At 41.5% G+C, this 144,179-nt stretch overlaps 3 protein-coding genes and 2 long non-coding RNA genes across 10 annotated transcripts; 2 read left to right on the forward strand and 3 right to left on the reverse strand.

Moving 5' to 3' along the window:
• The first annotated feature begins 15,085 nt into the window (after positions 1 to 15,085).
• Positions 15,086 to 24,893, forward strand: LOC125446455 (uncharacterized). Its single transcript, XR_007246406.2, has 3 exons — positions 15,086 to 15,215; positions 21,556 to 21,654; positions 24,601 to 24,893. It is a non-coding gene; the product is annotated as an uncharacterized LOC125446455 (long non-coding RNA).
• Positions 24,116 to 60,111, reverse strand: tmem268 (transmembrane protein 268). 6 transcript variants are annotated; one of them, XM_048520042.2, is made up of 10 exons: positions 60,014 to 60,111; positions 46,654 to 46,935; positions 44,004 to 44,084; positions 42,537 to 42,646; positions 39,446 to 39,553; positions 36,113 to 36,274; positions 33,121 to 33,231; positions 31,904 to 31,993; positions 29,253 to 29,453; positions 24,116 to 27,848 (listed from the first exon to the last, which is right to left on the reverse strand). In XM_048520042.2, the coding sequence occupies exons 2-10, from the start codon at positions 46,751 to 46,753 to the stop codon at positions 27,681 to 27,683; spliced, it is 1,131 nt and encodes a 376-aa protein (XP_048375999.1). In that variant the 5' UTR covers positions 46,754 to 46,935; positions 60,014 to 60,111; the 3' UTR covers positions 24,116 to 27,680. The 6 variants fall into 6 exon arrangements, with proteins under 6 accessions (XP_048375999.1, XP_048376003.1, XP_048376000.1 ...); XM_048520046.2 differs by having other exon boundaries at positions 46,654 to 46,857; positions 60,014 to 60,084; XM_048520043.2 differs by having other exon boundaries at positions 59,915 to 60,030.
• A 178-nt stretch (positions 60,112 to 60,289) lies between these two features.
• Positions 60,290 to 69,945, forward strand: LOC125446456 (uncharacterized). The gene is made up of 3 exons (XR_007246407.2): positions 60,290 to 60,534; positions 68,310 to 68,462; positions 68,884 to 69,945. It is a non-coding gene; the product is annotated as an uncharacterized LOC125446456 (long non-coding RNA).
• On the reverse strand, positions 62,967 to 76,740 carry LOC125446454 (V-type proton ATPase subunit G 2-like). The gene is made up of 3 exons (XM_048520051.2): positions 76,570 to 76,740; positions 68,598 to 68,698; positions 62,967 to 64,995 (listed from the first exon to the last, which is right to left on the reverse strand). Exons 1-3 carry the CDS (start codon positions 76,649 to 76,651, stop codon positions 64,822 to 64,824), a joined length of 357 nt encoding a protein of 118 aa, XP_048376008.1. The 5' UTR covers positions 76,652 to 76,740; the 3' UTR covers positions 62,967 to 64,821.
• Positions 76,741 to 81,675: 4,935 nt separating this feature from the next.
• On the reverse strand, positions 81,676 to 121,078 carry neu1 (neuraminidase 1). The gene is made up of 6 exons (XM_048520041.2): positions 120,799 to 121,078; positions 97,674 to 97,863; positions 89,976 to 90,238; positions 85,994 to 86,176; positions 85,223 to 85,442; positions 81,676 to 83,555 (listed from the first exon to the last, which is right to left on the reverse strand). The coding sequence occupies exons 1-6, from the start codon at positions 120,943 to 120,945 to the stop codon at positions 83,350 to 83,352; spliced, it is 1,209 nt and encodes a 402-aa protein (XP_048375998.1). The 5' UTR covers positions 120,946 to 121,078; the 3' UTR covers positions 81,676 to 83,349.
• Positions 121,079 to 144,179: the final 23,101 nt, after the last annotated feature.

Consider the following 144,179-nt stretch of genomic DNA (forward strand, 5'->3'; position numbering starts at 1 on the left):
TATTGTGTGTTGGTATTAAATGTCAAGCGGAGATGGATAGATAGCTGCTTGTTGGAGATGGTCTATGCATTGCATCCCGGGTGTGTTTGTCACTTCCTACATGTTATTCCAAGCTGGGTTGTTGTTCAGTTCTTACTACTTGATAATATGGATTATTTCAATATATGAGGCTTCTGAGTGGGACTGAACACAGTGCATCTTTAGTGGACATCCCCATTTGGGATCTAATGTTGAAAGAAAGATCGTCAATAAAGATGGTTGGGCCTTAGCCTGTGGGACTCCTGCAGCCTTTTGGCTGAGGTGATTGGCCTTGTAAAGTTATTGCACACAAGGTGTTGGAAGTAGTCTATTGGTGAGCATAGAGCATTGGCTAATATATAGAAAACAAAGAGTTAGGGTAAAGTGGGCACTTTTAGGATGGCAACGCATACCTAGCAGTGTGCCACAAGGATCAGTGTTAGGGTCACAATTATTTACAATCTATATTATTGGCTTGGATGATGGAAGTGAATGTGCTACTGCCATGCTTGTGAAAGACTCAAAAATAGGTGGGTAGGCGAATGGTGAGGATGACAGAGAGGGATGTAGGCAGGTTAAGTGAGTGAGCAAGAATTTGACAGATGGAAAATAATGTGGGAAAATGTTAGGTTATGTACTTCAACAGGAAGAAGAGAGGGGCTGAATACTATTTAAATGGGGAAAGACTGCAGAAAGCTGCACCTTAGAGAGATTTGCGAGTCTTCTTGCATGAATCAATAAAAGCTAGCATCTCAGTTCAGTGACTAACATGGACAGCATGGGGAACTTTGGCCCCTATTTCAAAAGGAGTAGAGTATAAAAATAAAGAAGTCTTACTGAAACTGTACAAAGCATTAGTCAAACCACAAACAGGAACAAAAACAAAGTTGCTGGAAGCACAGCAGGTCTGGCAGCATCTGTGAAGAAAAAAATCAGAGTTAACGTTTCAGGTCTGGGGCACTTCCTCAGAACCCGTTCACTGGACTTGAAACTTTAACTCTGATTTTTTATTCACAGATGCTGCCAGACCTGCTGAGCTTCCAGCAACTTTGTTTTTGTTCCTGTTTGTGGTTTGACTAATGCTTTGTACAGTTTCAGTAAGACTTCTTTATTTTTATACTCTACTCCTTTTGAAATAGGGGCCAAAGTTCCCCATGCTGTCCATGTTAGTCACTGAACTGAGATGCTAGCTTTTATTGATTCATGCAAGAAGACTCGCAAATCTCTCTAAGGTGCAGCTTTCTGCAGTCTTTCCCCATTTAAATAGTATTCAGCCCCTCTCTTCTTCCTGTTGAAGTACATAACCTAACATTTTCCCACATTATTTTCCATCTGTCAAATTCTTGCTCACTCACTTAACCTGCCTACATCCCTCTCTGTCATCCTCACCATTCGCCTACCCACCTATTTTTGAGTCTTTCACAAGCATGGCAGTAGCACATTCACTTCCATCATCCAAGCCAATAATATAGATTGTAAATAATTGTGACCCTAACACTGATCCTTGTTTGTTCCTGATTTACAGCATCCGCAGTTCTTTTGGTTTTTACTAATCAGACTACAGCTGTGTTATCTAGGGAAAGACATACTGATGTTGGAGACAGTCCATAGAAGGATCACTAGTTTGATCATGGTATGGGAAAGTTGGATAGATTGGGTAAGTACTGATTGGAGTTCAGAGGAATGAACGATGACCTTGTAGAAATATATAAATTCATGGGGCTTGACAGGCTAGATGTGGAGAAGTTGTAAGAGAGTCTAGAACTAGAAGCCCAAATCTCAGAGTAGGAGGTTTCCCAGATACAAAAGTGATGAGGAGGATCTTTTTCTATTATTAGGTTGAAAATCTATGGAATTCTTTACCAAAGAAGGCTATGGAGGCTGCATCAGCAAGAATATTCATGGTTGAGCAAGAAAGGTTTTTAACCAGGAAGGGCATCGAGGGTTATGGTGAAAAAGCAGAAAGTTGAGGATTATCAGGTCAGACATGATGTCATTGAATGGCTCAGAAGACGCCACAGGCCGAATGTCCTTATGGCCTCCAAGTAATGCAATTTTGCCTTCATTTCAGCTCCACATCGAGGAAACTTGTTTTATGGCATGAGTTGTTGGTATTATCCAGGGATTCAAACCCTGACATGGCAGTGGAAGTGGATTCAATTTGCACATTCAGAGGGAAATCCGATCAGTGCTAGGAACTGAGGAAAAGCACAACCAAGGGCAGGGAGTGAGATTAACTGAATTCCTGATCCAAGGACCTGGAGCAGGCATAATGGGCTGAATAGACTCCACTGGTGCTGTGTCATTGTATAGTTCTCAAAAATGTCTAAACTGCTCTTACAGCACAAGTGGAGATGCTACCTCTCTGATCCCTGAGCCTGTTCATGTCAGCCTGCTGCCAGAGAGGAGCTTAAAACTATTTTCAATCAACCCGTTCACAGATGTTATTTCTTCAGACCTGGCACTTTACAATCTTCTGGAAAAACTATTGAGTTCAATACCTTCAAATTGCGAACCCATTCCTCCCTTTGCTTTCTGATTTGCTTGTTACATTCTCTGTCACGATATCCTCCGTCCCCTCCCTCTCTACCCCAGTGGAGACTGTCTGTTCTTTCCAGTCTAGCAGTTAGATACACCATTGTTCTGCCATTATCACATTCCGATCACTTAATCGAAACTATCAACACCCTTTCACCGCCAGCACCCCACACTCACTACCTCCTTTTGCACAAATGCTATCCCCTCTGCACTTCATCAGCTCTGATGAAGAGTCATTGAGACTCAAAGCGTGAGCCTGCTGTCTCTCTCTATGGACACTGCCTGACCCGTTGTGATCGGCAGCTCCTTTTTGTTTTTAAATGTTATTACACGCCTCTGAAAGAGTTGGGACTAGAATCCAGACCTCCAGGCTCAAAGGTAAGGATACTATATTTGTACTACTAGGAGATTAACCCCTTCACATGAGTCTTCTCATTCATAGCTAATCTCTGGGTCTCTGTATTCCCGGCCGAAACCCACTAAAAAAGCTGGTGCAGGAATCAGAAAGCAATTTTGGAAATGCAACAGCACAACCTACTGAAGAACACTGGTATTGCAGTAACTCAAGAAAAGGTCGGCAGTCGAAACTAAGCATTTAACTTCGCCGTAAAAGTCTTTTTTCTGAGTTTAACCGAGTTGTTAATCTGCTTAATTTAGCATGTAAACCAGCAAATACAAGAACGTGTAATTATGTCACACATTCAAAATTCCGGAGTCTCCCAAATGCGTCCTAAATGATAAACTCATTTTAGAGGAATGTCACTTTCTGCCAGGAAAGACAAGTAAGCAACATATGCACAGTAAGATCCCACAAACGCCAATTAACCATTTTCACTGGATCTGGTTGAAGAGTAAATGGTGGTCGGCTTTGCTCTGAATAGTGTTCCAGAATCCGATAGCTGAAAAGGATAAAAAACACAAACAAGTTGCTGGAAAAGCTCAGCAGGTCTGGCAGCATCTGCAGAGGAGAAAACAAGAGTTAACGTTTCAGGTCCGGTGACACTTCCTCAGAACACAGTTTAAAGGGATGTTCGGGCCTAATTTAACCTCTCATCCTGACACTTTTGATGGAGCAGTGCTTCCTCAGCATTGTACTAAAATTGTTGACCAGGGCTGTGTGCTCAATTCCTGTGAGAAAAGTGATCAGGACTATAGTTCCCGTGATGATAAATAACCACGTGAACAGCTTGGGCCACATTTCCTGTTTCTGTGTTGTTAAGAAAACAAATGCATGTGTTGACATCCTGCCTTTCCTGATCTTAGGGCAGTACAATAAGCCTTATAACAAAAACAGAGGATGCTGGAGAAACTCAGCACTTTTGGTGTATCTGGGGAGAGAGAACCAGAGCATTTCAAACTCAGTGGCCCTTCATCAGGAGTCGGCAGGCTTTGCGCTTTATTCAGTTATGACGTAGCAAATGTGGTGGCCATTGTGTACGCTGCAAAATTCCACAAACCGCAATATGGTTATAATCAGATGGTCTGAGATAATGGGAACTGCAGATGCTGGAGAATCCAAGTTAACAAAGTGTGTAGCTGGAGGAACACAGCAGGCCAAGCAGCATCTCAGGAGCACAAAAGCTGACGTTTTGGGCCTAGACCCTTAATTGGAGAGGGGGATGGGGAGAGGGTTCCCAAATAAATAGGGAGAGAGGGGGAGATGGACCGAAGATGGATAGAGGAGAAGATAGATGGAGAGGAGATAGGTCTGTCCGGGGAAGACAGACAGGTCAAGGAGGCGGGATGAGGTTGGTAGGTGGGAAATGGAGGTGCGGCTTGAGGTGGGAGGAGGGGATAGGTGAGAGGAAGAACAGGTTAGGGAGGCGGGGATGAGCTGGGCTGGTTAACACCTCCTCCCACCTCAAGCCGCACCTCCATTTCCCATCTACCAACCTCATCCCGCCTCTTTGACCTGTCCGTCCTCCCCAGACTGACCTACCCCTCCCCACCTACACTCTCCTCTCCACCTACCTTCTCCTCTATCCATCTTCGGTCCGCCTCCCCCTCTCTCCCTATTTATTCCAGAACCCTCTCCCCATCCCCGTCTCTGATGAAGGGTCTAGGCCCGAAACGTCAGCTTTTGTGCTCCTGAGATGCTGCTTGGCCTGCTGTGTTCATCCAGCTCCACACTTTGTTATCTTATAATCAGATGGTCTGTTATGTGATGTTACTTTGAGGAGAAATGTGGGGCAAGATGTTTGGGAAAGCTGTCCTGTTCTTTGTTTAAATCATGGGAAATTGTATACCCACCTCAGAAAACCTTGGTTTGATCTTTAAATGGCACTTTGACAATGCAGCACACCCTTAGTGCTGCGCTACATTGTTGGTGATTCATTCTCTGCGCTGGGGTTTCAATCCACAATCTATCTGACTTGAAAATGAGAATCTTACCTATTGAGCCACGGCTGACAGCCAGAATTTCTATGCAGCAGGACACATTTTATTTCATAACAATCACCAACCAGGTCAAAGCTGATCATTGCCCCAGTCCACCAAAACATTCACTCCTTCCACCACTAGCATGTCCTGTGGTTGTAATGTGTACAATTGTGAAACACACTCCAGCAACCATTCCCAGTCCAATGCACTGCCTCACCAAATCCCCATCAACAGCAGTTCAACACCACAAGAATTTTAGGTGTAGGGAATACCAGCCAAGATCCTGAACATGTGCAATCCTGACTTGGAAATGTAATTAACAACAGCAAAATGATGTGGATGCTGGAGATTTGAATCAACCACAAAAAATGCTGGAGAAACTCAGCAGGTCTGGCAGCATCTGCAGAGATAGAGAAAAACAGAGTTAATAATTTTGAGTCTGGGTATGAGTCTGAACTTCAGAAATATATTTGTTCTTTAATCATCACTGGCTCATAATCCTGGAGCTTCCTCCTGCTGTGATAGCACCTTCAGCACACAGATTGGTGAGGGGCTTTTCATCAACTTCCCAACAGCAATTAAGAATGGAAGAAAAACAAAGTTGCTGGAAAAACTCAGCAAGTCTGGCAGCATCTGTGAAGGAAAAAAACAGAGTTAATGTTTCGGGTCCAGTAACCCTTTCTCAGAATTGGGAATGGGACTTTGGCCTTACAATCAAAAGGAATGTGTTAGAAAGGAATTTAAAAGTGATCTTGGGGTGACAGCAAAGTAAAGATTTGCTCAATCTCTCAGAGGGCTGAGGGTCTTTTGAAGTCCATGCCAGAGAGAGCTGTGTGGGTACAGTCTTTGTGTATATTCAAGGCTAAGACAGATAGATTATTGATTAGTAGGGGAATCAAGGGCTACAGGGGGAAAGGGCTAGAAAGTGGAAGTGAGAAATGTTGAATCAGCCATGATCCTTTTGAATGGTGGAGAAAGCCAAGCGGGTGAATGGTGTTCTGTTGTTCCAATTACTCAACATTTTATGGTTCATTCCCATTTTATTTAAGTTTAGTAGGTGAAGAATTACTCATTTAAACTTTGTCCTTTTAAAAACATCTGGAAATAATAAAGATCTGGCATCAGTAAAAGTAATTGGTATGTTGCCAGGTTGCTGTAAAAAATTAGAGACAAAAATACTGCAGATGTTGGGATCGACATAGACAGGCTGGAGGCTGGAAGAACACAGCAAGATTATCTGACTCAATAATTAAGTTTAGGAAAGGAATCATGATCTATAGATGGTTCCAGACTAACACCAACTGGTTAGCTCTTACGTGCAGCAGCTCAGCAATCAAACAACTCCACCACGGCTATCTTTAAAGGAGTAGGTGGGGTTTTGTGCTAATTAACGGAATAAAGAACTAAAGGGAATTTCAGTAATAGGATGGAGGTTCAGAAAGGCAACTTTCTGGTGGTGCAGGGCCAAAGGGAATAGTAATAGGGCAAACAAGATGGGAAGCATGTTGGTTCAGTGGTTAGCATTACTACCTCACAGGGCCAGGAACCTGGATTCAATTCCAACCTTGGATGACTGTCTGTGTGGAGTTTGTACATTCTCCCCATGTCTGTGTGCGTTTCATCCCACTGTCCAAAGATTTGCAGCTTCAGTGGATTGGCTGTGCTAAATTTCCTATGGATGTGCAGGCTAGCTGCATTAGCCATGGGAAATACAGGGATAGGGTAGGAGGGAAGATCATCTGGTAGGATGCTCTTTGGAGGGGCGGTGTGGACTTGATGGGCTGAATGGTCTGTTTCCACACTGTAAGTATTCTGTGATGATGAAAAAACAAAACATTGACAATTTATATAGCACCTTTAGCACAGCCAGGCTTCATTGGATGGGGATAAAAGATAGTATTATACCTTGAAAGATAAGGAGAAATTAGATCAGTTCTGATTGAAGAGGTAGGTTTTAAAGTATCTCTTAAACAAGGAAAGCAAAACAGAGAGGTGGAGGATTTTAAACAGGCAGTTCTGAAGCTGGGGGTCTGGACATCTGAAGGCATGACCAATGTAGAAGAATTATCCTTGGGAAGGCACAGGATGTGGCAAGACACAGACAGCTCTCTAGTTACGGACCAAAAACATTAACTGTGTTTCTCTGAGCACAAATGCTACTGCACCTCTTCAGTGCTTCCAGCATTACCTGCTTATATTTGAGAGTACTCAAAGACAAAAGAATGGTCTGAAATTAATGACTGAAGGCACAAAAATCTGCAAGTTTGCAAGAAATATTTATATAAACATAGCACTTGTTATGATCTATAGTGAAATCTATGTACTTTTAACTCACAGCAAATGCGTGGAATTATTAGACTTAAGTGGGTAGAAAGTTCTTTGTTTCCTTTCAATTGCTATCAATACTGAAGCATTGCATTTGCTCCAAAGTAACCTCAGCATTGCAAAATTGCAATGTTTAATGTGGTTTGTATCTACTTCATCTGTACTAACATCAGAACGTGACCTTGAAAAGTTATTCATAAAAATGTGTCAGTTTTCTCAACTGCTAGCAATTTAGCAGATAAGTGCAGTTGTGGAGAAAAGCTTTAAAGATAATTTCTATTGAAATAATATTCTTCTTTTCCATTCTTCTTACCAAAGGGATTTGTTAAAGATTTTCCCAATTCTACTCCATCTATCATTTTCATGCCCAGTACTTATCCAGTCCATACCTTTCTGTAGCGATAATAGAAACTGCCAATGCTGGAGTTAGAGATAACACAGTGTGGAGCTGGAGGAACACAACAGGCCAGGCAGCATCAGAGGAGCAGGAAAGCAGAGGTTTCGGGTTGGGACCCTTCTTCAGAAAATTGCTCTGATGCTGCCTAGCCTGCTGTGTTCCTTCAGCTCCATACTGCGTTATCCTATGTCTTTCTGTAGCCTATTTACATTATCCTCACGGTTTATTATCCCACATTTTTAAAAAATCCCTGAATAAGATTAGGCCAGCATTTATTGCCCAACTAATTGCCTCGAGAGCAGTTAAGAATCAATCACATGGCTGGTGGTCTGTGTCACATGTACAGACCAGGTAAGGATGGCAGTTTAGTGATAATGGGAACTGCAGATGTTGGAGAATCCAAGATAATAAAATGTGAGGCTGGATGAACACAGTAGGCCCAGCAGCATCTCAGGAGCACAAAAGCTGACGTTTCGGGCCTAGACCCTTCATCAGAGGCTCTGATGAAGGGTCTAGGCCCGAAACGTCAGCTTTTGTGCTCCTAAGGATGGCAGTTTATTTTTCTTTCCTAAAGGACATTAATGAAACATGTATTTTTTTTTACCAACAATCGCTTCACAGTCATTAAACTCTTAATTCCAGATTTTATTGACTTCAAATTCCACCGTCTGCCATAGTAAGATTTGAAACCAAGCCCCCTGGCTCTCTGGATTAATAGTTTTGCAATAATACCACCTCACCTTAACTTTATGTCTTCAGTAATCTTGACTGTTACACTATATCAACTAAGCCATTGATATACATAGTATGGAAATGTATCAATTTCAACAAGCAACAATGCTGCCTTCAATCTGTCTGACAAGCATAGCAAAAAGCAAGTATGGAGAAAAAGATAGATGGTTGTTCCAGTTTTGTTTTCTTTATTCATTCACGGAATGAGGGCGTCGCTGGTAGACAGCATTTATTGTCCATTCCTAAGTTCCCAGAGGGCAGTTAAGAGTCAACCACATTACTGTGGGTCTGGAATCACAGTTAGGCCAGCCCAGGTAAAGATGGCAGTTTCCTTCCCTAAAGGCCATTAGTCACCCAGATGGGATTTTCCTGACAATCGACAATAGATTCACAGTCATCATTAGACTCTTAATTCCAGATATTTATTGAATTCAAATTCCACCATCTGCCATGGTGGGATCTGAACCTGGTTCCTCAGAGTATTATTTGGATTAACAGTCCAGTGATAATAGGGGAGGCCATCGCCTCCCCAAGAGAAGTACAACAGTTGGCATTGTTTACAACACTTATGATTGGCACGTGTACTCCCATTATATTTTTAGAAACCAGAAAGTTCCAGAAGCACCCTTCACTGTGGGTAAATTAGTGAGAAAGGTTTACATATCAGATATAGCCTTTCATAAAATTGAATACTCCAGGATAAGCAAATATATTGTTGTTTGGGAGGAAAGGGGTTGCATGGCTGAACTGCTTTTTTCCCTCTGTCTTTCCAAATATTAATAAGAACATAAGAAATAGGAGCAGGAGTAGGCCATCTAGTCCATCGAGCCTGCTCTGCCATACAATAAGGTAATAGCTGATCTTTTCATGAACTCAGCTCCACCCACCTGCTTGCTCACCATAACTCGTAATTTCTTTACTGTTCAAAAATCTACCTATCTTTGCCTTAGAAGCATTCAATGAGGTAACCTCAATTGCTTCATTGAATGGGGAATTTCACAATTCACAACTGTTTGGGCGAAGAAGTTCCTCCTTCTACGTTCTATGTTCAACTCAGTCCAAAATTTGCTCCCCCTTATTTTGAGGCTATGCCCCCTACTTCTAGTTTCATCTGCCAGTGGAAACAAACTTCCTGCTTCTATCTTATCTATTCCTTCATAGTTTTATCTGTTCAATAAGATTCCCCCTCATTCTTCTAAGCTCCAGTGAATACAGAGATAGTCTACTCAATCTCTCCTCATAAGCTAATCCTCTCAATTCTGGAATCAACCTAATGAACCTCCTCTGCACCCCCTCCAGTGCAGGTACATCATTTCTCAAGTACGGAGACCAAATCTGTACACAGTATTCCAAGTGTGGCCTCACCAGCACCCTGTACAACTGCAGTATAACATCCCTGTTTTCAAACTCCATTCCTCCAGCAATGAAGGGCAATATTCCATTTGTCTCATTAATTAGCTAGCGCACTTGCAAACCAGCTTTTTGTGATTCATGCACAAAAACACCCTGGCCCATCTGCACAGCAGCATGCTGCAATTTTTCACCATTTAAATAATAGTCCATTTTGCTGTTATTCCTATCAAAGTGATGGTCTCACATTTACTAACATTGCACTCCATCTGCCAAGACCTTGCCCACTTACTTAACCTATCTATATCCCTCTGCAGACTTTCAGCGCCCTCTGCACACTCTGCTCTTCCACTCATCTTCGTGTCATCTGTGAACTTTGATACACTACACTTGGTCCCCAACTATAAATCATCTATATAAATTGTAAACAATTGCAGTCCCAACCGATCCCTGAGGCACACCACTAACCACTGATGGCCAATCAGTAAAACACCCATTTATCCCCCACTCTCTCCTTTCTGTTAGTTAACCTAATGTCTTCCCTCTTGTGATGTGGTTCAGAATTCTTCATTTCTGTTTCTACTTTTAGCATCATCCAATTGAAGGCAGAGCTGCTGAAGATGGAAGAATTGAAATTGGAACAGGACAGGAGAGCAGAATCAAATAAACGCAGATCTGGGTTTTAAATTAATCATGCATGAGATGCCTGATTAGAAGGGAACACCAGGATATACTACCCATCACTAGTTATTCTTCAGGAGTTGAAGATTATGACACTAAGATTGGTGGAGTAGCAGATAGTGAAGGGGACTGTCAGAGATTACAGCAGAATATTGATAGACTGGAGAGTTGGGCAGATAAATGACAGATGGAGTTCAATCTGGGCAAATGCGAGGTGGTGCATTTTGGAAGATCAAATTCAAGGGTGAACTATACAGTAAATGGAAAAGTCCTAGGGAAAATTGATGAACAGAGAGATCTGGGTGTTCAGGTCCATTGTTCCCTGAGGGTGACAACGCAGGTCAATAGGATGGTCAAGAAGGCATATGGCATGCTTTCCTTCATCGGACGGGGTATTGAGTACAAGAGTTGGCAGGTCATGTTGCAGTTGTATAGGACTTTGGTTCGGCCACATTTAGAGTGCTGTGTACAGTTCTGGTCGCCACATTACTAAAAGGATGTGGATGCTTTGGAGACGGTGCAGAGGAGGTTCACCAGGATGTTGCCTGGTATGGAGGGTGCTAGCTATGAAGAGAGGTTGAGTAGGTTAGGGTTATTTTCATTAGAAAGACAGAGATTGAGGAGGGACCTGATTGAGGTCTACAAAATCATGAGGGATGTAGACAGGGTGGATAGCAAGAAGCTTTTTCCCAGAGTCGGGGACTCAATTACTAGGGGTCATGAGTTCAAAGTGAGAGGAGGAAAGTTTAAGGGAGATATGCGTGGAAAGTTCTTTACACAGAGGGTGGTGGGTGCCTGGAATGCGTTGCCAGCGGAGGTGGTAGACGCAGACACTTTAGCATTTTTTAAGATATATTTGGACAGGCACATGGATGGGCAGGGAGCAAATGGACACAGCCCCTTAGAAAATAGATGACAGGTTGGGCAGAGGATCTCGATTGGCGCAGGCTTGGAGGGCCGAAGGGCCTGTTCCTGTGCTGTAATTTTCTTTGTTCTTCTCTTTGTTCTTTGAAGATGGACCATCTCAAATGAAGTACTGTATTACACCAACAATGCTATTCATTTCTGATTGTCAGCAATGCAAAGGCCACATCAATATTATGCCAAGGTTTCATGTCACACTTCAGATTGACTCACTTCTTATTTCTAGACATGTTTTAAACCCTTTCTTGCGTCATGGTAGTTTATAGTCCTTGCAATTTTTAGTCTCAGTAATTTATATGTATTAAAAATTTTTACTGACTTTTTGTACTCGTGTAAATAGTTCATGATAATTCTTTCTGTCGAGACAGACAAAGAGATTGCATCAGTGCACTCGTTGTGATTGAAAGACAAAGGTCAAAAATAGGTTTTCATGCCTTTTGTTCAAAGACAATGTTAGCCATGTGTAATTGCATGCAATTAGTGTTCAGGCTCAACAAGATAAGATCTGAGACTGTTTTTCTTTGAGAAGGCCTTGGACAGTATGTGCTGAAGCTGTTTGTTCTTGTTGAGGGTTGAACTTCTGTGAACTTTGCAAAAACGCTTGAAAAAGTCACAGGATGGGAAAGGCAATGGCAAGTATAACTACCTGACAACAACCCCAGAACAGAAGAGATTTAGATGAATATATACGTGCTACTGTTGTCTGATATTCCAAAGTGGATGTGAGCATCTGCCCAAGCGACATACTTCATACAAACATCAACAACCTGAGAGGGTCAATGTGAGTGATCTCAGGGAAGTGCGGTCTGACATTGACTGAAGTCCTGACAAGTTGTTGTTCACACGAGGATGGGCTCTTGCACATGGAAAAATCACTTGCTCGTCTGTGAGCATACTTGTAGTGAACAGCGATACTCAGTAAAGAAGTCTGATTGCGCCACACACTTACTCTGTGCCATTGTGTAGCCAGAGTAAGACCAGAAGCTGGATGGAAAGAGCTACACACTTAAATGTGCAAATCACCTTCTAATTTTTGAGACTTCCCCACTCTTCTACTAGCCTAACTAGAGTTAACAAAATGCAAACCTTGACTTCTTTCAGGATAAGATCATATGCTCAGAAATGTTAACTGGTCAGCTGTCCATATAAATGTAAATAAGATCATAAGAAGAAGGAGCAGAAGTGGGCCATTTACCCATCGGGTTTGCACTGCCATTCAATGAGAATCCAAAACTACATTAACCTACCTTATCCCCAGAACTGATTTAAATTTGTTTCATTATTAAATATGCTCAGAATCACAGAAAGGCTACAGTGCAGGAGGAAGCCATTTGGCCATCACGACTGTACTGGTAGCTAGGGCCAATCTTCTACTTAAGTCCTGTTGATAGCCAAAGTGGAGCAGGCTGGAGACCCGGAATGGTCCGGGAATGGTTGTTGGACTCGGAACTGATGCAGGCAGTCAGTGGCTTCTGAGGCCAATCAGATCACCTATGGAAGTCCTCTGCACTGATCTACTGACATGAAATGTTTATCTGACTATAATATTTATGCATTTAACTTTATTTCTTATTTTCCACCTCATACTATGAATCATTGTAAGATAAAGTTACTTTTTTCTTCATTATTTCTCTATTTTGTGGGAGGTACACTTAGTAAGTTTGCAGATGACACCAAAATTGGAGTGTAGTGGACAGCGAAGAAGGTTTCCTCAGATCAAGATGGGATCTTGATCAGATAGGCAAATAAGCCAAGGAGTGGCAGTTGGAGTTTAATTTGGATAAATGTGAGGTGCTGCGTTTTGGAAAGGCAAATCAGGGCAGGATTTATACAGGTCCTGGGAGGTATTGCAGTGCAGGTTCATAGTTCCTTGAAATTGGAGTTGCAGGTGGATAGGATAGTGAAGAAGGCATTTATTTGGTATGCTTGCCTTTATTGGTCAGTGCATTGAGTATAGGAGTTGGAAAGTCACGTTGTGGCTGTACAGGATATTTATTAGGCCACTTTTGGATTACTGGCGGCACGGTATCTCAGTGGTTAGCAATGCCGCCTCATAGTGCCAATGACCCAGGTTTGATTCCATCCTCGGTGACTGTCTATGTTGAGTTTGCACATTCTCCTCGTGTCTGCATGGTTCCCTCAGGTGCTCCAGTTTCCTCTCACTGTCCAAAGATGTGTAGGCTAGGTGAATTGGCCTTGTTAAATTGTCATAGGTGGGTTATAGAGAGATGGGTCTGTGTGGGATGCGCTGAGGGTTGGTGTAGACTTGTTAGACCAAAGGGCCTGTTTCCACACTGTAGGGATTCTATGATTTCCAAGGTTCTGGACTCCCTGCTATAGGAAGGATGTTGTGAAACTTGAAAGGGTTCAGAAAAGATTTACAAGATGGTTGCCAGGGTGGGAGGGTTTGAGTTATAAGGAAAGGTGGAATAGGGCTATTTCCCCAGGAGCATTGGAAGCTGAGGAGGCCCATAGGGAGGTTTATAAAATCACAAGGGACATGAATGGGGTAAATAGACAAGATCTTTTCACCCAGGGATTGGGAGTCCAACACTAGACAGCATGGTTTATGGTAGGAGGGGAAAGATTTAAAAGGAATCTAAGGGGTAACTTTTCCTTGCAGGGAGTGGTGCGTGTATGGAAGGAGCTGCCAGAGGAAGTGGTGGACGCTGGTACAATTGCAACAGTTAAAAGGCACCTGGATGGGCATACAAATAGGAAGAGTTTAGAGGAATATGGGCCAAATGTTGGCAAATGGGGCTAGATTTATTTACGATATCTGGTTGGTATGAACAAGTTGGACCAAAGGGTCTGTTTCCAAGCTGTACATCTATATGAATCTATTTTGTATCTAAGATACTTAGGTACTTTGCACCTAAGGTGGCGTCAGGAGAAGTGGCATTCTAAAGTTTTTACTATACTTCTGTACTTCAGTGCACGTGACAATAAACCTAATCGTAATTCCATTCACCTATGCCTTTGAACGTTATTATCCAAAAAGATCATCCAAAACCTTCTTGTATGCCTCGTACTGCCTTCCATACTGTAACTCATTGCTGTGTAAAAAGCTTTTCCTCACATCATCCTGTCCTTGTTTTCAGATCACTTAAAATCTCTTGTTCTTATTCATTTTCAATCAGGCACATTTTCACCCTATCTACTCTATCCAGCCAGCTCATGAAATTGAAAACATCTATCAGATCACCTCTCGACCTTCTTCTCTCCAATGAGAAAAAAATCCAAATTCTTCAATCTATCCTCATTATTGAAGTTCTGGAACCATTCTGCACTCCAATGCATTCTCATCCTTCCCCTTTTGCAGTGTCCAGGCTTGCACACAATACACCGGCTGAGGTCCAGTAAGTGTCTGAAGAAGAGTTACTGGACTCAAAATGTTAACTCTGTTTCTCTCTCCACTGATGCTGTCACATCTGTTGAGTTTCTCCAGCAATTTCAGTTTTTGTTTCAGATTTCCAACATTCATTTTTTATCCCTAGTAGCAAGTGCCTGTTAGGTCTGTAAGAGTCTGATTATTGTTTTGTATTATGTTGGTTAGTTGCAAACCTCTCACTGTCTGTAGATACGATATAAAGCTGGTGGTTTGGGCAATTGCACACAGCGACCGGACCCAATTTATTTACGGACGGGCAGTGCGATACGCATGCGCAGAGTCGTTGTAGTTCTTCCGAGCGACGTCCTTTAGTGTTTCAGGTGGGAAGAACTACAAGCCCAGAATGCACAGCGCCCGGAGAGCTCTAGCTGGTGGCGAAGGAAGAGTTGAGAGTGTTTGCAGTTCGTGCTGTTGAAAATTTCTGGTGTTTAAAGCCATTCGCAACACTACGATTAAAAATGGCCTGATTGATCATTAATGGTGAGTAAGCACTTTCTGTTTGTCCGAAAAATAATTAAAAATTAGTAGCTACAAGTACTTAAAAGGAATCTGAATGATTAGGGCGTTGGCTACAGGGAACATTGGCTAAAGGTCGACTTTGTATTTCATAAGATATTTCTATTTCCTGTACCTCAGATTCTTTTAAAAACTAGAAACCACAGGTAACGTTTCAAGTCCAATGAATGTTTTCAAACAGAGCCCAGAGGAGAGAGATAATAAAATGTGAGGCTGGATGAACACAGCAGGCCAAGCAGCATCTCAGGAGCACAAAAGCTGACGTTTCGGGCCTAGACCCTTCATCTCTGATGAAGGGTCTAGGCCCGAAACGTCAGCTTTTGTGCTCCTGAGATGCTGCTTGGCCTGCTGTGTTCATCCAGCCTCACATTTTATTATCTTGGAATCTCCAGCATCTGCAGTTCCCATTATCCCAGAGGAGAGAGAGTTGGGCAGACTTAGGGATGGTTAATAGTAGGTAAAAGAAGAAGAAAACCTGGTAATGGGGCTAATGAGCAGGTGAAAATCGCTTGGCTAAGCTGAAAGCAGCCCATATTTAGACAGTGCCAGGGTGCATAAAAGACATGGACGAAGGCGGTTCATGCTGTAAAATTATTGAAATCAGTTTTGAGTCCTGAAGGATGCAAGGTCCCCAAGTGAAAGATGAGATGCTGTTCTTCCAGCTTACACTGAACTTTGCTGGAGCAGTGCAGCAGGCCCAAGAGAAGAATGGTCAGGCAACATGGTAGTTTGAAGTGGCAGGTAACTTGAAGGTTGGGGTTATTGCTGTGGATTGAATTTAGGTGTTCTGGAAAGCAGACGCCCAGCCTGCATTCCATCTCCCAATATAGCTGAAGCCTTTAAAAGGGCTAGTTCCTGTATTATGGCATTGCCATCACTGATGCTCCCACTAACATCATTTGGCAGGTTACACTGGACCAGTAGCTGAACTGGGCTTAGTCACATTATTGAGACTACATGAGTGGGTCAGAAACTGGAAATTCTGCACTGAATAATTCACCTCCTGTCAACAGTGTACAAGCCAAGATTGTGGTGAGTTACTCTCCACTTGCCTAGATGAATGTGGCTCTGACGATACTCAAAAAGCTCAACACCATCTAAGATAAAGAAGTCCACTTGATTGGCTTCCCCCATTCACCAACTTCAACATTCACTCCCTTCACCACAGACGATATGTGTACCTGCAGGGAACATTTTTCATTTCTATTGAGTTGTTTCAACAATTCTCTCTTTATAAGGTGGTGTTGCTCTGAAAATCTTTTTACTTATCCTTACTCGCTCATGGATGTGAGCATTGACCTTTGTTGTCCTTTCCTAATTCCCATGATCTCATGGCTTGCTTGATCATTTCAGAGGGTAGTTAAGTGTTAGCCATGTTGCTGAGGGTTTGGAGTCAGAGGTAGGCCAGATGAGGCAAGGATGGCATATTTCCTTCCCTTAAGATGTGTTTACACCACAATCAATGCTCACTGTGACTGAGACAAATTCAGATTTTTGTTTGTGGAACTTAAACTCCTCTTGCTGCTGTGATGGGATATGAACCCATTTCCCGAGGGCATTACCCTGGATCTGTGGATTGACAGCAACGTTCACTGTTTATGGTCTCTCAGCTTTACGGTCTCCCCTGATGTCTTGATATTCTTGACATCAAGAACATATCAGAACTGACAACAAGACTCCTAAGACCACTGGGAATCATGGTGGCCCACAGATACTGTGCGGCAAACACTTACAAGGATTAAAGACCCCATTCTCACAACATGCAGAACCAACATAGTTTACAAAATACCATGCAACAACTGTCACAAACATTACATCAGACAGACAGGAAGGAAACTAGCATCAGAATACATGAACATAACTGGCACGATGAACTCTTCTTAATATTGGTACACTCAGACAATGAAGGCTATCAGTTTAACTGGAACAAGGTAACCTTAGTAGCCCAAGCCAAAAGTAGACACACACAGGAATTCCAAGAGGCATGGTTCTCCACCCATAATGCAATCAACAAACTGAGCCTCATATACAAATCCACATGGAACAAAACTGGAAATCTCTCAACCCACTGTAACATACCAAAGAGTGTAAATTCCAAGTGAAGTAGAATAACACCGCCTCATCAGAGGCACCACTGATGGTGGTACCTGGCATGGTGACAAAACGTCTGAACGAGAACATGCCAGCTCGGCAAGCAAGTCAACAACCTCACCAATATCTCCTTCCTGTCCTGTTGTGCAAGCAGTTTACAGTCTTCTATTTTAAGTTAGTTGTCGTTGAGTTTTGATAACTGACTGGTCTATTTACATAGGATGCAGAGATTATTTATTCCAACAGTAATAAAACCCAAATTTTTTTAGGGTGAAAGAGATGTCAGTTGTGAAGGCCCTACGTTGAGTGCTGTTTCTGGAAGATGGACTGGTTACTTAAAAACTAGGCTGGAAACGGTGTCTTAGAAGTGCAAAGAGTGCACTATGATAACTCAACCAACCTGTTCCCTTAAGGAGCGAAATTGACACTCTCAACAATCACATCATGAAGCTATTTTTGTATTAGCAAGTGTATTCATTGTCATTACTTCACAAATCTAAACTTGAATACGTCCGACATTCTGCTGCTTGTATGCCAAGTCCCATTTCTATTGTACTTTCTGATCTACATTGGCACAATAGAAATGGGCGCCAGTATGAGTGCATTGATGTTAAATAGTTCTATGGCTTTGCAACATCCATGCCTTGTCGCCAAAACAAAATCCATTGTAACTTCTCCATTTATTTCAAACTCTCCTGACTGTCCAAAGCCTTCACTTCATACACATGACACAATTCACGAATAATATGCAATAAAATCCAATTTTCCTGGTTAAATGCAGCTTCAACAAGTATATAATATCATCTAACTGAAGGTAAAGCTGCCACTGATAGGTTGTCTATGATTGGAGAAGCCCAGCAAAGCAGAATGGGGAAAAAATCAGGCCCGAGAGTTTCACTCATCATGGGATGTCTGACCAGCAGGCAAACCAAGGTTTTATTGTTTATCCCTCGATCCTGTTGAGGTAGTGATGGTGAGCCACCATGAATGCTGCAGTCCAGGTGCTTTAGTATGTCCACAATACTATAACAGAGGAGTCCAGTTCTATTCAGGATAAAACGGCCTGCTGCATTTTGGTACCACTTCATCCCTTCACCACTGATGTAACGTGACTGCATATTCTGTAAGGAACTGTACTAACTTACTGAGGCTTCTTCAAGTGTAAATCAGTGAAACTGTCTGGAACAGCACCCTAGTAAATCCTTTTCAGTACCCACTCCAAAGTCACCACATCCTTCTAGTGTGGGAACTAGAATTGAGCACAATATTCCAAATGCAGCCTAAGTTTCTATAAAGCTGCAACATTACCTATCAGCTTTTAAACTCACTGCCTCAGCTGATGAAGGCAAGCGTACCATATGCCTTGTTGACTATCTTCTCTATCTGCGTTGCCACTTTCAGTGACCTGTATACCTGTACACCCAGATCCCTCTGTTCTCAAACATCTGCCTCCAATCTACATGCTTCAGTTCCTGCCTAATATTTTCGTAAATTGCCTTCCCCAAATTTAGCACCTTCACCTGACAACTACACCTATCCTTATCCAACAGTACCTTTTTAAAGCTTACTGAAGTGTGATCACTGTTCCCGGGCTGCTCCCCTACTGAGACGTCAACCACCTAGCTAGGCTCATTCCCCAATATTACGTCTAGTATGGCCCCTTTCCTAGTTGGACTATCAACATACTGTTTCAAGATGCCCCTTACAAACTCTACCTCATCCAGGCCCCAAGCACTAAGTGAGTCCCAGACAATATGTGGGAAGTTAAAATCACCCATGACACAAACCCTGTTACTTTTACATTTTTCCAAAATCTGCCTACGTATCTGTTCTTATCTCCCACTGGCTGTTGGAAGGCCTATAGTAAATTCCAAACATTGTGATTGCACCCTTCCTGTTCCTGCGCTCTACCCGCATTGCCTCGCTGTGTGAGCCATCTGAGGAAGTACAGTTGTGATATTCTTAGCAAGTAGTGCAACTCCCCCACCCGTTTTGTAGCCCCCTCTACTCTGCCTGAAATGTCTGTATCCTGGAACACTAAGCTGCCAATCTTGTCTCTCCCTTAACCAAGTCTCTGTAATAGCAACAACATTGTAATTCCAAGCTCTAAGTTCATGTGCCTTACCTGTTACACTTCTCGCATTAAAACAGATGTGCTTCAGTCCACCAGATCCGCTTTATTTTGTAACCACATGCTGCCTGCTCTTCCTCTGAGTCTTGCTGGTCCTATTCTCTCATTCCATTTCAGTCAATTCACCTTTGCTTTGGTTCCCAACCCCCTGCTAGGCTAGTTTAAATCCTCCCAAGTGACACCAGCAAATCTCCCAGCCAGAATATTTGTGCCCCTCCAGTTTAGATAAAGCCTGTCCTTGTGCAGGTCCCACCTGCCCTGGAAGAGATCCCAATGGTCCAGATATCTGAAACCCTCCCTCCTACACCATCTGTTTAGCCACGTGTTGAGCTGTACTATCTTTCTATTTCTAGCCTCAATGGCATGTGACACAGGGAGTAATTGCAAACTTACAACCTTGGTGGTCCTGCTTTTTAACTTTCTACCTAACTCCCTGAACTGCTGCAGCAGGACCTTGTCATATATCCTACCTATGTCATTAGTAACAATGTGTATATGATCTCTGGCTGTTCATCCTCTCCTTCAGAATGCTTTCTGCCCGTTCAGGGATATCCTGGACCCTGGTACCGGGAGGGAACACACCATCCTGGATAATAAAGTGTGAGGCTGGATGAACACAGCAGGCCAAGCAGCATCTCAGGAGCACAAAAGCTTTTGTGCTCCTGAGATGCTACTTGGCCTGCTGTGTTCATCCAGCCTCACACTTTATTGGATTCTCCAGCATCTGCAGTTCCCATTATCACACCATCCTGGAATCGCTTTTATGTCTTCAGAAGGGCCTATCTGTACCTGAACTACAGAGACTCCTGTAACTACAGCTGTAGTACTCTTTGTGCTTCCCTTCTTAAGAACAGAGCCAGTCATGGTGCCACCAGTCTGGCTGCTGCTGCTGTTACCCCCTGATAGGTCATCCCATCAACAGTATCCAGAGGGTAAACTTGTTGGAGAGGGGGATGACCACAGGAAATTCCTGCACTTGCCCCCTGCCTGGCCACCCATCTATCTGCTTGCAACTTGGGTGTCACCACATCTCAAACGACTGTCTATGATGCTTTCTGCCACTCTTGTGCTCCTAAGTGCATCTAGTTGCTGCTGCAATCTATCCATGCGGTCTGTCAGGAGCTGCAGTTGGGGCATTTTCTGCAGATTTAGTCATCTGAGATACTGGAAGTCTCACGGATCTCCAACATATCATAAGTGCAGCACTTAACCCCAGTGACTGACATTTCTATCCCCAACCAAGTGGTTTTAAAAAAGTTTATTAAACACTTATTCTTCCTTTTGCTGCAAATAGCTGAGGTAGATCTTCTCTCACTCATCTTCCTAGGATGCTCCCTGGATCTTTCCCTTTGGTCCTCACAGTAGAATGCCTGGTGTGGAGGACATTGGCTATGAGAGTCAGAGAAACTGGAGTTGTTCTCAGTAAAACAACAGAGGGGCGACCTGATAGAGGTTTACAATGTTATGAAGGGCGTGGACAGTCAGAAGTTTTTACCCAGGGTGGAAGAGTCAGTTACCAGGGGCCATAGGTTTAAGGTGTGAGGGGCAAGGTTTAAAGGTGATGTACGAACCAAGTTTTTTTTACACTGAGATTGATGGGTGCCTGTAACTCGATGCAGGGGGAAGGTAGTGTAAGCAGATACTATACTGACATTTAAAGGGCATCTTGACAAATATATGAATAGGAGGGAATAGAGGGATATGGTCCCTGGAAGGGCAGGTGTTTTTAGTTGTGACAGGCAGCATGTGGGTGTAGGCTTGGAGGGCTGAAGAGCCTGTTCCTGTACATTAATTTTCTTCGTTTGTTTTGTAACAAGGACATCACTAACAACTACAGGTTTCCCTCCAAGTTACACCCATTCTGGTCTGGAATTATAGACAATAGACAATAGGTGCAGGAGTAAGCCATTCGAGCCAGCACCACCATTTATTATTTTGCCTTTTCTTCCTTGCTGGAACTGTGGAGCATTTCAAATTATGTTTTACCAATTTCAATGATTTTTTTTGGAGTGCTTTAGGTTTTACCATATTAATGTAAATTTGAATTAACTACAATATATGTTGAATTTTGTTTTTTTAAAGCCTGCCGTGATGTGCTGAGCAAGATTGGCAGTATCTTAAATGGGAAGGAAAGTCCATCCGCTGCTGGCCAATCCAAGGCACCAGTTAGCCAGGTCAAAGGTGCGGATCTGTCTTCATACATTCCACAAGTTACATAGCTTCTTGTCTTAGCATCATGCAAGGTTAAAGTCTGTTAGCCAATGTCAACTGTTACGATAGAGTCCTACTTAAATATATTAGAGGTCAGTTAGCACAGTTAGCTTGATGGCTGCTTTGTGCTACAGAGCGATACCAACAGTGAGTATGCAATTTCCTGTACCCTCAGAGGTCACTGCAACCCTTGCATTCTCAACTTCACCCTTCACACGCATGTGTGGTGACCCTCCAGTTGAGAAAGCAGCCCATAGTTCTCCAGGACAGTGGCAACTTTGAGTTTGCTCACCTATTGCTTCCTAAGAGTTAATAATTTAGTATTTTCTCTACAGAACTCTTTATGAAACTGTTGCTACGGCAGTGACTTTGTCTCTATAAAAATAGATAAGCAATTCTAAACAGCCAGGGAATAATCTCTATAGATAAAGGTCACCGTGCTTGTGCTTCCAGAATGCAGAAAGGTCACTACACTGACATTAGGAAGTGAACTGAGAGATTTGTATAATATTTAAGTAAACATGTGGAAAACTAAAGAATGGTTCTGGGAGATGAGCAGGGCTGGAAGAAACTATCCTGAAATCTTGGGCCCCTGTCCTGTGTTCATTGGATAGAAGGATTTGAAAAGGTGATTGACACAGAATGAACTACTGGCATTTGGGGCTTGTAAGGTAGCTGCCTCCTTTAGGAGAAGGACCAGGGGAATAGATCCTAACACTTCAGCTAGAGAGTGGGATGCTGCATTCACAAGCTGCTGAGGTCAACTCACTATACTAACCATCTATTCATCCTTTGTCAGTGAGCAGTCAGTTACCACAGATTGTATATCTTTCCTGTCTAAAAGCTAGTTAAATTAAAATTACTCCCAAAGAGGTAACTGTGGTTACTGAATCCTAAACCTTCCTGGTAAATTGACACACCCAGTCATTACATGTAGAACATACTAATGAAAATGGGTTCAGTTGTGATAACTCACGGATTAAAACAACTATCAGTATTCCTTCCATTTTGGGATTTGGGACTACAGTTGCCCAAGACAGACATGTGACTATTTGTAAGTCACTTTCAGGAGGTTTACTAAATTTGTTAAGCAGCAGTTTAGATTTGATTCATTAATTTAACAGACAACTAAAGTACTTGTGACAATCACTGATATTAGAGAACAAATGGACATTGGCATGGAACATGTTGATCTCATTTAAGTTATGAAGATAACATGTTGTTCTGTAGCTGAAGTGTGGGAAGCTCTTCCCTGGGTCTTTCTCATCTTCTACTGGTACATATTCTACCTGACTGCGCATTTGGTGATAAATTTCTACGGGCTGGTCATTTGTGTTATGTCAATCAGCCATTTAAATCCTTCTAATGAATAAAGGACAGAATAGTTAGTCCAAGCTTACATTATGCCAGAAACAACATCATTTCTTTCCAAGTACTTTGCATTGGTAACAGGGTACACCAGACTCCATCTTACTAACTTCCGACGTCAGCATGGAAGCCTGACCCAAATGGCCAGTACGTGTTCAGGAATTATTTTCAGCTTTGACTGTTTATACTATTGCAAAGAGAGACAACGTTTTCATAAATTCGTTACTACATAGTTCATTAAGGAGACCAACAGCTTACGGATTGCATCTGCAGCTTTGAAGATCTTCAGTGTAAAATCCCTAGTGTGGGAGCAGGTCATTCAGCCTAGTGTGTCCAAACTGACACTTCAAAGGGCATCCTACCCAGATCCACCATCCTACTTTATACTTGTAACCCTGCATTTCCCATGGTTAATCCACTAACCTGCACATCCATGGAGACGATGAGCAATTTAGCAGGCAATCCACTTAACCTGCACAGCTTTGGCCATTTTTTCTAAATTGTGATGCCCTGCACTGCTTTCTCTTTATCCATCTGTGGTGGTATTACTAATTGGTCTGAAACCCAGAGCTTGAGCTCCTTCATCTGACAACATATCCATACTTGTCATTGACCAAGAGTTCCCATATGTTACAGGATGCATATTTGAGGATTTCAACACACCCTGCAATTTTTCTACTTTTTAAAAAAAAACTCTTAACTAATAATAGAAATGAGCTTCACTAGACCCTGCTTCGGACAAAACAAAATAATCAGTTGCCAATTAGTTCCTTCCCTTATATTGACATCACCAGGGAGTGTTTCAACCTCCCCTGCTAATATTTACCTGTAGATTTTCCAAAAAAGGCTATGCTCAGGATTTCTTACAAATTGAGCATATATCTGTTATCCTCAATGCACGGTAATGATGGTTCTGCAGCGCCAGTGATGCTCCTTGTATGTTAGATCGTAGTTAGCTTTTGGCTTGAACCATGGTTGACTATTGCAATCTGAAATGTATAGATAGCATTGTGGAAAAGCAGAGTGCAGATTAAAGCACCAGCTCGATTCAGGGTATCTCCAGTGGCACCTGTACTCCAATGAAGGATTTATTTGACCAGACGGAAATATGATAGTACAGATTGTTGCCCATGCGTCACTTTTCACAACTGGGGCAAGAACATAGCTCTTTTTGCATCATTACAACAATCTTCATCAACACGATAGGTGAATACACAACAAAATGGGTGAACATAGAGATGTGGTGAGGAAAACTAGATTGTATATTTTATTGAGGAAGAGGATTTTGAAAATGGCTGGAGGGTGTCTCGTCAGAGGACACTGATGGCCATGAAGTAAGTCTGCATGGGATGTACAGGGCTAATAGCTTACAAAATCTTTTGGTTACAAAAAGTGATTGTAAATGGAAAACAAGTTTTGTATTTGTATAATGCCATAGTGATGGAGGGGTTCTCAAAGTGCTGCACTTGGAATGAGTTACTGTTCTAGCATTTGCTGCCATTATGCAGACAATTTTATAAACTTTTTGTCCATTTTTTCTTTTCCCAGGTGAAAAGTACAGTAAGATAAACTCATCACTGGATGATGACCTATTGCCAGAGGGCCTGCCAAAATCAGGGCCTGTAATTCAACAATGTGGGTCCTGAGGTTAAAGATTGCACCAGACTAGCCTATTGGCAATCCAAACTGGTGAATTTTAGCAGAGTTCTGGTGAAGGAGTCTACCATGGTAGAGAATGAAGACGTGCTCAGCAACTCACTGACTCATGAGATGAGCACCTCTGAAAATTACTTGCTTTGTTTCAAACCCCCCTGATTTAAAAATAAATTGATGATTGAGAACTTGTCTTCAATGTGCAAATACAGAAATAGTAACTTGCAAACCACTTCTTTAACAGAGATGTCCAAAGTGTTTCACACCAGCATTGTTAAATAAAATGACACCCAGCTATACAATGAGATACTTGGATAGGTGAGCAAGGGTTTAGTCAAAGCCCTCTATCTTAATGAGTGGCTTAGTGGAGGAGAGGCATAGGAAAGATGGTCTGAGGAATTGTGCTGTATCTAGCAGCTGGTCCTGGAGGTTGCAACAGATAGCTTTTGACTCATTGTTTAAACTTGATATTGTTAAATAATCTGTTCAGGGATGGTATTACATAACTCAGGAAGCAGGTGGGACTTGACCTGAGTCCCCTGTCTCAGAGGTAGTGACATTACCACTACACAGTGCTAATTTGAAACTGCTTTTTGCTTTCCATTTCTAGAACTGTTATTATATACAACTGTACAGCTGCTCCCTCGCTAAATTACCCATGGTACCTTTCATCTGAAATCAACCTTGACAAATCTCCTGTTATCAATTAATCAATTAAAATGCAATTCCTAGTAAGGGCAACGCAGTGTCAGCAAATGTGAAGGAGAGGTAGGGATGGGAGTGAGTGAGGATTGATATTCTACAGATGTTTTAGTAAACAGCAACGGTAATGGATGAACGTATAAAATCTGGGCAGACACTCCCAAGACAGCAATAAGGGAATGCTGCACAGTCAGTTAGTGATGCCACTTCGGTTGTGTCTCTTACCCTCTCCCAACCATTCCTATCTGTCAGCTGACAAAAAAAATTCCACTGCCTTTTGGAAGAGGAGCAGGGTAGCTGTTTCCAGTACCAACATACCTAAATTGATTGCCTGGTTATTATTGTATTTCTGTTTGTAGAAGCTGGGGTTGTGTACAAACAGGCCACATTTCTTTCATTTAAACAGTCACTACACTGAAAGGAATATAATTCACTGTCTGTACATTGCTTTGATAAATCCTGAGATTGTGAAAACAGTTGTACAAATGACAATTTTTTTAAAACTTAAAGCAGCTTTTCAGTGTCAACCATCCTGTACTCCAAGACACTGATGCTGGAAAGTCTACCCTTACATTCCAGAACAGAACATGAACTGTCTGATAAGAGCAATTTATTCTTTAAATGGGAATTCACAGGCACCTGAAGGATCAGCCAACCATCTAGTGTCAAGTGTTTAATTCCAAGTGCAGGTATGGCATCTCCATCCCAGATGTTCCATGTCAATGACTGACCTTAAACATGTAGATGCTTACTGAGAGGATGAGATCACATGATTTGAAATTGTCATCTCAACCATGATCCGGTGACTGCATGACCAATTTGAGTAATTGTGCACTATTTGTGTGGTGAATATTGTGATCTTAGACACTTTTTCATCTAGCCACGGAGTGGTTGGAATTTATGACATACCATGGATAAATCAGCAAGCACAACTTAAGACAATCATGAAAGGAACATTGCTGGTAAGAAAAGCTTTTTATTTAAGACTAAAAGGCAGGGAGAATTATCCAGGGTCTACTTTACCAGAAGTACACCAACTCTCCTTGAAACTCTCACTATTAAAATACTAATTTGTCTTTTGCACGTTATTAAATACTCTTGACACATTAAACCTAAAACCTAGCACTTCATATATCTTTGAGAATTTAAAAAATGTGCATTTTCATTTTGAAAACTTAAGGTATGGCAAAGCATTTGTTCACACACTTAAATATACTCAGCAAATATCATCTATGGATTTCCAAATCAGTTGAAACCCTGTGCCAGAGACATGGGCCTAAGATACAATGGAGTGGCTAATTGGAAAATTGTTGGTTCAAGAGATCACGCAGCATAAGGGAATCCAATATGCTAATCACACCTCTTTGAAAGTTAAACTGACTCCTTCCTTTCCTTTACCCCCAACTCTGAAAATGTTTTCACCCTTTAATATAGCGACTTAACTCTTTTGGAAAATTTCAAAGTCCACTGCTTCATCTGGCTGTGCATTCCAGATTATAGCCCTCTGTGTAAAAACATTTTTAAAACCCCCAACTCTTTTTGGACCTGGGCAATTGTTCTAAAACTGTTCGCTTTGACCAACAATGCTCCCGTCGAAAAAAGGGGCTGCCTGCATTTTGTAGAAATGCTTCTTAATTTTGACTGCAATTTTTGACCCTTTAATGTCAAGGGATTAAAAAGCTGTGAAAAATATACCCATAAAACTTTGGAAAGTCATCCACTGTTAGGTCCCATGAGAAAAGAAAGGAGGCATGTTGAGACTCAATGATTTCTCCACTGGATGCATCATCAGCTTTGCGATAGCAATTGCACTTCTGCCTGTTTAAGTAAATGCAACCTGTGCTTTGTTTTTAAAATGTGAGGCTGGATGAACACAGCAGGCCAAGCAGCATCTCAGGAGCACAAAAGCTGACGTTTCGGGCCTAGATAAACGTCAGCTTTTGTGCTCCTGAGATGCTGCTTGGCCTGCTGTGTTCATCCAGCCTCACATTTTATTATCTTGGAATTCTCCAGCATCTGCAGTTCCCATTATCTCTGTGCTTTGTTTTTGTTTTGGAGCAAGCTAGCTGTGGGCATTGAAGGGAAAGCTCATTGGCCCTCAGTGCATTAGCAGCTGTTTGACAGATTATTTTCACAAAACTGTTGCAAGGTCATAAAAAACACAACCTGGTCACTGATTTAAATTGATTTGTGTTCAAAGCCCAATATTATTGCCTCTGAAAAGAATGTCAGTTGTTCAAAGGTTGAAAAGTTCAGATTTGAAGATGATTACTTCATTCACAGTTTGACAGGTTCAGTATTGAAGTCGCTATGTACTGACAAAGGCAGGGAACTTGTGCATCTTTGGTATGAATGGAAGACTTGATGAGAGGAAGCTGTTGCGATGCAAGTAGTTTTACATAAACTCCACTGTATGTGACCAGCAATTGATAAGCTACTTCCTAAAATGAAAGAAAACAGAACTTTTTATAAAAAAGTTATGAAATGAAATCAATCAAGACAAAATATCATCAGTAACCTTGATATAGAGTGGCAACACATTCATTATGTTCCCTGTGTGGTTTGCAACCAATCAAGTGGTTTTGGAACTCAATGTATCTATCGTTAGACAGGGAGTAGGATGCAATGAAGGTGAACAAGCTGAAAATGGAAATCCCATTGGAGGGAAGAGCACAACTTCTTCAATGTGGGTATGCCTGGAAGAATGAAATTAAACCTGGCTAACAGTAGCAGATTTGAGATGAGGAGGGATTACTTCTCTTAACAGGTTGTGAATCTGTGCAATTCACTACCCTTCAGCATAGTGGGTGTCAGGAGAGTGAATAAATTTAAGGAAGATGTAGACAAATTTTTAATTAGTCACGGGTTAAAGGTTATGGGGAGCATGAGGGAAAGTGAAGCTGATGAGATCAGCCATGATTGTTCTTAATGGTGGAGAAGGTAAACTTGGCAATGAATTAAATACTCAAGACAAAGCACAATGGATGCTGGAGATCAGAAACGGAAAGTACAAAGTGCCAGAGGAGCTCAGCAGGTCTGGCAGCGACTGTGGAGAAAGAAAGAGTAATGTTATGAGTCTATGACTTTCCTCCTTCATAACTCAAAAATATTTTGATGTTCTCTTTTGTAAGTACCAGCAAATTTATATACAAGCTTTATACAATCAAGACGATATAATTTCTTTCTTAGTGAAGATCGTCAACAACAATTTATATTCCTATAATGCCTTTAATGTAGTCAAATGCCCTAGGGTATTATAAAGCAAACTTATGACACTGAACTACAAAAAGAGAACAAATCATGATGAAGAGCCAACAGATCAAACTTGGTCAAATCAGTTTTAAGAAGCATCCTGGTACAGGTTAATGCACAGACAGCAGAATGTTGGATTAGCTCAAATTTCTGGAGGGTCAGACATAGGGAGACCAGCAAAGATACATGAAAAATACTCTTGAAACCTTCAGGCTTGCATGCTAAGTAAGGATGTAATTGCGATTACTGTAGGTCAGCCAGAGTTTCGTGGAGCAATTTGATAACTGATACTTCACAGCACAGACTTACACCTTTAAAATAGGTAAACATCTTGAGAAACATTATCAAATATCATCTGGTACTGAGCTACAGAATTAGGTATCAGGATGTAGGAATTGCAGCCAATAAAATGTATCTCATTGCCCAAGCTTTCAAAGGAGCGATTAAAGAAAACGAAAGGTGGAGAGGTTTCCAGAGAGAATTTCAGAGCTTAGGGCCTAAGGCACAACTGCCATTAACAGGGTAAAGGAAACTGACAATACACAAGAGATTGAAGCATTGCAGTTGGTAATACATTTGAGTAAATACATTACCTGAGCTGTGCCTTTAGGTACAAGGCATTTCAGGGTGTTAAAAACATGCTGTGTTTGTTGATTACAGTTCTTGCGAGTGTCCTTATCGTTCCCTGATAATAGTGGAGTTTCTTCAGAATCTGCCTTGATGTTGTTCAGAGGACTGGATTGATTTGTTTCTATGATGATGCAGAGATGGCCTAGCTTTTGATTCAAAAGGGACTGTTGATTAAAAAAGACTAACAGTTAAATGGACACAATACACAAGGTATAGGTACTCCTTACTTAGGTAATGTTTGGAAAGCAGCAGCAGATATTTCAGCTGGAGTCTATTCTGCCTTTACACAAGGGCAAAAAAAAAGTCGATCCTCAAAAGATCCAATTATCCCCTCGCAGCCCAGCCTTTCACTACTATAATGAAGAATTGCTTCCTGATATCACTCATGAAATGGTTTGACTCTGATTTTAAGATTATGCTCCATTGTTTTGGACTCGTTTCACCAATGAAATCCTTTAATTGTCTAAAACATTTCAATTTGATCAATCCTTACTCTTCTTCTAGGTAGGAAATCACATGACACTATTTATTTGAACAGTTTATTTGAAATACAAGCTTTTGGGCACAGCCGCTCTGTCAGGTGCACAGAGAAAAGAGCACAAAGACACAGAATTTACAGGCAGAGAGATTAAAAGATCATACACGTGGTATGAGTAGAGTGTTGAATCATAAGTCTCTGCAGGTGACCAAGAGAGTTAGACAATGTGAGTAATGTGTCAACAGCTGAATAATAAGTAAAATGATGACCTATAATCCGATTAAGTGAGGCAGAGAGATAATTACAAAAAACTAAAACTAAGGTGGTGCTGGAGACAAGACAAATGATTGGGATAACATGAAAGATACAACAGTTGCACGCGGTGGGTCCAACCAAAGTAATAAGTAATCCAAAATTGTACAAACATTAATCACAACCACTTATCAAGGTAATGGTGTCAAAAAAGAGGATAGTATGGAAGATTTTGCAGAGACAGAACTGCGGAGACATACAGCACGGCATTTACCCAAGATCACGGTTGAGGCCATCTTCATGGCTGTGGAACGTGGCCATCAGTTTCTGCTTGGTGATTCTGCATTGTTGTGTATCTCAAAGTATGCCTTGGAAGATGCTTACCCGAAGATCAGAGGCTGAGTGCCCTTGACTGCTGAGGTGTTCCCTGACTGGGAGGGAAGATTCCTAGTAGTAAGGGCGTGGAATGCCCTGCCTGCAACAGTAGTAGACTCACCAACTTTAATGGCATTTAAATGGTCATTGGATAGACGTATGGATGATAATGGAATAGTGTAGGTTAGATGGGCTTCAGATTGGTTTCACAGGTCGGCGCAACATTGAGGGCCAAAGGGCCTGTACTGTGCTGTAACGTAACGTTCTGTGTTCAGCAATTGTTATGTGGTATCCATTCACACATTGTCGTAGCATCTGCATGGTCTCACCAATTGCGGAATTGCCAAGCAGAAGCAGCCAAGTTCCATACCCACAAAGATGGCCTCAACCATAATCTTGGGTTCCTGTTACGCTGTGTGTGACCACACCGCACTGTTCTGTATCTGTAAAATCTTCCTTACTGTCCTGTTTTGACATCATCACCTTGAAAAATTGATATGATCTCTCAATCTTTATTAGTTTGTACAGTTTTGGATTACTTATTACCTTGGTTAGACCCTCAGCACCTATCATTTATACCTATCATTTTATTCCAGCCATTTGGTTTGTCTCCAGCACCACTATGTATTTTTTTTGTAATTATGTCTCTGCCTCATTTAATTTACAGGGAGATGATGGCCTAGTGGTATTATCGCTGGACTGTTAATCTAGAGACCAGATAATGTTCTAGGGATCCGGGTTTGAATCCCGCCACAGCAGATGGTGGAATTTGAATTCAAAAAATATCTGGAATTAAGGGTCTATCGATGACCATGAATCCATTGTCAATTGTCGGGAAAACCCATCTGGTTCACTAATGTCCTGTAGGGAAGGCAACAGCCATCCTTACCTGGCCTGGTCTACATATGACTCCAGACTCAACAATGTGGTTGACTCATAACTGCTGTCTGGGCGATAAATGCTGCTTGGTCAGCGATGCCTCTCATCCCATGAATGATTTTTTTTTTTAAAAGTTGCAACTGACAAAAGAGATGCCTTCTGAAAGCTTGTGATTTCAAATAAACCTGTTGGACTATAACTTAGTTTTGTGTGACTTCTGACAATGGCTACAATTCGAAGAACACTTGCCCTTTAGTAACTCTGTCACCACAATTTATTCACGCTTTGTCTTTCTCTCCTTTAACTGTAAAATTATGCTTTAAAAGTGACAATAGTAAAACAAAATTGTTCAAAACAAAGAACTAAATGAAAAGTTAAAAGTGTGCAACAATTGAAAGTTGGCACAGATTCTCTGGCAAGTGTGTTAAATGCTGATTCAGTTGCTGGGTTCAGGAAGCGAAATGAACCACTTTGCTGAACAAGCAGCAACCAGGAAGTGAACACAAAATGCTGGAAAGGGAGATGAAAATTAAGTCAGTTGACAGCTTGATTCAGGCACTAACATTGAGATCATTCCTACAGTAAATGAGAAGTTGTTTTTATTTACAAGAAGAGAATGAAAGCAATCACCTGAAATCCAGATGCTGTCGGATGTCGTTGTTCCAGCAAAGAAGTGAGTCTCCTCTCACACTCTTTAACATCAAAGTACACAAAGCAGAGCTGGCTGTATGTCAAGGAACAGATTATGCTTATGGTTTCACTTGGACAAGTTAGTTGATGGGCTTAATTCATCAACAAAATGTGCGGGGGAGTGATAAAGGGCATTGACAAGTTGTTGCAGTCATAGATGGCAGATGAATTTCAAAAGCAGTGAAGTGTAAGATAATGCACTTCCGTCAGAAGACATTACAAAATAACAACTACAATTCTAAAAGGGGCACAGGAGAGAAGGACTTGGTGTACTTGTGTACAGATCATTGAAGGAGGCAGGACAGGTCGAGACAGCAATAAACAAAGCATTGAGAATCTTCAGCTTCATTAATAGGGGCATGGAGTATAACAGCCAGAAGATGATCTTGAACTTATACTAGACACTGGTTAGTGTCAAGAGGGCACTGAAATGGTGTGCAGGAACATGGTGAAAGGGAGAAGACTGACACTAGGTAATAGAATCAGTGCAGACACGATGGGCTGCATGACCTCCTTCCGTACCATAGCAAGACTGTGAAAATCAATTGAGGAAGGTGGTCCACTCATTTAGTCTACTCTTTCCAGCTTATTAACTCTGCAGCTCTGTAGCATTCACCTGAAAAAAACATGACTGCTGGGATACCAGAGAAATCTAATAACAATTAAATCTATTCAGCTCATTGCGCCTGAATCAGTTCTTTCAAAGATCTATTGAATTAATCCATCTTGATTCCTTTGTCCCCAATAACCCTAAAAACTATTTCCTTTTCTGAAATACTCTTTTGAAAATTTTTATTGCATCTTCTTCTATTGCCCTTTCAGGCATTGCATTCTACATCACAACTTACTGTGTAATAAAAATTCGCCATATCCCACTTTCGGTTCTTTTGCTAATTACCTTAAATCTGTGCCTTACCATTGAAAAGGGCTATTTTATAGTCTATCAAATTCACTGTGACATTAAACACTTCTAGCAAATCTACAAAAGCCTCCGACACAAAGGAGAACTAATTCAGTTTCCTAATTCTTCCACATTACTGAAGACCCTCCCCCCAATATTGTTATACAACTGAGCATCTAAAGCCTTCACCCCTCAAGCCATGACAGGGTTAGAAAACAAAGCCTTTATAAATCATTACAGTTTCTAGAAAGGATACATGAAGCATACTTGTGCAATGTTTTGTTACATCCACTACACCAACCAAAATGTTGTACTTCACAAGGTTCTCATTGACCCAGATGAGTCGCATATCTGTGTTCACATTAATCTGCAAAATGGATTTTAGGTACACTTGGTTAGCATATGAAACGTGAGTCTAACATCAGTTAGTCTGTCTGCTAATTTTGTATTGTGTGTACACAAATGTTGGGTTTTGGGGTTCAACCCAGTCATCACGCAGACGTTCAGAAACTGTTTAATAATTAAAAGGGTAGAAATTATTGTTGGTATGCATGTACAAAATCCTGCTTCTTTAATGTCAAGCGTGGCCCAGTGTGTTACACTCAAAACCAAAAGATTATAAGTTCACATGAGTCTTGCGGTACGTAACCTAGGTGGGTGATGCAGTATCAGAGGTACCAGTCATTTAGATAAGATGTTAAACTGAGACTCCACAAGATCTCTCAAGGTGGATTTAAATCCCATAGCCACTATTTTTGAAGCGAAAGTAGAGGAATTCTCCCATGTGAGCTTGGCCAATATTGATCAATTTCACTGAAACAGATAATCTGCTGTTTGTGGAAATGTGCTGTGCACGAACTGTATTTCACGTATTGTCACAGTGACTATAATTCAAGAGATGCTCTGCTTCGGAATATCCTGAGGTTAATAGGTTCCATTCAATTGTCAGATTGTCTTCCTTTAGTCTCTGCATTTCTGGCTGTGCAGGCAGGTGGTCAAGCTGCTTCAGGTATTGCTGCTCTTACAAACTCCCCTTATTTTTTGATTTGCTTTACATATCCATCTTGGCTGCAGGGATAAACCTTGGCACATAAAACTCTGAGGACACATGACTCTGCTGCTTTAACCATCTGTTAACATCATATGGTCAGGGTGACAAATGCCACTCTTATGCTAAATTTGTTTTATAAAAATAATATCCACACCACACAATGATCAAGTCCAACAGGAGAATCTAACCAGATCCCCTTGAAATTCAATGGTATCATCATTGAGTCCCACACCAACCATATCCAAGTCAGTTGCAATAGTAAGGATCTTAACTGGAACAACCATTTAAATACTTTGGCTACAAGAGCAGGTCAAAAGCTGGGAATTCAGTGAAAAGTCACTTACTTCTACACTGATCCACCACCTATAAGATACAAGTTAGGAGTACAATGGATTGTTCTCCACTTGCCTGGATGAGGGTAGCTCCAACAAGACAGCAGAAGCTTAACACCATCTAGGAAGATGCAGTCCTCTTGATTAGCAGCCAGCCAGTGATGCACAGTGACAGCATTGCATCTACAAGGTGTGCAGCAGCAACTCACTGAGGCTCCTAAAACAGCACCTATGGGACTGTTGGAGGGCTTATCTTTCAGATGAATTTTTAAAACTGTCCTCTGGTTGGATTCAAAAGGTCCCAATTAAAGCAAAGCACTGCAGATGCTGGAAATCGAAAACAAAAACAGATGGTACTGGAGAGACATGGGAGGTCTGGCAGCGTCTCTAGAGAGTAAAACAGAGTTAATGTTTTAAGTCCATAGACTCTTCATCAGATCTGATTCCAGTTCATTTTTATTGCAAAGGTCCCAAAATACTTTCTGAGGAAGAGTAGGTGAATACACTCTGGTGTTCAGGCCAATATTCATCTCTCAATTGGTGTATCAAAAACAGATTAATTGGAAACTTTATCACATTATTGCTTATGGGAGCTTGCTATTGGCTGCTGCATTTCCTACACTACAAAAACAATTACAATTTTAAAAGCATTTCATTGGCTGCCAAGTTCTTTGAGATGGCTGGTGATAGTGAAAAGCAGTACTAGTGTCAGTCTTTCTTTTTCTTTTTCCTTCAAGCAGGTTTTGCAGGCAGGTGGTCAAGCTGCTTCAGGTATTGCAGAAATCCCCTTTACATGTCCATCTTAGCTGCAGGGATAAATCTTGGCACATACAAACTCTGATGTCCCATACACATGACTCTGCTGCTTTAACCATCTGTTAACACCATATGGTCAGGGTGACAAATGCCACTCTCACGTCACCCATATCCTTACTATTCCAAATGACTCGGATCTTAATTGGAATAACCATTTAAATTCTTTGGCTACAACAGCAGGTCAAAAGCTGGGAATTCAGTGAAAAGTCACCTAGTTCTATACTGATCCATCATCTACAAGACATAATTTAGGAGTACCCTGGATTGTTCTCCACTTGCCTGGATTATTATTACTTTTTTTTCTACATCTATATGAATTAAGAGAAGGTGGCCACCCAGCCTCTCAAACCTGCTGCATCATCCAAAAAGACCATAATTTGATGACTCCACATTCTTGTGGGGCGCCACACCACGAGCACATGGCAAAGTGAGGAGGTAAGCCTCCGATATTGAAGATTAAACTAAAAGGATTTTGAAGTGCCCAGGTTGTAATGAATGGAAAGTGAGCCATCCATCTTTTGCTGAGCTCTGGCTCCTATCATCCTTTTGAAATCAAGACAGGATTAGTTTTCAACTGTGCTGCAAGACTCAAAGAGCTTCACAAAGTAGGCACAATTACTGAAAAAAACAACAACAAAATATGCTAGAGTCATATGCTTATGAGGTTGTAGTTGAAGCACACTGATTGGCTGATTTCCCCGGGGCACTGACATGTAACAAACTCATAGGTTATTTGTAAATCCCATGCACCACCACTACAAAAGAAAAGACATTTTGTCATATGGTCAGTCACGCTACAGTCCTGCACTCAGCACTGAGATCCTTCACCTCTAAATGAAAGGCTTAGCACAAGTCCCCACCTGTCCCATTGATACATGACATTTTGTGTGTGTACTGAATGCCACTTGAAAGAGAAAGTAAAAATCAATCACATTTGCAGATGTCAAATTATGAGAACTCGTACAGATATAGGTCAAAAAAAAAATCAGTGCTTCACTGGTTTCACAAGAAACTACAATCTCACAGGTACATGTGGGACTCTTTCCTACCTTTTGATTGTGCCGGTGCAGGAGGAGAAGGAGGATGGTGGTCAAAAGTACAGCGATGATGCTGATTAGAAGGCAATAGGCCCAAAAGAAGCTCTTCACATACGTGTCCAGGTAGAGGTGGAAAGTTGAAAAGAGACAACACCATGCTGCCAGATAAAATACCTAAAAGATCAACAGACACAGTTATACAGGCTGCACGATCAGCCTGTTGGCCTGTCCCAAAACAGGACAAGAACCTCAGAGCTCTCTATGCTCCTTCAACTCTAACCTCTTCCATGTTTCCAATCTCCTTTATCCTGCAAATTGTGTCTCGAGATGTCTAGGTCTTAAGCTGTGTCATTTCCTCCAAAGAACACCTCAACTTTTTTCTCTTCCTATATTTCATGCTCTTACATGAACTTACCTCGATGTCCCAATATTTGAATGAAAACACAATATCTATTAGAAATGACTGTGGCTGTTCTTCTAAATAAAAGGATTTAGGTGATAATCCAGCCATTCATGAAAACCTTAAACTGGTCAATCACAGAATTATTATGGTGCAGGAGGCTGCCATTTGGCCAATCATGCCTATGCCAGCTGTATTATTTTAGTGCCAATCTCCTGCCTTTCCCCATATCTCTACACACCATAACTATTCAAATAAACATCCAATGCCCTCTTGAATGAACTAGACTATAAGCCATGCTACTTAACCTTAATTTATCAATTTTAAAAAATGGGCCCACAAAACAAGTTTGCAATTCTATATTGATCTTGCTGTTCTACAATTTTTTTTATTCTCAACAGGTTGAGATGTAAGCAGTTCCTGGACCAATATATTTAGGGGAGTGCTTTTTGCATCACCTGCCTGTCGGGCATTTTATGGGATTGCGCTTATGTGGATTTATTCTCCACTAAAGAATGAGAAAAGATTTTTAACCAATTAGCAGTGTTGTAACCAATTATGTGAGGCTCCTGCTTAGACAATCAAGTTAAAGCTGAACATACAAATTCAAACAGGATTGGCAAATTGGCCCCTCGAACCTGTTCCACCATTGAATATGATCATGTCTCTCTGGTTATTCTATATTCACACCTTCATCCAATAATGTTTCATTCCTTGCTTATCAATAATCTATCCACTTCTGCCTTGAAAACATTCAAAGCCTCTGCTTCAGCTATTTTATGACAGAGGTTGAACTCATTCTCCAATTTATATCTGATTAAAATAGACACGTTTTCTTAAAACATTCTGTTCAAAAGCATTTGATGGGGACTACGTTTTGATAGTTGAGTTTTACAATAAGACCATAAGGCATAGGAGTGGAAGTAAGGCCATTCGGCCATTTAAATCATGGCTGATGGGCATTTCAACACCACTTCCCTGCACTCTCCCCGTAGCCCTTGATTCCTTCTGAGATCAAGAATTTGTCGATCTCTGCCTTGAAGCATCCAACGTCCTGGCCTCCACTGCACTCCGTGGCAATGAATTCCACAGGCCCACCACTCTCTGGCTGCAGAAATGTTGTCTCATTTCAGTTTCAAATCTACCCCCTCTAATTTTAAGGCTGTGCCCATGGGTCCTGGTCTCCCCCCCCTAACGGAAACAACTTCCTAGCGTCCACCCCTTCTAAACCGTACATTATCTTGTAAGTTGCTATTAGATCTCCCCTCAACCTCTCAAATAAGCTGCATGACATGACACTCCATGCAAACCAGAAGATTCAACTTGAACTGCATCACTGTATTTGGAATTTGTGGCTCGGTGAAGGAAAGACTTTAGTTTCTGACTGTAACTGCTTCAGTTAGTTATCTAAGTAGATATAAAAAAAAAGACAAAACGGGCAGGATTAAGTCTGGCTGCAGCATTTCCCTCATGAGTGCTGATAATGACCATCCAGAATCACCCACGAACAACAGGCAATTTACTGGAAAGCAGTCACTGTCTGAGAAATGGAATCCTCACCATCTATCATAGTTTATTGGGGAGGATGAGAAAAATAGTCAGAGTTACACAGGAAGGAAATAGATCCTTCAGTCCAACTCATCCATCCCGAACAAGTTTCCCAAACTAAAACTAGTCCCACTTGCCTGTGTTTGACTCAGACCTAAAATTTTTCTAGTTCAATGTTTTTTAAATGTTGCAAATGTACCTGCATCTACTCCTTCCGCTGGAAGTTCATTCCACATACGAACCACCCTCTGTGTGAAAATGTTGCTCCTCAGGTGCCTTTTAAATCTTTCTCTACTCACATTAAAAACATACCCCCTAGTTTTGAACTTACCCACCCTAGGGAAAAGCCCTTTGTTATTCACCTTATCTATGTCCCTCATCATTCTATAAACTTCTATAAAAAAGGTCACCCCTCAACCTCCTAGGCTAGAATGAAAAATGTCCCAGTTTATCCACTCCCTGACTAACTAGAATCTAACAACATGGTTTTTCCAACTAACTCATTTAGCAGATTTGCTGTATCTCCATACCAACCATGCTCCAAACAATCAACCCTCTTTTACTGTATAAATGGATACACCCTTTCTAAGTTTGACTCCTTGCAAGTCACTGCTGATATAACTGCAAGACAAAATAAGCTTTGATCTTATGGGTAATGTTTCGCCTATGAGTCTGGAACCTCCCGTTCCTGACCTCAACTGAAGTCATTAATTTTGGTGTCACCAACCTTGGCAATTTGAGTGTTGCTGGCTAGGACAGCATTTATTGCCCAGAGACCAGGTAAGAATCAAGCACAATGCTGTGGGTCTGCAGTCAGGTATAGGCCAGACCAGATAAGGGTGGCAGTTTTCTTCCCTAAAAGATGTGGTGACCCACATGCATTTTTACAGCATCTGTTTCATGATCATTATTAGAGTCTTAATTCCAGATTTTTATTGAATTCAAATTCCAACATCTTCCACGGTTTGAACCTGGGACCCCAGAACAATAACTGGTTCTCTGGATTAAAAGTCACGTGATGGTACAACTAGGCCACCAGCTCCTCTCAACACACTGTCTTCCATGGGTTACATACCCAGCATAAGTTGCCAGTGGAATCAAGGCTATACTCCTGGTTCATAAGTGACAGTCACTCACAAAAACTCAGAGAGCCAGAGACAGTCAATATTATTTGTCAAATGATACAGGTTGCAAAGCATTGTTATCCCAAGACAAGTGGATTGGTAATGGAAATTAGAAATAGAAATAGAAACCCTCCTCACCTTACATTCCCAATTATAATCAAGTCCTACTTAAAAAGGAATGCACAGAAATCTCTACAAAGCATTGCACCGATCACTGAGAGCTATCTCATTTCAAAGAGGTTGAATATCAACTGGAAATGCAGGATCACTCACTGGTGCAAGCAGCATCATGAAGCCGGTGGAACTAAAATACATGTATCGTCTTACTTCTGCGCTCATTAGGGATGCTCGAATGGGTAGCTCATAATCTTCTGGTGGCACCTGTGGAGCAGGAAGCAATGCCAGGGTGACAGAGAAAAACAGAGAGAGAAAATGTAATTTTCCATCTTTAATATTTTACCCAGATGCCTGAATTTCCTAATTCACTCCAAGTCCTATTTGCATATCAATCACGCTCATCAACCTATCTTGGCTCCCAGCACTGAAATCTCATCCATATTTATTTGCTTTATTTAATTCTTTAACGTCAGATCTCTGTGTTTTCAGCCTTCTTACTTCATATCAGATTTGAGATCTCTGTGTACCTCTTACTCCTACTCCTTATGCATGCACATTTTTTAAGTTGTTCCACTAGTAGTGGCTGTGCTTTCAGCTGCCTGAGCCATAAGACTTGGCATTCTTTCCCTGCATCTCCCCAGTTCTTGGCCACCTTTCCCTCTTTTAAGAAGCTTAAAATTTAAAAGCACTTCACCAAGCTCATCTAATATTTCCAGGTTTCTGTCACATTTTATTTGGTGATGCCTCTGTGAAGTGCATCGAGCCGTTTTACATTACATAATTATTCTGTTTATGTTCAAGGAGATAAATAAACGCAAAAAAGGAAGATAAAAATCATCACAGTTCATGTGTTGTAAGCTGAACTCAAATGTTATGCTGTTACAAAACACAGCATGGATGAATGAACCGTGATTTCTCCTGTGGAATAAACAAACCGAAACAAGCCTATATGTGGAATCAACTAGATGTCACATCAATTCAGAAAACAACATTTAATGAGGAACAAGGCCAATGTTAGAAATCTCCTTTTATATTTTGCAATGTTTCATTCTTTATGAAAATAACATAAGGGAAAGACTGGATATGCTGGAATTGTCTTCCTTACAAAGAGGTGGTTTAGGGCCGACTTTTAATTTCAGTACAATGAGGGCCCACCAACTACTTCTTCCCATTCAAGGGCATTTAGCCATCACTTCCTCGGTGGATCTGGCTGATTTCTTTATCCTCTTACTGTAATATAAGACTGGAACTGCTGCAGGCCATTCAGTCCTTTAAATCTGCTTGACTGTCCAAATCAGAGCTAATTTTCCACTTCAGTTACACTTCCCCACCAGATTCCCATATTGCTGCTTCCCTTTGTCTCCAAAAATCTATCCCTGTCTTGAATATACTTAATCTGGCAATGCATGGTTCTCTGGGGTACAACATTCTGATATATTCATTCTTTAGAGTTAAAACATATTTTACACATAAAAATTAGCAAGAGTAGATCATTCTGCCCATTGAGCCTGCATTGCCATTCAACAGGATCATGACTGATTTGATAGTAATCTTAAATTCACATTTCGACTTAATCCTGACAACATTTCATCCCCTTGTTTACCAAAAAGCTATCTACCTCGACCTTAAAGTATTCAAGGAGTCTGCTTCCACCATCTTTTTAGGGAGGCTGTCAGAAGGAATTTCACGTAATTATTGTTTAAAATGGGCCTGACTCTCAAACAGTGACCCTTAGTATTTAACTTTTATTATCAAACTGTGAAATCGGAAATAAAAACCAAAAATATTGAAGAAATTCAGCAGGTCTGGCAGTTTCTGTAGAGAGAAAAACAGTTAACTTTTCAGTCCAATATGACCCAGTTCCAAAGAAGATTCATACTGGACTCAAAACATTAATTCTTTCTGCCTCCAAAGATGTTGCCAGACCTCTGAGTTTCTCCAGCACTTTCGGTTTTAGTTTCAGTGACCTGTACGCCTAGTTCAGTCAAAAATGGCCAAGTCCTTTCCTGTGCATGTAATCATTCGTTCTTGACTCCCAAGTGAGAGAAATCATCACTTTCCATCTCTCTTGTTGCAAGTCTGGAATGGTATCTGATGGTTTCTCTGCTCAGCACTTCACCCCGCTTTAAAAAACATTGTGGTGGACGGTAGGAGTTTGTTTATTTGGGAGCGGTATCCTAAAAGTCAGAGATATTAGAAAAATCATCGAGTTTCACGTTCACGATTAAAAAATTTCAAATGTATCACGAACTGATTGACTGGATAAGTGGGGATTCCATTTAAAAAAAAACAAACACTCGCTCAATCCTAAAGATATCTGGTGATTTTTGTGTAATTCCATCTTGAGACTTCAGAGGAAAATCTGGCTGACACTTCAGATTATTGAATCCATCCTCAACAGCCTCTTTGAATAGACATAAAATCTACTACAGCAATATTTGAAGAGGAGTAGGGAAGTTATCACCTAGCATCCTGACTCAGTTATTCTTCAATGAACACAGCAAAAAAAATTATCCCATTATTACATTGGTCTTTGTGGAAGCTTGCTGTGCTCAAATTGGCTGTCATATATTCTACATTGCTACACTTAATAGCTTAGCGTTGTCCTACAGTTAAGAAACAAAATACAAATATGAGGCTTCCATTCTTTGAGAGTAACCTACTTTAATAAATAAAAAAAAGTGTCTTGGAGTTTGCTTGTTTTATTTCACATCTCATCAGATATGGATTGTTAAACATTTTGCACATTTAAGCACTTGCTGTGTAACTGTTGATTATGTCTTTTGTCAACATTTAACATTGAAACTGCCTATGTAAACATTAAGATAGAAAAACCTGTATGTAAACCCGGAGTAATGACATAGTTGTGAACTGCAGCAAGTGGGCACTGTAGTTTTTGTTAATTTTCTCCATTGTGTTGTTTCAAACAGATATATGTTCTAAAATGCTTATGTTCATCAACAGACTATCATGGACAGTGCCAACAAAACTTGAAATTAATACAAGAGAAGAATACAGATTGTCCATTAGTCTGGTCATTAGCTACTCAGTCACTGACCCTACTACTACTTTGGCATTTGGGGACCAGAATTTCTGTACTGAACATTGTGGAGCATATGGCAAAGCAGTACATCCTGTCCTCCCTCCAAGAGGCATAACAATGTGTGCTAGGCTAAATATAAATTTAAAAAAATAATAATAATTTAGTGTCCTAAGAGGAAATTGTTGAATTAGAAGCTCGTGTTACCTGAACTCCAAATCTGGCAAGATTTTCCTCACATGACTCCAGATCAAATCCCTGAGACCACCAGAAGCCACTGGAAGTGAGGACCAGTAGTATGCGGCCATTGTACAACTCTATAACGAAAATTATTGAAGTTTTAGTCTTTGAGCTATTTGGCAAGCAGTGAGTGTGCTCAAGACATAAGGAATTTTGTAAGCAGTGATAGCTTGCTGGTGAGAATTTTTCAATCAAGCTGCTCACATCAATAGCATGTTACTGCAAGAAACATTTGTTTTCTCTGTGTTGTTTTTTATGGTTTCTGTGACACATCCCCAGAGAGAAGAGCTGAGCTTGCTGCAGTATCTAATCCTTCTACTGTCAACTGTTGGTGAGAAGTGTATAACAACAGCAGGAGCAGAACTCACATTCCAATTAGTGGTCACTTTACTGGGGAAGCGCCTAATGTCTATTCCTCACTAAGGGGTTGATTCAAGGTTGAGCACTTAAAACATGCTCAGATTCTCAAGAATAGCTAGTCATTTGTCAATCTTGGGATCATTACAGTGATGTTCTCCCAAGCAATTTTAATTCTTTTTAAATTAAAAAAATTTAACGTGAATAATTGTAACACCCACAGGACCAATTTTACACATCAACTTTGTTACGGAAAGAAAACAGGAGGGATACAAAACCAACATTACAACTGCTCTATTTCAGTTTCTGACAGGCAGAACACCATTGTAGTATTCTAGTATCTCAATTCTGCTACTAGAATTGCTTCTCTCCAACAATTGCTCCCCTTCCCCTCCTGTCCAATGTCATTGGTTTCTTGATGGTTATCAACACTAATGCATCTTGACAAAGAAGCCATTCCCTAATAAGAAGATATGGGGAAAAATATCTTTGACCCAAGGATCTCTTCCAACAGGTTTGTTTTTATTCGTTATTGGGATATGAGCATCACTGGCTGAACCAGCACTTATTGCCCATCCATAATTGCCCAGAGAGCAGTTAAGAGTGAACCACACTGCTGTGGGTATGGAGTCACATGTCAGCGAGACCAGGTAAGGATGGCAGTATCCATCCCTAGAGGTAATTAATAAAAGCGATGCACTTACCTGACAACTGACAATGGTTTAATGGTCATCATTAGGCCCTTAATTCCAGAATTTAATTTACCATGGCAGGATTTGAATTGAGGTTGCTGGAACATTATTTGGTTTCCTGGATTCATAGCCTGGCGATAATATCACAAGGCCATCACCCCTCCATTCCTGAAAGCTGCATGAGCTCAAATACACTTAGCTCGCCGTCCACTGATACCAGCTGAAAACCTGACTGAACATTGGCTTTTGCTTCAGGATATATTGCTAAGCACAGAATAAGCTTCCCAAGCTCTCAGTTGATTTTTCAATCAGTTCCCCAAGTGAAACATCCTCAAGAATGCCATCAGCATGCTCTCAAAACTCCTAAATACATTTCAGGACTCACCTGGTCTCTCAGAAGGGCTGCTGTACAGTTCTGAATCATTCGTGCTATTATGTCGACTAAGGATGCCTGGTCCATTCGGATCTGAGACACAAAAATATTTTTTTCAGCCACTGTTATTTTCCAGGTGGGGTATATGAAACAGCCACACTGAGATTACACAGGAGAAATTTTTTTTTCTCAGAGGATTGTAGAACATTGAAAGACTTCTCTAAAGTCACGGAAGCAGTCCTTGAATCTCTTTACCACAAAGGCCTATATATATTCTCGATAAACATGTGGGTGAAAGATTATTAGAGGAAGACAGAGAAATGTAGAGTTGAGGTTACCTTCAGATCAGCCCCGATCTTATTGAATGGCAGAACATATTTGACGGACAACATAGCCTACTCTCACTTGTAATTCATAAAATGTGGTGAAAGCAGAATCTTTGAATATTCTGAAGGCAGAGATGGATAGATTCTTGCTAGGTAGGGAGATTAAAAGTTATCAGGGCTAGGTGAATATGTGGAATATCAGATCATCTATGTACAAATCATAGAATCCTTAAGTGTGGGAGCAGGCCGTTTGGCCAAGTCAACACTGACAGTCCGAACTGCATCTCATCCAGACCCAACAGCCCACCCTATTCCTGTAACCCTGGATTTTCTCATGGCTAATCCACCAAACTTGCACATCCCTGGACACGAGGCTAATTTAGTAAGCCAGTCCATCCAATCTGCACATCTTTGAAATATGGGAGGAAATCTACAGACACGAGCACAGTGTGCAAACTCCACAGCCAGACGCCTGAGGGTGGAATCAAACCGAGGTCCCTGGCACTGTGACTTTTGTTTTTGGTGGGTTTGGGGGCCGCAGATATCCACAGTTTGACATTTAAATGGTCAGTTGTTCCTCTAAATCCCAGTTTGGCGTTCCCACTGTCTGGAACCCGAAGCCGCAGAGACTACCAACTCACAGCAGGTCCTCTTCAAAGAATCTATTTCTGAAAGGTAGCAATTTCCTTTGAAGGGCTGAGTTTACTCCCATGGCTACGATCCTAGGACACTCTTGGTCGTAGGGAGCTGGAGGGTACCTTAGTGGGGGTCAGGTACACTTTGTGATTGTTGAAAGGATCATGAATTTGCCTTGAAAGTTCTTCAACCCATTGGAACTGACAGAGCTTTCAAATAATTGTTAAAGTTGTACAACTGCTAACACTGCCAAAGAACTTAGAAAACAAATGTTTATTTGAATAAGAAATTAGCTGAGGGAATTTCAATGTATTGAATATTTTATCAGCTGGAAAAGTGACCGTTTGGGCCATCAAGTCTGCTCCGTCATTCAATGAGACTATAATTGATCTGATAATTTTCAACTCCATTCTCATGCCTTCTCCAAACAAACCAGGATTCCCTTTCTGATTTAAAATCTCTCAGCCTTTGAATATGCTTAAAAATCAGCTTCAACAGCTTTTTGCGGTGAACAATTTCACAGCTACACTTTCCTCTGAGAAATTCCTCTCAATCTCCATTTTAAATATGCAACCCCTTATTCTGACATTATACTCTCTGATCCTAGGCTTTTCCACAAGGGGGGAAAAAAATCTCAACATCTACACTGCCAAGTCCCTAAAGAATATTCTATGTTCCAATGAAGTTGGCTCAATCTTCTAAATTCCAATCGATACAGGTCAAACCTACTCAATGTTTCCATAACAGACATGTCAGCATGGCTCGTGAAGTTCATCCATGGTGGATAGTGGATGAGTGAGCGAGAATGGAGTGGAGAATGTAAAAGATGCAGGATGGGCATATAGGTTAGAACTAAGTTGACATAGGAAAGATAAAGAATGTGTGCACGGGAACAAAGGGATATGAAAGGGCAGTGGGTAGTGGGACATTGGGGTAATGAAGGGCCATGAGAGTTCGTAGAGCGGTTTAAGGCGAATTAAAAGGTTTGAAGTGGTGTGGATGGGGGTATGAGGAATGCATACGAGCCAATCGTGAGGATTGAGGGTTGGAGTGATGCTTTACTTTCATTTCTTTTCATTAAACTGGGTGTAGAGGAGCAGACCTTGCACCCAAACTGCAACACAGCCAACAGTCTCTGGCCTCACCCCATCACTTCAGAACAAAAACTGGACTTTCACACACTTTCACATGGGTCACACGTTTGTGGAGTTGGAAAATATTCCATTTCTACATTCTGGACCTGCAAATGAAAATCGGGACCTGTCTGTTGGAGTCCCTTCTTTACCCAAGGGTTGAGTACAAGGCACAGGCTAACATGTCCAACACGGTATTGAGAGAATGTTGCACTCCTGAAGTGGTCTCCTTTATACAAGGTATTAAACATTCAAAAGAGAGTAGGTTTGCCGACAGGGGTGAATGAAAAGAATTCAATGGCACGACTTTGAAGAGGCTGCTCTCCTGGTGCTTTGGCCAATACTTGCTCCATCAAACTTGCTGAAACAGACAACCTGTTTATTATTATACTGCTATTTATGGGAGCCTCCTGTACAGAGCGGTCATCAACTTTATCATAAGGGTAGCTACATTTCAAACATAATATGGTCATTAATCATGTTAGGGGCATTCTGTATGTAACGTGTGTTACAGAAATGCAAAACTTAGTTTCTTTTCCACTCGGAAAAATAACGTGTCTTTCTTACCATTTATCCAGTGAAGCACATCTGCTTCCTCAATTGCTTCAAATGATGTCAAGGAGGTTTGTTCTGATGATATCTTGTAGCCACTGTCATCATGCGCCATTATGACAGGTGTCTATAAACTGGTATAGCAGGGCAAGATAGTGCTCGGTTTCTGCACCATACATGACACTAATGCTGTGACTGCTTTGTGGCACACGTAGGACTCTGTAAAACCAGGTACAATCAAAATCTATTAAGGTGCCGAATCAGCAGTGGTGCAACTCAGGCACGATTACCTGCAATCTAAAATAGAGAATCCAAATGAGATCACAGTATCAGAAACTGAAGGGGATTACACAAACAATTTGAATTAATGTAGTACTTTTAATAACATGTACCTAGGTAATTCACAAAGGCATTATAAAATTAGATGCTACAGTGGCAATGTTAGGGCAGATGACCAAAAACGTGGTCAAAGAGATATATTCTGTGCCAATGTTTAAACTCCATGTAAGCATCCCTACATCATACTCAAATGCACTATCCCTGGGATGTGGCTATAAGATCTAGTGACAGAATATGAGGGGGTGAATCTCACTGTTTCTAACCATGTGGCAAGTTTACTTTCATTTTACAGCTAAAACATTGCCAATTATTTCAGCTCACCCTCCCCACCATTTTTCATGCTGTAAAGCCCACCTGTCAGGTCATTTTGCCATTTGCCTCTGACTCTGGACAAAACACCAATGAACCAGAGGTTGTAAATTCTCTCATGCTGATGTTCTTGTCTCCTTCAGCATCGTGGTTCTGAATAAAAAGCTCAAATGCTTAGTGGATAAACACATATCTGCGCATCACTCCATAAAATTGCACTGTGGGGCTTCAAAAATCTCTCAGAATTGTATTTTGAAAACTATGCTGCAAAATAGTTTAGACGCTACTCGTGCACTATTGAATATATTGTCAAGGGTTTTTTCTACTTTAGTACTCTTGTCTTCTGCTAAGAATCCCTTTTGGAAGTACTGCATCAGAGACTGTAATTTTCTGACCATTAATTTTCACGGATGTAAAGATCAGACTGGGAAAGTACAAGTTTTGATCCACATTACTTCCTCAGTGCATGAATGGAAAAACTGGCCCTCCCCTCAGCCTAGTCAATGTCATCTGGATCCCATTGTTATTATATGGTGACACACGCCACAAATTCTTGTTGCACAGAGCAAATTCTGTAGTTGTTTAAAACACTCAAGTGTTTCTCATTTATGTTGTATGAGACCATTTTTCAGCCAGACAGTGAACCATCAATTCAAAAACGAAGAAAGAATAAAACCGTTTGAAAATGCAAAGCATGTACAGCCTGCAAGCAGGCCAATTTGCTCAACAGATCCAAAGCATTTCTGCTTTGCACCAGATTAGTCAGTTTCCTTGTCATCTCACATCAGCAAAGCCACTTAAAGTCAGTTGGCCCTCATATTAACCTAACCTCTCCCCAGGAGAAACTGCCTCAACCGCTCTACATTCTTCCCATTTTTTTGGTGTATATATACGAATGGAAACAGTAGTGAGACTGCAATATTATACTTTATTTCAATCATTCCCCCACATTTCCTCCCACCCCCCACGCCCTGTCTCCCATTCTCCAATTCACTTTAGCTGTTCCCTCCTCTTCTCAAAAGACAATGATTCCCTCCGCTGGAGCTGTATCTCGAGGAATGGTCTATTCATTGTGAATGTCAACAAACTATCTGGCTCATTGAGCCAACTCATGTCTTCCCTTAATTTTGAAAGGGCTTGAGTACAGTTCATTTGTTCTAGGGACTTAGAAATATCAAAAAAGCTGTCTTTATTGCTTTTCTCTGGTTGCCCTGAAAGGTGACTCCATGGCAATAACCTTTTTCAATTGAGCGGTTTGTCAAACCTCTTCGGAGTCAGCCTAGTAATCAGAAAGCTCAGAGTTCAAATCCCACCACAGAAAGTGATCAAAGGTAATTCAGTAAACCTGGCAATTTGTTGGCAAGTAACAGGTAACTGTTAAAATTAAAACTACAATGCTGTGAGAAAACAAAAGCAAATTTTCTCAACATTGTGTGCTGATGGGAGGAATGCAATGAGAATGCAGGTCAACATGACTCAATAATTTGAGTATGAAATTCATTTCAATTATGAAAATTTTTCAATGTTCCTACAACATTGAAAGAACTGCACATACGCAAAATAAATCTTGGGTGAGGAATAATCTCTCTCTCTCACAAAGAACACACTCATGCCATCCTGCTTCCCCCATTGTGCCTGGTGGTAAACATCACAACCAAATATCACTGACTCAATAAGCAACTAACTTTACATTTAAAAACCGACATCCCTTGCAGTAAATGCTGTAGCTACTCCCAGTTAACATAATATCTGCCAAATCTTCACCTCACCTCAGGAGGGTGGCCTTTAGCCATCGGCTCTAAAATTGTCTCACCAATTGCAAAAACAAGTTCACCAGTTTTTTTCAGTGCTATGATCAAACTCTTTGACAAACATTTGTACATTCCTCAATCTACTTCGTTTGGGGCCACGTTCATTTTATTGTTTGAATGGAAGCTGATGTTACTGAAAGCTGTCTCAAGGCCATAAAAATTAAATGGGTTCACCAATGACTTTCAGATTCTGGCCTGTGCCATCCTCACTCCCACACCCTCTGACTAGTACGAATAACAAAGAATGGTCAATAAATGCAAAGTTACCTATGTCCCAAGAAAACTCATCAGTTGGGGTTTTGCTGTCAGTTTGGCAGCTCTTTGGTGGTTTGGTGCAAAATTTTCTTTGATAACTCTCCATGAAGTGTCAACTGGGTTAAAATGCTACATAAATACATGTTGTTGCAAGTAGCACAAATAATTGTCAAGATTATGAAAATGCCAGAGGATATGCTTAAATCAACATACCAATGAATAATTGAGTCTGAATGACCCAAATTCTCATTGCATTTCTCCATCAGCTCACTTTATTTAATATTATTTTTTGCTTTAATTTCTTACAAAAATGTAGTTTCGTTTTTAAAGAAGATTGTACTTCTGGCTCGAATGTGAACCATAACAAATATTATGGCCCCACACAATACATTTCCCTTTAAAGAACTAAAATACCACAACTCTACAAGCGAAAGAACACAAACTATACAACTTAACAAAAAGAAAATACTTAGTTAGTTTGAGGGGTCACAACTGTGAACAAATTCTATTTTTGTTAATGGTAGTAGCTCAAAAACAACAATGAGGCGATTACTTTTAATGTAGTTATAAAACCTAGTCAATCTATAATGATTGCCATCTACAAGAAGGCACTTGCTCCGAGACATGTTGGTGCAACAGCAATGTACAAATATGGGGTTGTTATCTTAAAATCTCCTTTCTCATGAAGGATTAGCAGCAACATTCCAAAAAGGCAGACATTTACTGAAAGGAATTTCAGAATGATTAAATATTCCTAAATCTCCACCCAAAGGTGGTGTCACGATAATTAGTAAAAGGAACAGCTTTACTTGTATTTGATTTTGTCATGTAAATTTTCCAATGTTCTAATGACAGTTAAGAAAGGAACACACACATGCAAAATAAACCTTACTCTACTGAAACTAATCTCTCTCCCACAGAAACATACATTTCATGCAATCCTGCTTCTCCCTGCACTGCTTAGTGGAAAACATCGCAACCCAAATATCACTGACACATTGAGCAACTAAATTTAAATTTAAAATGTAGAAACCCTCTTGTAGCAATTGCTGTTACTACTTCTAGTTAACATCATACTAAATCTGCGACAGATCACTTCTCATAAGTAAAACCAGAAACTAACCTCCAAATGCATGAGCAGCAAATAAAAGTTGATGACACATTACTTTTGGCTTTGATTCTCCTGCTGCTATCTTGTTTATTCTTTTGACTTGTTTCTGATTGCCAGAAACAGTGGTCTCAAGTTACTACATAAGTGAAGCTACTTTTCTCTTGTAGTCACTTTCCTTGCGGTGGTTTACAACGAAGTCACCTCCGAGTCACAAAAAGCCCAGAGCTGATGGGTGGTAGAGATCTCCTGACTTACAGGAAATCCTGTTGCTCAGTTCTTTCAGTCTGGATGCACTTTTGTTTGTTACTATTCCCTCTCGCAGTTCCCATGATGGCTGAGCCAGCCTCTCCGCCACTACTGTTACCAATCCTCCAGAATTATCAAAAAAGTCTCCTGGAATTAAAAGATGCTGCTGCAAGCAACACCTGTCTGAAATTAAAATCAGTATGGCGCTGAAGGAACGGTGACTCTCTCTCATCTTCTTTCAGCTGCTGATTAGTTTAAAAAATGCTAAAATGGGATGAAAATGGGTGAGTGACTGGATGAGGTCGGAGGCTGAAGTGATTTGCACGATGCCTTGACTATACATCCTCACAGAGATAGTAGCAATTGCAGACGCTGGAGAATGAGATAACAAGGTGTAGAGCTGGATGAACACAGCAGGCCAAGCAGCAGAGGAGCAGGAAGGCTGCTGTTTTGGGCCTAGACCCTTCTTCAGAAAAATTCTACTAGCCTCCACCACTTTTTGTTGCAGCTCATTCCAAACATGCACCACCCTCTGCTTGAAAGTGTTGCCTTTATGTCCCTTTTAAATCTTCCCCTACTTACCTTAAATTTGTGCCCTCTAGTTTTGGATTCCCCCAGCCCAGTGAAAAGCCCTTGTCTATTTAGCCTATCCAAAGCCCCTTATGATTTTATAAACCTTTATAAGGTCACCCCTACCCCTCTGATGATCCAGGGAAAATAGTTCCAGTCTGTACAGCCTCTTCTTCTAGCTCAAACTCATCAACCCTGGCAACATCTTTGTAAATCTTTTCTGAACCCTTTCAAGTTTCACAACAACCTTCATACAGCAGGGAGACCAGAACTGTATGGTAGTATTCCAATAGTGGCCAAACCAATATCCTTACAGCTGAAACGTGATCTCCCAATTCCCATACTCAATGCATTGACCAGGTGCAGTAAGACTTCCCTACTCCGAGATTCCAACCCTCTTGAAATAAGAGCCAACGTTACATTAGGTCTCCTGATTACCTGCTGCACTTGAGTGCTAGCTTTATGTTTTGTGCACAAGTACCGTCACGTCCCTTTGAGTTTCAGATTTCTGCAGCTTCCTCTCCAGTTAAATAAAAAATGTTGTTCCTTAAACTTCCCATTCTCCCACATTATACACTGTTTGGCAACTTCTGGTCCACTCACTTAACCAACTAACATCTCTCTGTAAAGTGTTTGTATTGCTCTCACAACTCATCTTTTCACCTATTTTTGTGTTGTCTACAAATCTGGCTACACTATACTTCCTTGCTCCAACTCATTAAATACAGATTCTAAACAGTTGAGGTCCGACCACTGATCCCTGGGGGACCCCAATGGTCACAGGTCACCAACCTGAAAAAAAAACTCCTTCTCTCTATTCGCTGTTTCCTGCCCATTAACCGATTCTCTATCCACATCACTATACTACCTCCAACACCATGGGCTCTTACCATATGACTTATCCTTTTGAGAGATATTCTGTCAAATGCTTTCTGAAAGTACAAATGCAACACATATACTGGTTCTTCTCTATCCAGATTCTTGAGTCATTGGGACCAATTCTGAGGGTTATGGGGTCTATTCTAGCTGGATGGATTGCACCCCAGCAGGACAGGGGCAATGATTTGTGCAAGGTTAGCCAATACAGTGAGGTGGAGTTCAAACTAGACTGACATGGGGATAACAGCTGAGTAGGGAGACAAGTGTGAAGGAAACAATGCTGGAAATTAAAGGTAGGAAAGTAGAGAGCAAAAGTGGAATGCAGAGGAAACGTGAGTTAGCAGCAAATAAGAACAGAAAAGCATAAAAGTATCATAAACAGTCAAGCCTAACTATACTGTATCTGAATGCAAGTAGCATTAACAATAAGGTACATAAATTAACTGTACACAGTTGTAAATAGGTACAATATGATTCTGATTAGAGACATGGTTACAAAGTGACCAAGGTCTGGAATTGAACATCCAAGGGTTTTCAATCTTCAAGAAGTATAGGCAAAAAGGCAAAGGAGTGGCATTGTTAAGGAAAGAGAAAATCAATGCCTTTGTAAAACAGGATATTGGTGCAGAAAATCTAGATGTACAGTCAGCCTAGGTAGAATTCAGAAGCAACAAGACATGAAAACATGAGTTTCAGTGGGTTATAAGCCTTCAAATTCCAGTGGTAACTAATGTAGGAGACATCAAACAAAAATTAAAGATATATGTAACAAGGTGTTATAGTAATCATTAGTAACTTTAACCTGCATTTAGACTGGACAAACCACATTAGCAAAATAGCAGATGAATGCCTGGAGGAAGTTTTTTTTAAGCCAATATATTGAGGAACCAACTTAGCAATAGGTTGTCATAGGTTTGATTTTGTACAATATAAAGGAATTTATTAATAAACTTGTTCTGAGTGGTCCTTAAGTGACTATGGCATGATAGGATAATTCATTGTAATATAAAGTGAAGCAGTTCAATCCTCGAAACAAAGGAAACTACGGAGCAAGTGGGATGAGTTGGCTACCATACACTGCACAACTTAATTTTAAAAACATGGTAGATGGGCAATGCTAATAATTAAGGAACAAATGCATGCATTACAATATTATTCCTTTCAGGTAAAAGGATACAACAGGAATGATAACCTACCACGGCAAACAAAAGAAATATGAATCCAGTTAGATAGAAAATTACTCAAATAAATTTGCCATGAGGTGGTAGCAAGCTTGAGGACTGAGGCAATTCAAAATGTAGCAAAAAAGCACCGAGAGGTTGATTAAGTGGCAAGGAATACAGGAGTAAACATGCAAGGCATGTAAAAGTAGACTGCAACATCTTCAACATGCATGCAAAAAGCAAGTGGCTCATGAGGGCAAATTCCCCTTACAGTCCAAAATGGGAGAACTGATAACTGAGAATGGAGAACAAGGAAATGACGCAGAAATTAAACAACTGCTTCAGCTCTATCATCATGAAAAAAGGTACAAATAATTTCAGAAAAATGCAAGGGAAGCAAGGGTCGACTGAGAAGGAGGAATTGAAGGAGACTCATATTAGTGTAAAAAAAGTGTTGTTATCATTAAAAGGACTGAAATCTAACAAATGTCCAAGGCCTGATAATTTATATCCCAGGATAGAGGGCGGAGGAAGTAGCCATGAAAATAGATGTACTCGTTGTGCACTTTGCAAATTCTTTAGACTCTGTAACAGTCCCACAGATTGAGAGTAGGGTTACATTTGTGACTCTTCAAAAAAATGGGAGGGAGAATTAAAAATGGGAATCACAAACTAATTAGTCAAACATCAATAGCAGGAGTAATGTTGATGTTGCAGACTTGCTCGCTGAGCTGGTGTGTTTGTTTGCAGACGTTTCATCACCCTGCTAGGTAACATCGTCAGAAGCATTGATGTTCCATCCTGCTTGTGTTTTATATGCCTCGATTTCCTGGGGTGGTTGATATTACATCCGGTTTTGTTCTTCAGTGGTTTGTATATCGGGTCCAGTTCAACGTGTCTCAAAGAGACAATTGCCACACTGCTGGACAAATCAGGAAGGCAGACACTCCATGATACTAACAGCATCCACAAGGACGGCACCCTGAAACTACTGGATTTGCGCCTCACAACTTACTTCACCTTTAATGGCCGTATATTTAAACAAATCAACAGGAACACCAATGGGATCCCCAATATCAGGACTGATAGCAGATGCAGTAAGGCAAAGATTAGAATAGACAGTGCTCTCCACTATCCAACCCAAACTCTGGGTCTGCTACGTAGATGAAACCTTCATGATTATCAAACACACAAGACTAGAAGCAATGCACCCACCTTCAAACAACATCATCACCAGAATAAAATTCACAAAGAAGAGAACAACCACCAAATACCACTCCTGGACATAATGGTGGAACATAAGAACAACAGGGAACTCCAGACTAGCATACACAAAAAGACAACACCTGCGGACCAGATACTGAATTACACCAGCAACTACCCCAAAAAACAGAGCTGCATCAGGATATTATTCAAGCAAGTCACAACACACTGTAGCAACCCGGAATTGCGCAAAGCTGAACAGGAGCACTTACACGGAGGTTTTTTTTTTAAAAAGGAATGGATAGCCAAAAAGCACAATTCACCATTACCTCTGTGACAGACCACAACAAGACGACACACCACAGCCAGACATGCTAAGTCACCCTACCATACATCAGGGACATCAGAGAAGAACACAAGACTACTGAGACCGCTAGGTACAGCTCACAAATCAACCGCCACCCTGCAGCAGCTATTGATGAATGTAAAGAACCCCATACCCACAATCAGTAAAACTAATGTAATATACAAAATACCATGCAAGGACTGTGAGAAACATCACCTAGGCCAAACTGGAAGAAAACTGGCAATAAACAAACACCAACTAGCCACCAAGAGACATGAGAATTCTCACTGGTCTCAGTACACAAGGGCAAAGATGGACATAAATTGAACTGGGACAACACAGCCATAATAGCACAAGCCAAACAGACATGTCAGGGAATTCCTGGAAGGCTGGTATTCCAACTGGAACTCTGTCAACAAACACATTGAACGTGATATACAAACCACTGAAGAACAAAACCGGAAAAAATACCAAACACCCCAGCAAACCAAGGCACACAAATAACAAGTGAGACGGAACATCAATGTTTCACCAGAGGCGCTCTAACGATGTTGCCTCGCCGGGTGCTGAAACGTCTACGCTTAAACACACCGGCTCAGTGAGCAAGTCTGCACCTTGTTCACAACCTGAGCTAAAAATCTTTTCAAAAGAGGAGTAATATTGGTATCAATTATAAATGATGCAATACAATAACATAGAAAATACCAACGCAACTAAATGATGTCAACATGGATTTATGAAAAGGAAATTTTTTTCAACAAATATACCAGAGGTTTTTTCAAGATTTTAACTAATAGAACAGATGAAAAAGACCCATTGATGCCGTGTATTTGTACTTCTGAAAGCTTTTGCTAAAGTCTCACATAAGGGGTTATTGTGGAATATCAATGTGCAGGGGATTGCGGTAATGCCCTGGGATGAACTGAGAATTAGTTAGGAAACAGGAAACAGAGTACGAATAAATGGGTCTTAATTTTTAAGTGTGGAAGGTTGAGGTATCAGGATATGTACAAATATATCACATCACAGGAATTTAGTGCTTAGGCCCCAGCTGTTCACAATATCTATCAAAAAATTGGATGAGGGAATCAAATGTAATAATTTAAAGTTTTTCAGATGGCACATAAACTGGGTAGAACGTGTGTGATGAAAAGAGTGGAAAGAACTTTTAAGGTGATTTAGACAAGTTGAATGAGTCGGCAAATGTATGGCAGGTGCAGTATTATGTGGTTAAGCATGAAATTGTTTGCTTCAATAGGAAAATCAGCATGGCAGTGTATTATGTAGTTGGAGAGAGATTGGGGATTACATTACAAATGTGGCTAGATTTTTTAAAAAAGTACTTTACTGGTTGCAAAGTACTTCAGCCCATTTTGAGGTCATAACAGAGGCTACAGAAATACAAGTCTAACGTTCCCCTTAACAGACTGCTCTGGTCTGCTGAGATAACTGAGAAAGTGGAAGTCAGTGCATGGAGTTAATCATGCTAACAAATTAAGCCAATCATTTGCAAGAAAGAAATTCTAGCTTAAAATGACTTTAGAGAAGTAGGATTTTAAAGACTACATTGCCACAATAATTTTCATCTTTTATACTCTTTCCATAGGATTCTATTTTAGGCTGGAAAATGCAAAATTGTTGCTCACTCTTTTGGGTAATCTGTACGAAAGGTAGCAGTTCCATGAAGGTTCATATCAAGATAATAAAATGTGAGGCTGGATGAACACAGCAGGCCAAGCAGCATCTCAGGAGCACAAAAGCTGACGTTTCGGGCCTAGACCCTTCATCAGAGAGGGGGATGGGGGGAGGGAACTGGAATAAATAGGGAGAGAGGGGGAGGCGGACCGAAGATGGAGAGTAAAGAAGATAGGTGGAGAGAGTGTAGGTGGGGAGGTAGGGAGGGGATAGGTCAGTCCAGGGAAGACGGACAGGTCAAGGAGGTGGGATGAGGTTAGTAGGTAGCGGGGGGTGCGGCTTGGGGTGGGAGGAAGGGATGGGTGGGAGGAAGAACCGGTTAGGGAGGCAGAGACAGGTTGGACTGGTTTTGGGATACAGTGGGTGGGTGGGTGGGTGGGTGGGTGGGTGGGTGGGTGGGTGGGTGGGTGGGTGGAGAGCTGGGCTGGTTGTGCGGTGCAGAGGGGGGAGGGGATGAACTGGGCTGGTTTAGGGATGCAGTAGGGGAAGGGGAGATTTTGAAACTGGTGAAGTCCACATTGATACCATATGGCTGCAGGGTTCCCAGGCGGAATATGAGTTGCTGTTCCTGCAACCTTCGGGTGGCATCATTGTGGCAGTGCAGGAGGCCCATGATGGACATGTCATCAAGAGAATGGGAGGGGGAGTGGAAATGGTTTGCGACTGGGAGGTGCAGTTGTTTGTTGCGAACTGAGCGGAGGTGTTCTGCAAAGCGGTCCCCAAGCCTCCGCTTGGTTTCCCCAATGTAGAGGAAGCCGCACCGGGTACAGTGGATGCAGTATACCACATTGGCAGATGTGCAGGTGAACCTCTGCTTGATGTGGAATGTCATCTTGGGGCCTGGGATGGGGGTGAGGGAGGAGGTGTGGGGACAAGTGTAGCATTTCCTGCGGTTGCAGGGGAAGGTGCCGGGTGTGGTGGGGTTGGAGGGCAGTGTGGAGCGAACAAGGGAGTCACGGAGAGAGTGGTCTCTCCGGAAAGCAGACAGGGGAGGGGATGGAAAAATGTCTTGGGTGGTGGGGTCGGATTGTAAATGGCGGAAGTGTCGGAGGATAATGTGTTGTATCCGGAGGTTGGTAGGGTGGTGTGTGAGAACGAGGGGGATCCTCTTGGGGCGGTTGTGGCGGGGGCGGGGTGTGAGGGATGTGTTGCGGGAAATGCGGGAGACGCGGTCAAGGGCGTTCTCGATCACCGTGGGGGGAAAGTTGCGGTCCTTAAAGAACTTGGACATCTGGGATGTGCGGGAGTGGAATGTCTTATCGTGGGAGCAGATGTGGCGGAGGCGGAGGAATTGGGAATAGGGGATGGAATTTTTGCAGGAGGGTGGGTGGGAGGAGGTGTATTCTAGGTAGCTGTGGGAGTCGGTGGGCTTGAAATGGACACCAGTTACAAGCTGGTTGCCTGAGATGGAGACTGAGAGGTCCAGGAAGGTGAGGGATGTGCTGGAGATGGCCCAGGTGAACTGAAGGTTGGGGTGGAAGGTGTTGGTGAAGTGGATGAACTGTTCGAGCTCCTCTGGGGAGCAAGAGGCGGCGCCGATACAGTCATCAATGTACCGGAGGAAGAGGTGGGGTTTGGGGCCTGTGTAGGTGCGGAAGAGGGACTGTTCCACGTAACCTACAAAGAGGCAGGCATAGCTGGGGCCCATGCGGGTGCCCATGGCCACCCCCTTAGTCTCTAGGAAGTGGGAGGAGTCAAAAGAGAAGTTGTTGAGTGTGAGGACGAGTTCAGCTAGGCGGATGAGAGTGTCGGTGGAGGGGGACTGGTCGGGCCTGCGGGACAGGAAGAAGCGGAGGGCCTTGAGGCCATCTCCATGTGGAATGCAGGTGTACAGGGACTGGACGTCCATGGTGAATATGAGGTGTTGGGGGCCAGGGAATTGGAAGTCCTGGAGGAGGTGGAGGGCGTGGGTGGTGTCACGGACGTAGGTGGGGAGTTCCTGGACCAAAGGGGAGAAAATGGAGTCCAGATAGGTGGAGATGAGTTCGGTGGGGCAGGAGCAGGCTGAGACGATGGGTCGACCAGGGCAGGCAGGTTTGCGGATTTTGTTCATATCAATGACATTTTTGAACTGAATTCCTACAAATTATAACTCCAACGAGAAGTGATCTTGTGTTCATCAGTAAAACGCCAAGGACGGTGCCAAACATGATTGTTGATTACATGTTTTTGTTTAAATACCATGGCTTTTTTTTTGAAACATACAGCAAAGTTGGGGAACAGTAGCATTTGTTGCCAGATTTATCCAAAACATGACAACTGGGAAATGTTGAGGTCATGAGAACATAAGACATAAAAGAAAGAGGTCACTGTGTCATTCCATATGATATGACCAATCTTTTTGTGCACTCAGCTCCACCTACCACCCACTCACCATAACCCTTAATTCCTTTAATGTTCAAAAATATGTCTTTGCCTTAAAAACAATCAGCAAAGTAGCTTCAACTGCTTCTCTGGGCAGGGAATTCCACAGATTCACAACCCTTCGCATGAAGATCACAGTTTAGAATGTCAGCATCCAGAGAAAGCATCACCAACAAATTAAACTCATGGAATGATTACAGTACAGAAGAAAATCATTTGGTCCATTGTGTCCATGCCATCTGTTTATCATAAAGATTAACCTAGTTCCATGCCCTGGCCTTTTCCTCACAGCCCCACAATTTCACTTTCTATACGTGATAAGTCAATTCTCTTTTAAAAACTTGGATTCAATCTGCCTTCGCTCAATCACTGCAACCCAGATCTTCATCGCTTGCACCCAAAAGTAAACTTTTTTCTCATATCACCATTGATTTGTCAACACCCCTTCTCCCTGAATAGCCAGAGAGTGTTGTGCTGTGTTGTCAGAGATGTGGTCTTCTTACAGGTGATCTTAAACCCATGGGGTGAAACATTCCGTGTTTCTACTTTGGAGAATGAGAATAACATTCCCCATCCTACAAAGGGTGGTTTAGCCAGACACTAAAACCAAGGAAGGGAGGAGAGGTTAGAATACATGTCGAATATATCACTGCTGCTTGCAAGAGCTTCCTGTGGACAAATTAGTTCCATTGCATCTCTGCATTTGCTGCAGCGTTTTAGTTTACTAGAATATTACGTAAGGAAGGAAGGTGTTATTTGAATACACTTTCTTTCTTACAGAGGCAGCAGCACACTGAACCTTGTAGTATAACATTTGGTGATCAGTTCAATCTGCAGCAACCTACTGTTCCAGACAGAGGGGCAAAAAGTTAACGGTTATGGATGGCAGTACAGGGGGCACCTTCGCCCCTGACAGATACATTCCTATTCCATTCTTCCCGCACTCTCATTGTGGTTATAACTGGTGCCTAAAACGAACACTTACCCCCATTTTCGTCAGACCATTTGCTTTCCCATGTGTTATCATACTCTCCCTGTCTCCCCCAGTCCGAGACCAGCCGAGAAAAGCAATCACATCACTCACCTCCCAGCAGTGCCACTGATTGACGCCATTGGTGCGGCTGCTCCCTTTCCCCGCAAGTGCGGAAGGGTAACCTCTACGTCGTTTGGGCGAGATTCACGTCAATCGTCTGACGACGGGGGCGGGGTAAAGACTGGATTCACTGAATGGTCGAGAGGGCGGTAGCCATGCGTGACCGACGGAGCGTCTCGATATCTGATAGGGTCGAAGAGGTGCCCGTCAAAACGAAGGGGGTATTCTCAGCGGTGTGCCTTTCAAACATGACTGAGCCCATCGTTAGGGGGCTAAGAGCTTACTGATAAGTTGAAAGCAGCCTAAACGCATGATGGACAGACAATTTTGGTATCCAATTGGCCAAAGGAGACGTCCATCAAGGGGAGAGGGGCGTTCCCATTCGGAGGGTCGTGAAGAGCGAACCCGAGTAAAGGTGGCGGGAGGTCACCGAGAGATGAGTGGGCGGGACATATTTGTAAGACGGACTGACCACTTCGGCACCTCATAGACAGTGGAAGATGCCAATCAAGGTGAGTAACAGAACCGTCAATAAAAGCTAACGGTTTCTGCTCGAGCCTTCGGCAAAGCGGTGATAGGAATGAGTGGAAAACGTTGCAAATAAATAACAATTTGAGGGAAGGAGAGTGAGGAAACAGTACCAATGTTCCAGACTTTTATCAGAGTTATTCTGACTCCGCAGAAACTTGCACTTTCAAAATGATAGTGCACTCGAGCAGTGTCGATATATTTTTTGTGGAAGAGAAACCACGTTTGAGTAATTTTTTTTCCGTGAATGAAGAGCCCGAGAATATACTGTACTTGCGAGTTTTGAGAAGATTTGTAGCTCAGGTTGAGGTTCTGGATGTGAGTTTGCTCGCTGAGCTGGAAGGTTAGTTTTCAGACGTTTCGTCACCATTCACAACATCATCAGTGAGCCATGATGTGCGACATGACCCACTATCACTCGTATCCTTACATACAGATGAGGAGGGACTCCACTTTGATTGGGACAACACATCCATCCTAGGACAAGCCAAACAGAGACATGCACGAGAATTTCTAGAAGCATGGCATTCCAACCGGAACTCCATCAACAAACACATTGATTTGGAGCCAATCTACCATCCCCTGAGAAAAAGAACAGGAAATGACATTACCAACCCAAGGAAACCTAAAGACATAAATAGAAAGCGGGATATAACACCAGCGCTTCACCATGGGCTCACTGATGATGTTACCTAGAATGGCGACGAAATGTCTGAAAACTAACCTTCCATCTCAGTGAGCAAACTCACATCCATATACTGTACTTGATAAGGTGCCGAGAACAAAATGGGTAGGAAGGCTACCTTAGGAATTATCGAAAAAATTGGAGTAGCTGTAAATTGGTCATTTTCGGGGTTAGCAAGGCAAAAGCAAAGTGAAATACTTTTAATTTGTTTGGATGAGTACAGCACCAACAACATTCAGAAGCTCCACGCCATCCAGGAGAAAGTGGCCCACCTGATCTGCACCCTATCCATTAACTTTGAAAATTTACTCCTTTCACCACCAAAGACGCAGCAGCAGTGTGTGCTACCTATAAGATCTCACCAAGGCACTTGCCAAATCTGCAGTCTTTACCATCTAGAAGGACAAGAGCAGAGGGAGGATCAAAAGTGCACCACCAGCTAGTTCAGGACAGGCTATCGTGAAGGGCTATTGGTAGACAGTGCAAGGGCACGGGGTTGCAACTGAAGAAATTTTGTACTGACCCACACAGTTCCTTGAGACATTTTTTTTCCAAATTTCATCCAGCCATCCCTTTAAGGACTGTTAGGTCTACTGTTCAAACCTGGTACAATTTGGCACAACCTAAATGGTGCCAGGCCCTGACCCACTTTTAATTTGAATTTCCCATACAGAGTGTAGGATTGTGGTTTACGTATGTAAGAGGGGGTGCTTCACAATCAAGTCATTATGACCTCTGGTATACCTCAGATCCAAAATGGCTGTGATACAGCAATATGTAAAATTAGGAATGGTATAGCTCAATTTACTGGAGCAAAAGAGCTAAATCACGAGGTTAAATTTTGATGCATAAGGGCACATCTCATGAACAGACCTAGTGCATATTTCCTGGAAAAATCAAGACACTGTCGTAACAGTACAGCTATAATTGATATGATTGCTAGTGTTAGTAAAAAGAACTTGAGAAACTCCCATTCTGCTTGCTAAACATGCTCAAGGCAGGGTTGTCAACTACACTCACCACCCATTATGCCGCAAAGTGAGGCTTTTCATTAAATGTAAGATTTTAATCAGATGGACATTAGGACACTGCAGCAGTCATTAAGTGAGCACATAATTCCACTGTCTGACCGAATGCATAATAATGTCAAAAATAAATAGAAAACTCTGAGGGAAAAGCAATCCTTCACATTGTAAGAATTTATAACTGAGCACCATGATGTTTTTTTTAAATTCATTCACAGTATGTGGGTATCACTGGCTAGGCCAGCATTTACTGCAATAAAGAGACACACATTTAAGGAGCTGATAGAATCTTGAAAAAGTTTTAGTTGCTGCACCAAAGCTGCATACTGTGTAGCAACTACTTCCTGCTACTTCTGATAGAACTACAATAATTGCACTATTTTTCACTTTTAGTCCTGTCCCCTACATGCAATTTGTCTCTTCAAAATTGTTTTAAGATTCACCCTGTAGATTCACTTCTATATGACGATTCATAACTTTGTCTTCACCCATACTTGTTCATCTTCCAGCTTAGCGAACCGCATGAAAAGGTTGTTCACTGTGCGCTGCAGACTTGGCACCTTCTTGTGACATGGGTACATGTGTGGGTTTGTGCAGCACTGCAATTCAAGAAGGTTGCTTCACAAAACAAGAAACAAATAGAAACATGCTGGAAATCCATCTTCAATAATGCATTGCAAGTTACTATCATCAGGAACTATTTGAATATTTGGGATCCACTTATGTTTATTCTCAGTAAGTGGCCCAGCAAGAGACCAACAGACTGGTTAAATTACCAAATATAATACTCTCCAGATTGACACAAAGTACACCAGTGACTGCAACAGCATCCACACAACATGGAAACCAGTGAAAGAACTGCTAAAAGACAACGTCATGCAAAACATTATTATAACATTGTAAAGAAAATAACACTGTAGTTGCAAAATAAATAACTTATAGTTACAGAAAACATAATGAAAGAGATTTATTATTTTTATTGGATCAGCAAAACTCACCTTGATTTTTTTAAAAATCGTAATACCAAAGCTTTTAGGTCATATTGCAAAAGACAAGTCTTGAGACTGCAGCAGTTGATAGTGTCAAATGAAATTCGTGGATAGTGGCAACAATGATGTCATTCCAAAAGAGAAATTTGTTGGTGAGTAGCAATAGAAGGCTACTTTATTTAGGAATAAAACATGCTATTTGAGCTCTCTTGAGAATTTAAATGGGATTTAGTTTTCCTTTTAATTTCTGTTATTGTTAATCTTGTAATATATTTGAAGATATTGTTAATAACTTGGCTATTGCGTGGATACTAATGGAAATGTTGACTACGAACTCATCAAGGCGTTACCGTACATGTGTCGTCTACTTCCTTTGAAATCCATTACAGACCAGGTACTTTGTTTTCTTACATTTTGAAGAAGTGTAATGCTTATTTTTGCATATTCTAAATGCTGATACTGTTCCCTGTCAATGTGTTTTCCTGACAGCAAACGCTGCACATTATACCTTGATGGTTGTTCATTACTAAAGTCCTTGGTATTCAACTCAGACCAAATACTTGAGGCCTAAGCCTTGAAGATCAGAACAAATATATTGAAAGTACATTAAATATGAATGTAAGAGTTTTTCTTTAAGGGGTCTGGAAATGCCTTGTCAGTTTAGGGCTTAGCTGTCTATACTAAGTTGATTGGATTTTGTTGTGATACAGAAATGAATGTCTCTGGTTACCTTCAGTTACACTGATATTTAGAGAGTCTAAAATGAAATAATATTATCAGTTAAAATAGTTAAATATCTCTCATGTTAGCTGGCCCAGTTATTATAACATTTGTATAGCCCACTAGCTGGAATTCTCTCATGTTGCATCACAAAATGTACACTTCATCTGCAATACTTCAGAAAGTGGGTAACGAACCTCAACTGTGTGACGGGGACAAGGGAAAATCAGAGGGAGGCTTTGGGTCATCTGTCAAAGACTTGCATCATAAAGCCAAACAGAAAAGCGAGAAACATAACACTATGATCTGGGACAGAGAATAATGGTATCAGCAGGAACAAAGGTGAACTAATGATGGCGTGAAATGCAGCAAGGGAATAAAGTATAGCTCTGTGATTGGAAGAAGTAAACAAGCAATTTAAAAACAACATAGCAATGATTTAATGCTGGAGAATCCCTGTCAGCAACTTCTGTGCAGGACATGAGGAAAGTTCACCAATTTACCAACAATCTTGCATAATTCCAACGACTCTTGACAGCATTGAAAGGGAAGGAATGAACTCCCAGTTTCCAGAATTGGAATCTAATAACAGTGACAAATATTTTTCGATCAATGCTGGTTCTCTATACGCAGCACAGTTTACATGAATTCATGTATTCTTGATTATTACAATTAACAACTGGGAGAGACACAATAATTTACAACTTGTGAGTATACATTACAAGCAGAAGAAGTGATGCTTTAGCCAATCACTTAACCGAGTACGAATTTTAATTTTTTGACAAGTGGTTAGCCATCATTGTTGAGGCACCAGTATTGGTGCAATAGTTGCTCATCATGTTTTATGCTTGCCTACATCTTAATGCGATAATTGTGGTGAATTTCAGGCTTGATGTCACACACCAACATTAGCAGTTGGCGCAGGACTTTCTCCTTGTTGCGGTGGTGGTTCGCCTGCATTGCCTGGATCTTCTGACGTGTCTGTTGCTCGACCTCTGCTGCCAAGTTACCTTGGGACCCCATGACCTTTATCAAAAGAAAAAAGAAAAGAGTGGGATGCATAGTGGCATTCCCAAAGAGGAAGAAACTCAAATTAACCAAAGCTAATTTTAGTTTTTGTTCCCCCACAAAGCTTTCCAAGTACTCAAACTTCAAATTTGCTTCACAATAATAAAATCCCAAAAATAATAAATAATCAAAGGGCTAAAGGGGAGAGGAAATAAACACAATAACTATCATCAGAGAAAGATAAGGGAAACTAATTGGTTTAAAAGTCACTAAGTCACTTGAAACTGTTAGGTTGCAGCTGTGGATATTATTGCAAGTGTTACAGAGATTTTGGACACACTGGTACTAAAGTCTATGAATTATATATTCTGTAAAAGTCACAATGTAAAATTGCCAATGAAATACCCATATTCCAGAAGGGAGGGAGACCAAACAAAATGGTAGCTGCAGGTCACTTAACTCAATATCTATCATTGGGAAAATGTTAGTGTCTTTTAGGAAGGATGTATTAGTATAGCATTTAGAAATATATGATCATGCTGAGTCAGAATGGCTTCATGAAGGAGGAAAAATCTCTAACAAATTTACTGGAGTTCGTTGAGGAAATAACAAATCGGGGTAGATGAAGGGGAACCAAAAGATGTAACATATTTGGATTTCAAAAAGGACCACATATTAGTCTACTGAAATAAGGGATCGCAATGCTGGGGAATAGTACATAATATCACTTAATAAAGGATTGGCAAATAACAGAAGTCAAAGAATTGGAATAAGGAGGACTTTCTCAAAATGGCGACCTGTAACTAATGGAACGCTGCAGCAGTTGGTGATCACACTCAATTACAATGCCTATTAAGGACTTGGATTAGGGAATTGGTCGATGACACAAAAATAATTGGGAAGGCAGGTAGTGAGATGAGAAATAGCCTACAGGGCAATAAAAACAAGTTAAGTGAGTGGTCAAAAACTTGTATGATGGAATATAATGTGGGAAAATCAGAGGTTACTCACCTTGACAAGAAGAATTGAGGAGCTGATTGCAATTTGAATGAGGAAAGACTGCAGAAAGCTGCGACGGAGAGAGATTTGGGGCTCTTTATGCATGGAAGACAAACAGCTAGCATGCAAGTTCATTCAGTAATAGAGAAGGCAAATGGATTTTTGTTAGCATTTCTGTCCAAGGGGGTGAAGTATAAAAATAATGAGATCTTGCTGAAACTATCCAAAGCATTAGTCAGACCACAAACAAGCAGAAAATGCCAGAGAAACTCAGCAGATCTGGCAGCATCTCTGAAGAGAGACACAGGTAGAATTTCAAGTCAAGGATGACTTCTCAGAACTAAACAGACCTTGCCTGCAACAATGGTAACAGTTTTGATCCCCTTACCTAAGTAAAGTTTTACTGGCCTTGGAGGTAGTTCAGAGAAGGTTCACTGGGTTAAGTTTGGAGATGGAAAGATTTTCTTATGAGGATAGTTTGGGTAGGTTGGGCTTGTACTCATTGGAGCTTAGAAGAATAATAGGAGACGTTATTGAAACATACAAGACTTTTCATGAGCTTCCCATCTTTCCTGAGATTTTCTTCTTGCCCATATGGTTCTGAGATTTTTATTTGTCCTCCAGTACCTCATTTGGGAGTGATTGTTCATGTCTCGAAATTTTGTGAAGCAAGCTTAGGGACACAGGAACAGCAGTAGGCCATTTAACCCCTCAACACTGTTTTATCATTCAATGAGCTCATGGCTGATCTGTGGCCTAACTCCTTATACCTATCTTAACCCATATTCCTTAATACCTTCACTGAACAAAAAGCTATCTTTCTCATGTTTAAAATGAACAACTGCTCCTGTATCCAGTAATATTTGTGGAAAAGAGTTCCAAACCTCTACCACTTTTTTTTGTGTCAAAGTGCTTCCTACCATCTCTCCTGAATGGTCTGACCCTGATTTTCAGGCAATGCTCCCTAGTTCAAGAATCCCAACCAGTGGAAATAGTTTATCATATCTACCCTGATTTTTCTACTAAAATCTTGAAGACTTCATTAAATCAACCATGGATTCTGCCGCAGTTGTACAGAACTGTGGTTAGACCCCACTTGGGAGTGCTGTGATCAGATTTGGGCACCACACCACATCTGGAAAGACATATTGGCCTTGGAGGGAGTACAAAAGTTTACAAGAATGATACTTGGACTTCAGAGGGTAGGTTATGAGGAAAAATGATATAAATTAGGCCTATTTTCTCCAGTTCAGTTATAATTGACTCCAACAATTTTACCTCCAACAGATGTTAAACTACCTGGTCTGTAATTGCCTGATTTTCTCTTTTGCCTTTCATAAACGTTATTTGATTATAGCGAGTTTTGAGAAGATTTGTTGCTCAGGTTGAGGTTCTGGATTTGAGTTTGCTCGCTGAGCTGGAAGGTTAGTTTTCAGACGTTTCGTCACCATTCTAGGTAACATCATCAGTGAGCCTCCGACGAAGCACTGGTGTTATGTAATAGAAAGCGGGACATAACACCAGCGCTTCGTCGGAGGCTCACTGATGATGTTACCTAGAATGGTGACGAAACGTCTGAAAGCTAACCTTCTAGCTCAGCGAGCAAACTCACATCCAGTTATTTGATTATATTCTCTCCTTTGGGTTAATCAGCAAATGTGGGAGGAAGAGGCAGGTTAGCATTTCAAGTGCAACCAATTGTTAGAATTGAGCATAATGTTATTTCTTTCCAAGATTGCCACCCAGATTTTTAATTTTTCTTTTCTCTCCACACATTGCAGACTGGCCAAGTGTTTTTGGCTTTTATTTTACTTCTTACCAAACATTGTCACCTGACATTCAAAAGTACAGTTGCAGAACCAGTCACTGGACTATGATCAAAGAGAAGATAATAGTCCTAGCCACATGATGTTCCAGTCAATTGTACTATTTGTACTGCAGTTGTAGGTATGGACTGCTGACATAGCAAAAACTGGGGATAAAGCAGATATGTGCATCATAAATTGGAGGAACTCATTAAGCTCCAGGACAGCTTGAAAGTTTCAGTTAAGTCTGAGCAGTCAAATGAAATATATTCATTTCTTCTGAAGAAGTCATGGAATCATTGGATCCCTACAGAGTGGAAATAGACCCTTTGGCCCAACGAGTCCACACCCACCGACCGAAGAGCATCCAACCTAGACCCACCCTGCTACCCTTTCCCTGTAACCCTGCACTTCCCATGACTAACACCCTAATCTACACATCCCTGAACACTGTGCAATTTAGCATGGTCAATCTACCTAGCCTGTACATCTTTGGATTCAATGTTCGCTCTGTTTTTCTCTCCACAGATGCTGCCAGAACCTGATGAGCCTGTCCAGCATTCTCTATGTTTGTTACCTCCCGAAAGAACATACGTGGACCATAATCCAAAATCTTCATGGTCACTGTGCTAATAATAGCATGGTGGCTTAAAACTGAATTAAAATTCTCAAAACTTCATGGTGAGTTTGGAACACACTTTCACTGGATTACAAACCTGGGCTTCTTTCCCAGTCATTATTCTCCAAATTCCCAAGCAAGGAGGAGGAAATATGCAGATAAAGTAATAGCCTAGGCCAATTTTGCACATCACTTACTGCTTCTTGCTTATGTCTGAAGTCCTTCTCCCTCTCCAGACGATACTGTTCAATCTCACCCTGTGCTTCTTCCTTTGCTTGCCTCAGCCTCCGGGCTTTGCCTAAAGTAAGAAAGCAACTGCTCACTTAAAACCTTGCATCTACATTAATGCAACATGCAATAATCTGTTATTCACAAAAGTTTAAAGTTTACAAGCTGTTATTTAACTGATGGTCAACATTAGGAACCTCTCTTTTACAATGAACTGAGTGAAATAACCTGAGATTTATTTTGTTCTTTCTACAGCATCTTATGGAATTGTCGAACTGTTGGAAATAACAGTTTTTATTTATCCTGTACTCGACTGTGGTAACCAGTGGCGGCAGTGGTATATTATAGTTCACTCAAAGTCTGAGTTGCCACAATAATATACACTTTTGAATGCACCTCCTTTGGACATCAGGTCCTCAGGTAGATTTGTAATTCAGTGTCACAAACAGTGGAGTGATAATGGGAACTGCAGATGCTGTAGAAACCTAGGCCCTCTCTGATGAAGGGTCTAGGCCCAAAACGTCAGCTTTTGTGCTCCTGAGATGCTGCTTGGCCTGCTGTGTTCATCCAGCTCCACACTTTGTTATCCCACAAACAGTGGAATTGTGTTGGAATGCAAGTGGCTTGGATGACCACAGAATCTTGTTCAGACAGAATTTCAGCATGAATGGCCCTATCTTGTGGAATACCCTGTGACTCACCTACTGCCTGCTCTCAGTACCAACCATACTAGGACAAGGCCCAATCGTCAGTTCGTCACAGTGTCACATTTGCTCCCAGACAAGGGAAAGATTAGACTAATAGGCTTCTCCATTGCTGAAGAAAGGATCATGTTACTGATTCTTTTTTTTTGCCCTGCACCTATCAGGACAAATGCAAGAATGCCAAAGTTTAAACAATTGCAGCAATTTATACTGCAGGAGAAAAAGGTGCTGATTAATTGGCAAGTTGACTCTGATTGGCCAGGGCAATACCATTGAGAAAGCTATAGATTCCTCAAGCTCTGGCAGCACATTTCTCTTTCAGGAACCGTTGAGCTCTGCATCACTAAACACACCTTTCTTGTAAACCATTAAATTAAGAGAACAGGAAAAGTATCATGGGACAAAGTAAAAATGGATGAGGTTCTAGAAGGAACAAGGGCAGAGATTACTGGAGAAACTCAGCAGGGCTGGCAGCATTTGTTTCCACAGTTTCTTCCTGCTGAATTTCTTCAGTGATTTCTGTCATTGTTCATTTCAGATTTCCATCGTCCAAAATTCTTTGAGTTACTTAAGGAATGAAGCTCATTTGGACCATAAAGTCAGCAAAGATCTATTTGGCCAAATGGCTAATAGTTTCTGTGCTATACTTACTCAATAATGGGTAACTGTGAATAGCTTGAAAAACATGTATATGAACAAGATAATAAAATGTGAGGCTGGATGAACACAGCAGGCCAAGCAGCATCTCAGGAGCACAAAAGCTGACATTTCGGGCCTAGACCCTTCATCAGAGAGGGGGATGGGGAGAGGGAGCTGGAATAAATAGGGAGAGAGGGGGAGGCGGACCGAAGATGGAGAGTAAAGAAGATAGGTGGAGAGAGTATAGGTGGGGAGGTAGGGAGGGGATAGGTCAAGGAGGTGGGATGAGGTTAGTAGGTAGCTGGGGGTGCGGCTTGGTGTGGGAGGAAGGGATGGGTGAGAGGAAGAACCGGTTAGGGAGGCAGAGACAGGTTGGACTGGTTTTGGGATGCAGTGGGTGGGGGGGAAGAGCTGGGCTGGTTGTGTGGTGCAGTGGGGGGAGGGGACGAACTGGGCTGGCTTAGGGATGCAGTAGGGGAAGGGGAGATTTTGAAACTGGTGAAGTCCACATTGATACCATATGGCTGCAGGGTTCCCAGGCGGAATGTGAGTTGCTGTTCCTGCAACCTTCGGGTGGCATCATTGTGGCAGTGCAGGAGGCCCATGATGGACATGTCATCTAGAGAATGGGAGGGGGAGTGGAAATGGTTTGCGACTGGGAGGTGCAGTTGTTTGTTGCGAACTGAGCGGAGGTGTTCTGCAAAGCGGTCTCCAAGCCTCCGCTTGGTTTCCCCAATGTAGAGGAAGCCGCACCGGGTACAATGGATGCAGTATACCACATTGGCAGATGTGCAGGTGAACCTCTGCTTAATGTGGAATGTCATCTTGGGGCCTGCGATAGGGGTGAGGGAGGAGGTGTGGGGACAAGTGTAGCATTTCCTGCGGTTGCAGGGGAAGGTGCCAGGTGTGGTGGGGTTGGAGGGCAGTGTGGAGCGAACAAGGGAGCCACGGAGAGAGTGGTCTCTCCGGAAAGCAAACAGGGGAGGGGATGGAAAACTGTCTTGGGTGGTGGGGTCGGATTGTAAATGGCGGAAGTGTCGGAGGATGATGCGTTGTATCCGGAGGTTGGTAGGGTGGTGTGTGAGAACGAGGGGGATCCTCTTAGGGCGGTAGTGGCATTTTTGTTTGAGTTATAGCAGTTTCTGATGCAAATGTCATGTCCTGAGCTGTTTTATGTGGATTTGATTCATTATAAAACCCAAAAGTCACCTGAAAATAACTAAAGCTAGAGTTGATATACCACAACAGTCTCACTTCTTGCAGCTTCCAGCAGGTGAAATGTAATATCACAGCATTTAAACATTTGCAGGGTTAGCATCATTTTGTTTCGTTCAAGACTTTTAGCTGATTGAGTAAGAAACTAAGAGAAAATTTGACAGAGTCCCATGCAGTATGCCAAGGATCTTTTACCCTTTTCTACAGTGTCACTGACTGAACATAGGTATATCATAAGAATTCCAGTGTATTTCTATTTTTGTGGGTCTTTAAGACATTAATTGCGAGTTAACAACCTTTACAATCATGATTTACATTGTAGTGATGGTTTCCAGATTAAAATAATTACTTTACCTATGAATGGTAAGTCTAAGAGTAAATATCGTGACACAATCAAACACCTTACTTCTAACCTTCATCTTAATCAGTTTCATCTGGCGACTGTGTAGGTTCTCTTAAGGGAAAAAGCATTTCAGGGGTATGTTTTTTAACTTTTTTCGTACATAAAACTTCAAGAATTACTTAAGTGGCATCAGTGGAGATTTACAAGTGTTAAAATGCATTCTGACTTTTGAGACTGCTAGCCAGTGCCTTTGATAGCTCAGCTGATAGAACAGAGGACCATAGTAGACTCGTTACTCGTCATCCTTAGGTTGCTGGTTTGATTCCTGCTTGAAGGATAGTGTAGGTGGAGGGGCTTAGATTAGTTCACAGGTCAGTGCAACGTCAAGGGCCAAAGGGCCTGTTCTGCACTGTATTTTTCTGTGTTCTATGTCTTTTTTTCTGTGAACTTGTGGTGCATCAGTAGCATGTCTGACTCCAAAGCAGAAGGTTGTGTGTTCAAATCACACCAGGTTTATGATGTTTAGCACTGATTGGATTTGTATCAGGGTGGAGGTTGTCTGGAGGTCCTACTTGATCGTGATTTTCCTTTTCATCAGTTTTTGATTCCATGCAAAAGTTGGGTGGCACAGAGGTTAGCACTGCTGCCTCACAGTTCCAGGGACCTGGGTTTGATTCTGCCCTTAGGTAACTGTCTGTGTGGAGTTTATATGTTCTCCCTACTTCTGCTGGGCACTCCAGTTTTCTCCCACAGTGCAGAGATGTGAAGGTTAGGTAAATTTACCATGCTAAATTGCCCATGGTGTCTTGGGGTGTGTAAATTAGATGGATTATACATGTGAAATACAGGGAAAAGGTGAGGGTGGGGATGGCACTTCAGAGGGAATGGTGTGGACTTGTTGCGCCAATTGCCTGTTCCCATGTTATAGGGATTCAAATCCTTGAGTTTCTGGGTAAGAGATAGGGATGCTACCCACTGCACCACAAAACCACCCATAGTTATCCCAAGGATTTCTTTCTTTTAGGATTGAAGTTAAGCATCTCACTTGCTCTGTTCTAATTCTCTTTTTTGCTGTTCTACCATTTGAGATTTTCCCTTTTTACATGTCATGTTTGACTTTACTGCAGAAGCCATTTGCAATGACATACCAGATTTATTATTCTAGCCACCACTGTATGAAAAGTCTCTATTCCTTAATTTAGACAAAAAGTTGTCATAACTATTTATTTCAACTGATCCATTAACTAGTAGATACTATGAAATTTCAAAAATTAGAGCATTTCTTTTAGTTTTCCAATTTAACTACTCCAGTGCATACAGTATCATCATTTTGAGTCTCTTACTCACCCTCCTTAGATTCATCCATACGGATTATTTTAAGACAATAAGACCATAAGATGTAGGAGCAAAAGCAGCCTTTCAGCCAATCAGACCTACTACATCATTCAATGAGACTATGTCTGATCTGAAAATCCTCAGTTTCTCTTTCCTGCCTTTTCCCTGTAACCCTGCTTCCCATACTGATTAAAAATCTTCTAACTCAGCCTTGAATATACTTAATGACCCACTCAGTAAATTAGCCACTGAGGCGTGGCCTGTAAGTATCAGGTGTCGGTTAAATACAGCCATTTTACTGACGGGTGGGTGTGAACACATGAAGATGTCTCCTTAATGACCCAGTCTTGATAACCCTCTAAAGTAAAAAAGAATTTCCAAGATTCACTGCCCTCAGAAGAAATTTCTCCCTCTACTTTGTCTTAAATGGGTGACCCCTAATTCTGAGATTATGGACTCTCCCACAAAGAGAAACAACCTTTCTGTCTCTAATCTTGTATGTTTCAATAAGGTCACTTCTCATTCTTCTAAATTCTAATGAGTATAGGCCCAAACTGTTCAACCTGTCCTTATAACATAGTCTCTCCAGGTCCAGGATCAGGTTTGTGAACCTTCTCAGTATTGTCTCCAATGTCAGTACATCTTCCCTCAGGCACAAAACTGTTCACTGTCTTTCAGTTGTACCCAAACAGTGCCTGCATAGTTTTAGCAAAACCTCCCTACATGTATACTCCATTTACTTTGACATAAACACCAGCCTTTCCTATTACCCACAGAACTTGGATGTTACCTTTTAGTGACTCATGCACAAGATCTCCCAAATCCCTCTGTTTTGTAGCTTTCTGCCATCCTTCTCCATTTCATTTATATTCAGCTCCTCTATTCTTTCCGCCAAAGTGTTTAACTTCACATTTTCCCCACATTAAATTCCATCTGCCAAATTTTTGCCCATTTGCTTAAACAATTGATATCCTTTTGCAGACTCTTTGTGTCATCCTCACCACTTGCCTTTCCACACATTTCTGTGTCATTCACAAACTTGGTTGTGGTACATTCATTTTCCTCAACCAAGTCATTAATATATTTTTTAAATAAGTGTGACTCCAGCAATGATTCCCTATTCCCCTATTTACAGTGATCCATTAATTATAGGTTGCTAAAATGCCTCCCTTATCCCAATTTGGTTTCTTCTACTAGTTAGTCAATTCATTATCCATGCTAATATATTACATTTAACACCATTTTTAAATCTTAAGTAGCCTAAAGTATGGTACCTTATCAAATGCCTAAAATAATCTAAATATATAATACTTATCTATCCCGCTTGTTACCTCCTCAAAGACTCTAGTAAATTTGTCAGGATTATTTCTCCTTCATAAAACCTTTATGGCTCTGATTATATTATATACTTCTAAATTATCTGCTATTACATCCTTTATATAATAGACACTAATGTTTTACCAATAACAGATGTTAAGCTAACTGGCTTAAATTACCTTTTTTTAAATCTCCTTCCCTTTTCAAATAAAGGTGTTGTGTTGACGGTTTTCCAATCTTTTGAGACCTTTCCAGAATATAAGGATTCTTGGATTATTATACCTGTGCATCCACGATCTCTTTGACAATTTTCTTTAATATTCTAGGATGCATCCCATCAGCTCCAGGGGACTTGTCTATCTTTAGCAATGTTGGTTTACCTCATGTTTTTTCCTTCTAATAATAGTTATAGTATTTATTTCCTTTCCTCCTTTTGCCCTTATCTATTTAGTAATTTTGGAAAGCTGTTCATGTCTTCTATTGTGAAGACTAATACACAGTATTTATTCAACTCCTCTGCCATTTCCTGGCTCTCCATTATTATATTCCTAGCCTCATTCTTGAGTGGGCCTATATTCACTTTGGCCAGCTTCCTTTTTATAATATTTAAAGAAGCTCTTGCTGTGTGTCTTGATATTACTTGCCTGTTTACCCTCAAAGTCTCCATCTTTATTATTTTTTGGGTCTTTTTTCATGTTGGTTTTTAAAAGTTTCCCAATCATCTGGTTTATCAGTAATCTTTATTATCTTGTTTTTTATTTTTAATCTTTGCGAGGTGATGCATTTTGGAAGATCCAATTTAAGAGCGAACTGTGTGGTGAATGGGAAAGCCCTATGGAAAACTGATGCACAGAGATCTGGATGTTCAGGTGTATTGTACCCTGAAGGTGGCAGTGCAGGTCGATAAAGTGGTCATCAAGGCATACAACATGCTTTCATTCATCAATGGAGTATTGAGTACAAGAGTTGGCAGGTCATGTTTCAGTTGTATAGGACTTTGGTTCGGCCACATTTAGAGTACTGTGTACAGTTCTGGTCGCCATATTACCAAAAACATGTGGATGCTTTGGAGAGGATGCAGAGGATGTTCACCAGGATGTTGCCTGGTATTTAGGACGTTAGCTATGAAGAGAGGTTGAGTAGATAAGAGTTATTTACATTAGAAAGACGAAGGTTGAGGGGGGACCTGATTGAGGTCTACAAAATCATGAGAGGTATAGACAGGGTGGATAGCAAGAAGCTTTTTCCCAGAGTCAGGGACTCAATTACTACGGGTCACGATTTCAAGGTGAGAGGAGAAAAGTTTAAGGGAGATATGCGCGGAAAGTTCTTTACGCAGAGGGTGATGGGTATCTGGAACGCATTGCCAGCGGAGGTGGTAGAGGCGGGCACAATAGTGACATTTAAGATGTATCTAGACAGATACATGAATGGGCAGGGAGCAGAGGGATACTTGGGGAAAAAAGGCGACAGGTTTAGGTAGAGGATCTGGATTGGCACAGGCTTGGAGGGCCGAAGGGCCTGTTCCTGTGCTGTAATTTTCTTTGTTCTTTGCTCAAGTTGACGCTATTTCACAAGGCTATATCTTTGCTGTAAGCCATGAACTATTTTCTTAAATGTCTGACACGTCGGCTGAGCTACTAAGGCGTGGATTGTAAATACCAGGTGTCAATTAAATACAGCCATTTTACTGAAGGGTGGATATGAACACATGAAGCTGTCTGCTTGCTAATTACAGAGTAATACAGGTCAAGAGGTCTGCCTGCCTGCCACTTTAGTGTCTGTACAGTGTACATGTAGAGTTGACAAAATCTAAAAGCAATTGTGAAGAAAATAATAAAACAGATACATGTATGTGGTAGATAATTAAAACAAAATGTAAATTTAAGACTTTATCCCTCATGTTATCTTGACAGTATGTCAGTTCATAATTGTAGTGGATCTCCAGAAGCATACGAGTCTTTGAATCTTTTTGTCTCCGCAGTTGAAATGATACCAAAAGATATAGTTAAGGGAGTAGACCACACAATTTTTGAATGTTCACATTCATCCATAAAATATGCTTAATAAATCCTGTCTTACAATCTAATGTCTAGATCAGAGGACACTGAGAAATACAAACAAACCACCTTCAATAAAATCATATTATTTCAGGTTAAAATTTATTATTTTAAAACCAATTTGAATGTTAGTCTTGTTCAAATTATTAATCTATTCCATGTCAAATGCAATAAAAACCACCTAGGTATTAGTCTTCCAGAGTGCAACATGAGAGATAGGAGAAGACATCCTTAAATAAAACATAAAGGAACCATTAAAATACAAGGTGCCATTTTAAAATCATTGTGTGCATGAAATAAATAGATAAAATAATTAGGAAGATCTTACGTTTCCTGGCCTCAGCAACCTTCTCTGCAGCTCGTTTCTCAGCATGGAGAAGCTGTTGTATTCCTTGTGACTGGCTAGCCATTTTATTTTGTGTGTCAGCTTCTTCTCCTCGATCAGGTACCAGATGAGGTTGAAGGAAAGATTCCTCAGGGTCCTAGTGCTTGTTCAAATCATTGCGACTGCCACAATGATTGCATTGGCAGACTGTGTACTATTTTTCACCAATTTAAACAATGCAATATTCCATTGTCAAGTCATTGTCAAGAACTAATTAATCTGTTGATATTGATTAAATGATTTGATTGGGTAGCTCAGAGAAGTTGTTTCTTCTGGTGTGTGGGTGAGGGAGGTGCTGAACAAGGCTGCAAATCTTAATTAAATTGTTCTTGTGGTCAGATTTCACAGGAATTTTATAACTCTTCCCAAAAAACTATTGGTGCTGGGGACAGTCCACAAATTTCAATGCTGAGATTAATAGGTTTGTAAGGCAGGGACAGATCTATGAAACTAAGCTGGACAAATTTAATTGAACAGTGAACCATGTTTCAGGGTTTGAATATCCTATTGTTGGCTATTCTTATGTAGGACTGGAATACATTGCTCACTGTCTACATACCTTTGTGGATTTTTCTGCCTCTTGTAACATGCTACAGGAGACCATGAAATCCCAAAACCACAGCATTGATCATCTATAGAACCATATGTTAATGTATCATTCCCTTAAAGTCCATTCTTTAAAATGTCTGTTCTCTTCCCTTCAGGAATACCCTAATTTTCTCAAAAAAAGAATGAGGCAAAGCACAGTCCTTCAGAAATCAAACTCAATTTAGGACATTTTAAAACACTCTAGAAAGAAATGAAAATACTGTGACAGATTACTGTTTGTTCTTGTATTTATTCTTGGTCATTAGTCAATACAGGTGACACTGGGCTGAACTTTCCTTTTTTTTCCATAAAGTGTTTAGTTCAAGTGAGATTCACTTGAAATCACCATAGCCCATAGTGACTTTTTCAGAAAAGTTTATGCTTGTTTCATCAATTAGGCAACAGAGGAATTTGGCACCCATCTCATGGAATTGCATAGCAGGGGAGGAGAAATGCTTGCTGCTACTGCCAGGACTTTGCAATGTTCACACCACTGCAAAATATAGAAACACCAAATGCACACCATTTCAGACAGTACAAATTAGAAACAGACCATCACCTTCTATATTGTTATTCCAAAAGGGTTCAGAAAGGCAAGTTAGCTCTTTGATTCAGTGACAGAAATGAAGGTAGATAGGAAGGCTTTGCTTATTCCTGCTGACCAGCAAATAAGGCTTTCACACCTGACTAAGCCAGCCTGGACCAAAATAGCTACTTGGATCGGTTCAGTGCCATAAATGAAATACAATGCCCAGCAGTGCAGGAAAGTGAACGTCTTCTGCTCTCTGCAAGACAGGACGGGACTTATGCACTTAATAGTACGGTCCTGGGGACTGAACAAAGAGACCTTGGAGTGCAGGTTCATGTTTCCTTGAAAGTGGAGTCACAGGTAAATAGGATAGTGATGAAGGCATTTGGTATGCTTGCCTTTATTAGTCAGTGCATTGAGTATAGGAGATGGGAAGTCATGTTGCAGCTGTACAGAACACTGGTTAGGCCGTGTTTGGAGTATTGCATTCAATTCCGGTCTCCTTCCTACAGGAACAATGTGTGAAACTAGAAAGGGTGCAGAATAGATTTATGAGAATGTTGCTAGGGTTGCAGGGTTTGAACAATACGGAGAGGCTGAATAGGCTGGGGTTATTTTCCCTGGAACATCAAAGGCTGAGTGATATTATAAAAGGTTTATAACAGCACAAAAAGCATAGATAGGGTACATAGGTAAGGTCTTCAGCTGAGGTGTGGCAAGTCCACAACTAGAGGACATAGGTTTAAGGTGAGAGGAACATTATAGAAGGGACTTAAGAGGAAACATTTTCATGCAGAGGATGGTGCATGTATGGAATGAGCTGCCAGAGGAAGTGGTAGAGGCTGGTACAATTACAATATTTAAAAGGCATCTGAAGGGGTAGAGGAGTAGGAAGGGTTTAGAGGGAATACGAATCAAATGCTGGCAAATGGGACTAGATTTATACAGGATATCTGGTCAGCATGGATGAGTTGGACCAAAGGGCCTGTTTTGGACTGTATGTCTCTAATTCTACAACTATGAAAAAGTGCCGCCATCTTCTCTCTGCTGCCTCTCACTCACATAACCACCGTTCACTCAAAATCTGACATTGCACCCATCTTCAGCCAAGGCACTTGGATTGCAATATTTACTATTAAATGCAGCATTTACACTCAATAAAAAAGTCAAATCATGCCCCCAAATTATTAACCTTTCCTAACCTCTCCACAGTCTATTCAACTTATTGGTGTAACCACTTCAAAGTACAAAATGAATGAGCACTTCAAAATGAAGCTGTGTCAAAGCATGCATCCTGTAAAGATATGCAAGATGTATGCATATTTCTTGTGATAAATGATCTGGCAGAAGCATACAACTCAAGCATTCTTGAGCCCCAAAGTGAAGTCCATAAGAAATGTGCGACTTGCTCTGAAAGTAGGTATCGTAGACTGAGAGATGTACAGCACAGAAACAGACCTTTCAGTCCAACCCGTCCATGCCAACAAAATCTAGTCCCCTTCGCCAGCAACAGGCCCATATCTTGCTAAACCCTTCCTATTCATACGCTCATCCAGATGCCTTTTAAATGTTATAATTATACCAGCCTCTACCATGTCCTCTGGCAGCTCATTCCACACACACACACACCACCCTCAGTGTGAAAAAGCTGCCCCTTAGGTCCCTTTCAAATCATACTCCTACAAATCATGCCTCTCACCTTAAACCTATGACCTCTAGTTTTGGACTCTCCGACTCCAGGGAAAAGACCTTGACTATTTATCTTATTGATGCGCCTCATGATTTTATAAATATCTATAAAAGGTTCCCTTTCAGCTCTGACACTCCAGGGAAGATAGCATCTTCTGATCCAATTCTTTGCATATCCAGTATCCTTGAAAACCTGGAAGAGGTATTATTCTTCTTCTTGGAGTAGTTCCATGTTGCTGCCCCTTTAAATAGTGTTTGCACGCAGCTTCGTTTGTGTGCTGGGATGATTACTATTGAAGTTCAGTACTTGGTCTGTGTGTCATGGTAGAACACAAGACAAACGGGGAACTGCAAATGAAGGTATATTGAAAATCCACACACACAGACCAGCTACTGAACTTCAACAGTAACCACAATCCCAGCACACACAAACGAAGCTGCGTGCGAACACTATTTAAAAGGGCAACAACACACTTCAGCAACATGGAACTACGCCAAGAAGAAGAACTTCTTCTATCCAAAGAATTGGGTCAGAAGATGCCTACATGAACAGCATCAGAAAGAGACTACACGCCCTGACAGTCATCACACTACCCTATATCAGAACTCACAACAAGACTCCTTTGACTCCTGGGCATCAGAGTGGCACACAAGCCTACGTCAACCCTACACAACTGCTCACCCAAACCAAGGACCCACTCCCCCATGGATAGGACCAGTGTCATCCGCAAGATCCCCTGCAGAGACTGAGAGAAACACTACATGGGACAAACAGGAAGGAAACTAACAACAAGAGAACATGATCACCAACTGGCTACAAAAAGTCACGACCAATACTCACTCATCCAATCCACATGGACAAGGAGAACCACCACTTCGACTGGGACAGCACCAAGATCCTGGGACAGGCTAGGCAGAGACAGGCATGAGAATTCCTGGAAGCATGACACTCCATGAAGCATGCCATTAACAAACACATCGATCTCGACCACATATACATTCCATTATGAAGGAAACCCGAAAGTGAGGCAACCCATCTCAATGGACCTCAGGGTTTAAAAACCAGGCGGGAAAACATGCCTCTCTGATGAAGGGTCTAGGCCCGAAACGTCAGCTTTTGTGCTCCTGAGATGCTGCTGGGCCTGCTGTGTTCATCCAGCCTCACATTTTATTATCTTGGATTCTCCAGCATCTGCAGTTCTTATTATCACTGGGAAAACATGCCAACGCTTCATCGGTGGCTGCACTGATGATGTTACCACGCATGGTGATGAAATGTCTGCGAAACAAGAAAGCAGCTCAGCGAGCCAACTAACCTCAACACCCACAACCCGAGCTACAAATCTACTCCAAAACTTAATATTTGACACTCTAGTCACGCGATTTGTCTGATCTTTTGAACTCTCTGCCCTTGATGTCTCTGTCCATAAATTCTGTGTTCTGCATGCTTCTCTTATTTCACCTGATGAACGGACTACACTCAAAAGCTTGTTGGACTATAACCTGGTGTCACGTGACTTCTGACCATGTCATTTCAAGGGAGTAGAAAATTCCAGTTTGTTGTAGCGTAGAAGGAGAACATTCACCCCATAACATCTTTACCAGCTCTGAAAGAACAATGCACCTAGTGTCAGTTCCCCTTCCTACAGTTTGGATCATGGTTGGAACACAAACAAATAAATACTGTGATAACAAGGTGTACAGCTGGACGAACACAGCATACCAAGGAGCATCAGAGGAGCAGGAAGGCTGACGTTTTGGGCCCAGACCCTTCTTCAGTCTAAGCCTGAAACGTCAGCCTTCCTGTTTCTCTGATGCTGCTTGGCCTGCTGTGTTCATCCAGCTCTATACCTTGTTATCTCAGATTCTCCAGCATCTGCAGTTCCTACTGTCTCTGAAACAAATAAATACTGTGTTAGACAAATGCAGCAAATTGGCTGAGAGAGAAACAGAGTTAACTGAATGCAATATGGTTTCTCTTTATTGCTCCTTCACAGTTATGTTTGGTCTAAAAGATAGCTTTGCATTTGTAGTTAACAACACAAAGTTAACAACTTGGCATTTATATAGTCTAATATCGCAAAATATCTCAAGCCAGAAATTTAACAGCAATGAAACATGACAAAGAACTATAACAAGAGATCTGAAACTCAAAAAGATGTCACATCTTTTGCTGGGTTTGGCAACATTAAGATTTTCATTATTTTAATAAGGGAAAATGTTAGAAGCAGGAACAGGACACATTTTAGGAAAGTTATGAAATTTTATTGACAAGCAATCCAATTATTTATACAAATAGTAAAAATTTAAAAAAAAATTATTTTGCATTTGTTCCGGACAGCTTCCAGATTTTTTTTGAAAAAAAAACACAGACTTCACCGTAGTGCAAAACTCTCCAGGAAAAGAAAAACTACAGTTAACAGAATGCAGAAAACAAGTATCGAACATCATTTATATTTGTTTCATTGAACGGAGGGTACCCAAGTTAGATTCTGGGTGGGATCCTCAAATATTTTAAGTGGGGCCCATTCCCAATTGCAATTATGGCATTAAATTAAGGATGTTATCCCAACTCTCCAACAGTTGACACATTAAAAATATTGTCCCCTTATTAAAATAAATCTCATTTATCTAGTCAAATAAAACTCTTTATCCCCTTTCTTTATCCTCTCTTCTCTACACTTAAAAAAAGTCTTTTCGGAATGCAGTGATACTGGGGATAAGGTGCCACAAGCAAGAGAGTGAAACTAAGGTACACATCACATGCAAATATTGACGGCATTATCAGTAGCTGTAGAAAAACAGAGGTTAATGCAGCTGAAACCTATTGTATTATTCAGTATCCAGATCTGTACATGTTTCAGAAAGAACTATCACCTGACAGGAGTAAAAACCATGGTGAATTGCTTGCTAACCCAGGTGTGCTGCAGCCAATTATGGAACCCCTAACTACTGCCTAGGTGTAATTTTATTCAAGTATTTCACCTTCATAAATACAAACCAACTGTCTGTGACATACCACTCTCTGATGCGGAACTAAGACAAAGTCACACGAGCTAGCTTCAAGGAAATAAAATATACAAGTCTTTATTTTGAAGTGCCAGCCTGCTCAGCAGACCTTCACTCTAGGAAGCCTCAATAAGAAGCAAATGAGAAAAGGCCACCTGATCCATTCAGATCAGCTGTTATTAAGAAGCTACATCATGTGGCCTTGCACTTGAACTGTTTGACAGGACTTGAAAGGATAGCCTCAAGACTTAAAAACAAACATGCTGTTTCTGAAAGCTATCTCCCACTCGCCTTTTATTGATGGCTTGACCTGGATGACACTTGCTCCTAAATAACATCTCTGTAACTATGTCCACATGCAAGTAAAGAACCTCATTTCACAAAGCTAGAGATGCCAGTGGTGTTCTCAATCTCCCATTTTGGATTTTGATATACTGACAACTTCACCCTGCTAAACACATTTCTTATAAATTTTATTTTAAAAATATTTTAAGAAGTGCATATTTAGCAGCAGCATCAACATAGTCCTGGAGATAATGTTCGGAAAAAAGGCAGGTGTTTAGGGTCAGGTACAGAACCAGGGTGCTCTCAAGTTCAAACATTTCATACTGCAAATCGATCATAGAGATGGTGATAAGTCCACATCACATACTCATCATTAAGTTAAGGAAAAGAAAACTACAATTTGCAGGGAGAGAGAAGATAGTAAATAAATTTGGAATTTTAAAATATTGATTTCAATTTAAAATACAGAAACCCTATTTAAACAAAGCCTTAAAACTAGTAATTTGTGCAGTTATCTAAAAATAAATTATTTTCCCAAATAAACTGGAGCCTGTGATTTCTTAAGCTTGTTTGAATTACACTCCCATGGAGCTGCTCAGGTAAAAAGAAGAGATGACAGGCATTTAGTTAATGCGAATCTTCACAAATGATATGGATTCCGTTATTTCTGTCATGCCCTTCTCAAAAGCTAAGTAGATACATTGCTCTTTGCTTGCGTTGTTGGAAGTAGTCATGGAGGAGTAACCACTTGCGCCATGCCAGAGCAATATTTTGTCCTTTACCCACGACTTTCCATTATCATAACTCCACCTAAGAGTAAGATCTACACCTAGGGATTAGAAGAGAGAAAATATAAAGTGAATTGAAACATTGTGTACACTCCAATTACAACAGAGGTGCAGTATTGAAGATCATGTACCAAATCTTGAGAGAACAATATACTTAGGTGCATTATTTGCCCTTGAACATGACTCAAAATATTTTCTTTGTAAATTGCTAGAAGTGTGAGCAGATAAGAGTGAGGTGAGGACCTTGGCAGATGATGGCACTATCAGACTACTTACTGTACATCCTAATCTGATTTGTAAAGATAGAAAGACACAAAAGGAGGAAGTGGGGCAAATTAAAATTAAGTGAAGTAGAAAGAAAAGGAAAGAATGATTGGATTCAGAAAGTGAGAAGAGAGAAATAGAAAAAGGAGTTAAAAGAGAAACCTCATTTTAAATTTAAAAATAAATAATTTACCAACTATAGCAATATTTCATTATTTAACTAGTTTCCCCTAAACCAGTTTCCCCTCACTCAAAGTAGATTATCTTATCATCTCATTATTTGCAGAATGTTGCTTTGGGCAACTTCATTGCTGTATTTCTTACAAACTGCATGAGTGCTGACTATGTGTGATTCCGTTTCAAAAGAGCTTCATTGGTCAAAGTGCTTTGGGATGTCCTGCTGCATAAAGATGTTTTGAAAATGTAAATAAGCACAGAATATTCATGTTTTTATGGTTATATATGACAAATTGTACTGATTGGGTTAACTGAATCTAATTGCAGTTGTGGCTCTTTAAGTCAACTTTGCAAAAAGAAACAGCTCATTAATTAACATGTGACTTCACTTTGATCAGTCTTTCCTTGACTTACTTTCGAAAGAACATAGAACAGCATGGTCCAGTACAGGCCCTTCGGCCCACGATGTTGTGCTGACCTATTATCCTACTAAGATCAATTTACCCTGTATAACCTACATGTGCTTATCCAAGAGTCACTTAAAAGTCTCTAAAGTATCTGACTCCACTACCACTGCCTGCAGTGTGTTCCATACGTCCATCGCTCTCTGTGTGAAGAGCCTACCTCTGACATCTCCCCTATACCTTCCTCCAATCACGTTAAAATTATGCCCCCTCATAATAGTAGACTGGAGCAATGCACAGGAAACACCAGCAAAAAACACAGATCACAATAGGGAAGATTATTCGATTTACTTCCACAATCACCATACATAGGATCATTTACCCATTCACCTGAACTGGTTTGTGTACTTTGCATGAATAGTAGAATGTGCTTAACCCTTTGTTTGTTAATGGGACGAGGGTGCTGCTGGCCAGGCAGCATTTATCGCCCATCCATAATTGCCCAGGGGGCAGTTAAGAGTCAAGTCACATTGTTGTGGGTTTGGAGTCAAATGTAGGTCAGACCATGTAAGGATGGCTCTTGCCTTCCCTAAAGGACACTAGTGAACCCAGATGGGTTTTTCTCCAACAATTAACAATGGATTCATGATCATCAGTCGACTGTTAATTCCAGATATTTATTGAATTCAAATTCCACCATCTGCCATGGTGGGATGTGAACCTGGGTCCCCCAGAGTGTTGTCTGGGTTTCTGGATTAACAATGCAACGATAATACCACTAGGTCACTGCCTCCCTTGAGAGAATACAAATGTGATAGCACCACAAACATCAGCAGCTCCAGTGTGAGAATTATGTGGCTTACGTTTGAATGGGTTTGCAGGATTACTGAAGAAAACAATGTCATTTTTGACTAATGCTCCAGCAGCCACAGCCGGGTCTATCAGAGTCTCGTCAAAGGTCACACTTTCTAGTGGTAAGGACTCGCATGCGTCGTAACTCTTCACTATTATTCGACAGTGACAGTGGTAGAAATTCTGATTCCTTGCGTTAATCACCACGGTACCATCTGATAATTCATAGGGCTTTAAAAAGACAACACAAGTTATTTTATTTCAGTCAAATATCAAATTCCAATGATCACCACTGAAAGGAGAACAGTGTCTAATTAACCTGCATTGAGAAACTGAGTATCAATCATTCAAACATCAGAAGTACGAACAGTAGGGTGTAACATACTCGGCCATTCAGTATATTTAAGGCTGATCTTATCTTGACCTCAGCTCCACTTTTCTTGCTTGCCACCTATAATTCCTGAGCCTCCTGAGACTAAATATTTGTTTGATTCAGTCTTAAATATTGTCAATTATTCCAATACTTTCAATACTCTATGGTAAGGACGAGTTAGCACAAACCTCTGAGAGAATAAATTCCTCCTTATCACAATTTCAGAATAAGGAGTGGTCCATTTGAAATAATCTCCTCTCATTTTAGATTTCCCTTTACTCGGGAACTCAGCGTTTTAGTATTGAATTTGCCTAGGAGTCATGTGGATTGATTGCTTTCCCCATCCTACAGAATTGACTACTTGTTCCCTCATCAGAAACATTCCTGGCAACTGAAGAGAGATTATTACCTGGTTTTCATCAGGATTGAAGTCAAAGAATTTTTTTGGCTGATTGAAGGGAATTCCCTTAAGACTCCCTCCATTTGTCCAGGTCTTCCCATGGTCATCACTGAAAAGGCAGAATATCCCATCTTCCTCAATTGTCCCGTGTCCACAGGCGATCAAACGACCTTTCTTTGGATTGTACTTTTTCTACAAAAAGAACTTCTACATTGTGAGAAAATGACTAGAACTTTAAGGAGCTGCAAGCTCAGTTTATTAGCATGAAAAATAAATTCTAGACAGACCCAGTAGCTCCAAAAAGGCATCAGAGATAATGGGAACTGCAGATGCTGGAGATTCCAAGATAATAAAATGTGAGGCTGGATGAACACAGCAGGCCAAGCAGCATCTCAGGAGCACAAAAGCTGACGTTTCGGGCCTAGACCCTTCATCAGAGAGGGGGATGGGGGGAGGGAACTGGAATAAATAGGGAGAGAGGGGGAGGCGGACCGAAGATGGAGAGTAAAGAAGATAGGTGGAGAGGGTGTAGGTGGGGAGGTAGGGAGGGGATAGGTCAGTCCAGGGAAGACGGACAGGTCAAGGAGGTGGGATGAGGTTAGTAGGTAGCTGGGGGTGCGGCTTGGGGTGGGAGGAAGGGATGGGGGAGAGGAAGAACCGGTTAGGGAGGCAGAGACAGGTTGGACTGGTTTTGGGATGCAGTGGGTGGGGGGGAAGAGCTGGGCTGGTTGTGTGGTGCAGTGGGGGGAGGGGATGAACTGGGTTGGTTTAGGGATGCAGTGGGGGAAGGGGAGATTTTGAAACTGGTGAAGTCCACATTGATACCATATGGCTGCAGCGTTCCCAGGCGGAATATGAGTTGCTGTTCCTGCAACCTTCGGGTGGCATCATTGTGGCAGTGCAGGAGGCCCATGATGGACATTAAGCAGAGGTTCACCTGCACATCTGCCAATGTGGTATACTGCATCCACTGTACCCGGTGCGGCTTCCTCTACATTGGGGAAACCAAGCGGAGGCTTGGGGACCGCTTTGCAGAACACCTCCGCTCAGTTCGCAACAAACAACTGCACCTCCCAGTCGCAAACCATTTCCAGTCCCCCTCCCATTCTCTTGATGACATGTCCATCATGGGCCTCCTGCACTGCCACAATGATGCCACCCGAAGGTTGCAGGAACAGCAACTCATATTCCGCCTGGGAACCCTGCAGCCATATGGTATCAATGTGGACTTCACCAGTTTCAAAATCTCCCCTTCCCCCACTGCATCCCTAAACCAGCCCAGTTCATCCCCTCCCCCCACTGCACCACACAACCAGCCCAGCTCTTCCCCCCCCACCCACTGCATCCCAAAACCAGTCCAACCTGTCTCTGCCTCCCTAACCGGTTCTTCCTCTCCCCCATCCCTTCCTCCCACCCCAAGCCGCACCCCCAGCTACCTACTAACCTCATCCCACCTCCTTGACCTGTCCGTCTTCCCTGGACTGACCTATCCCCTCCCTACCTCCCCACCTACACCCTCTCCACCTATCTTCTTTACTCTCCATCTTCGGTCCGCCTCCCCCTCTCTCCCTATTTATTCCAGTTCCCTCCCCCCATCCCCCTCTCTGATGAAGGGTCTAGGCCCGAAACGTCAGCTTTTGTGCTCCTGAGATGCTGCTTGGCCTGCTGTGTTCATCCAGCCTCACATTTTATTATCTTGGAAGCTCCAAAAAGGCAGTGGATTCTATGAAAAGACTGCAATGAAACCAAATATTCAACATTACCTGAAACAGGGGGCCTGTTTCTATGCTGTATGATTGTATAACTCTATAAAGGAGTAACTAATTGAAAAGTTTTCATTCCCATTACGAGAACAAACTGATCTTTGAGCACAAATCACTAATTTGTTGTTTGTAATTGATAATCACCATTAAAGTATGCTCATTAATAGCTGTGTTCAATTATTTTTGCATTTTTATGATTAAAAGACATTTAGCAGTCTTATCCAGTAAGATTAAAGCTTGGTTGAATTTCTGCTCATTTCTATTACTTATAAACAGGCCAAACAGGATGGGAATGACAACCAATGCAAAAAGTCAAGAAATTTTTAACCATAAAGCAAGTTATGCCAGCAATCACATGTGCATATTTTCTGCATAGTATACAGTGGTTCAAAATTAATTTTGTCCAGATCAGACTCTGCTGACAAAACTGGTTATCAGATCAAAATTGTGAAATTTAAGCTGCCACCCTCTTGTAACGTCCGAAATAGGATTCAGCAAAAAAGTTATTTGACTTCTTGAACTCATGCAAAGAACTATCTTCCAGCTCGGCTCCACTTTCCTAAACTATCCCTTTATTCCTCAATTCTGTTTGTATCCAAACAAAAAACTGTCTTGAATATAATTCAATGTAGAAAATTCTAAAAATCCATATGCTGAGTGAAGAAACCCTTCATCTCAGTCCAAAATACAGAATTTCTATACTAGGATTGAGATTTCTTCTGGCTTTCCAGCAAAAAGAATCATCCTCCCAGCATCTATCATATCATGACCCTAAAAAATTTACATTTCAATGTGGTCACCTGTCAAGATTCCAAATTCCAGCGAAGAGTGTTTACTAAGTCTCCTTATTGGACAAATGCCTTAACTACTGAATCACTGCAGTGCACCGTTGTTATGGTCTCTCCAAGACAAGAATATCCTTTACATTTCTAGCTAATGGGAATATTGGACAAGTCAGATCCTGCAATGAAACCTGACTTGATTGATCACACACTTTTGCAATATGATTACTGTGATGGTCAATGAACATATTTACAGGAGGCTGCCAATGTTCTTTTAACAGAAGAATAAAAATTATACAAAAAGACAACCTAGAAAAATCTTAAAAAGCAAAAAGAAGGATTCAACCCAGTTCCCACCAATATCCTTTACAATTACTCAATCTCAATGTAGTAACTAGAGAGGAAGACTTATTACTTAACTGTCTCTTTTTCACCCTTATCCTAGCTGCTGAAACTGTCTAAGACAACTTCCCAGCTCTGACAGTTCTGTCTTTTAGTTGTGTCAATCAGGACAGTTCTACAAACTACACTCAGTCTTCAGATTTCTACAAACTAAAAAAAAAGGATTTTTAAAAACTGCCCTTATGCTATGACGATCTATTTTCAGAACCAAATCTACCAATGGCCTTTGTCCATCTGCTTCTGTGTGAGTCATAAAGCTCAATTATATAAACACTCAGCAATTAACCCCTGATTGAGGTAAATGATTCAAGACACTTGCAATCTTGGAAATGATGTTTGAACTCACGGTTCAAAAACAAATTTCCAACCTCTTCAAAAAAAGTCACCTTCACAGAAATGAAACTAAAGGTCATTTTGTTCCACTTTTGATTTAAACTTGACAAAGAATAGCAATATATTACAAACCTGCCACATCTTCCTTAGCTAAGCAGTCCAAAATTATGTCATACGCCAAGGCCCTAAAGAGGCATTGTCTTCTTTGCTCCAACATTTCAATGAATGTCAACACACCATTTACTTCCCCAATTACTTGTGAGACCTGCATGTTAACTTTTAAGTTTTTGTACAAAAACACCAGGTCACCCTGAAGTAGTGGATCATTCATTGCTAAGAACCTTTTATATCATTTTCAGTTATTTTTAAATTAAGATATTCAAATGGAGAGCTGGGTGTTCCCTATTAAAATGCTTATTTTAGATCCAAGTTTCAGCTGCATGAAAAGAATTACATGAAATTACCACTCAATACTTTTTAAAAGAAAGAAAATTTGAGACTATGTTTTGTCACACTACTAGGCTGACTGCGCCGCTGTGTGTGATTACACAAATGATTTTTTGGAGATTTTAAAATGTAACCCAACTAGCACAATTTCAACTGCATTGTGAATTTCACAAATTAGTTCAAAACAAAAACTTTGCCTCACATGCTTATTCATGTGCCTACCAGTTCCCCTTGTAAGTGTTCTATCCCTCAGACTTCACTCACCTGAATGCCAGATCCAGGGCCAGGTGCAAACATTTTTGTGCCAATCATTTTAGACAGGTTTCTTGGTTGGCTCCAGGTCCTCCCATCATCTCTGCTCTCAATTAGTAGTGTGCTGGAAATGTTACAGTAATAATGGTGGGCACATGTTGTGTAAATGATAAAAATGAGATCCTTCTCTTCATCAACCAATATTACCCCCAAATTTAGGCCATCAATCTTTGAACCATCATTATCAAGGAAGGTGGTTGGGCTCCAGGTTTCACCTGAAGGAAGAAAATTATGAAGCTGCTAAGTAACAACGTTAGGGATTGAAATCCTCAAAATCACTCCAAGCGCCATGTTTTCATTCACAGGTATTGTACTCAACCTCAATAGCATACAAAGTTGACATTTACACTGTCCACATGAGTGACTGTTACAGGTAAAGGTGTGAAATGGTGGTTTGCATTGTGGTGTAACCAGTTGCAAGTGATGAACTGAACCAAAGATCTTGAGACAGTTACGTGCAACTTGATAAATGTTATACAGGCAACTTTAGACCCTTAAATAGTGTTATTTCCAGCACCATCCAACTCCTTGCAACAGTCACATTTTTGTTTCAATTGTCCAGCCACTGGCTGTAACTAAGTATAGCATCCCACTTGCTGAACTAATCCAATAGGATGTATAGGAAGGCTCACTTGATCATATGCAAATTAGCACTTGACCATTAAAATATTATCAAGCACATCAATTTATTGTCACCCTTTATATGTATTGTGGGTCCACCTACAGTTTATGGACTGCACTGGTTTAGGAAGGCAGCTCAGCACTACCATGTCAATGGCAAGTAGGGATGGACAATAAATACTGGCCAGCCAGCAATGTCCACATCCAATGAGTGAAAAACAAATCTCTTGGTTTTTTGCTAGAACAGGCTGGGGGTCAGTTCTGATTACTGTTCAGTGACTCCCCTCCTGACAAAATTACTTTGCAGGAATCTGTGTTAGGATCATTGTAGATTATATTTTTCACCACCACAACCAACTAAATTTTATATTTGTTGGAACTTGTTGATTCATTAACCCTTGAAGTCACACAATGCTCTTAAGGGAGGGAATTCCAAGACTTTGACGCAGCGACAGTGAAGGAACAGCAATATATTTCCAAGTCAGGATGATGAATGGCTTGGAGGGAAACTTGCAGATGGTGTTCCCAGGTATTCTGCTGCCCTTGTCCTTCTGAATGGAAGCGGTCATGGGTTTGGAAGATGCTGTTTAAGGATCTTTGATTAATTTCTGCAAAGTGTTTCATAGATAGTGCACACTGCCCCGACTGAGCAAAGTTGGTGGAGGGAATAATGCCAATCAGGCTGCTTTGTCCTAGATGGTGTCAAGCTTCTTGAGTACTGGAGGAGTTGCATCCATCCAGTCAAGTGGGAGTATTCCATCACATTCCTAACTTGTGCCTTGTATATGGTTGACAGGCATTGGGGAGTCAGGTGGCGAATTGTATGCTGCAGTATTCTTAGCCTGACTGGCTCTTATGGTCACTGTATTTACATAGCAAGTCCAGTTAAGCTTCTAGTTAATGGTAAACCCCACATGTTGATAGTGGGAAATTCAGTGATGGTAATTACAATACACTGTCAAGAGACTGTAGTTAGATTGTCTCTTATTGGAAATGGTCATTTTCTGGCCCTTATGTGGTGCAAAGGGGAGATGATGGCTTAGTGGTATTATCACTGGACTGTTAATCCAGAGACCCAGGTAACGTTCTGGGGCCGTGGATTCAAATCCTGCCACGGCAGATGGTGGAATTTGAATTCAATAACATATCTGGAATTAAGTGTCTAATGATGGCCGTGCATTCATTGCTGATTGTTGGAAAAAAACCCATCTAGTTTGCTAATGTTCTTTAGGGAAGGAAACTGCCACCTGGCCTACATGTAACTCCAGACCAACAGCAATGTCGTTGATTCATAATTGTGCTCTGGGCAATAAATGCTGGCCTAGTCAGAAACACCTTTATACTGTGAAGGAACAAAGGAAATGTTTCTTGCTACTTGTCAGCCCAAGCCAGGACATTGTCCAAATCTTGTTGCATTTGAAAACTGACTCCTCAGATACCGAAGCAGTCCGAAATGGTGTTGAACAATGTGTAGTCATTGGTGAACGTCCCCAGTTTTGACCTTATGACAAAAGAAAGGTCATTGATGAAGCAGCTGAAAATGGTTGAGCCAAGGGATCTACCCAGAGGAACTCAGCAGAGATGTCCTGGAGCTGATAATTGACTTCTAACAACCACAACCATCTTCCTATGTGCCAGGCATGACTCCAACCAACAGACAGTTTACCCCAATTCTCAATGATTCCAGTTTTGAGGGATCTTTGATGCTGCATTTGGCCGAATGTGGCCATGATGTAAAGGGTTCTCATTCTCACCTTACCTCTGGAATTCAGCTGTTTTGTCCATGGTTGAACCAAGGCTGTAATGAAGTCAGGAGCTGAGTGGCCCTGGTGGAACCCAAACTGGACGTTGCTGAGCAGGTTATTGCTGAGCAGGTGCTGCTTGACAGCGCTGTTACTGACACCTTCCTTCACTTTATTGATGATTGAGACTAGACTGTTGGGGGATGGTAACTGGCCACATTGAATTAATCTCCTTTTATGTACAGGATATACCTGGGAAATTTTCCACAATGTTGGTTAGATGTCAGTGTTATAACACCTTGGCTAGAGGAACAGCAAGGTCTGGAGCATAATTTTCAGTACTATTGCTGGAATGTTGTCAGGGGATTGTGTTTCTCTACTGTCGTGGTTATCAAATTGCCTAACATGTAAAATGTTGCTAGTTCAAAAGTGGCCGGGCACAGGAGTTTTCATTACCTGGGGGTGAAATGGTGGCTCATTGTGAGGCAGCAGTGGAAACCAATGTAGGGAATCTGGGTTAGATAACACCTTCGGGTGACTGTCTGTGTGGAGTTTGCACATTCTCCCGTGTCTACAAGGATTTCTTCTGGGTGCTCCAGGTTCCTTCCACAGTCTAGAAATGTGCAGGTTAGGTGGATTGACCATGCTAATTTGACTGTAGTGTCCAGTGATGTGTAGGTTAGGTGGTTTAGCCATGGGAAATGCAGGGTTACAGGGCTAGGGTAAGGATGTGGGTGTAGGTGGGATGCTCTTTGGGTGGTCCGTGTGACTCAATGGGCCAAATGGCTTGCTTCCACACTATAGGGATTCTATGGCCCTCTGTATTTCCAATATTCAGTGATTTCAACAATTTCTTGATAGCATGTTGACTGCATCAAATTGGCTGAAAACTGTGTGTGTGATGCTGGGGATTACTAGATGAGGCAGAGATTGGTCAACCACTTGATATTTCAGCCTTATCTTTTGTATTGATTTGTTGGGCTTGTCCATCATTCAGGTTAGGGATATTTGTGGAGTCTTCTCTTCCAGGGATTTGCTCAATTGTCCCCCACAGGATGTGGCAGGTGTGCAGTGTTTCAATCTGATCTGTTGATTGTGGGATCATTTGATTCTGTCTATCACTCAATAAAAACTGAAATAACTACGGACGCTGTAAATCAAGAACAAAAACAGAAGTTGCTAGAAAAGCTCAGCAGGTCTGGCGACACTTGTGAAGAAAAAATCAGACTTAACGTTTTGAGTCTGGTTACCTTTCCTCAGAAATGAAAGGGTGCTGAGGAAGAGTCACCGGACCTGACTGATTTTTCCTCACAGATGCTGCCAGACCAGCTGAGCTTTTACAGTAATTTCTGATTTTGGTTCTGCCTATCACTTAGCATTTATGCTGTTTGGCACAAGAGTAGCCTTGTTTGGTAGCTTCACCAGGTTGACACCTCAATTTTAGGTATGCCTGGTGCTGATCCTGGCATGCCCTCCTGATCTTTGTATTAAACTAGGTTTCATCCCCTGACTTGAAGGTAATGGTGGAGTGGGGCCACGAGTTTGCAGATTGTGTTGGAGCATAACTCTGCTGCCACTGATGGTCCACAGTGCATCATGGATGCCCAATCTTGAGTTGCTAGATCTGTTTGAAGTCTGTCCCATAGTATGGTGATATTCTGCAGCACTATGATACAGGTTATTCTCAATGTGAACACGGGACTTCATTTGCACAAATACTGTGTGGTGGTCATTTATAAATACTGTCAGACAGATGCACCTGTAGCTGGCAGCTGGGGAAGGAAGAGGTCATGTATGTTTTTCCCTCACGCTCTTCTATATGTTCAGTCGAATGGCCACGTCTTTTAGTACCCGATCAGGTCAATTAGTATTGCTGCTAGAGTCATTCTTGATGGTGCCCATTGAAATCCACCCCCAAAGTACATTTTGTGCCTTTACTACCATCAGTGCTTCTTCTAAGTGGTGTTCAATTTAGAGCAGTACAGATTCAACATCAGAGGGCAGTATGTGGTGACCAGCAGGAAGTTATCTCGCCTATGTTTAAACTGTAGCCATGAGACTTCATGACATCCAGAGTCAATGTTGAAGATTCCAATGGCAACTCCCTCCTGACTGTGTATAACTGTGTCACCACAGAGTCTGTTGGGTCTGTCCTGTTGATGGGACAGGACGTATAAAGGGATGGTCTCTGACACAGTCATACTTACGGAATCATAACTTACAGAAAAAGTCAGGTTGTTGCTCTACTAGTCTGTGAGGCAATTTTGCCACTAGCTCCCAGATGTTGGTAAAGGATGGCTTTGCAGGGTCAACAGGGATCCTTTTGACATTGTCATTTCTAGAGCCTAGCTCGATACCAGGTAGTCTGTATAGTTTTATTTCTCTGAGGCTTCGTAGTGATTGATACAACTGAGCAGCTTGCTAGGCCATTTCAGAGGGCAGTTGAAAGTCAAGCACACTGCTGTGGATCTAGAGTCACATGTAGGACAGGTCAGGTGAAGATGGCATATATCCATCTCTGAAGGTCATCAGTGAGGCAGATGGCTTTTCTCCCCCCTCACAATAGACAACAGTTTCACTGTCAACAGAAGATTCTTAATTCCTGATTTTTAAAAATTGAATTCAAATTCCACTATCCGCTGTGGCAGGATTCAACTCGGGTCATCAGAACGTTAGCTGAGTTTCTAGCTTAATAGTCTAGCAATAATACCACTAGGCTATTGTGTCCCCACTAGGTGCTGTTATCAGAATATAAATTAGTTCTCGTCTGCGTGGCTCAGTTCCACATTAGATCATTGAACCACAGGAAGCCATTTTCACTAATTGATTCTTCCCACAGTACAAACTTAACTCAAGAGTATCTGACATTATCAAAGGCAACTGGTTACCAGATAAGAGATTTAAACCATGATGACTGTAGAAATATGTTCACCACAGTCAAAGAAACTGACAGTTAGTAAATCAGGAAGAACATTCTGCTCATGCAAGCAGTGAGAAAACACCTGGCATATGTTCTCTGCTGATTCTGTAGTCTTTTTGAGATATAGTTCTTCTAACTGCCCTCTCAGATACACACAGAAAATTCCATTATATTATTTTAAAAAAGGAGCCAAGGAGTTATTCTCTGTGTATGGCCCGTATTTATATTTTGCAATGATTATTATTTGTGGGAGTTTGCTGCGTTTCTTTATTAAAACGGTGATTACACTTCTAAAATGCCAAGTAGGGTAATACCCAAAACATTGACTTCTCCTCCTTCTCCAGATGCTGCCTTGCTTATTGTGTTTTTCCAGCTTTCTGTTTGTCGACCTTACTTTCCTGTAAAACTCTTTGGGACAGATTCATGGAATCCCTACAGTGGGGAAACAGGCCCTTTGGCCTAACACTGATCCTCAGAGCATCCCATCAGACCCATCGCCCCATTCTCCACCTAATCCACACATCGCAGAACACTATGGGAAATTAAGCGTGGCCAATCCACCTAGCCTGCACATCTTGGTGCTGTGGGAAGAAACCACAGCACCCGGACGAAATCCATGCAGACACGGCGAGAATGTCCGTGTGGAGCTTGCACAGTCGCCCACGGGTGGAATTGAACCCAGGTCCCTGGCACTGTGAGGCAGCAGTGCTAACCACTGAGCCTCCATGCTATGAAAGGCAACAGGTATTTGCAATACAAGTCTTTAATACAAGTCCAGAAATGAGCAAGATTATGAATCATTGAAAACTGTGGAAACTTGATATCAGGGATTTAAAAACAAAAAAGTTTGACATTTCATACCCGAGCATGGTATATTCCCTGTGAAATCCAGATAGCACCAATAGGTTTTATAGTGAACCATATCCAAAACATCTGCATGTGTCTGTACAGCAAATACTTCAATTTGAACTTCATAAAGAGCAACAGGGGGAAAAGCGCAGAAAGATAACTGTGGCCATTTTCAATTTTGCAACTGGAATCCTTCTGCTTCAGATGGTTACGTTAAAATATGCAGAGCATTCAGGTTCAATCTGAACTTTAGTCTTTTTGCAGATGTACATTTTATGAGGCAAATTAGAAGACAAAACAGCTTGTTCACTCCCCACAGAAGACAGGCGAGGTTACAGTGACCAGTATTTACAATAATACAACCTTAAATCAGTGTAGCAAAGTCAGAATTTTATCATTCACAATTAACTCACCTTTTACTGCTCTTACTACACCCTGCTTCAAAGTATTTTTCATCAGCTACTTGTTTCAGAGCCGCATCATTAAAAAAATTTCAGTACTGATCCATAGATTTAATTTCCTTCTGTTTTCCCAATGATTCCAAATGTCCAAACAACGTCCAATGGTTTGACTCAAAGCAGCGTTAGTTCAAAAAACAAGATAACAAAGTGTGGAGCTGGATGAACACAGCAGGCCAAGCAGCATCTCAGGAGCACAAAAGCTGACGTTTCGGGCCTAGACCCTTCATCAGAGAGGGGGATGGGAAGAGGGAACTGGAATAAATAGGGAGGGAGGGGGAGGCGGGCCGAAGATGGAGAAAAAAGAAGATAGGTGGAGAGGAGAGGATAGGTGAAGAGGTAGGGAGGGGATAGGTCAGTCCAGGGAAGACAGACAGGTCAAGGGGGCGGGGTGAGGTTAGTAGGTAGGAAATGGAGGTGCGGCTTGAGGTGGGAGGAAGCCGCACCTCCATTTCCTACCTACTAAACTCACCCCGCCCCCTTGACCTGTCCGTTTTCCCTGGATTGACCTATTCCCCTCCCTACCTCCCCACCTATTCTCTCCTCTCCACCTATCTTCTTTTCTCTCCATCTTCGGTCCGCCTCCCCCCCCCTCCCTATTTATTCCAGAACCCTCTCCCCATCCCCCTCTCTGATGAAGGGTCTAGGCCTGAAACGTCAGCTTTTGTGCTCCTGAGATGCTGCTTGGCCTGCTGTGTTCATCCAGCTCCAGACTTTGTTATCTTGGATTCTCCAGCATCTGCAGTTCCCATTATTATTTGTTCAGAAAACAATTGCTTTATGAGTAGTCTGTTCTCAAAGGCAAAAGTATATATTTGAGCTGCTGTAAAAAAAGAATCATTTAATGCTACAGGACTGGAAGTGTTGCTCAGTTTGTTTAGTCAACCATATTTATGAATTTAAATATGATTCTGTACCAATTCTCTTCAGCATTTGAATAGGTCAATTGTCAGAACAAAAAAAAATCTGATATCGAATGGTGCAGCCTAATTAAGGAGTTACCCCATTGTCAGAAATCAATGATTCAAACAGCCCTTTCATTCCAAAATTAATCAATCACCTTTATCACTAGACGTGCGGATAGCAATGAACTTAGCACCAATATCCGCTGATGAATACTTTCTAGCTTCTGCCACAGCGATGAGGTTATTATGGGGGGTGACTGCAATGAGGGGGATCCTAAAGGTGTCAACATGGCCAGTTGTGCCACTTATCCACAGCAACTGTTCACTTTCAACCAACGGCTTGATCTAGAAAGAGAAGAAAAATGATGGATTGTTTTACATAACATGTCAGTTTACATGACCTCCTTCAATAGGAAAGCTTAACGGTTACTTTATCAGGACATGTTACATTGACTGTGATTAAGCCACTTTTGGAATAGTGTGTGCAATTCTGATCTCCTTGTTGTAGGAAGGATGTTGTGAAACTTAAAAGGGTTCAGAAAATACTTACAAGGATGTTGCCACGTTAGTTGGGGGGGGCGGGGGGCGAGGTTTAGCTATAGGGAGAGAATGAACAGGCTGACTCTATTTTCCCTGGACTGAAAGGCTAAGGGGTGACCTTATAGAGTTTTATAAAATCATGGAGGGTCTGGGTAGGGTAAATAGACTTTTTTTTTCTCTTCCTGGGTTGGAGAGTCCAAAACTGAAGGGCATATATTTAAGGTGAGAGGGGAAAGATTTCAAAAAGGGACCTAAGGGACAACTTTTTCACGCATAGAGTGGTGCATGTATGGAAACAGCTACCAGAGGAAGTGATGGAGGCTGGTACAATTACAGCATAGATGGGCATATGAACAGTAAGGGTTTAGAGGTTTTGGGCCAAATACTGGCAAATGGAACTAGATTTATTTTAGATAACTGCTCAGCATGTATAAGTTGAACCAAAGGGTCTGCTTCCATGCTGCATATCTTCTTTACTGGGCTTATGCTTTTTTTAAGTATGGAATATCTAATCAATATCTTTCAGTAGAAAGAAAACTCAGTATGGTAGACTGACACACACTGTTTCTGCTTATGGAAGAATCCAGCAGAGATAGTTCAGGGTGATTTGAGGAAACAGTTTCTCTCAAAAAAAAAAGATACTGAAAATCTGCAAATTTATTGAAAAGATTATTTGTCTGAGAGCAAATGGTAAATTATAAAACTCAGATTAATAGATTTTGTTAGTTAAGTGTGACAATGATCTAGAATGATACAGAGAAATTGAAATAAAAATAACCTTAGCCATTATTAGTAGAAACACAGAAAACTAACTACAGATTGTGCACAATTCTTAGTCTGATTGCAATTTAATAAAGAACTGTGAATCCAAAAAGCAATATTTCCCAGTTCAAAACATTCTTCAAAACGTACGTAGATAGATTTGGACAAAAATAATTGAACTCCATTTTAATAGTAACTCTTGTTTCAATATTACACTGGTGGAGGAGACAGAACCAAAAAAAAACCATCCTAGAAAAGTTCTTTATCAGAGTTGATGCAGAACAAAACAAGGAATCACAGTCCAGGAACCTGAGTACATCACAAAACATACTGGCAGATACTCATAGCCAAATATAGAAATATGGAAAAATAGCTTTTCTATGCTGCTCACCTTTCAGTTCAGAAACATAACTACCTGTTCTAGAACCAATTTCATGAGTGAATTGAATTTTATCAATCTTTGGTACACACACAAAGCCAATTTCTTTTTCCAAATGTCTGCTTCTGGTACCATCAGTTACCAGAATTTCAGTAGTTGGTGGTTAACCGAGTAGACTAGCCACACAGTTGTGGCAGATTGTAGAAACCAGTTTCTGGGCTAGCACTAGAATCTAACCATGTTTACTAACATTTATAGAGTGTACGTTTACAAATGTGGGAGATTAATGTGGTTAGGAAGACTGCATCTGAAGATAATGCTTGATCAACTGAGTTAAAAATATGAACATAAAACAACTCAAAAATATGAAGTTTCCTATTAAAAATAAAAGTTTTTTCCTCTTTTAGATTTAGGAGCTCGTGAAACTAGTTTCCCCAGACAGCAGTGGAGGTCAGGGCTATTTTAAGGCACAGATTGATAAACTTTCAGATTCTTGACAAATAAGGAAGTCAATCAGCAGAAAGCAAGCTTAAGATTGCAATCAGACCAGACATGTTCTCCCTGAATGGCAAAGTAGGCTTGTGGGGCTTAATGGTTTATTCCTGCTCCTAATTTTAATGTTCACATATTTGTTCCCATCACATACAGAGCGTGCAGTCCAACGTGGAGATGCAAATGGATTCAAAAATAACTTCCCTTAGGGATTAATGGCTTGACGGTTAAAGTTTGCAGGCCTGCAATGAGAAAGCAAGGGAAATAGGGAATTAAATAACTCTTCCAAAGAGCATACATGGGAATAATGGACCGAATGGTATTGTTTTAGCTATAAGATTCTGAAATAAATCAAATTTTGTCATGATCCCAGCTGTAGAACAAGTCATGCCCCATAGTGAAACCAGGCTTGATAGAGTGCAAGTTTTATTTTGTTTCTTGATTACTGTGGTGCTCAGTCACCAAACATATTCAAAAGAGTTTGCAATGTACTTTTAACAAAAGTTCAAAACCTTTGAACAAATATTTATTGCATTCATCAAAATAACCTTTACACTATTTAAGAATATTTAAATGATTTTTATATACACTAGAAAAATGTCAGAAAAAACATTCAATCTTTTTGCCCCAGTGCCAACCTTACAGACACTTAATCCTCCATGAAGGGTTGCTTTTCAGCTGGAACAGCCTTTATTTGGTATACTTCCAGCAAATATCTGTTTTAATTCAATGTTAGTTTCTTTAGTTAATTTCTCATGTGACCCTTAAACAAACTGCTAACACAGCTCACCTGCACCTTAACATGGATTTCTTAAACTTTTCTCTCATAGTCTTCTATTTCTGAAGCCTTCCCTTAAATCATTCCCAACTATTTTTTTCCTACAGTCCTGACTGTTTGGAAAATGCTAAACTGAGCTGTTGTTCTGACAGGCTTTTGCTTGCTGAATGGCCTGGTTCTGAGAGAGTCGGGGCTGGCCAATAACAAATTTGGTTGAACCATAATATTAAACTCCTAACCCAGCAGACCACCCAGTTGTATAATCACAATCACATCAACACAGTAGCTCACCGACACATTACCATAGCAGCTAACAATGATCAATGAATATGACCCTTCAGTTCCTAGACATGACGTATCTATTACATCCCATAACAAACAGAGAAATGTTCAATCTTGATTTCCAAGTCAAAAATTGTCACCACACTGCGGTTCTAAGCCTATGATACCATGGTGGCATTCCACACTGACGGCCAACTTCAGTAAATGAACAGACACCCTGAGGCTTGTAAGAGTTCAGTTTGATCATTGGCATCAGGCAAACAATGTCATGGTCTGGGACATTGTCAGTGCTGTTTGAATGTGGTAAGGAAAAAAAATGTTGCTAAATGATACCGATTGCTTCACGTAGCTAAGATACTTAATGACTTGCAATCTATCACTTGAAGCTGAAATCAACATGTGCAATCCAAAACTTCTAGCTGTTACGTCCAAGCTGAATAAGAGAATGTGTGGAACAACAGGAACTTGACCGAGAGCATCAAATTGATGAGTCAGCAAAGCTGGTGTCTTCAGCTCCCTCCTCTGTCAGTGGTGAGATCTGAACAACTTTTCTACTTTTGCTGTTTAGACTTTTCCTGGGCATCTCTCTGGATTTTCAGAAAGCATTTAATAACATAGCACATGTTAGGCTGTTTGATTAGAAAAGAGCCCATAGTATTGGGATTTATATATTGGAATGGATAGAGGATTGGCGAACTATTGGAAGACAGCGTTGGGACAAGGGGAGCATTTTCAGAATGACAACTTGTAACTACTGTAGTACAACAGAAGTCAGTGTGGAGACCATAATTATTTAAAAAATAGATTAAATGATTTAGATGAGGAAAGTGGATATACTATAACCAAGTTTACAAATGACAAAAGTGTGTGGAAAAACATGTGGTCAGGATCACAGTCGACAGAGGATTAAGCAGGTGGGTAAAAACTTGCCTGATGGATATAATGTGGTAAAATGTGAAGTTACATAATTTGGCATCAAGAACATAGGTCCTAGATATTATTTAAATGGAGATTGACTGCAGGAAGCTATAGGACAGAACTATTTAGGACTCATTGTTCATAAATGTCCATTCTGAAGAAGGGTCACTGCATCTGAAATTAGAATTGATCTGATTTCTCCCCACAGATGCTACTAGACCTGCTGAACATTTCCAGCAATCTGTTTTTGTTTCTGATTTTCCACATTCGCAGTTCTTCCAGTGTTTTTCTTTAGAGGTTATGACAGAATTGTACAGTATTTTGTGTAGTTCCTGTTACCACACTATGGGAAGGATGTGATTTCACTGGAGGCTGCAGAGGAGATTTACCAGGAGGTTGCCAGGGTTGGAGTGTTTCAGCTATGAAGTGAGAGATCGGTTAGGCCGAGGGGCCTAATTCAGGTGTACAAAATTATCGGAAGCACCAATAGGATATTTAGAAACATCTTTTCCCCTTGGCAGAGATTTCAACAACCATGGCATAGAATTAAAGCTAACGGGCAGGAGGTTGAGAGGGGATTTTTGGAATTTCTTTTAACCCAAACGGTAGTTGGTAAATGAAACTCAGAGTCTGAAAGGTGGTAAATGAGGGAACCATCACAATATTAAACAAATGTCTGGTCGTTCATTTGAAGTGCCATTGCGTACAAGGCGACGGGCTAAGCGTTCGGAATTGGGACTAGAGTTGGTAGATGCTCAATTCCTGGTGTGGACAAAGTGAGCTGAAAGGCATTTTTCCATGCTGTTAAAATCTACGATTCTATAACTTGTACAGACTTTCATAAACCTGATTAAAAAACAAACCACTCTCTCACATTTAAATCCACGCATATTGAAAGAAAACAACCAGAAACAGTGCACTAATTGATTCAATTATTTTACACAAACGTCACTCGTGTTCAAGTTGTGGCATGAATGAAATGCGCAGAATCAGACCTTAAAATAAAGCAATTCAATAACAACGTACAGCATCTGCAGTGTGATGGTTTTGTAAATCTGACACCAATGAATAAACAAAACTGGAAATGCTTAGGTCAGATAACATTTATGGACAGAGAGATAGGAGATCTTGTAGATACAAAAACTTGAAATTTGTTTCTTAGATGTTGCCTAATCTGAAAATTTGCATCATTTCACATTGACTACATGACTGTGCATTTCTGATCAACAAGTGAGTAATTTTAACCTAACTCATCACATGGAATTCCCATGGTATAGAGTGGAATGCTAGTTTTACACACATGCAAAACAGGCAGCAAAATTCGGTATGTGCGAAAGCATTGTTGCATTTGATCCTGGTCAAAAAATCACAAGACACCAAATTATAGTTCAATAGATTTATTTAAAGACACAAGCTTTTGGAGTCTCACTCCTTCTACAGGTGTTAGTGAGACTATAACCTGGTGTCGTGTGATTTTTAACCTGTCAACCCCAGTGCAACACCAGCACCTCCACATCATGTCATTTGATCTAGAATACACCTCCTCCCACCCACCCTCCTGCAAAAATTCCATCCCCTATTCCCAATTCCTCCACCTCCGCCGCATCTGCTCCCACGATAAGACATTCCACTCCCGCACATTCCAGATGTCCAAGTTCTTCCACGACCGCAACTTTCCCCCCACAGTGATCGAGAACGCCCTCGACCGCGTCTCCCGTATTTCCCGCAACACGTCCCTCACACCCCGCCCCCGCCGCCGCCACAACCGCCCAAAGAGGATCCCCCTCGTTCTCACACACCACCCCACCAACCTCCGGATACAACGCATCATCCTCCGACACTTCCGCCATCTACAATCCAACCCCACCACCCAAGACATTTTTCCATCCCCACCCCTGTCTGCTTTCCGGAGAGACTACTCTCTCCGTGACTCCCTTGTTCGCTCCACACTGCCCTCCAACCCCACCACACCTAGCACCTTCCCCTGCAACCGCAGGAAATGCTACACTTGCCCCCACACCTCGCACCTCACCCCTATCCCAGGCCCCAAGATGACATTCCACATTAAGCAGAGGTTCACCTGCACATCTGCCAATGTGGTATACTGCATCCACTGTACCTGGTGTGGCTTCCTCTACATTGGGGAAACCAAGCGGAGGCTTGGAGACCGCTTTGCAGAACACCTCCGCTCAGTTCGCAACAAACTACTGCACCTCCCAGTCGCAAACCATTTCCACTCCCCCTCCCATTCTTTAGATGACACGTCCATCATGGGCCTCCTGCAGTGCCACAATGATGCCACCTGAAGGTTGCAGGAACAGCAACTCATATTCCGCCTGGGAACCCTGCAGCCTAACGGTATCAATGTGGACTTCACCAGTTTCAAAATCTCCCCTTCCCCCACCGCATCCCTAAACCAGCCCAGTTCGTCCCCTCCCCCCACTGCACCACACAACCAGCCCAGCTCTTCCCCTCCACCCACTGCATCCCAAAACCAGTCCAACCTGTCTCTGCCTCCCTAACCTGTTCTTCCTCTCACCCATCCCTTCCTCCCACCCCAAGCCACACCCCCATCTACTTACTAACCTCATCCCACCTCCTTGACCTCTCCGTCTTCCCTACCTCCGCACCTATACTCTCTCCACCTATTTTCTTTTCTCTCTATCTTCGGTCCGCCTCCCCCTCTCTCCCTATTTATTCCAGAACCCTCACCCCATCCCCCTCTCTGATGAAGGGTCTAGGCCCGAAACGTCAGCTTTTGTGCTCCTGAGATGCTGCTTGGCCTGCTGTGTTCATCCAGCCTCACATTTTGTTGCCTTGGATTCTCCAGCATCTGCAGTTCCCATTATCTCTGATGTCATTTGATCCTGTCAGTTCTCAGCACTGACTTAATCCAAAAAAATTCCATTATTTTAATCAATTACTTTCAGGTGGAATTTTATAAAATTGATGAAAGCACTTCATTGTTCATGTGATCTACATCTAAGTAGAACAAGTACAGACGCAGGTAATCATGGAGACAATGCTTTTGAAATCTGAATAGGTCATTGTTTGGAAAATAACCTCAAGTCATGTGTTGGGTTAATTACCATTGGTTGCTGATGACGCAAATAATTGTACTAAGTCCATTGCAGATAAGGGTATTTGTTGCAAAGATTTATTGGCAAATATTGTTTCACTGTGATCACATTTTACATTTGTCAACGTGATTTATGTGATTGCTTTAGTTTCTCAATGCTTCAATTGTTGACTTTGCAAGACGAGAGTCCAACTGTTCTGTGTTGAGTTTCTCTGATCGCTCTTGCAGGTGAATTGCAGGCAGCGATTGGGAAAGATAGAAATTATGGAAGGATTTCAAAACAATAGGAAGTTTAAAAATCATGGTGTTGCCCAGTTGGAATGAATGTAGTGAGCACAGGAGAATGATTGCTCGAGTAGGTATCAAAAGGAGAGTGAAACTGAAATCCAGATGAGTTTGTCACGATAGGAATAGAACAGAAATTTATGTTAAAGATTAAACAAAATATAGGCTATTTTTGTATTAGATAGTATTTATAATTCATCAATAGATACCTAAGTAAGTTTAAGTTAGTTATTGATGCATTAGCCAATCAACTGTTATTTTGTTCAGACTCAGCTAAACCCATTTTTCTCTATTCCATCCACATTGCATTAGTTCCTGACCCAGCACACCCCTCCCTGCTAACCCCCTCCCCCCATACACATGTACCATCAATCCTGTCAGTGTAATATTGGGTGAGTAATAACTATCTAAGGCACCACCTTATTGATGAGATTTCAAGTTGGATGCCTGGCAAACCTCCGAACTAAGTGTAAAATATCTCAGAACATTATTTTGAAGAGCAGGAAAGTTCTTTCTAATATCTTGGCATTATTTAAGTCTCAACTAATCAGTGAAAAACATTGTTCAGTCATTATTACTTTGCTCTTTGAGGGGATCGTGCTGTGTTATACATTGAGACTTAGCACTGTAAGCATTGAGATATAAAGACAGAGAATGGGAACAGGCCATTCAGCCCTTTGAGCCTACATTGTCTTTCAATATGATTGTGACTGATCATCCAAGCATGTTTCTCCTCTGTAAATCCATGCCGACTGTGTCTGATCCTGTCTCTGTTTTCCTAGCGCTCTGTTATTCAATCTTTTACAATGGAATTTAGCGTGGTTATCATTATTGATGTCAGGTTAACCGGTTTATATTCCTGGTGTTCCCCAATATTTTTGGGGTGTCATGTGTCGCCTCTTTCATTAAGGCAGAATCAAAGTATGTATTTAAATGGCCTTCCATCTTATTGTCCCCAATTACAACTTCCCACTTCTGACTGTAAGGGATGCACATTTATCTTCATTAATCTTCTACAATTCACATAACTACAGAAGCCTTTGAGATCAGGTTATGTGCTCCTTACAAACTTACCTTATCTTCCCTCTCTTAATCAATTCCTTTGCTGATATCTGAACTGCTCACATCCTCAGGTCTGAAGCTTATTTTTGGTCAATTTATATGCCCCTTCCTTGGATCTAATATTATTTCTGATTTCTTTCGTTAGCCACAGTTGGACCGCATTTTGAGTGTTATTTTCATTTCTGATCCAGGACTGAACAATTATTTCAGTTCCTCCATGTGTATTTTTAACCGCTTGCCATTGCTAATCCGCTGTTATTCCTCAACGTAATCATCCCCAGTTTATCATGTTTTTCAGCCACTCTTTGGCTGATTATGTCTCCATAGCTGGCAAACCTAAAAAAAGAGGGTTACAGTCTCAAAATAAAGGAACACCCAATTGGAACAAAGATGATGAGAATATTTTTGCTTAAATGGTTTAAATCTTCAGAATACTCTATCCCAGGGGGCTCAGTCATTAAGCACATTGGGTGTTTAAAGACATGATGATTGTGAAGTGGAGATGAAATATCAAGCATGATCTTATTGAATTATGGAAGAGGTATGTACACAGTTCAGTTCCCATTTTAATCGAATTCTTATTAGTTGCAATGAAACTACTTTTGTGGCCATAAGCAACAAAATTAGAGACATACAAGAATTTCCTAAATCACTGCCTTGTTTTAAAGAAAGGTATCTCTTCCTCAGCAACAGAAGTGATTAATACTCAGGAAAACAACAATGTTCACAAAAATAAGATTTACTGTTGTGTCTTGTCACATCTCTCAAATCATTTTAATAAACCATTATTTTAAAATTTAGTGGTGTCTTACTACCAAATAGAGAAACCATTTTGCACATCAAAATCCTAGCTTGAAGGATACGAGTAACGTTGTCCAGAACACTAGCAAAACTTTTTCCAAATCATAACACACGATCTTTACTGAAAATTGGTGGAGGCTGATGTAATGATTAAATGCCTCATCTAAATACAAGCTATCTTTATCCATGCATAAAAAGGGACATTCATAGGCCCAAGTACAAGTTGGTGAAATATACATGCTGCATCCCATTCCAGGGAGCCGCAAGAAAAAGGGATACAATTAATAACAAACAACAAACAAGTGCTAATTTAAACAGGAGTCAGGCATGTGGAATAGAGATAACAAGGTGTGGAGCTGGATGAACACAGCAGGCAAAGCAGCATCTCAGGAGCAGGAAAGCTGACGTATCGGGCCTAGACCCTTCATCAGAAATGGGGGAGGGGAAGAGGGTTCTGAAATAAACAGGGAAAGAGGGGGAAGCAGATTGAAGATGGATGGAGGACTAGATAGGTGGAAAGGAGACAGACAAGTCAGAGAGGCAGGGATGGAGCCAGTAAAGGTGAGTGTAGGTGGGGAGGTAGGGAGGAGATAGGTCAGTCCGGGGAGGATAGACAGGTCAAGGGGGCAGGATGATGTTAGTAGCTAGGAAGTGGGGGTACGGCTTGAGGTGGGAGGAGGGGATACGTGAGAGGAAGAACAGGTTAGGGAGGCGGGGAGGAGTTGGGCTGGTTTTGGGATGCGGTAGGGCGAGGGGAGATTTTGAAGCTTGTGAAAGCCACATTGATACCATTGGACTGTAGGATTCCCAAGTGGAATATGAGTTGCTGTTCCTGCAACCTTCGGGTGGCATCATTGTGGCACTGCAGGAGGCCCAGGATGGACATGTCGTCTGAGGAATGGGAGGGTAAGTTGAAATGGTTTGCAACTGGGAGGTGCAGCTGTTTATTGCGAACCAAGCGTAGGTGTTCTGCAAAGTGGTCCCCAAGCCTCCGCTTGGTTTCCCCGTTGTAGAGGAGCCCACAACGAGTACAGCGGATACAGTATACCACATTGGCAGATGTGCAGATGAACCTCTGCTTGATGTGGAAAGTCTTCTTGGGGCCTGGAATGGCGGTGAGGGAGGTGGTGTGGGGGCAAGTGTAGCACTTGCTGCAGTTGCAGGGAAAAGTGCCGAGTGTGGTGGGGCTGGAGGGGAGCGTGGAACAGACAAGGGAATCAGGGAGAAAGTGGTCCCTCCGGAAAGCAGACAAGGGTGGGGATGGAAAAATGTCTTTGGTGTTGGGGTCGGATTGTAGATGGCGGAAGTGTCGGAGGATGATGTGTTGTATCCAGAGGTTGGTGGGGTGGTATGTGAGGATGAGGGGGATTCTCTTTTGGCGGTTATTGCGGGGACAGGGTGAGAGGGATGAGTTGCGCGAAATGCGGGAGCCACAGTTGAGGGCGTTCTTGACCACTGCAGGGGGAAGTTGTGGTCCTTGAAAAACGAGGACATCTGAGATGTATGGGAGTGGAATGCTTCATCCTGGGAGGAGATGTGGCAGCGGCGAAGGAATTGGGAGTAGGGGATGGCATTTTTGCGGGAAGGTGGCTGGGGGGAGGTGTATTCTAGGTAGCTGTGGGAGTCAGTGGGCTTGAAATGGATATCGGTTTCTGGGTGGTTGCCCGAGATGGAGACAGAGAGATCCAGGCAGGTGAGGGAGGTGTTCGAGATAGTCCAGGTGAACTTAAGGTTGGGGTGGAAGGTGTAAGTGAAGTGGATGAACTGTTCCAGTTCCTCATGGGAGCACGAGGCAGTGCCGTTACAGTCATCGCTGTAACGGAGGAAGATGTAGGGTTTAGGGCCAGTGTAGGTGCGAAAGAGGGACTGTTCCAAGTAACCTACAAAGAGGCAGGCATAGCTTGGGCCCATGCAGGTGCCCATGGACACCCGCTTTGTCTGTAGGAAGTAGGAGGTATTGAAAGAGAAGTTGAGGGTGAGGATGACTTTGGCTAAGCAGATGAGGTGTACAAGGACTGGACGTCCATGGTAAAAATGAGGTGTTGGGGCCCGGGGAATGTGGAAGTTGGTTGCAAAGTGGTACAAGGATCCAAAATCAGCTGAGAGGTAGGAAATAGAAGGTGATAATAAAATGTGAGGCTGGATGAACGCAGCAGGCCAAGCAGCATCTCAGGGGCACAAAAGCTGACGTTTTGGGCCTAGACCCTTCATCAGAGAGGGGGATGGGGTGAGGGTTCTGGAATAAATAGGGAGAGAGGGGGAGGCGGACCAAAGATGGAGAGAAAAGAAGATAGGTGGAGAGAGTATAGGTGGGGAGGTAGGGAGGGGATAGGTCAGTCCAGGGAAGACGGACAGGTCAAGGAGGTGGGATGAGGTTAGTAGGTAGATGGGGGTGTGGCTTGGGGTGGGAGGAAGGGATGGGTGAGAGGAAGAACAGGTTAGGGAGGCAGAGACAGGTTGGACTGGTTTTGGGATGCAGTGGGTGGAGGGGAAGAGCTGGGCTGGTTGTGTGGTGCAGTGTGGGGAGGGGACGAACTGGGCTGGTTTAGGGATGCGGTAAGGGGAGGGGAGATTTTGAAGCTGGTGAAGTCCACATTGATACCATTAGGCTGCAGGGTTCCCAGGCTGAATACGAGTTGCTGTTCCTGCAACCTTCGGGTGGCATCATTGTGGCACTGCAGGAGCCTCCTGCAGTACCACAACAATTGGTAGCGTGGTAAAAAGGTGAAAAGAATAGCAGTAATCTGCAGGAGCATATCAATGGATTGGAACAAAAACCAAGATGCTGGAAAAGCTCAGCAGGTCTGGCAGCATCTGTGAAGGAAAAAACAGTTAACCTTTCAGGTCCAGTGACCGTTCCTCAGAACAGTTGTTCTTGTTGTCAAAGGACTGGATACTTGGACAAAACAGCAGTAAATGAAATTCAACCTCAAAAGGAGAGAGATTATGTGCTTGGGGAGTGCTCAGAAGGATTACTCTGAATGGCAGGATGCCCTGGATAGTACTGAAGATCAAAGGGACCTTGGTGTGCATAGCTACAGCTTCCGGAAGGTAGCAGGGCAGTAGATGGTGGTTAAGAGGGTCAATGGGATACAGTCTTTATTAATCAAGGCATAGAATAGGGAAGGAGATAATGGTGAAACAATATAAAATGCTGGTTAGGCCACAATTGGAGTACTGTGTGCAGTTATGATCACATTATGGGAAGGACATGATTGCATTAGAGAAGATGCAAAGGAGATTTACCAAGATGATGCCTGGGCTGAAAGATATCAACTATGCAAAAAGATTTACTTTGGCTGAGATTGTTTTCCTCAGAACAGTGAGGGTTGAGTAGGGATATGATACAGGTGTGTAAGATTATGTCGGGTATAGATTAGGATGGAGTGGAAAGGCTTTTTTCCATTAGTAGAGAGTCCGATAACCAGGGGGTATAGCCTTCTATCTCTTACGTTAAATCTAAGAGGAAATCAAGGATAAATATTTTCACTCAGATAGTGCTGGCAGTCTGGGACTCACTGCCAGACCGAGTGGTCAAGTCTTGTTATATTTAAGCAGTATTTAGATATTCACTCGCATTCCTGTAACTACCAGGGATATGGGTCAAAAGCTGGAAAATGAGATTAGTGCGCTCAGATCTTTGTTGTATGGCATGGATAAGATGGGCTAAATAGCTTACCTTTGTGCTGTAAACATCTAAGAATCTATTTCCTATCTAACACATCGATAAGCTGAAAGACACAACTCTGTCAATCTAAACAAATTGCACTGCTTCACCAAGGAAATAACAGTTGTGAAAATCATAATTATCAGAGGATTTTCTGAGCAAAGATATTTAAATTCAAATGAAGGGAATTGCTCGGATTCATTTGTACATTTTCAAATAATATATGGTACTTAGGAAATTGTTGTTTTACAGATTTTCTCAGTTGTTTACTATTGTCAATTCTATCTGCAAAAATGTTGAAACACAGGGAAAAGCTTGTCTGTAGTGTCTTTCTAGTCATGCTGATGAAGTGAGAGGTGGTATTGCCTTAACATTTTTCAATGATCAGAACTTAGTTAATTTCCTGCTAGGTTGAAGTAAATGGAGAACAAAAGAGAAGCTCCTACTGCCACAATATTCTGTCACTGAACTTACCCGTGTCAAAATGCATTACAGGATAATGTGATAACTTGCAATCTACAGTATCTCCATGGTCTTTTTGTATAAAATAACACAGTCAAAAATACCTGACAAAACAAAGAGCAGATATTTGGGCATTTAGAACTTGGGTTTCTCAGAGCTACTTAAATAAAACAATGAGGCAGAAAGTGGTCAATTCCAGAGTTTAAGAGCCAGTCAGCTTAAGGCCATAAGACACAGGAGTGGAAGTAAGGCCATTCGGCCCATCAAGTCTACTCCGCCATTTAAATCATGGCTGATGGGCATTTCAACTCCACTTCCCTGCACTCTCCCTGTAGCCCTTGATTCCTTTTGAGATCAAGAATTTGTCGATCTCTGCCTTGAAGGCATCCAACATCCCAGCCTCCACTGCACTCCGTGGCAATGAATTCCACAAGCCCACCACTCTCTGGCTGAAGAAATGTCATCTCATTTCAATTTTAAATTACTCTCTCTAATTCTAAGGCTGTGCCCACGGGTCCTAGTCTCCCCGCCTAACGGAAACAACTTCCTAGCGTCCACCCCTTCTAAACCATACATTATCTTGTAAGTTTCTATTAGATCTCCCCTCAACCTTCTAAACTCTAATGAGTACAATCCCAGGATCCTTAGCCGTTCCTCATACGTTAAACCTACCATTCCAGGGATCATCCGTGTGAATCCCTGCTGGACACGCTCCAGGGCTAGTATGTCGTTCCTGAGGTGTGGGGCTCAAAATTGGACACAGTATTCTAAATGGGGCCTAACTAGAGCTTTATAAAGCCTCAGAAGCACATCGCTGTTTTTATATTCCAACCCTCTTGAGATAAAAAGGTACAGCCATCAATAGTGGGGGTGCACAAGATGTCAAACTTGGAGTAATGCAAGATCTCAGGGTTTGAGGGGCTAGAGAAGGTTTCCGAAACAGGAAAAGGGTGAAGCTAAGCACAGATTTGAACACAATGTTGAAAATGTTAAAAACAGTTCCTAGTACAAAAAAAGCCTCAGTGTAGGTCAGTGAGCCGAGGAACAGCAGTAATAACAGTAAATGAGGCAGACTTAGAATTTTGGATGAGTTCATGCTTTATGAGTAGTACACAACACACTAGCTAGGAAAGCATTTTAAAACAAGATAACAAAAAGAGCAAAAATGTGCACAATGTACTTCACCAACTGAACATCACAAAGCTATTTTAAAAGACTTTTCAACAGCAAAATTATTACTGAAATTGGTCTCAAATTAATTCCCTGCGAAATCAATTTGTTGATTTCAATCTTGAGTGATGAAGTACAACCCTCTGGGATAGACAATTCACAACTCTCAAGATGAATTAATTTCCTCACTTCCATTCTAAACGATTAGCCCCTTATTCTGAGGCTGTGTTCTAGATTGCTCACTTGAGGGGGGAATATCCTCTCAATTTCTATCCCGTCAAACACCTTCAGAATTTTCTGTTTCAAGAAGGTCAGCTTTCATTGTTCTAAACAGTGTAGGCCCATTTTTCTCAGCCACACCATCCCAAGCAGTGAAATTTTGCCATACTGCTTCCAATGCCAGTACATTCCTGTACCAGCAGCAGAAAGAGTGGGAGCTCTAACCGAGAAGGACTCTTGTGTGTTGTTAAGGTAAGGCTTTTCAATTTATATCCTTGTGTATTGTGTAATTTATTAAAAGTTTACTTGCTTAATTGAAAAAGAGTGTAGCAGAGAAGTACTAGAAAGCATTTAATACACAAGTTGTAAAAGTTAACTAAATAAGTAGTAATGGCTGGACAGGTGATGTGCTGTAGCTGTATGATGTGGGAGCTGGCTGATCCCATTGTGAACGGCAGCGACCACATCTGCAGCAAGTGCTGGTTGCTGGAAGAACTCCAGATCAGAGTAAATGATCTGGAATCTGAGCTTCAAACTCTGCGGCACATCCGGGAGGGGGAAGAGTTACCTGGACACTTTGTTTCAGGAGGCAATCACACCCGATAGATTAAATAACTCAAATTCAGAAAGTGTTCAGGGACAAGGTGTGACTGTAAGTGAGCAGGTAGGGGGATTCCGAGTTCAGGAGTGCAGGAGCCTCAGCCCTTGACCTTGAGCAACAGGTATGAGATTCTTGCTCCCTGTACGGTTGAGGAAAAGGACCGTGGACAGGATGAGCCAGCTGACCACGGCATCATGGCGCAGAAGGCCATTCAAGAGGAGGGAGTAAAAAGACAGGTAGTTGTTATAGGGGATTCTATAATTAGAGGGACAGATAGTATCCCATGCAAGCCGGATCGGGAGTCCCACATGGTGTGTTGCCTGCCCGGTCCCAGGGTGCGGGACATCTCCGAGGGGGTTGAAAGGATATTGGAGTGGGAGGGGGAGGATCCAGTTGTTGTGTTCCACGTTGGGACTAACAACATCGGCAAGGCTAGGGGAGAGGACCTGTTCAGGGATTATCAAGCACTGGGAAAGAAATTGAAGTGCAGGTCCTCAAGGGTCATAATCTCCGGATTACTGCCCAAGCCACGTGCCAATTGGCATAGGGAAAACAAAGTTAGGGAAGTAAACACGTGGCTAGGGGATTGGTGTGGGAAAGAGGGATTCCATTTCATGGGGCATTGGCATCAGTTTTGGAACCGGGAGGATCCGTACTGTTGGGACGGTCTCCACCTGAACCGATCTGGAACCAGTGTTCTAGCGAAAAGGATAAATAGGGTGGTCAGTAGGACTTTAAACTTCTGAGTCAGGGGGAAGGGAAAGTGAAAGAGACAGGGAGTATGGAGTTAAATGGAAAGACAAGCAACAGGATAGCATGTGTACAGGTGGATTTAAGCTCGAGGCAGACCAGGAAAACAGCAAAACGGAAGGATAGATTAAGACATCTTGGGATTTCCAACCTCTCGAATAATGATAAGAAAGCTAGCATTAAGACACTTTATCTAAATGCTCGTAGTATTCACAACAAAGTAGATGAATTAACAGCACAAATCCTCTTGAATGATTATGATGTGGTAGGCATCACAGAGACATGGTTTCAGGGAGCTCAGGACTGACAATTAAACATCCAAGGATTTACAACATATCGAAAAGAGAGGGAGGTGGGCAGAGTGGGTGGGGTTGCCCTGTTAGTTAAGAATGGAATTAAATCTACAGCATTAAATGACATAGGGTCAGAAGATGTGGAGTCTGTGTGGGTGGAATTGAGGAACCACAAAGGCAAAAAAAACTATAATGGGAGTTACATACAGACCACCTAACAGTGATCAGGACGAGGGGCGCAAGATGCACCAAGAAATAAATAGGGCTGGTCAGAAAGGCAAGGTCACGGTGATCATCGGGAACTTCAGTATGCAGGTGGGCTGGGTGAATAATGTTGCTGGTGGATCCAAAGAAAGGGAATTCATGGAATGTTTGCAGGATGGCTTTTTGGAACAACTTGTGATGGAGCCCACAAGGGAGCAGGCTATTCTGGACTTAGTGCTATGTAATGAGCCAGACTTTATAAAAGACCTTAAAGTAAGGGAACACTTAGGAGGCAGCGATCATAATATGGTAGAGTTCAGTCTGCAGTTTGAAAGAGAGAAGGCAAAATCGGATGTAATGGTGTTACAGTTAAATAAAGGTAACTACAGGGGCATGAGAGAGGAATTGATGAAAATCGACTGGAAGCAGAGCCTAGCGGGGAAGACAGTAGAGCAACAATGGCAGGAGTTTCTGGGTGTAATTGAGGACACAGTACAGAGGTTCATCCCAAAGAAAAGAAAGATTTTCCAGGGTGGGATTAGACAGCCATGGCTGACAAAGGAAGTCAGGAAATGTATCAAAGAAAAAGAGACAGCCCAGAAAGTGGCCAAGAGCACTGGGAAATCAGAAGATTGGGAAGGCTACAATAACAGACAGAGGATAACAAAGACAGCAATAAGGAAGGAGAAGATCAAATATAAAGGTAGGCTAGCTAGTAATATTAGAAATGATAGTAAAAGCTTCTTTCAATACATAAGGAAACAAATGAGAGGTAAAAATAGATATTGGGCCACTCCAAATTGATGCTGGAAGGCTTGTGATGGGAGATAAGGAAATAGCTGAAGAATTTAATAAGTACTTTGCGTCAGTCTTCACAGTGGAAGATATGAGTAGTATGCCAACAATTAGGGGGAGCCAGGGGACAGAGTTGAGTACGGTAGGCATTACAAAAGAGAAAGTGCTAGAAAAGCTAAAGGGTCTAAAAATTGCTAAATCTCCTGGCCCCGATGGGCTACATCCTAGAGTTCTGAAGGGGGTGGCTGAGGAAATAGCGGAGGCTTTAGTCGTGATCTTTCAAACGTCACTGGAGTCAGGTAAAGTCCCAGATGATTGGAAAATTGCTGTTGTAACTCCCTTGTTTAAGAAAGGATCAAGGCAAAAGATGGAAAATTATAGGCCGATTAGCCTAACCTTGGTAGTTGGTAAAATTCTAGAATCCATTGTCAAGGATGAGATTTCTAAATTCCTGGAAGTGCAGGGTCAGATTAAAACAAGTCAGCATGGTTTCATTAAGGGGAGGTCGTGCCTGACAAACCTGTTAGAATTCTTTGAAGAGGTAACAAGTATGTTAGACCAGGGAAACCCAGTAGGTGTTATCTATCTAGACTTCCAAAAGGCCTTTGATACAATGCCTCACGGGAGGCTGCTGAGCAAGGTGAGGGCCCATGGTGTTCGAGGTGAGCTACTGGCTTGGATTGAGGATTGGCTGTCTGACAGAAGGCAGAGAGTTGGAATAAAAGGCTCTTTCTCAGAATGGCAACCGGTGACGAGTGGTGTCCCACAGGGTTCAGTGTTGGGGCCACAGCTGTTCACCTGATATATTAATGATCTGGATGAAGGGACTGGGGGCATTCTGGCGAAGTTTTCCGATGACACGAAGATAGGTGGACAGGCAGGTAGTACTGAGGAGGTGGGGAGGCTGCAGAAAGATTGACAGTTCAGGAGAGTGGTCCAGGAAATGGCTGATGAAATTCAATATGAATAAATGTGAGGTTTTGCACTTTGGGGAAAAAAGAATACAGGCATGGACTATTTTCTAAACGGTGAGAAAATTCGCAAATCAGAAGTGCAAAGGGGTCTGGGAGTGTTGGTCCAGGATTCTCTAAAGGTTAACTTGCAGGTAGAGTCAGTAATTAAGAAAGTGAATGTAATGTTGTCATTTATCTCAAGAGGGTTGGAATATAAAAGCAGCAATGTGCTTCTGAGGCTTCATAAGGCTCTTGTTAGACCCCATTTAGAATACTGTGTCCAATTTTGGGCCCCACACCTGAGGAATGACATACTAGCCCTGGAGCGTGTCCAGCGGAGATTCACATGGATGATCCCTGGAATGGTAGGTTTAACGTATGAGGAACGGCTAAGGATCCTGGGATTGTACTCATTAGAGTTCAGAAGGTTGAGGGGAGGTCTAATAGAAACTTACAAGATAATGTGTGGTTTAGAAGGGGTGGACACTAGGAAGTTGTTTCTGTTAGGCGGGGAGACTAGGACCTGTGGGCACAGCTTTAAAATTAGAGGGAGTAAATTTAAAACTGAAATGAGATGACATTTCTTCTGCCAGAGAGTGGTGGGCTTGTGGAATTCATTGCCGCAGAGTGCAGTGGAGGCTGGGACGTTGCATGCCTTCAAGGCAGATATCGACAAATTCTTGATCTCACAAGGAATTAAGGGCTACAGGGAGAGTGCAGGGAAGTGGTGTTGAAATGCCCATCAGCCATGATTTAAATGGCAGAGTGGACTTGATGGGCCGAATGGCCTTACTTCCACTCCTATGTCTTATGGTCTCACATCATACTTCAGATATGGACATGTTGACTGCACAAGATATTCCAGGCTTAGTCTCAGCAAAACCCAACACAACTGTAACAGACCTTCTTAGAATACTTCAGACTCTGTGCTTTTTAAAATAGCTTTGTGATGTTCAGTTGGTGAAGTGCATTGAGCACATTTTTCCTCCCTTTGTTATCTTGTTTTGAAATGCTTTCCTAGCTAGCCTCACATGTTCTACCCTCAAAGCACAAACTCATCCAAATTTCTGCAGTCTATCTCATTTACTATTGTGCATTGCTTTTACCCATTGCTCCTAAACTCACTTGCCACTTGCCTTTCTAATGTCATGATCTACCTGCATGCTGACTTTACATTCCTTGCAGTAACATTCCCTTTGAATAGGAACATTTTAAAAGTACCGTGCCTTTTGCAAAATACTCTGCTCGTGTAACTTCAATCATTGAGAGCTTCGCCGGCTGGGTCAGTGTTTGTTGCCCATCTCTAGCTACCTTTGAGAAGGTGGTAGGGAATTGCCTTCTTGATCTGCTGTAGTGCATTTGGTGTTTATGATTCTGTTAGTGAATGTGTTCCCAGAATTTAAGTCAGTGACACAGTCGGAATGGCAACATGTTTTCAAGTTATGATGGCAAGTGGCTTAGAGGGGAATTTCTATGCTGGTGGGGCAGAATGTGCTGCCCATGACTTCTAAATAGGGGTCATGGATTTGGAAGGTGCTGTTAAAAGAGCCATGGTAGATTTCTACAATGTATCTTGTAGATGGCACACACTTGCTACTGAACTAAAAGATTGTTGCACCAACATGGCTTTAAATAAAAAAAATGATCTGGTCATTACAGCTCTTTATGAATATCTACCTAATGGTTCCTTGTGAAACTATATGATGACTTTTACTGAACTTCCAAAGCACTCAGTTGGCTACAAATTCCTTTGAGAAATCCTGAGATCAAAAAAGTCTAGCTTCGCTCTGAACGTACAGGTCCAATTCACCACTTACTTCTACAGGAATTTTATTCAGTACTATTGATCATAAAATCTAATGTCATGAGATGTCTGTTATGAAGCAGCACATTGCTCAACAGTTGAATGGTGAGAAGCAATGGGAGTGATCTGATAACTTATGGCCAGATAACTTCATATACAATAGATCATTTGCTCTTGCACTCAAACTGTCGTACTTCCTGGATGTCTCTCATGCTCAATATTTTAAAATTTCCAAGATCATCCATTAATATAAATGCAGAAATCAACAATTAACAATGGGCCACGAAAGCCATGTGCAATAACCAGCCAGATTTCAGACATGTTTAATAGTTGCAATCCACATTAACGGCATGCTCTCTGAACACAATTGCCAGAAATTTGCAAGGTTTTCAAGGTGAACTGTCAGTGATCAGCACGATTAATCCTGCAGAATGTTACCAGCAGCTTCAAAATTTAGCACAAACACAGGTTAAAAATCAAAGACCTCAGGCTGTAGCCTGGTATTCACCACTATGTCACAGGCTCCACTGTGGGCTTTTATCCAGGCTTCCTTCCCCACCACTCCTCTCATTATACTCATTGCAATCAACTGGTCTGCTTTTCAGCATGGACAAGTTTTATCAGTGATCATTTTCACAGTGCACAACAGAACTGGATAAACTCATCCCCCGCTACTCTCATTAGTGCTGGAAACTTCAAGAAAAGTGCATCTTTGTCATAATTAAGGATAACTGAGGCTACAGCTGTACAACGCCTTGGGGAAGCTACACCAAGAATAGTGTACAGTTTTGTCTTCTTATCCAAAGTATACTTGTCAGAGAGGAAGTGAAGTGAAAGTTTATCAAACTGATTGCTGACTGAGCAGGTTTGACACAGGAGGAGAGACTGTATTGACTTTGATCACTGGGACCTGGAATATTTTAGAAGAATTTCGAGGGGAAAGTCATTAAAACATAAAACATTAAACAGGGCTGGGCAGGCTAGATTCAGGGATGATGTTTCACATAACCTGGGGTCCACAGCAAGGACTCTCAGACTCACAATACAGTGTAGGCCATTTTCAATTGAGATGAGTAATAATTTCTTCACTCAATGAACTTCTGAAGTGCTGTATTATAGCGGGCTGCAGAGATCAAGGCACTGAATAGGTTTACAAAAGAAAGACAAACTTCTGGGAGGTCAAAGCTGTCGAGGCGTATGAAGAGAGAGTGCGTGTTTGTCATTGAATTGAAGGCTCAGCTGCGATCAGGTTCAATGGCACTTGGACTTGACGGGTTGAGAGGCCCACTCCTATGTTCTTAGTTTTTATAAATATCAGAGAAAATTGTCAGCTTAGAGTCAATGCTTACAGAGAAATTAAAAAGAGGGAAAGAAAGAAAAGATGTTGAAATATTTTATATTTGACAGTAACATGGAGTGGTTTAGTACCCTCAGAGATATGAGACTACAAATGAAATTGTTTCCTTTTCCCAGAGTCCAACTTTTTGCACACCAATACATAAATTTATTAAAGGGGAGCTATAATAAACATTTTTCTTCAGTAAATTTAAATCATATTTACAGAGCAAGGGCAACAATATCCTGAAACTTACAGGAGAATCGACAATAAGTTCTCATGTGAAATAGTGCAAACTATCAAGGAACTTTTGTCAATTTGTAACTCAGAACAAGTTTCGTCCACAATTGCTGCTTTTACTAACACACTGAAAGCATCTTGTGTCATTATTTTCCCAGGAAATTCTGGGTTGCAGCACAAACACACCTGCTGCGTGTGGTCAAACTCTGTATAAACAAAGTTTAAGGATTCAATCAATAACAAGCCCAACCCCCACACAATTGTGTTTTGGCAAATGAAACTGAAAGGTAAATCCTTATTTTACTGAAACCTCACATTGAACCGTGGACCAATCTAATGCTCTCCCAACTGATCTATTTCAGTTAAAAGCTTTAACTGAAAACTTAAAAGCCATAAGCTTTAGTTCAAATGAGAAGCAACAGAACTGTAATTACAGAAAATATCCTACTGGCAAATGAACTGATTCAAAAGTTCTCCAATTAAATTCTAATTTAGCACTATGTTGTTGAGACCGACACAAACGTACCAGTTGATCAAAACCAAACTCAACACTGAGTCAGCTGAATGCTCTTGAGACACTTGGATTTGCCTTGTAGGTCTACAGTATTGCAACAAGTCCAATATAATTATGATGTGCATGTTCACAAAGGCATAAAGCATTCACACCAGCCCCACTCTTACACAATTCCTACTACCCCCAACCCAGTTTACATCCCCAACATAGCTAAAGTATTTAAACCAATTCAAACAAGGAAACCTTCACAGGCAAATCAATCACTCGGTCTTTCCCAAACCCAGTCCCAGAACCCAGGCTCATTCACCATCCTGAACTGGAAGCATATTGCCATTTCTTCATGATCACTGGGTCAATTCCAGGGAACTCCCTCCTTAACAGTACTGTGGATGTACTTGCACCAAATAGACCACAACAGTTAAAAAAAACACCAAAATTTTCTCAGCAAATTCTGGGTCAGAGCACAAATGTAAACCCCAGTACAATTCAAAGTGGGCAATATTGTTCGCGCAACCAGGGACACCCACATCGCATGAACGAATAGAGAGACACCAAACAGATCCTATCTTTCCTCCATTTTCCTCTCCCTCGTTTTCTCAATGAATGCTCCAAATTCCTGTCCCTGGCACCTCAGCCCCTCCGGGTCTTGTCTCCTGAACAACCTCCCCACTCTGTCTCTGTTCCAGTTCCTGATTCACTCGACCCTTCAATCCCTGATCAAGCAGCTCTCGTCTCTCCCAGGCTCTTCCGTCCTAGACCTTTGCGTTCACCGAGAACCCCTCCTCTTCCCAAAGCCTTAGGACACGTAGCCCCACCCCCGCCAGTTACTCTCAATCTAAGCCCGCCTCACCCCTCTCCCTCAGTTTCTCATGGTCGGAGAGAATGACAGTTTACCTCAACCGGGAGTGCGGTCCCATTCAGCAGGAACAAGGGAAACAGGAAGAGGCCGGGCGGCAGCAGCAGCAGATACTGCAGAGCGCCAGCCACTTTCCACGTTAAGCCGTCCCTGGAGAAGCACAGAGGAGGCTGCGATGGGACCATCCTCCTCCGCAGCTACTTTGTCACAACTCCCCTAGATCCATGAGCTGATCACAGAATACTCCAAGGCGATGGCCACCGAACTACAGCTCTCCCGTCACTCACTCCGCCCCCACACTGGTGCTCAGGCCGGATTATTACGTTGTATGACCGCCCATCGAGGGGCGGAGAATGGTTCATTTCCACGTTCAGCTTTTCAAAGAAAGAAAGCCTCCACTGACCTTCGCAGCCAAGCCGAGAACAAACTCATCAACTGAGTAGGGGTTAATAAAGTGTGAAGCTGGATGAACACAGCAGGTCAAGCAGCATCTCAGGAGCGCAAAAGCTGACGTTTCGGGCCTAGATCCTTCATCAGAGAGCGGGTTTCCTATTTTAAACAGACCTAACTAATACAGAAACCCAGTCACAGAAACACAGAATTAACGTTTCCAATCATCTGAACTGAAATGAAGAAAGACCACTGGACTCGAAACACTGCCACAGTTTCCGAGTTTCTCTAGATTTCTGTTTTTTAAGTCATTGGAATATATCTACTTTGATGTTTGTATCACATTCTGGGTATCTCAGGGAAGGCCAAATTGATAATGTGGCTGACCTCTCAAATACAGACTTCCAAGTGTATTAGATAATAAGGTGTCGAGCTGGATGAAGACAGCAAGCCAGGCTATGTCAATGGAGCAGGAAAGCTGACCTTTCAGGTCTGGACCCTTCTTCAGAAAATATGTATTGGCCAGTGTATGGGCACTTACCAAGCAGAGGCAAATTCGCTGGTTGGGATACTCTAATAGGATGGACGACAATCACCATTTTCTGTCTGGCAAAGTAATTGCAGCCAGAAAGCCGGTACGAGGCTAAAAGTTCCACTTGAAAGAGGCTTGCAAGTATGACATGAAAGCCAAAACATCGATTTGTTTTTGCTCTGGGGAGTTACATGTATTGGCGATATTGCTTGCAGCCTGCATATCCACCCACACAAGGGGAAACTGTAAAAATAACGATGTATCAGTTACATTGGATCTCCATTTTGAGGTACATAGGAAGATACAGTCACAGGTTTATCCTCCTGGGCAAAGGCAACCAGTGCCTTTATACATTCATAGGCATCACTGGCTGGGCCAACATTTATTACCCTTGAAATGAGTGACATGCTAGACGTTGTCAGAAGGCAGTTAAGAGTCAACCACTTCTGAAAAAGAGACATACCAGGCAGGAAATATTAGCTCTGTTACCCTTTCCACACATAAGGCCAAACCTGAGATAACAAGGTGTAGAGCTGGATGAACCCAGCAGGCCAAGCAGCATCAGAGGAGCAGGAAAGTTGACATCTAGGATTCTGAAGAAGGGTCTAGGCCTGAACCGTCAGCTTTCCTGCTCCTTTCATGCTGCTTGGCCTGCTGTGTTCATCCAGCTGTACACCTTGTTATCTCAGATTCTCCAGCATCTGCAGTTCCTACTATGTCCGGCCAAACCTGCTTTGTTTGTGCAGCATTTTCTGTGTTTCTTTCTGATTTCTGGCATCAGCAGTATTTTGCCGTTATCATAAGGGTCAATATATTGCTGTAGGTCTGAGGTCACAATTAGGCCAGACCAGGTAAGTATCGCTGATTACTTTCCCTAAAGTGTAGGGATTTTCAAACAAGAATTAAGCATGGTAACATGGTCACTATTATATTGTTATGCAGACTGGACAATCCAGATGTATTTTATTGGATTCAAATTGTACCATCTGCCATAGTGGGATTAAAACTCAGAACATTAGTGATTCTGCATTACTAGTCCAGAGACATTATCACTACACCACAATTTCTCTGGCAATATCTTAATGGTCTAAACAGAGATTGTTATTTTCCATTGACATCTGACAACTAATTCATACATAATATTTACGGGAGAACCTGACTTTCATAGATTGGTCTCTAGTCATCAATAGAGAGTCATACAAAAATTATCCCAATCTCAACAAATTTGATTCTTGCATCTTATGGATATCGCAGGATGCTGACTATTCCCAGTGCAGTGGTTTGGGGGTTCGCACTGCTGCCTTACAGTACCGGGGACCTGGGTTCAATTCCACTCTTAGGTGGCTGTTTGTGTGGAGTTCGCACATTCTCTCCATGTCTGTGTGGGTTTCCTCTGGGTGCTCTGGTTTCCTCCCACAGTCCAAAGATGTGCAGGTTAAGTGGATTGTCCATGCTATAGTGCCCAGGGATGTTTGGGTTAGGTGGGTTATACATGGGAAAATGCAGGTGTAGTGTAATGGGTCTGGGTGGGATGCTTTTCAGAGGGGCAGTGTGGATTTGTTGGGCCTAATGGCCTGTTTCCACACTGTAAGAGAGGGGAAAAAAAACACTTATAAGGATATGGACTGTCCATGCAAAAACTGTGGTGGAAGGAGAACTTAGAATAAATTCACAAAGGAAAGATGGATAAATATTTTAAAGTGAGTAAAACAGAAGTGTATAAAAAAAGGTTTGGGGGTTTGTTTGAGTAAGCAGAATTCTTTCAGAGAATGTGCAAAACATATTAGGCTTGAATAGTATCCCTACAGTGTGGGGGGAGGGGCAGGCTGTTCAGCCCAGAGTGCACAGGGACCTTCCTAAGAGCATTCCATATAAACCCATCCACATAATCCTGCATTTCCCATCACTAACCCACTGACTGTGCAAACCTTTGAACTGTGGGAGGAAACCAGAGCACCTGGAGGAAACCAATGGAGACATACAGAGAGCATGTAAACTCCACAGAGACAGTAGCCTGAGGCTGTCGATTCTGTTGCCCTAAACACATCCTTTTCACCATGGATGCTCAATCCCTCAATAACACCAGCCTCCACCAGGGCAGACAGAGAGTTTTCATCTATCCAGAATAGAGACCCAAACAATTTCATCCTTTACCAACTCTGCCTGGCTGGACTTATTTTCTCGTTGAACAATTTCTCCTTCAACTTCACCACTTATAGAGATATAGAGTAATAGTCATACAGTATAGAAACCGACCCTTTGGTCCAACCAGTCCAGGCCAAACATAATCCCAAACTAAACTATTCCCACCTGCCTGTGCTTAGCCCAAATTCCTCCAAGCATTTCTTATTCACGTACTTACCCAAATAAGTTTTAAACATTATGACTGCACCCATATCCACCACTTCCCCTGAAGTTCATTCCACATATGAACCACTCTGTGTAAAAAAAAGTTGACCCTCGTCTTTTTAAAATCTTTCTCCTCTCACCTTAAAAATATGTCCCCTAGTCTTGAAATCCCAAACCCTAAGGAAAAGTTATCTGCCATTCACCTTACGACATTTTCATGATTTTATAAACCTCTGCAAGGTCACCCTTCAATCTCATATGTTCCAGTGAGAAAAGTCCCAATCTATCCAGCCTCACCGTATAACTCAAACCCTCCATGCCTGACAGCATCCTGTAAATCTTTACTGAATCCTCACTAGCTTGATAATATCCTTCCTAGAACAGGGCGACCAGAACCATTCACAGTATTCTAGAGGAGGCGTCATGACGTCCTGTACAACCTCAACATGATGTGCCAACTCGTATACTCAAAACGCTGAGCAATGAAAGCATGTGTGTTAAATGCCTTCTTAACCATCCTCCCTACATGTGACACAAACTTCAAATAATTGTGCATGAACCCCGAGGTCTTGTTCCACAGCACCACCCCAAAGCCCTACTTTTAAATGAATTGTTTGTTTTACCAAAATGCAATACTTCACATTTATCCAAATTAAACTCCATTTGTCCCTCCTCAGCCCATTGATCAATTTGATCAAGATATTTTTGTAATCTTAGATATCCTTCTTCGCTATACCACCAATTTTGTTGTCATTGCAAATTTACTAACCATGCCTTCTATATTCTCATCTAAATCTACATCAGTCCCACTTTCCAGCGCAACACCCACAGCTTTGAATGCGCTGGCATTTCAAGTGCCTCCAAATACATTCTATAATGTGAAGTTACCCACTTCAACTACCTCCAAAGCAGTGCATTCAAGATGCCTACCACCCTCTGGGTGAAAAAAGAAATTCCTCAAACACCCTCTGGACCTATTGTCTATCACCTGACAATGTTGGAAATGGGACAATGGGAGAAATGCAAAAATAAATTCGTTCACAACTGAATTTTTAACTGATGGAAACTCTCCAAAATTCCAAAACACGCTGCTTATTTTGTGTTCAGAGGAATAGTTATTGAGCCACATGGACTGATGTATGAACTATGTCTAGGTGACAATCAGCATTAGCAATATGGACACAGGCGTGATTATTTGTGCATGAAAGTTTAATAGAATCACTTCAGTGCAGAAATAGGCTATTTGGCCCATTAAGTCTGCACCAAACTTCTGGGGAGAATCCCACCCTGACCCTATCTCTGCATTTGCCGTTGCTATTTCAACTAACGTGCATAACCCTGGATACTATGGGACAATTTAGCACAGCCAAGTCACCTAACTTGCACATCTTTGTAATGTGGAAGGAAACTGGAACACCCAGATAAAACTCAGAGACACAGGGAGAACATGCAACTCCACACAGCTGCCCAAGGCTGGAATTGAACCCAAGTCCCAGGTGCTGTAAGCCATCATCCTGCCCTTATAAAATTTATTCTGTGACCACAAATTGAACCTGGGCCATGGCAGTGAGGGTACCGAATCCTAATCAGTAGATTTCTGGATTACCAGCATTTTCTTCATTCACTTCAGATTACCAGTAATGGCAGCTGAAAGAAAGAATTTTCTTTATTTATGCTCAAGCTGAACGGTTCACACACAGTTCTGCTAATTTGAATAAAGGTGACCTTGGGCAAATTCTGCTTTGTTAAAATTTTAAACAGATCATTTTAAAAGGCAGCCTGCTTTTAGCAGTTTGACTCCTTCAAACAAAAAGGGTTTGCTATGGCTATTACATAGGTCACAGCTATGCCTGTGTTTTTGAACAGTAAATAGAACTTGTTTCAGTTCTTCTTCGGTTTCCCCAGTCCACCCCCCTTTTTTCATTATTATTGCTGGTTCCTGCTTTAGCTCTGAGCTAAAAAGTTCAATTAACTTAGGTTTCCATCCTAATCCCTCTTTTACCTTAGCTCATCTCCAGCTGTTCCTTTCACTTCTTTAACCTGTCCCCAAAAATAGGCACAGAAATGATTTATCAATATTCACTACAGATCCACTGATTCCCATAGCTACCTCAACTACTGTCTTTCACAATCTGCCTTCTGTAAGAACTTTGTTTTATTCTGCCCAGTTTTACTATTTGCATCTAATCTGATAGGGGAGAGGCAATGGCCTAGTGGTATTATCACTGGACTGTTAATCCATAGACCAGACAACATTCTAGGGACCCAGGTTTCAATCCCCCCACTGCAAATGGTGTAATTTGAATCCAATAAAATATCTGAAATTACGAACCTAATGATAACCATTGTCAATTGTTGTAAAAACCCATCTGGCTCACTAATGTGCTTTAGGAAAGTAAACTGCTAATTTTACCTGGTCTGGCCTACATGTGACTCCAGACCCACTGCAATATGGTTGACTCTTAATTGCCCCTCTGGGCAATTATGAGTGGACAATAAATACTGCCTAGACAGTGATACTCTTGTCCTGTAAATGAATAAAAGAAAAGAAAATCTGATACTACATTCTATTATACTGTAATTATATATATTTACACAAAATATTTCTATATAACCTTTTATACATGGAGACAAGATGCAACATCAAGGCTGAGTTTGATTGAGTGCAGCATCAAAGAGCCTGAACAAAACTCATACCAATGGCAAATATGGGGAAAACTCTCTGCTGCTTGCACAAGAGATGATGGTTGTAGTTTTTTAAGAGATCAGTCATCTCAGATCAGGACATCTCTGCAGCAATCACTCAGGGCAGTGTCCTAGGCCCAACCAACTCAGCTTCTTCATTCATGATCTTACCTCCACCATCAGGTCAGAAATGGGGATGTTGGCTGAGTGTTGCACAATGTTCAGCACCATTTGCAACTCCTCAGTTACTTAAACAGTTCATGTTCATGTGTACTAAGACCTGGGCAATATCTAAACCTGGGTTGATACTTGGTAAGTGACATTTGTGTCACACAAATGACAGTCAATGACCATCTCAAACTAATCATTTCACCTTATAAATTAATGGCATTTCCATCACTGAATCCCTCATTTCAACAATTGAGTGGGAGGGGGTGTAACCATTGACCAGAGGCTGAACTTGTTTAACCATAAATACAATGGCTACAACAACAAATCAGAGACTAGGAATCCTGCAGTGAATAACTCATCTCCTGATTCCCAAAAGCCTGTCTACCATGTACAGAGCACTAGTCATTAGTGTGATGGAGTACCCCCAACCTGCCTGCAGATCTAACAGCACTCGAGGAGCTTGACACCATCTGGGACAAAACAGCCTGCTTGATAGGCATAAAAATTCACCCAGCCACCACTAATGCTGATTAGTGCCATTGTGTACCATCTATAAGATGCACTGCAGAAATCCACCAAAGCTCCTTAGACAGCACTTTCCAAACCCATGATCATTACTGAATAAAAACCAAAAGAACTGCAGATGCCATAAATCAAGAACAGAAACAGAAACAGAAACAGAAACTTTTCCAGCAACTTCTGTTTTTGTCCATGATCATTATCTTCTGGACGAACAAATATAACAGGTTTACGGGGCCACCACCACCTGTAAGATCCTCTCCAAGCCAGTGACCATCCTGTCTTGGAAATATATCACTGGTCCTTTGGTGTTGCTAGGTCAAAATCCTGGAACTTCCTTCCGAATGATATTGTAGGTCTACTAACACTGTAAAACAGACTGCAGGAATTCAAGAAAGTAGGTCACTGCTACCATCTTTACAGCAGCCAGGAATGGGTAACAAAAGCTGATCCAGCCAGTAACGGGAACATCCATGAATGAATTTTTACAAAACAGCATTTCTGAAGAAGGGCCCCGACCTGAAACATCAGCTTTCCTGCTCCTCTGATGCTGCCTGGCCCCCTGTGTTCCACTGTAACACAGTGTTACATCTTGCAGGCTTCCCTTTTCCCTCAACCGTAGACTCCCTCCAGCAAGCTTGACAGAGCCTGGATAATTATCATTAAATTTCCTGCACTTCTTGTCTTGCATTCCCTTCCCTCCTTTTCAAGAACATGATAAAGCTCCATTGTCCTCACCATCCAACCTCTCTATTTAACGAATCATGCACCTGTATCTCTGCCAGCTCCGGAATGATGTCACCACCAATTCCTCTCCTGCCTCCTCTCGTTATTCAAATGTGATCATTTCCTCAATGACACTTTAATCTACTCTCCAACCAGCTGCAATTTTCACTTCCTTTACTCAAGGAGCTATTGATGCACAAGGAGGAGCTACAACCCTTGCCCTTTAATTCTATAAAAAAAAGAACTGCAGATGTTGAAAATCAGAAACAAAAACACAAATAGCTGGAAAAACTCTGCAGGTCTGCACCTTTGTGGGAGAGAAAACAGAATTTGGGTTTCAGGTCCAGTGACTGTTCCTCAGAATTTAACACAGTTCCTTCTTAACTGATTCCTTTCAGCATCTTTGGTGGCAGCCTGGGACTCCTGTCAGGAGCTTCAGTGAAGTCTATGACTCTGTGTGGTGTTTTCTTCAGCATTGTGGTGGTTCCAGCCCACGATTCCAACAGAGGGTCAAGTTCTCCAGTTCAGAGCTGTGAAATGGATTAAGCGAACTTTGGCTTAAATTCTCAGTTTTGAAATTTCATTTTTGTTATTATTATTGTGAAAAGACTGCAATTCTGAGATTTTTATTTCTTTATTTTTCTAATTTATTACTATGATTTTGTACTTTTAATGATCTGTAACACTGGACTTTTTATTTCTATATTTTTCTAATTTCTTCTTTGTACCTAGGTACGTTTATACTTTAGACAGCACTATAAGTGGCAAGCTGTAAACCTTTCCACTATACTCATGTGAGCACATGTGATCATCAAGGTAATTCAATTCAGTTCAGTTCAGTTCAACTCAATTTAGTGATTCACTCGTATTTCCCTCAGTCTGACATATTGTTTTTGCTGCTCAAAATGGTATCCCCCTCTACAATACGAAGATCAGATGCAGATTGCATGCTCACTGTGGAGAACATTTGGATTCAATCATGTTGTCATTATAATTCTACACTTCTCACTGAGTCAGACCTCTCATCACAGGCTTTATGCATTCCACCAGAGCTCATTGCAAGCTCAATGAGCAATGCCTCATCTTTCTGTTCAGTGCTTTACAGCCTTCTAAACTCAACATTGAGTTGAATAATTTTACATCCTAACCTCTGGTCCCATTTTGATTCTTTTTCTTTTTTTTAGGTTTTCTTTGTAACTTATTTTCCTTTTTGTTTTTGACTTTAGACAACAGCTGTTCATCACTCTTCCATTACACCTTCTCTATACACATTTTTTGTTTGCTGTACTTAGTCATAAAGTCATAGAGCTGTACAGCATGGAAACAGGCCCAACTCATCAAAATCAACCAGTTATTCCAAATTAATCTATTCCCATTTGCTAGTATTTGGCTCATATCACTCCAAAAGTCTCCTATTCGTGTACCCATCCAGATGCCTTTTAAATGTTGTAATTGTATCAGCCTCCACCATTTCCTCAGGCAGTTCATTCCATATGTGTATCACCCTCTGCATGAAAAAGTTTCTCCTTAGGTCCCTTTCCCCTCTCATCTTAAACCTATTCCCTCCAATTTTGGGCTCAGCTACCCTGGGGAAATGGCTTTGGCTATTCACCCTATCTCATCCCCTCATAATTTTATAAATGTCTGTAAGTCACCCCTCCACCTCCAATGCTCTTAGGGAAAACATTCAACCTATTCAGCCTCTGCCTATATCTCAAACCCTTCAACCCTGGCAATATGCCTGTAACTCTTTACTGAACCCTTTCAAGTTTCACAACATCCTTCCCATAGCCACAAGGCCAGAATTGCTCACAGTATTCCAATTGTGGCCTCACCAATGTCCTGTACAGCTGCAACATGACTTACAACTCCTGTATTCAATTCATGGCTAATAAAGGCAAGCACACCATACACCATCTTCATTATCCTGTCTACCTACGACTACTTTCAAGGAGCTATGAATCTGCTCTCTGAGGTCTTTGTTCAGCAGTGCTCCCCCTAATTATTCCATTACTGATCACTTTCATCTTGCATTGTTAACTGTTTTGTTGTTTAAACCGTTAGACATGTAGAATACTTTCAGCAGTTTTTGTTTTTATTTTTCAGGTCCGGCATTCGTGTTATTTCTGAGCTCTAATGAAGAGTCATCTAGATCCAGAATGTTAACTTGCTTTCTCCCCATGGCTGCTGTCTGACCTTTTGTGATTTCCAGCATCTGCAACTATTTGCTCCTACTTTGTATTTATCCCTTTTGTGCATCATTGAATAGTTGATTGAATTCAGGTGCTATTTAAAACTCATTTACCTATAATAAATATGAATATAGGAACAGGAATAGGCCATTCAACCTCAAGCATGTTCTGCAATTTAATGAGGGTATGAGTGATCTATGGCCTAACTCTATACAGCTGCCCTTGGCCCATATCCCTTATAAATTTGCTTTTAAAAATTATCTATCTCAGATTTAAAATTAATGACTGATCTAGCATCAGCCACTGTCAATGGAAAATTCAGTGGGATGTGGGACTAGACACTGGTGTCACTGTTGGCATTGCGGATGTCTGAGCCAGAATGTTACTCATTTAATTCCCGTGAAAGAGATTCAAATGCATTATCTTCACTAAAACACTAGCACAGTATCAAGAAAGTGCTGCATGGCATCATGTCTTGCCTTTTAGATGTAGCAATAAATAACAGGTGGTACCTTCTCCTGCAGGTGGAAAATAAAACCTTAACATACTAACAAATGAAGAATGGGTAGGTTTTTGGCCAAAATTTCGACCTCAACCAACATTAGCTGAAAAGATTATCTTGCCATTATCTCACTGCTGCTTTTGGGAACTCGCTTTGCACTTTGTGAAAACATGTTCCCTGTGTTACCCTATTTCTAACTTTGAACACTCAAGCACTTTAGCATATCCTGATTTGTGAAAGACGCTTTACAAATGGAAGCCTTTGTTTCTAACATGTACCCAGAAAATGCCTCCAAATGTTATGACATTTGGGTGTGAAAACTCATTTTCATTAAATCAGCCTAATTGGTTTAAAATGTTTCTCTATGCACAATTAAACACCTAGAACATCAAATCCACTTGAGACTGTGATTGTACAGCCTCTGGAGGAAAATGACATATTAAAGGCAACAGCGCTACCATTTGTTAATATTATGTTACTACGTCAGAGATCCTTGGGCCAATCTCATGGCGTGCAAATATACAGAAAGTTCTGCAAATGAAATCTTCAATGATTCCTGCTACTTTGAAATACTACATCTCTTGCTATGTTTAATTTTAATTATGCTCACTTTCCTTTTCTGTATACATTCCTCAATATTCAAACTGGCTTTTTCAGAGGATATCATTGGTCAAGAAACTGTATAACAAAGGTGGAATACGTTCTGGGTTGTTTTTGTAGAAGATTTCATTTCTCTCCCTAAAATCCATACATGCCTCACTAGAAAAAAAAACTACAAAAAAACAATAAACCTATATAAAACTCCACCAACTACAAAATAAACTTTGATGGAGGGTGGAATCTTAAAGGGGGCTTGAAAGAAATGGGCAGTGGTGATAATCGTCTGGTGAGGCCAACCTTGACATTGAGAGCAACTTGCTGCATCTTTTAAGCAAGGTCTGGGTGTATTGCAGCAAGTTGCCTATCAAGAAGGATCATTGCATGTTACTTATCATATTAACTGCAATGTCACCTCATTAATATGCAGCTTCCTTTCCTACCACCTGCCATGAGCAAACCAGATGCCAAGAATTCTGAATGTGCATCTCAGAACAAGTACCTTATGACCTTATCTCAGTTCTCGCTCCAAAGAACTAGCACATTGCTCAGCATCTTGGAGTGCAATCATGGGCACTAGCCACAGATCCCCTTTATCCACACACATTGGCATCCGCTATTCACCAGTCCCTCAGGATCCACATGGATCTTCTCCGATCCACTTGCAGGATGTTTCAGAAGTGAAGACCTACATTGCAGGGCATACAAGGTACAAACACTGAAAAGTTGCTGCAAGAGCACTTCACACACATGTATTCATTCTAGTCTGCCAGTCTGTGAGGCTGTCTCCAGTTGCTCATCAGAGTTTGATTCTTAATATAATAGCACTCGAGATCTCTTTCAGCCTCAGCTTCAGTGTGAACTGATTGTGCTGACTACTTTAACTCCTGTCCCTATCTTTAAATAAAGTTTCATCCATTTTAACATTTGCTAGTGATATTTCTTTGACTTCTGATGATGGATTTTATTTAGCCATGTCTCTGGAAATGGAAAACATACCTGGAACTGATTATTGTAATTGTTCCATCTCTTTAACTTACAGCAGGTTTTCAGTAATTATGGGTGAAGCCATAACCTTGACTCCAGCCAAATCATTCCCTAGGAGTAATCAACTTTCTTTATAGGTTAATTTCTTAACTGCTCCTATTAGCACTGTGCCAGATAAGAAGTCGCACTCAAGTTGCATTTTATATAAAGGAACTGGGATATGATCTCCACATTCCATTCTTGAATAAAAAGTAGTTACATTCACCATCTGCTGACCCAATGGAACCTTCTCCAAACTTAGTGAATCTTGGAATATTAGAACCAATGCATAACTATATTACTAGCCAGTTGTTTTAAGATCCAAGGACAAACTCCATAAGGAACCGTGGATTTCTCAGCCACAACTCCAACAATACTTGGTACTAATTCTGTTACGATTGGAAGTTTCCTGAGTTCCTTTTTTCCTTCTACTTCCTGGGTTACAACTACTTCTGGAAGTTTTCTTGTATCATCTATTGTGAAGACTGATGCAAAGGACATGTTAAATTTATTGACTATCTCTCTACTTTCAATTTTTAATTTATCAAGCTCACTTTCTCAAGGACCAATGCACTTTTCCCTTTTCTTTTACATATTTGTAGAAACTCTTATCTATTTCTATATTGCTGGCTAGCTGCCTCTTACTTGGTAGTAACAAAAGAAAATTAACATTAAAACCACTGGGGTTACACTTGCAAGTTCAACATGTTCTACAGTCTTCTGTCCCTGTAGCTACTCTACCATATGAAAAGTACTCTAGAATGTTCAACTTCCAACCTTAAAATGTGCCTGAGCTAGTAAAGTTGCTTATGCTTGATGAGTGCCGTTATATTTTTGAGATTTTCCTTTGAGAATAAAATAACTCCACAGAGACTGGTAACCCATTGCCAAGTCACCTTTCATTTACAAGGGGGGAGTCCTTGACAGGGATCCAGTTGCCTCAGTGCCAGCTCTCAGAAATTCAGGATATCTGATGTTTTTATTTTTATCTGTCAGTTAGGGATCCCTCATTGGATAAGATTAACAGGCCCCAGTCAGGGAACTCATATTCTACGAGTGTCACCCAGCTGACCTTATTACAATCATTACAGAGAGGACTGCTCCATTTATAATTTTGCCCTGCTATCCGATAATCATAATGCTTTGCACAATGTGAAAATGAATGTTGTTGAAATTTTTTTCTTGATAGCTGTCCTTCATCTGTGTTTCATTGCCATGCAACAGGAGTTCTTAGATGAAGATGTGTCACTATTCATTTTGAGCAGAATCTAATATCGAAGACAAGACCTCCTAAATTCTTCCAATGATACTCAGTTTAAGCTCAGGAAGCAGCACATTCTTTCAAGTAGGTTCATGCAGCAGTCAACATTAAGTTCAATATATTTTGTACATAACCTATCTCTGTGTTTTTGGATGGGAGCTGTTCGTTCTACCTTTTCATTTATACCTCCTCTCGGTAGATCTTTAGTAATGTTTGCAAGTCCCTGTTCTACATCTTTTTGCCTTTTTCTGTCATTCCTTTGCCATTGTCTCTCTTTAAACTATTGTGGAATTTCTCTTTTATTCTCTGTCCTGCAACCCCTTTCTCTGGTTAATTTAAAAATGTTTACACATCAGTGTACTCCCAGCTCTGATGAAAGGTCACCAATCTGAAAAGTTAAGCTATTTCTCTGTTCAGACTTGATGCCAGACTCACGTATTTATGCCACCTTTCAAAATATGGAAAGGAGATAGAGGACTTGGTGACATGGAGCAATGAGAACAACCTCGCTCTCAACGTTAGCAAGAATAAAGAACTGATCATTACTTTAGAAAGAAGGGAGGTGAACACTCATCCCATCTCCATCAACAGTGCTGAGGTTGAGAGGGTGGAGAGTCCCGAAAACCAGTCCTGAACTTACCACATAGGGCATAATAATGCCTCTTCTTCTTTAGGCGGCCCAGGAAATTTGGCATACCTGCAAGATCCCTCACCAACTTTTACAGATGCACCATTGAAAGCATACTGTCCTAGTGCATATTGGACTGGTATGGTAACTGCTCTGCCCAGGACCCTAAGAAACTACAGAAGGTGGTGAACACAACCCAGACCATCACGGAAACCAACCTTCCACCCATGGACTCCATTTACATGGCTCACGGCTGCGGAAAAGCTACCAACATCATCAATGACCCATCACAGTCCAGTAATGACCTCCTACAACCTCTTCCTCAGGAAGCAGATACAAAAGATTGAACACAAGCAACAGCAGGTTCAGGAACATTTTCTTCCTGGCCATTATTAGATTAATGGATGGACTCTCTAACTTCAAATACAGCTGATCTTGCTAATGTTGATCTTGCCTAGCACCCGCCCAGTGTGATGTAATTTATATGCCTCTGTTTAAATATTTTTACCCCACTCTATTATTTCTTATTATGAGTTGACTGTACTGCTCATAAACAAAACTTTTCACTGTACTTCGGTACACCTGACAATAAATCAATCACACAATCAATCAATCAATCAATCAAAGTTTTGTTATTATTTTTAAAAACCAGTCTTTGTGAGAGGCCATGTGGTTGCCTACTCTAGACATCTAGGAGTTCAATGTGCAAATAATTTGTTGACTACGGTTGCATTGTTTTGCAATGAGAATTAACTAAATTTATGACAAACCAGCTAAAGTATCAATTTTATAGAGTCTTGTGAGGGGTTTCTCTCCCCACGATCATTAGCAGGTTTTTTTTCACAGTATCTTCCCAAACTCACTTCATTATCAAAGCCTTTTATCATATTCTCCCATTTGCCACTGGTGGAAATATTGGCCACTACCAGGACCTGTGAGATTTCTGGTGCCAATGCCTAAATTCAAGGCAAGCTGTGCATCTGGTCAGGAACTGGCGGTTCTCAGCTGCCCTGAATTGTTCTTGTCCATTGCCCCACATATGTTTGCAGAGGGAAATTGGTACCAGATTGCTTGCTGGAAACCTGGAAGTCCTGGTGGGTAGATCTATGTGCACAATTGCTGCCTGTGGAGCATACCCTGAGATTTGGTTTCAGATACCTAAAGTAGCGGGCTGGAGAACAAGTGGTGAGCTGGAGTCTCCAGCTGACTTTTATTGACAATCGTTCTGACTTTCTTGTAGGGTATTGTTGCCATCTAGTTTCTATCCATGGATGGAAGATTGGAAATTGGACATCAATGAGGTGAGATTGCATAATGATGAGTGCTAATGCATGCAAACAGACCTCTGACCAGTCACTAGTGAAAATCTTCTTGTTGTAACATTTTGTTAGAAAATGGGATATTCTGAATAAGGGTCTTTACCCAACCAATCAACTTGCCTGCTCCTCTGATACTACCTGAGCTGTTGTGTATTTTTAGCTCCACACTGTGTTGTCTCTGTTTTCAGCTTTTAACATCTCTTTATGGCCGATCTTGCACAATTCTCTCAACTTTCTCACTACTGCCCAAGTTGTTCAGTGGTGGGGAATGTCTCACCGATTGTGTTCACACTCTTGGTCCTTTTCAGCTTTATGGGGGCCCTTGGCACTCTCCCACACCACAGAGTTGAGCATATAATCCAGTTGGATAGTTCATATCAGGGAGATGTGACATTTAAATATGATATTGCAATCAGGTAGAAGTAAAAACTACCTTCATTCTCAAGTGGTGGATGGTAGAGCAGACTGTTCAGAACTCTAATTAATATATCAAACACTTCACTATACTTTTAACCCTAAATAAAAGTTCAAAAATAGCAGACAGGAGCAAGTGTTTACATTTAGAGCGTAGATAAGCTAAGTTGATCATTGAAACTTTAAAGTTATTATAAAATACAAGGAATATTTGGAGCTGGAAGAGAGTTACTCGAACTTAACACTGTCAGAAGGTATGTATAATTCAAGCTATAAATAGACAACTCTTGAAGATGGCTCCATGCACTCAAACTGCATTAATGTGGGATTGTTAGGCCCTAAACACACAACAAATGCTGATGATTCAAGTTTTGGATTCTCCAATAAATTGAAACAGCTTCTCTCTGTCAAACCTATGAGAAGCCTTCAGAATATTAAAGTCATCCAGCAGTTCATAGAAACATTGAAACATAGAGTGTAGAAGAGGCCCTTCAGCCCATTAAGTCTGTACTGCCACAAATATGACTGCCTACACTAGTCCCACAGTCTTGAATGAGCATTTCAAATGCCCTTCCAAATTCATTTCAAAGATTGTGAGATTTCCAGTCTTTGGTTTGCTCCAATGCAGTGCCTTCCAGACCCTACCACCCTCTAGATAAAAAGATTATCCTCAAATTCAACTTTAAAATTATGCCCCCTTATTATTGCCTCTTCAACAAAAGGTTCAAGCCCCTCATAATCTCATACAGTTCAATCATGTTCCGCCTCAATCTTCTCTGTTTGAAAGAATTCAATCTGAACTTATCCAACTCTCTTTCCAGTTGCAATGCTCCAACCCGGGCAACATCTTGATAAATCTCCTTTGCATCCAAATCACATCCTTCTTTTGGTGTGGTAACCAGAACTGCACACAGTACCCCAGCTGTGGTCTCATCATAGTTCTGTACAGCTCCAACATTACCTCCCTGCTCTTATAATCTATGCCATGACTGATAAAGACAAGCATCCTGTGTGCCTTTTTAACTACACTGTTAACCTGTCCTGCCACTTCTGTGGGTCTGTGGCCATGATTGCTCTGTTCCTCTGTACTTCCCAGAGTTTTGCCAGTCATTGAGTACTCCCTTGTCTTCTTGCAATTTATCGTGGTTAAGCTCCATCAGCCACTGATCTGACCGTCTGAACAAAATAATAAAGTGTGAAGCTGGACGAACACAGCAGGCCAAGCAGCATCTCAGGAGCACAAGAGCTGACGTTGTGTTTATCCAGCTTCACACGTTATTATCTTGGATTCTCCAGCATCTGCAGTTCCCATTAGCTCTGACCGTCTGAACAATCCATTTTTTACCATCCTGTAACCCAACACCTTTCTCCTCACTGTTACATATCTGGCTAATCCTGTGGTAATCGACAAACTTACTTATCAACCCTCCTACATTCTCACCAACATCAGTGTGAATATCGGGAACAATAATGGACACAGCACTGATCCCAGTGGCATACCACTGCACACCAGAGTCCAGTCACACAAACAGCCTGATATCACCACCTTCTATCTCCTAATATAAAGCCAATTTTGAATCCAGCTTCCAATTTATCCTGGATCTCATGAGCCTTTGCCTTCTTCATACATTTCCCATTTGGGAAATTCATATAAACTACATCATCTGCATTACACAAACACTTGGTCACTTCCTCCAAAAAATTCCACCAAATTGGTCAGACATACCCTTCTTCTTGCATAACCATACTGACTATCCCTGATCAAGCCTTGCCTTTCTAAATGAACATTAATTTTCTTTGTCTCAATTTTTTTCCCCAATAGTTTCCCAAATACTGAAGTTAGACTCACTGATCTATAGTTCTCCGGCTTATCTCTACCACACTTTTTGTAAAGTGGAGACACATTAGCTGCCTTCCAGTCCTCTGGCATTCCCGTGGCCAGAGACAACTGAAAAATTAGGTCAGGGACCCTGGTTATCTTTTGTGTCTCACAATAGTCTGTGATACAACTCCTCCAGACATGGAGATTGTGCACTTTTAAATGCACCAAAACTTCCAATATACCCTTACTTCTTATATCAGACTGTTCAAGAACATTACAGTCCATCTTCTTAAATTTTGCATTTGCATCTTTCTGTCAACCGTTGCTGAGAAACAATAGTACATACGTAAATGAGGATGCAGCAGAGACACTTAGAGCTCTATAAAATGAAATTAATTTATGAAGTACTTACAAAATACATTTTAACTACTACAGATATCTCAATCACTGTCTTTCACTGCCCTGATTTCGTTAACTAAACCCAAATATTATTAATGACTCAGTGTAATTCCATTCACATAACAACCCTTTGTAAAGCCTCTTATCAGTTCCCGTTATCTTCAGCCTTACCAAACAACTCCCCCCACTTTCCATCCAAATATTTATCTGAGGATCATCTCTGTTGGGTTTGCTACATCCTTCAGGGAGCCTCCTGTCAGTGGTGAGCATTACCTTCGTACAGCAATGTACTCTCAGAAAAGCATTATTTTGTTTGTGTGATGTGAAACTGCCATTTAGGTCATTATACTTAACAAAAGCCATAGTTATAGATGTAAACAAAGTTAAAAATCAGTTTTGTTCTCCGGCAAATAATTGTTATACACTTTCCACATCTTGCAAGATACGCATATCAATACAAATGATAAATGAACAAATAGTAAGAAATGCTATGAATTAGCTTTATTTACTTTATTCCGACCTTATAATAAACAACCACTACAAACCCACTTCCATACAACCTATCCTATGGTATCTGAGAACAATTCCTGTTGTCAGTCCCTTCTACTTCTTAACTTGCCGTTTTAACAAACAAAAGAAGATTATTATAACAGCAAGTATAATGAACTGTAGTACAACAATCACATAAGACACATTTCTGATCCACAAATGGACCTGAGTGTTCAATCCCCGATTTCACATTTTACTCCAGAAACCTGAAGCCTGCAAGCCCCTATTTACTTCTTTCTCGCATGAGTTTTAATCTCCTTCTCATGCATAGCCCATATATGGATAACTTCCTTTGCCTCAGATCTTCATACAGTCTGCAGTGAAGTGTGGAATAGGTGGCTGTTCTGTAGCTACAAACTGCTGTAAATCTTCAACTGTATCACATGGGTGGACAAATAGAGTTATGCACAGTTTCTCCTTGAGTTCTGGCTTAAACAAGATTTGGTGGCTAATGTTTAAGTCAGAATTGATATTGCTGATTGCCACATTCTGTGCATTTCATGTACATCAAGAATAAAGAGAATAAGGAACAAAGAAAATTACAGTACTGGAACAGGCCCTTTGGCCCTCCAAACCTGCGCCAATCGAGATCCTCTATTTCCCAAGGATCTGTATCCCTCTGCTCCCTGCCCATTCATGTATTTGTTCAGATACATCTTAAATGATGTTATCGTGCCCGCCTCTACCACCTCTGCTGGCAACGCGTTCCAGGCACTCACCACCCTCTGCACAAAGAACTTTCCACGCATATCTCCCTGAAGCTTTTCCTCTATCATCTTGAAATCATGACCCGAGTAATTGAGTCCCCCACTCTGGGAAAAAGCTTCTTGCTATCCACCCTGTCTATACCTCTCATGATTTTATAGACCCCAAACAGGTTCCCCCCCAACCTTCATCTTTCTAATGTAAATAATCATAATCTACTCAACCTCTCTTCATAGATAGTGCCCTCCATACCAGGCAACATCCTGGTTATCCTCCTCTGCACCCTCTCCAAAGCACCCACGTCCTTTTGGTAATGTGGCAACCAGAAATGTATGCAGTATTTCAAATGCGGCTGAACCAAAGTCCTATACAACTGTAACATGACCTGCCAACTCTTGCACTCAGTACCCCATCTGATGAATGAAAGCATGCCATATGTCTTCTTGACCACTCTATCAACCTGTGTTGTCACCTTCAGTATACAATGGACCTGAACACTCAGATCTCTCTGTGCATCAGTTTTCCACAGGGATTTTCCTTTTACTGTATAGTTCACTCTTGAATTGGATCTTCTAAAATGCATCACCTCGCATTTGCCTGGATTGAACTCCATCTGCCACTTCACCACCCAACACTCCAATCTATCTATAATCTGCTGCATTCTCCAACAGTCCCCTTCACTATCTGCTACTCCACCAATCTTAGTGTCATCTGCAAACTTGCTAATCAGATCATCGATACCTTCCTCCAGATCATTTATGTGTATCACAAACAACAATGGTCCCAATATCGATCCCTGAGGAACAACACTGGTCACAGTTCTCCATTTTGAGAAACTTCCTTCCACAACAACTTTCTGTCTCCTGTTGCCCATCCAGTTCTCTATCCCTCTAGCTAGTACATCCTGGGCCCCATGTGACTTCACTTTCTCCATCAGCCCACCATGGGCAACCTTATCAAATGCCTTATTGATGTTCGTGTATATGACAGTCGTTCTCCCATCTATCAACTTTGTCACTTCTTCAAAGAATTCTATCAAGTTGGTAAGACATGACCTTCCTTGCAAAAAGCCATGCTGCCTACCACCGATAAGCCCATTTTCTTCCAAATTAAAGTAGATCCTATCCCTCAGTATCTTCTCCAGCAGCTTCCCCACCACTAATGTCAGGCTGACCGGTCTATAATTTTCTGGATTATCCTGGCTACCCTTCTTAAACAAGGGATCAACATTAGCAATTCACCAGACCTCCAGGACCTCACCTGTGCTCAAGGATGCTGCAAAGTTATCTGTTAAGGCCCCAGCCATTTCCTCTCTCACTTCCATCAGTAACCTGGGATAGATCCCATCCGAACTTGGGAATTTGTCCACCCTAATGCCTTTTAGAATACCCAACACTTCCTCCTTCTTTATGCTGACTTGACCTAGAGTAGTCAAACATCTATCCCTCACCTCAACATCCGTCATATCCCTCTTCTCAGTGAATACTGACGCAAAGTACTCAGTAAGAATCTCCCTCATTTTGTCTGACTCGTCACATAACTTCCCACCTTTGACCTTGAGTGGGCCAACTCTTTCTCTAGTTACCCTCTTGCTCCTTATATATGAATAAAAGGCTTTGGGATTTTCCTTAACCCTGCTTGCTAAAGATATTTCATGACCCCTTTTAGCCCTCTTAATCATGCCCTTTTTTTTATTATCCTAAGGCTGCCATGGCAATATAGTAGGTTTCTCCGACTAAGGTATACCTGAGAAAAGTTTGATTATTCATCAGCAGAATAGACAATGAACAGTTCTCATTAGAGGCAAATCCACACTGAGTTAGTTCTGCTCTGATAATTTCTTCCGGATATAGTCAACGACTTGCCTCTTGTTGGCAAAGGGACAAATCCACCCTGCTTTTGGGTCCCTCTAGAACTATAGCGTGGTTTTTGGTGGAGTGACTAAATGATTCACTTGACACCCAGGAGTTTACTTCCAGCATCAAAGAGTTTATTGAAATTACACCCAATGGGGCGAAACCCTCTGAAATTCCAGGGACATCTTCACTGAACAAAAGAAAACATGCATTTTTATTCATTTTATTCATCCCTCCTTAGCATTTCCAAACCAATCATATTTTTATTTAATTACGTACATTTCTAATTAAGCTAACCGTATCACTGTACAGCTAGAGATGGACAGGCTTGTGATCAACCCTGTGGCCCTCCATTGTTTCTGTGTCTCTCATCACCCTTCTTGTGGCTTTGGATACTTTATTCAAGTACATTCCTTCCCAAGCATTTCCCAGCTGCATCATAGAACATAGAACATAGAACATAGAACATAGAACAGTACAGCACAGAACAGGCCCCTCAGCCCACGATGTTGTGCCGACCATTGATCCTCATGTATGCACCCTCAAATTTCTGTGACCATATGCATGTCCAGCAGTCTCTTAAATGACCCCAATGACGTTGCTTCCACAACTGCTGCTGGCAACGCATTCCATGCTCTCACAACAGTCTGTGTAAAGAACTCTCTGTGTAACTCACAATTAGCTGGATACTTGCCTATCACTTAAGGACCTTTGAATTCCCTTATTAACCTCATTAGAGAAATACAAAAGAATATTGAATTTTACCAGTTCTTATATTACCAGTTCCAACAAAGTTATACGGTCACACCGAATGTTAGAATTCTTTAGGTAATAAATTGTGAACAGTTTCTTTCTTACTGTATTTGCTAGATACTTCTATCTTCATCCATGGGTGTCTTATAGTGTGTTGATTCAACCGATATTCCAATACCTGCTAGTTTCTTTACCTGTGATGCATTTCTGAGATAGTAGGAACTGCAGATGCTGGAGAATTGGAGATAACAAGGTGTAGAACTGGATGAACACTGCAGGCCAAGCAGCATGAGAGGAGCAGGAAGGCTGACGTTTCTGAAGAAGGGTCTAGGCCCAAAACGTCAGCTTTCCTGCTCCTCTGATGCTGCTCGGCCTACTGTGTTCATCCAGCTTTACACCTTGTTATCTGTGATTCATTTCTCCCTGTTTTTAATGTCTGACTCTGGTTTACCCATAATTTTATTTGGATATTTTCCCCTAATGATTGTTTTTTGCATATAGAATCTATATATCTATGATTATTTGAAGGATTTTAATTAAAACCCACTATTAGTATTGTAGACAGATTCACTAATTAATGTAGTATGAATGTTCTTATCTATAAACAACTGAAGCTGCATATTCTAACCAAGTTCTGTTATCTAGGTCTACAGGGATACTATTGATCTTCTTGTGAAGACTACATTAATCAAATATTTTCCCAAGTTCTCTAATTACTGTCAGCCATGTTCTGCTGCATGAGCCGTGGGTAGCTGTTGGCCATTTTGTGCTGCTCAGTCATGGGTATTCCTGGATGGTGAGTTACTTAATGATTTTTAAGTTCGTTCTTGGTGTTTAGTCCCATTATGAACTGGCGTTGAGGGATGTGTCAAATTATCTCCCTCACCCATTTTGGTTGCAGACTGACTGTTTCATCCATTTTATTCCCCCATTTTTTTCCTCTGATTTTCATTTCCATTGGTGAGCCTGAGGAGTCCATCTGCCTCTGAGGAGTTGGGAGATAGTGATGCACCTGATGGATCTCTATTTTGTTCAGATTCCTCCGATTTCATGATTTCCTGGCCTGAGCTCCAAAACCAGACCCATTATAAGATTCCTAACTTTGAGCCATTGCATTCTTCCAATGATATGTGTAAATGCTGATAAATTATCCTGCACCCCCTGCAAATGGGTTTAGCTGGTTACTATGATACTAGCCACTCTTGTTAGGGGGTGTTTGCACTTTGTATACTGATGGACTTGGTTTGTCTATCACTTCATATGGTCCTTGCAAATCTAGGAAGAATGTTTTTGATGTACAGCTATTATTACCTGTTGCCTCACCTGCAGCTCCATTGGCTTTGTCTTGGACTCAAAGTGGGCCTTACTTTAATGTTTCTTCCTTCCATTCTATTTGCAACCACATGATTAATTTCTTTCGCAACCTCAACCACCTGTAGTATCCACTTATTTTTCATTAATTTCTCTACTTCTTGCTTCGATAGGTATAATCCTGGTAGGGGCTTCAGGCCACACATCTCTCAATCTGTAAGGGGTAAGTCCTGCAGAGGAAGCTACAATGCTTCTTATTATCATCAAGACATAAGGAAGCATTGTCAACCAAGTTGTCTGGTGCTGCTGCATTGTTTTGGCCAGCATGTTCTTCAAAGTTCAAGTTGTCTGGTGCTGCTGCATTGTTTTGGCCAGCATGTTCTTCAAAGTTCAAGTTGTCTGGTGCTCCTGCATTGTTTTGGCCGGCATGTTCTTCAAAGTTCAAGTTGTCTGGTGCTGCTGCATTGTTTTGGCCAGCATGTTCTTCAAAGTTCAAGTTGTCTGGTGCTGCTGCATTGTTTTGGCCAGCATGTTCTTCAAAGTTCAAGTTGTCTGGTGCTGCTGCATTGTTTTGGCCAGCATGTTCTTCAAAGTTCAAGTTGTCAGGTGCTGCTGCATTGTTTTGGCCAGCATGTTCTCCAAAGTTCAAGTTGTCAGGTGCTGCTGCATTGTTTTGGCCAGCATGTTCTTCAAAGTTCAAGTTGTCTGGTGCT

The sequence above is a fragment of the Stegostoma tigrinum genome, chromosome 34 (genome assembly GCF_030684315.1).
Source record: "Stegostoma tigrinum isolate sSteTig4 chromosome 34, sSteTig4.hap1, whole genome shotgun sequence".
Taxonomy (NCBI): Eukaryota; Metazoa; Chordata; class Chondrichthyes; order Orectolobiformes; family Stegostomatidae; genus Stegostoma; species Stegostoma tigrinum.

What these genes read in the sequence shown, in the direction of transcription:
- tmem268 (XM_048520042.2), bottom strand. Translation starts at nt 46,753, where the DNA reads ATGGCGCATGATGACAGTGGCTACAAGATATCATCAGAACAAACCTCC. An exon ending in TTGCCAGATTTGGAGTTCAG is followed by an intron (nt 39,554 to 42,536) that starts GTAACACGAGCT and finishes CCTGCTCCACAG; the next exon opens with GTGCCACCAGAAGATTATGA. An exon ending in TACCTAAAGGCACAGCTCAG is followed by an intron (nt 27,849 to 29,252) that starts GTAATGTATTTA and finishes CTTTCATTTTAG; the next exon opens with GAAGTAGCTTATCAATTGCT.
- LOC125446454 (XM_048520051.2), bottom strand. Translation starts at nt 76,651, where the DNA reads ATGGCTAGCCAGTCACAAGGAATACAACAGCTTCTCCATGCTGAGAAA. An exon ending in GGTTGCTGAGGCCAGGAAAC is followed by an intron (nt 68,699 to 76,569) that starts GTAAGATCTTCC and finishes TTCTTACTTTAG; the next exon opens with GCAAAGCCCGGAGGCTGAGG. An exon ending in TCAGACATAAGCAAGAAGCA is followed by an intron (nt 64,996 to 68,597) that starts GTAAGTGATGTG and finishes CTTTTGATAAAG; the next exon opens with GTCATGGGGTCCCAAGGTAA.
- neu1 (XM_048520041.2), bottom strand. Translation starts at nt 120,945, where the DNA reads ATGGTCCCATCGCAGCCTCCTCTGTGCTTCTCCAGGGACGGCTTAACG. An exon ending in TCAATCCTGATGAAAACCAG is followed by an intron (nt 85,443 to 85,993) that starts GTAATAATCTCT and finishes GTCTTTTTAAAG; the next exon opens with CCCTATGAATTATCAGATGG. An exon ending in TCCTGCAAACCCATTCAAAC is followed by an intron (nt 83,556 to 85,222) that starts GTAAGCCACATA and finishes TCTAATCCCTAG; the next exon opens with GTGTAGATCTTACTCTTAGG.